This window comes from Macaca fascicularis, chromosome 12, assembly GCF_037993035.2.
Source record: "Macaca fascicularis isolate 582-1 chromosome 12, T2T-MFA8v1.1".
Taxonomy (NCBI): domain Eukaryota; kingdom Metazoa; phylum Chordata; class Mammalia; order Primates; family Cercopithecidae; genus Macaca; species Macaca fascicularis.
This window is the reverse complement of record NC_088386.1, coordinates 69429366-69573544: the sequence shown is the minus strand read 5'-3', so window position 1 is coordinate 69573544 and position 144179 is coordinate 69429366. Positions and strand designations below refer to the sequence as shown.

Here is a 144179-nt window from a genome sequence, read left to right as displayed (position 1 = left end):
TAGCAAAAAGGAAACATCAATATATTTAACCATTTGCTCTATCCTACAATACACCCCAAACACTTTTAGAATGACTGCTCCAATACCATTTCCTTTTTTTTTTTTTTTTTGAGACGGAGTTTTGCTCTTGTTGCCCAGGCTGGAGTGCAATGGTGCAATCTTGGCTTGCCACAACTTCCGTCTCCCGGGTTCAAGTGATTCTCCCGCCTCAGCCTCCTGAGTAGCTTTGATTACAGGCATGCACCACAATGTTCAGCTAATTTTGTATTTTTTGTGGAGACGAGTTTCTCCATGTTGGTCAGGCTGGTCTCGAACTCCCGATCTCAGGTGATCCACCCTCCTTGGTCTCCCAAAGTGCTGGGATTTCAGGTGTGAGCCGTGGTGCCTGGCCTATCATTTCCTTTTTAAAATAAATTGGTGTTTATTTCTGTCAGCTTTCTTTTCATGGTGTTTAAAAGCCTGTAGACAAACAGCTTAAGCCCATTCAGTGGTTGCTCCTATATATTTAGTGGCCTAAGCAGTGGGAGCTGCAGACCAGTCTTCCGTGGCAAGCAGAGCACTCCAGTCTTCAGTAGGGAGCTGCTGAATAGCACAGAGGGCACCTGCCACCTTCAGACCAGTCTGCACCCTCAGGCTTATAGCAGTGGACTCAGGAGCTGCAGCAGTTCATTCCTCCTGAAATTCCTCTTGGTCACTGCCTCTCCAGCAGCAGCCTGCTCTTCTTTACAATCTCTTCAGGATCTCTGTAGAAGCAGAGATCTGGCATGACCTCCCTTTCACAGATGGTGCCAGGCATGTGCAGGACTTTCCAGGCCAGCATCCACCACGTCAAACCCCCTGAGTGAGCTCCCTTGTTGTTGCATGGAATGGCAATGTCCATATAGTGCAGAGGAGAATCTGTGTGACACAGAGCAATGGTAGGTATGTTAACGTAAGATGCTTCTGTGAGGGGCTGGTGATCAGCCCTGGGGTCAGTAACCACAAGAAGCCGTGACTCCCAGAAGGCTGCCGGGATCTGGTTAGAGAATGTTCTAGGAGTGAAGCGGCCAGCAACAAGAGTGGCTCCAGCGATAGCAGCAAATGACAGCATGGCTTTCTGGCCAGTTTTCCTGGAGGATATGACACTGACATCAGCAGGGTTTTCAATGGCAACAATGGCACGAGCTGCCAGCAGAAGCTTCTCCCAGGTCCTCCTCAGATTTATGATGTAGATGCCATCACTTTTCATTTTATAGATGTATTGTTCCATCTGGAAGTCAAGGTTGGTGCCACCTAAGTGGGTTCCTGCTGCAAGGAACTTAAGGACATCCTCCTCCTTCATTGGCAGAACATCAAGGGCTCTGGAAATTGTGAACATTTCCCTTTAAATTAAGACAGGAATCCAGAACAAGGCAGAATGGACCCCTCTCTGGGTAGTGCAAAAGCCCATTTCCAACATCAAGCCTAAGAAAATTTCAAGACTTCTTTGTAGTACTATTTGTTCTTAGAATACATCCAGTTAAGGGTATATAGTCAGAATACTGTATTCACAGGTCATGTCAACTTTTTCTTTTTTTTTTCTGTATGGTTCTATTATTAATTTTATATGCAGTTAAGTTAATTTGTTTATATTTGCATTTAATTTTAAGGTTTTCTTTTTGACAAATCTCTCAAAATTTAAAAAGTTTAAATATGGGCCAGGCATGGTGGCTCACACCTGTAATCCCAGCACTTTGGGAAGCCGAGGTGGGCAGATCACCTGAGGTCAAGAGTTTGAGCCCAGCTTGACCAACATGGCAAAACCCCATCTCTACTAAAAATACAAAAATTAGTCAGGTATGGTGGCACACACCTGTAATCCCAGCTACTCAGGAGGCTGAGACAGGAGAATCACTGGAACCCAGGAGTTGGAGGTTGCAGTGAGCTGAGATCATGCCACTGCACTCCAGCCTGGGTGACAGAGTGAGACTCTATCAAAAAAAAAAAATAAATATGAAAAACTTTTACGAGGTTCAAAAGTCAAAACTATATATATGTATACATATAATTATATATGTAGTTATATATAACTGTATATCAAAAACTACAGTCAGAATTTGATATGGTTTGGCTGTGTCCTCACCCAAATCTCTTCTTGAACTGTAGTTCCTATAATCCCTGTGAGTTGTACTAGGGGCCTGATGGGAGGTAATTGAATCATTGTGGTGGTTACACTCACGCTGCTGTTCTCATGATAGTGAGTGAGTTCTCACGAGATTGATGGTTTTATAAGGGGCTTTTCCCCCTTTTGCTTGGCATTTCTCCTTCCGGCCACCATGTGAAGAAGGACGTGTTTGCTTCCCCTTCCACCATGATTGTAAGTTTCCTGAGGCTTCCCCAACCATGCTGAATTATGAATCAATTAACCCTCTTTCCTTTATAAATTACTCAGTCTCGGGTATGTCTTTATTAGCAGTGTGAGAACAGACTAATACGAAAGGGTAAACTCACATCCTTATTACTTCCACTTTATTCCTGCCAATCGCCTCTAGGCAACTACTTGTTTTTGGTTTATTCTTCCTGTGTTTCTCTTTCTAATACAAAAAAAAAGTAGCATAATATATCCATTCTTTAGTACTTTAATTTTTTCACTTATCCTGGAAATTACTACATGTTAATTCAGAGAAATACTCCTCAACGCTTTTCAGCTGTGTGGTACTCCATTGTGTGACTGCATCACGGTTTATTCAATTACTATCCTAATTGAATGAAGCTGTTTCTAATATTTTGCTGTTTAAGTAATGTCTCCGTGAACAACGTTATAAATATGTTGAAAGTAGAAGTGTACTTTCAGGATAAATTCCTGGAGTTAGTATTACTGAGTCAAAGGGTAAATGCATATATAGTTTTGCAAGATATTTCCAAATTCCCTCCACAGGCGTTGTATCATTTTGCATTCCCACCAATGATTACGAGAATCATTACAGCCTTGCCAATGGAGTGCACTGTCAAATATCTGAAATTCTGTCAATTTTATAAAGATTGATATCTCAATGTGGTTCTAATATATATTTATAACATAATGAGTGAACCTGAACATCTTTCTGTATTTTAAGGTCCATCTATATATTTTTGTATCTGTGTGTGTGAACTGTTTGTTCATGCCTTTTGCCTAATTTTCTATCAAGTTTTGGCCTTTTCCCCTCAATATTTAAATGTTCGTTATATTCCTAATATTACAGATTAACCTGTTTCTGTGAAAATGTTGCAAATATTTCTCACAATGTGCCAATTTTCTTGCTATGCAGCAGGTTTTTTTAAAGTTGTTGAATTTATTAATACTTTCTTTTATTTCATTGAAATATTTGATTTTTCATTAGAAAAGCATTCATTTTGGTGTCAGGCTGAGCTTGGACTGGGTTTCCATTCCTCTCTTAAAATTTTTATTTGAAAAAAAAAAAAAACTTTTTTTTTTTTTCTTTTTTGAGACAAGGTCTCCCACTGTTACCCAGGCTAGAGTGCAGTGGTGTGATCTTGGCTCACTGCAGCCTCGACATCCTGGGCTCAAATGATTCTCACAGGGGTACAGTGCTGCACCCGGCTAATTTTTAATACTTTTATTTTACTTTTTGTAGAGACAGAGTCTCGATATTTTGCCCAGGCCGGTCTCAAACTCCTGGGCTCAAAGGATCCTCCTGCCTGTCCTTCCAAAGTGCTGGGATTACAGGTAGGAGCCACTGTGCCCGGCTCCATGCCTCTTGATATCTTGAGTGTCTTCCTTTTTGTGAGGCACAGCAGTGAGACCTCTTTTCCTGTCTGTCCAGAAGGCAAAGGGGGCAGTGGGCCCAGCCAGTTTAATTGTTTTTTAAATCTGTTTCCCTCCCCTTGATCCCAGGAGCCCAGGCTGGGGACAGTCACTTAGCTCTAATGGGGTAGGGCAGATGCCACACGGAGGAGAAGATTGCCCGCACATCGCCTTTCCTCCCCAACTCCTCTCTCAGCTGGAGGAGCAAGCACTCAGAGGCCCTTTGGTTTGCATCTGGGATTTGAATCACAGACAGACTTCCCACACCCAGGGTATAAAGAAGTCCACCGATGTGTCTTCTAATACTTGTTTGTTTTCATTTTTTACGTTTGGATTTCTGATCCATTTGAGATTATCTTGCTGCATGGTGAGGGGTATGGGTCCAGTTTTCTAACAGGCAAGGTAGCCTATAAAGTGGGGGCGGGGTAGCAGGTGGAGAAGGAGCCACGATCTTGAAGGTTTGGGCCACTAGGTGGCGTTCTTCCAGGTTTCTCCCCTTTCAGGACGGTAGGAGAAAAATGCTGTATGTTTTCAGAAGAAAAAGGAAATGAGTCATTAGGTTTAATTGGCCAAGAGGAAGCCCTAGTAAAAAGTTCCCCTCTGTCTACGCAACCTTGATTTCTGAAGGCAGGCCCTGTGCTTCTTTCCCTGTGTTAGAAAACATCATTTCCTCTGTGTCTGTGTTTCCCACCGGGAGGCTGATGCGGGCCAAGTGTGCATGCACAAAGACTGCCTTTGCCGTGAGCGCCCCCAGGTTCTGCCTAAGGCCATGGGAGAGAGCAATCAAAGAGAAGTGCAGACGGCATTGCCTCTTGGGGAGCCTGGGCCTCGGAGTGACAAGACCTTGGTTCCTGTCCCAGTGCTGCTGCCACCCGGCCCTGTCATTGCAGGCATGCCACCTAGCCCTCTCTTCTTCAGTGTCCTCATCTATAAAATGGGACAATGTCTTCCCTATGCCAAGGATTTCAATGGGATAGAATGATATATGTGTGCTGCCAAGTAAAAACACTGTAAATATGTTTTTACCATTATTATAGTTATATTTTATATGTGGATACATCTCTATGGAAGATCTATTCTTTTTTTTTTTTTTCCAGGAAACGGAGTCTCACTCTGTCGCCCAGGCTAGAGTGCAATGGCACAATCTCGGCTCACTGCAACCTCCGTTTCCTGGGTTCAAGTGATTCTCCAGCCTCAGCCTCCTCAGTAGCTGGGATTACAGGCACACACCACCACGCCCGGCTAATTTTTGTTTTTTTAGTAGAGATGGGGTTTCACCATGTTGGTCAGGCTGGTCTCAAACCCCTGACCTCGTGATCCTCCCACCTCAGCTTCCCAAAGCGCTGGGATTACAGGCGTGAGCCACCACACCTGGCCAATCTATTCTATATCTTACAAGACTTTGAATTTATAGGCTGTATTAATAGGTTGATTTGCTGTTTATAAGGTGTTTTTTTTTTTCCACATATACTCTCTTCTGTGAAAAGGACACAGCCTTAATAAGAAAATGAAGCGGCTTAGAAAGAACTGCCAAAGTAGCGACCTTAGGAGAGGGTCTACAATGTGCTTTCTCTGAAGTTGTTTACAAAATTATGTGTATGCGTATTTTTTCCAGCTTGCATCAGATTGCTAAAGGAGTTCATAGCTCAAAGGTGGTTAAGAACCACATTCTTGAAAAAAGGAGCCAGACTGGCCTCAGGACCCCCTCCCCATTTGGCTTCTGGGAGGACTGAACTGGTTCCAGTCCTTTCTTAAGTCCTACATTGGGTCTTAAGGTACTGATCTCACTCCTTGCTGTAGCTGGTCTGGAGAGAAAGAGAAAAGAGAAACGGGAAGGGCTTGTAGTGTCTAGAAACCAGAGGTGAAACTCTAAGTTAGTAAGACTTCAATGGCAGCTCTGCAAGAGGTCAGAAAACAATTTAGTCTTGCAAAACTCTTTTTGTCATGCCACGGTGGTCCTCTTTCTGTTCCTCAAATGTGCCAAGGTTGATGCTACCTTGGGGCATTTTGCAGAGGCTCTTTTATTTACCTAGAATATTGTTGCCCTGGCTTCTCCTGGACTGGCCCCTTCTTTCTATCCAGCTCTGATGTCATTTTCTCTGAAAATTCCTCCCTGATCACACAATTCCCCCGGCCCAAATTATTTTCCAAGAGCGTCTGTCACCATGGGAAATCATCTTTTTTATTTGTTTACTTTGTTGTCTACATTGCCTGTCTTTCACTCAACAGAATTAAAACTCCCTTGGGGTAGTAGCCACATGTCATTTCTAGAGTCTACAGCAATATCTGCCACAAAGTAAGCACTCAGTACACTCCTATGGAATGGAAACGCGTATCATGAAAGGAGCTGCATTCTTGTTAGAAGGTGCTGCATGGCATCTGTGACTCATCTTTCCCTTGGTGCCAACTCTATGTCACCAGATCTTCAGTGGGTTCTACTTCTGAAGAATGTCTTATACCTGAACTGTCCCCTCCTGTTTCCCACTTTCCCAGGGTCACTACTCTGATACCTAGGTAGTGACAGCCCTGTACCTTTCTCCCTGCTGCCCACGCTTCCTAAAAAGCAAGTGGCCCTGCCCCTGCTCTGCTTCACCCCTTGCTTCTATTCACACCCCACTCCTGGGACAGCCAATCCCTCTTGGTATTCTCCTGCCATTCTTGGGCTGAATCAAAGCATCTTCCCCGCAGTACCCCGAGGTCCTGCCTTCCAGCTGGCAGACCTTGCTCATCTCAGTAGCAGAGCCCAGCATGGAAAGGGAGGGAGTTCCTTGGGAATCTCTTAAGAAGACTTGAGCTCCACTGTGGGTTCGTGGGGCTCCTGAAGGCAGCAGGGGGGTGTGAAGAGGGGCTGGGCAATAGCCAGAGGGAGCTTTCTGAAGATGGCTCAGGAGGAAGTTGAAAAGGGCCCTGCACAGGCAGATCCGGGGTCCTAGACAGCTCATGGGGAGCCTTGGGTAAAGGACTCTGGGGCTGCCCCACCCCAAATCAGTCAAGGCCTTGGAAGAGCTGGAGTGGAGATGCTCGCAGGCAGTGAGGTAACCCTCCCCGTTCCTGCCTGTTATGCAGCCATATGCCTGTCCAAGGGTGAGCCGGTGGGCTGTGTAGGAAATTAAGAGGGGATCAAGCTCACCCAGGGAGACAGGACATCTGGCATTGCTGAGGGAACTGCCCACAGCTGATGTGGCCCTTCTCTTCCCATCAAAAGCTGTTGCCAGGTGTGGGTGGGCAGGGGCTGGCAATGGCTTGTACCTTGTATATTAGAAATTTATTGTGGTCTGTTCAGGTAACAATGTCTAGAGACCTTTCTTATGAAAGGTGCTATATTCCCTGTGAGTCATTAAGACTATTTATTTATTTTTAATACCAAATGTCTAAATTCATCTACCCTCTAGGGATCATTTCATATTGTACTGTGTGCTATCTCAGCAGAAAAAATGCTTTCCCCAAATGTGTCAGTTCTATTTTTAAAAAGGTTCAGTGACCTATTTCTGTAATTCTCACAGACACTGGAAGAACAGCAGAGTCTATTTAGGCTCAGCTCTGTCACCAAAAAGTTACCCTGGCTTCCAGGTGTTGCCTAGAGAGATGCCACCTTGCTTTGCAACGGAGAAGCATAAATAAGAGGAGTACATCTGCCCCCCTCCTGGGGGGGATTCACCCCAAGACCCTCAGTATTTGCCTGAAACTACAGATAGTACTGAACCCTACATAGACTATGTTTTTTCCTATATATACCTACTTATGATAGAGCTTAATAAATAAGTTAGACACAGTAAGAGATTAACAACAGTAACTAGTAATAAGATAGAACAATTAAGTAAAGTAAGAGTTACTGGAACACAGGCATAGTGATACTGCCAAGAGGGCTATGGAGCAACCACGGGCAGGGAGCATCTATGGCGCCAAGATGCTGGACAAAGGGGTAAGTCACCTCCAGGAGGGACAGAGTGGGGGCACTGTGGGATTTAATCATGCTACCCAAAACAGTGTGCAACTGAAAACTTAGGAATTGTTTATTTCTGGTGTTTCCATTTAATATTTTCAGACCAAAGTTGATCATGGGTAACTGAAACCACAGAAAGTAAAACTTTGGATGGGGGGGACTACTACATTGTCAGGATGAGATCATGAGAGCAAAAAACATGCACACATATACACACATACGACATGCTTCTCCAATTTCAAACAATGTCACGATGACTACACTCCACCTTTAGCCAAACTCGACATTGGGAAATTGCTTAAGAATCAACTGTTTCCTAGACAAAGAGCTTAAAAAGACAATTTACAAAAGAGGAACTAAAGCTCATCCACTAAGATGTGGCAGGCGGTTAGCTCCGCTAGTAATTCAGGAAATGAAAATTAGAACAATGCCACTTTCCAAAACTAGCCTGTGGTGGGAGAAGTCAGAACAACGATGACCCTTGGGTGGAGTGGAGGACGGGGAACAGGGCCACAACAGTGGCCTCCAGGGTTCTGTTTCTTGATCTGGGTGCCGGTTACTCAGGGGTGTTCACTTTGTAAAAATTCACTCGTGATTTGTGTACTTTTCTGAATGCAATGATAAAATTCACTATAAAGTTTACCTTAAAAAATCAAGCTCACTTTTTACCTATTAAATTAGTAAAAACAATTTTTTTTTAGTAATACTAGCCAGTGTGGTTTAAGCCATTGCAAAGCTCACATTTTTACGCATTGCTAATCACAGTATACATTAATATAGTGCCCTTTGGGGAGGAATTTGGCAGTATGAATGTAAAACTCTGAGAAGTGTTCATATTTGTTAACTCTATAACTTCACTTCTGAGACTCTGTCTTAAGAAATAACCCTAAATGCCAAAAAATGGTTTATGTGCACATATGCATTATAATACCATTTATAATAACAAAAATCAATAACAGCAAAACATTGAAAGTAATCTAAATGTCCAACTCTAGGGCAATGGTTAAATAAACTTTGACAAATTCACACAATGACATTTTATGCACTCACTACAATAAACTAAAGTGAGTAATGACAGAAGAAAACACAATATAGTAAGTAGGAAAAGCAGGATATGAAATTGTAGACATGATTACAGCTAAGATTTAAAAAACAAAACAAAACAAAACAAAACAAAACAAAAACCCTACACAGAGAAAATCTCCAGAAGATCTTAAAAAGTGAGTAATACTAGCGTTTGGATAACAGGACTATGACTGGGATATTTTCTTTAATTAACTTTCCTGTGTTTTCCAAATGTTATTTAATGAGCCCGTATCGCTTTGTTGAAAGAGGGAATGTTCAGAGTCATCCTTGCGTGTGACTCTTCTGTTTCAGAAGGCTCTGCCTATGGTTCTCTCGGGTCCCCCATGCCCCAGCAGTCTGTGCTTTGATGTCTGATGTCGCCATTCCAGGCTGAATGGAGCCAGTGATATTTAGGAGCAAACTGTCTGTCTCCCTTCTGTAGGGCTGACTAAAAACTGTCAACCCTGAGAGCCCTCCTGAAGCAAGGTGTAGGGAGTTCAGGATGGAGCTCTGTGTTCTGTGGTTTGTAAGGAAGACTCAGTTGGAAAGTGTTCTGCTGGGTCACTAGGTAACCGCAGTGCCCAGTTCATTCATTCATCCTCCCCTGTCTGCTGGCTCTTTTGGTTCAGGGAGAAATGTTCAACCCTGCTTCCCTCTCTAGACATCACCTTCACTCTCCTTTCCTTCCAGCCAAACAACTTGAAAGGCAAGTCTTTGATACACTTCTTCTACATCCATCGTTTGCCCACCCCCCAACCTGCACCCCATTGCTCTGTTCTGGCTCATGTAGGACTTGGTGGGGAGTGGTACCCGGCTTAGGGAGAGGGATGTTGGTGAGTTTTCAGCTCTCATCCTGATTCCTGCTCTACTTGGTTGCCTTTGAATATTCCCACAAACCTCAGTTGGAGCCCTGCTAATTTTGCTCCAATTTGCCAAATGGACATCCAGTGCCACTGTGGCAGCCCCTCACAATGATGGCTCTGCCACCCTCCTTCTGGCATCCCAGAGGTATCCAGGACCCAACCCTGTCCAGGTCTCCCCTTCCTTCTCAAGTTGCTGCTCCTCCACAGACTCTCCTAAAATACTGGGTGTTCCCTCAGAATCATCTCTTGTCTCCATACACTTTAACCTTTACTTGTATTCCCAAGACTTTGGGCACCTCCTAATTCCTCCCATCTCCCAGATTAAGTGGCTCAGAGTTTGGGCAGAGTGCCCCCACCTACATCTGCGTGTGGCCTTGAGCAAGTTCCTTTCACCTCCCTGCAGCTCAGTCTCATCTGTAATGTGGAGATGGTAGCAGCACCTACCCCAAAGGGCTGTTGAGAGGACAAAGTGTTTAGTGCAGGGGCTGGCCCTTCCTAAGCCAAGAGCATGTGTTAGCCACTGTTAATATCATGATTACCACTCACCCTGGCTCTGCTCATCCCCAGACCCATCCATCTAAAGTCCCCTGGATGTCTCCATCTGGGGGTCCTTCAGGCAAACTGGTTGCCTGTCTTGGAGTTAATGTGCCCCACCCCAAATTAACCATTTCTCTTCCCTCCATTTGTTTCTCCTTCATTGTGTCTTTGGGGAATGGGTCCACCAGTCACCCAGACTCTCAGAGTCGCCCTGAAGTCCTCTCTGCACAACTCTGATTTTTCACTAAGTCTTATCCTAAATGTGTCTCTCCTAAATGTCTCTTTAATACCACCTGTCCTGCCCGTCCTCTCCATCCTGGTGGATGCTGGCTTGGTTCTGATGGCCTAGTTACCCAGGAACCTGCCTAAGCTCATCGCCAGGACTACAAACTTGCCAGGGTCCTACTAAAACACTTGAAACCCGGCAGCAAGGGGTGGTGTGGAGGTGGGGGGTGGGAGTGGGGTAGCTCCAAAAGAAGAAAAGTGTAAAATTAAAATTAACAAATATTTCAATGGCTACAAAATGTACATTATGTCAGCTCTCTTGTTAACTTTTGATGTCATAAAAATTTCAGTACATTTGACAGCAATTTGTGGGGTAGGTTTTTCTCCTGTACAAGGGTTTCTGACTATTCATGGCCTTGAGAGAAGTCATAGGCAACGCATATTAAATTAGCGGAGGTTAGGGGGGTTGTAGCCAGAAAGATAACTTTAAAAAGCAAAGTTATCAGAGATCTCTCAGAAACAGTAATACAAAACAACTGTTTGATGTGGGACAGGCATGCATTTAATGGTCTCCATACGTAAGAGTGCCTGGGGCCCAGAGAGGTCTGTAAGCCACCTGTCCTTATTTCTTTCCTGAGGCAATAAGCAACTGAGTCTTCCAAAATAAGAATGCATTCAGGGCCATTCCTGCTGACTTCTTGCCTAGGTTCCTCAAGCCCTCTTAGAGAAGTCCCCTGAACCCCTAGGCCAGGTAGGCCCCTCTGTTGCCACTCACCTAAGGCCTATGTTTCCTTTTGTCAAGCCACCTTCTTCTTTGAATTGTAATTACTGCCTCTGTCTGTTGCCCTGGGAGATCCCTGAGGGTAGGGACCACATCCCAGAGATCTTTGTTTAACTTTACAGACATTCCAGAGTGTTGATGATTAAAAGAATGAATGACAGGCTGGGAGGGAGGGGCGGTAATGATATACAGGGATCAGGAAGAGGAGCTGAGGGTGGGGCAGAGATGAGGTCAGCCTAGACAGACTTGGATTGAGTGCTGCTCGGCACGCACGAAGTGGATCCATCAGTCTGGAACTCGGGCTAGGGGCTGGGATAGAGAAAGTGGGGGTGGTGGCCACTAGTATAAATGGAGGTGGTTGAAGCCCTGACTGTGGCTGTGAAGAGGCCAGGTAGGAAGTGTGGGCAGGGAGAGAAGCCACAGTTCTGGGAAACCTTGCTGTCACTTACGGAATGGGCAGAAAGGTGGGAGGGAGCAGAGGCTGCAAGCACAAGCAGCAAGAGAGGAAGGCGTGGTGGCTCACGCCTGTAATCCCAGCACTTTGGGAGGCCGAGGTGGGCGGATCACGAGGTCAGGAGTTTGAGACCAGCTTGGCCAACATGGTGAAACTCTGTCTCTACTAAAATACAAAAAATTAGCCGGGTGTGGTGGCAGGTGCCTGTAGTCCCAGCTACTCAAGAGGCTGAAACAGGAGAATTGCTTGAATCCAAGAGGTGGAGGTTGCAGTGAGCTGAGATTGCGCCATTGCACTCCAGCCAGGGTGACAGAGCAAGACTCTGTCTAAAAAAAAAAAAAAAAAAAAAAAGAGGAAGAAGGCTCCGATAGGAGGCCTGAAACCCAGGAGTCAGAGTCAGAGTGGCAACCCGATCACTCTTTGCGGTTGATGGTGGGCCAGGCCCTAGGCCCAGTGCTTTGCATGGAGTGAGCCACAGAAGGATGTTAAGATAAACCCCATTTAATGGATAAGTGAATCAAGGCCCAAACTGGCTGAGTAACTCACCCAAGGTCACACAGGGAGGAAGTGAAGGAGCAGAGACTCAGCTCCATAATCCACATTAAGGCAAGATGACCTGCACATAAGGATGGGGCTGGGACTCTGTCCAGGGAGATGGACATTAGAAAGCTTTGGTGAAGTCTCAGTGATGAGGGCGGAAACCCAGCCGCAGGGCAATGGGTGAGTCAGCAGGAGGGAGGAACTGAGCCGGGAGGAGCTGTTTCAAGGAGCAAAGGGGTGTTGGCTATTTCCCAAGTGTAGTTGGCATTTTTTCCCCCCGCATCAAGAGGCAATAGCCGGGTAATACTATTATAAATTTGATGTTTAAAAAAATTACCTTTGAACAATAAAAACCTGAGCACTTCTCCATTACTGTTCTAACTTCTCTGCCTTAATGCCACAACAAACATTAGAGGCCTTTCCCTTCAGTGTCAACCTTATGGATCTTCTTCTATCTTCTTTGTCCACAGGAGTCTTTTCCAGAGACCTGCTGCCTGCAGAAAAGTGAGGAGAAGGGAGAGAAGGCGGGGTGCTCCATCCCTCTTGAGGACGGGGCAACTCTGTGTGGACAGAGAACATCCTTACTCTAGATGTTCCCTCTGCCCAGAACTCTCCTCCCCCAGGCATCGGCTCAGCTGTCTTCTCAGCTCCCCAGAATCTTCCACCTCAGTGAGATGGGCCCGACCATGTTTATTAATACTGCAACCGGTCTCTGCCCCCTGATGCCCAAGCTCCTGGTCTCCCTTTCCCTGATCTGTTTTGTTCTTTTTTCCATAGCAACCTCAGCTACTAAGTCATCCTGCTGATGAACTGCGTTTAGCATTTAGTATCAGAGTCCTGCCTTCTGCAATAGTGCAAGCTCCCCAAAGGCAGGCAGCTTTGTCTGGTTTGTCCTCTGTCCTATCCCAGGTGCCCAGAGCAGTTCTGGGCACTTAGTAGGCTCTCAATTCATATTTCTGGAATAAATAAAAGGAGTGATCTCAGCGGGCTGTGACTCCATCTTAAGGAAGATGGGTGGCCTTTCCATAGGAGAGGGAAACGGGGAAGGCATTTCAGGCAGGGGAGCGACATGAGTGGGTGCTTGAAGACAGGAACAAGTAAGTCACTCTGTGGGCAGTGAACAGAAGACTCATTTGGTGGTGTTCAGGATGTGGGCATCGAATGCCAGGATGGAGAGTGTGGATTTTCATTTGTAGGCAATGGGAGGGAAAAGGAGGGCTATTGAAAGATTTTGAGCAGGGAAGAGACTCCATGTGAGTGATATTTGGAGAAGATTAAGTTGGAGGCAGGGAATCCATTGGGTGGAAGTGTCCTTCTGGGATGTATTCCTCAATCCCCATTCTCTCCTCCCCTTCCTCGTGAGAACTCCATCTCACTCTGGGTGTTTCCTGTGACCCCTTTCTCTGTGCTCTCCCTCCTCCAAGTTAAGCCAGAATCAGAGTCTGCAGGTGTGCTGTGCACCTTAGATTTGAAGGGAATTTGTACATTTTCTTTCTCTGGGTAAAGTCAGGGGAGGCATCATCCATGGCCTCTGGTTAGAAAAGGCATTCAGCACTTGGAATGCTTCCTCTTGCTTCTCTATCTTCAAATTTGTGCAGTGGCAACCCTGAAATTCCAAAGGAGTAAAAAGCACAAAGACCTCTGCCTGGTACATCAAGAATGTGGACAAATTTAGAACTGGAGCCTTGTGTTACAATTGCAAGTCAAACTCCAAGAGGGGGTAACCAGCCCATTAGTGCAGGAACCTGGAAACTGACTTTTCTGCTATCTCTCCAAACACACACACACACACACACATGCGTGCACACTCTCACATACACACATTCATTGGGCCCTTGAAAGATCAAGGCCAACTGCAAAGCACCCATTCCCCAAGACTCCTAATTTATATTGGGAACTAGCTATAAAGCTCCCCTTGGCCCCCAATCTTCCCTTGCAATGATAAAGAGCATGTCACATCACACTAAATGTGACACTTAATCAAAACCCATCTTCTTTAACAAACCCTTAACCTCCAGCACACGAGAGTCACCAAGGCCAAGGGACGAGACGGGGAGCCGACTCAGGTGGCACATGCTTTGATTAAGATGATACAGATTTCCTTTTATTTCACTTTTATCAGAGTTGTAAAATTCCGAATCTGTCCCCTTTTTGATTTGACAACAGCACATTTCAATAGAGGTTGACACCAAAAAAAGACCACGACTTGTTCTCTCTTCAACCGGGAGTAGGCGATAATTTCTCTGAATCCTCTTCAGTAATGATCATCAGAGCTTCTGATCTTCCCATAAGCAAGTTTTGCAAGGAACATGGTTAAACCGAAGCACAAACCTGGCTGGCATCTGGTCCCTTTCTTAACTGGTATCTAAATACCCTTAATCTATAGGCCCTGAAAAAGACCTCCCCTTCTCTGCCTCTTACCTTGGGTCTTTATTTCTGAGACTTAAATCCTCAAGTGAATTCTTTTGCCAGATTTCTGGGGCAGGAAATTTACTTCCCTGCCACACAGTTACTTTAGGCCTTCTAGGGGCTCCAGAAATTGTCCATTTCTATCGCATGGGCCATCGCTTTCCTCATGACCTATTTAGGACTTTGTTTCTAAATTATTTAATCATTGGCTAAATTAGATAACTTACTATAGAGTGATTGAATCCTAGTTGTGAATGAGATACATGTAATAGGAGGGAAGACTTATTTCTGCTTTCAAAAACTTTTGGTCTTGAAATAAAATACAATAATGGTAATACAAGGTAGAACGGGACAAGTGGCTACAACAACTCCAAAGCATAGGCAGTTGCTGCTTTCAGTAAGTATTGAGCATCTACTATGAGCCAGCCCCTGTTCTAGACACTGGGATACAGCAATGTACAGAATGGACAATGTTCCTGCCTGCAAGGTGCTTACATTCTGTGTGGGGCTGGACAACATTTTCAACTTCTATATATTTGGCTTGTGAACAACCCACGTTTTCAAACTTTGTACTTTAACCCTCTTCAATCACCTTCTGTAGATTGAATTTGGACTTTCGAGTGCCCATGGACAAGCAAAACTTCTCAGTTGTCTCGTGACATCACACAGTGCGACTATGCTTGGTTGCTGCAGTGTCAGCCCCCTGTCTGTTCTGTGGTGTCAATAGCCTTGTTGCTCACCAAAAAACGAGCAGAAATTTTAAAACTGAAAGTGTGGATGCTATTGGCAAGACTTGTAGTTCTTGTTAACTTCTTACAATTGAAACAAAGATAGAAATAATTAGAAAGGGAAAAAAAAAAGCAAAATTAGAAAGCCCATTTAAAATACTGTAGGGATATTAAATATTGAGCCAAACAGATGAAGTATAATTAGGATTTTTAAAAATGATTTTTCATTTATGAAAGAGCAGTCTTTTCTTATGACATATATTGGCAATCACTCTGTTAGATTCTCAGCAATGGCATTCTGTACCTCTATGCGTGAGGCCTTCCTTTCCATGCTGGAGGGCTGGGTGCTGTGGTCAGTACCAAGAAAGGGCCAAGACATTACCCAGTACATCAGGAACTTACCTTTTACTCATGGACACAAAGGAAAATAGAATAGCCAGCATATTTCAATGCAGAAGGGGAAAAGGGGCTTTCTGGGGAAAAAAAAAAAAAAAAAGCCTACGTTACTGGCCAGAAAGAGGAGATAAGAAAACAACAAAGAAGTTCATCCTTCTCAAGATCAGGATAAGCCTAAAGGTCACAGACCGACCTAGAATGGGGAGGTGAAAGTTGGGGCCAGGGCCAGGCCCTGCTTTAACTCTTCTAACAGGAGGCTTCTCCATTGCCCCAATGGATAGTCTTTACCCTGCCCTTCTGTGTACCTGGTGTTTAGCAAGGGGACTGGCATACGATTATTTCTGGATTCAAGTCCTGAATAAGTCAGGGCAGGATGACAGTGGCACACTGATGGGACAATGTAGAAATGTGGGAGTGAGGGCAGCAGGAGAAATCCAAAGCTATGATAATAGGAACTTTACTGAGTCCTGACTCCGTGGCATATGGTCTGTGTCCTACTTTCCTTCACACAGGCCCCTGAACCACTCCTGCAGCAATGCAGCCTGTGCAGGAGGAAGCCACAGCCCTAACAGCTGCTGAGATCTGGGATTCTGTGAGAAGCTCCCTTCCCACTTCTTGCCAGGCAGAGGGGCTCAGGGTGTACTGCAATCCCTTGTCAAAGCTTGTAGGATTAGCTGGCAAGTAGGGTAAAAATAAATACATACATAAATAGATAAATAAGTAGATATCAAAAAAAATTTTTTAAGCTTCCAGGAGTCATTGTTGACTGCCCTTCCTTGTGACTTTCCTGCTATACCTGGGAGCTGACCCCTGGGAAGATTAAGGACCTAAATACAGAATTGAGTAACCAATGTGTAAATTTACAGGTGCATGCAGTCCCAGCTACTTGGGAGGCTGAGGCAGGAGAATGGCGTAAACCCGGGAGGTAGAGCTTGCAGTGAGCTGAGATCCGGCCACTGCACTCCAGCCTGGGCGACAGAGCGAGACTACGTCTCAAAAACAAACAGGTGCGTAAGTGTGTATTTGGTTCTCCTCTATGAGTTTTTGTGATGAAATTGTCTATTTTATTTACTTATTTACTGCTCCTTGCACAGCCAGGCTACTCCACAGGCAATGTGCCCAGAGGAACCTATATTTTAAACTCTTTAATATAAAAAAATTTTCAATGTGCATAAAAGTGGAGGGAATTGGCCAGGTGCAGTGGCTCACACTTGTAATCCCAGCACTTTGGTAGGCAGAGGTGGGTGGATCACCTGAGGTCAGGAGTTCGAGACCAGCCTGGCCAACATGGTGAAACCCTGTCTCTACCAAAAATACAAAAATTAGCCGAGCATGGTGGCAGGCACCTGTAGTCCTAGCTACTCAGGAGCATGAGGCAGGAGAATCACTTGAACCCAGGAGGTGGAGGTTGCAGTGAGCTGAGATCGCACCACTGCACTCCAGCCTGGGTGACAGAGCAAAACTCTGTCTCAAAAAAAAAAAAAAAAAAGGAGAGAATAGTATAAAAGAATCCCATATAGCCATCATCTAGATTTAACCATTAACACCTTGGCATGTTTGGTTCATCTTTTTTTTCTTTGTATTTGAAAACAAACTCCAGACATCATATTTCACCCTTAAATACTTCAACAAACACCATTTAAAAGATAAGGATGTTTTCTTCTATAACCACCACACCATTATCGCACATATCAAAATTAACAATAATTCTTTGCTGTTTTCTACTACGCAGTCCCAATTCAAATCTTCCTGATTGTCCCCAAATCTCCTCTTACAGTTGGTTTGTTTGAATCAGGATCCAAACACGGCCAAAACATTGCATTTGGTTGTTACATGGCTTCGGTCTCTTTAAGCTAGAGGGCCATTTTGAAGTATTAAGGAAGGGGTTGCTCTCACCCACCCATCCCTCTGACCTGAGCCCCAGTGAATTTCTCCAGGTGCACCCTGAGGCCCCTCCCTAGCAGTCCAGGCAGCCAGAGCAGCGTGACTAAGGTCTGGAGGAATGAGCCTTGCCATGGAAAAACCAGAAACTCACAGATTTTCAAAATTCCAGGCAAGATAGCATGATGCACGGGAAAATGTATGATGTAGTTTCTGTCCTCTGGCCCCCGACAAGAATAAAGCTCCCACCAGGCTGGAGGGAGAGAGAGGAGGGCCCACAGGACAGAGGGAGCTAGAAGGGACGCACTCCACACGCGCTGGGCCAAGGCAAACAGGCTCCATTGAAGAAGCACAGACTTGTGCTGAGGAGCTGGGCGTCGCCCTCACCAGGGTCCTCTGGTGAGCCTCTCCTCTTGACGGTCTCCTTCTGTTTGTCCAGTGGGAAGGATGCCTATCTCTGCCCAGAAAACGTTGCAGTCAGGGGCCCACTTTGCCCCCTGGGAAGGCCCCTTCATGAGAGTTAGGCCCTGGCTGCCCACAGGGTTGGTGGTGCATGGAAAGAAGCCTCTGCAACCCACCTCAGCCTGGCCAGCAGCGTCTGCGTGCATCAGGGCAGGCGCTCACCAGCACTCCGTGCTCCCTGAACGAGAGTTCAGCCACGTGCTCGGCTGGTTTCCCCACATTAGAAACGTTGATCAAAGAACAGCATTTCTTCCGCGACAAGAGGGAGTGCCTGGGGCCTGGGCTGTGTCCCCTACACGTTACTCCGGCTCACACTGTGCCCTGGGCCTCTAGGCTCAGAAGGCGCCGTGTTCGTGACCCCGGAAGAGCGGCCTCCCGGGCCCTGGCTGCGGAGGCGACAGGCTGAGCCGGCGCTTGGAGGCCGCTGCGCTCTGGGCCTCGCCTTCCGGAGCCTGGCCGGCGTTCCTGTTGCATCTGCGTGGAAACTTGTCCCCGAGGAGCACTTTTGGGGAGACATTCATCTTCCTTGAAGGCTCAGTCAGTGCTCTTTGGGCTTTTGTCCTCTCTTACTGGCTTTGGTGGCGGCGGTGCGGAGAGAGGCCTCCTGCGACCCCCGAGGCGCTGGTGCCCCACGCTGGTGGGGCCTCCACAGGCGCACGCGGCCCCGGCAGCTGGCAATCCGGCCTGCATCTGATCAATTTTATCTGCAAAGCATTCAGAAAATTTCTTCCCCGAAGAACACGTTGACCCTCTGAAGCGGAGAATGCAATGTGGGTCGCCTGCTGGAGGACGCCCTCGATTTTGATGAGGCTTGTGCGGGGACCCGCGATAAGCTTCAGAAGGCGAGCCAAGCGGGTGGGGACAAGGCTCCTCCGGGGAGCTCCGCATCGTCCCCGGCCTTCCATGCGCCGTGTTTACCAATTGTGCAAGCAAATCCAGCTGTTGGGAGGAATTGCTTCCAGATGACATGATGGGAAAGGAAAACACACTTTATAAAAAAGCTGCTGAATAAAAACCAGAACATGTCCGCTCTGTGGGCCAGGACTGCACAGGGGCTGTTTCCTGAGGTTGTGCAATAGGCCAGCTCCCTGGGTAAGGAACAAGAACAGTGCAAATGTTCCCCCTGCCAGAGTCAGGAGACCAGAGCTGGGACTGGACTTGGCAGAACTTGAGGAAAATTAGTTGACCTTGCTGGGCCACCGTATTTTCTCCTTCCCAAGAACCGCTTCCCACCTTCACTGAAGATCCCTGTGAAGGTTTTCTGTGTGTTGAACTGCGTGGGTGAGAGAAACCACGAGAAAGCAAGGACATCTTCTTCTGAAAATGGAATGCATTTCTCAGCCCCCCAGCGCAGAATTTGCTGTGTTGGCTTTCTCAACGATTTTAGAAGCTCTCTAACGAGCTGGAATTAAAGTGTCCCTTTACTAATTTGGTTTTACAGGTCACTGGATAAACCTGCTTAGGCGGTTTGGAAGAGGATTAGGACATTTCTGGCTCTTCCAAGTTGACTTTCCAGGCAGGGTCAGTCAGCAGCTGGAGACTCCCCTGGCTCGGGGCCAGAGCTCTTATAAGCTGCAAGTTTTTGAAGGCCTGGTGAGCACAGTTATCCAAGAAAGAGAAAGTTTGCAGGGAAATTAAAATGCAAATTTCCCAAAGCAAGGCACACATTCTTGAGCTTGCCTGCCCAGAGAGAAGCCAGAAAACTCAGCAGCCCAGTCCCCTAGGGTGAGGGAAACAGCTAAAGTGATTTAGTTACTTTCCCTGCCTCAGCCTTGAGCAACTCTCTTAACCCCTTTTGGGGCGGAACAGACTTGAATAGCTAGGAAATTGCCTAAGTGCAGGAGATCCCCTTAGAGAGGAGACTGTAGCCATTAGCCACAGGTAGCTCTGTAGATTATCATTTAAAATTCAGTGTTTCAGTCTCACCAGCCACATTTCGTGCTAGTGACTGCCATATGAGACACTGCGGATCAGCATTCACTCATTCATCTCACAAGTATTTATGGAGTGCCACGGTAGTGACAATGAGTGAAGCATAGAAAATCTCTGCCCTCGTGGAGTTTCTGTTCTAAAGGGGAAGATGAACACTAAAGAAACACCATAAGTGAGTCAACCTTTTTTTCTGTCCATTGCAGTCCCCGGGGGGAACCGATGACGTACTCAATTGAGTAACTGAGAAGTGTTTAATAATGGGAGGATTTACTAAGATGTGGGCAGAGATCAGGGAAACAAGGCATGGTGCAGTCCTCACTGCAGGAACCATCGCGGTGGCCAGGCCTGCAGGGGCAAGCACAGCTCCAGTTCCCAGCCAGGGCACCAGTGAGAAGAGCCAGGGAGGGGCTGCCTGACCGGAGCAACGCCCCTGCAAGAGAGGCGGCCCTGGAGGCAAACTGGTGGGGGAGGGGCCTAAGTGCTCTCATCCCACTTCCCTCCCTGGCCTCCCACTGGCCCAGCCCCAGGGAAGCCAGAGGCCGGGTGGAGAGGAGTGGAGGTACGTGGCAAAATCATGCAGTCTAGGAAACCCAGCAGGGTGGGAGTACAGTTTGGGGTAGAGGGGTCCTGTGGGAAGGGCAACTAGCAAAAGAAATGGCCTGAAGCACAGGGGCTCTCTCACTGCCATCCCCCCGACCCCTCCTTTTCCTGTCTTCCTATAACATTCTGTCCCCTTCCCCAGGCCCTTCTGTCATCTCTGTGGCTCTGCTTTCTGCCACATGTCACATTCTCTCTCTCTGGGCACTCTCACAAGTGCCTTAGAGCCAAACCAGGGCCACTCTGCTGAACCTGAGTCTCTGTGCTCTGTTCACCTTAGGAGCATAGACAGGAATGTTTTTTGTTTTTTATGTTAAATAGACTTTATTTTTTAGAATAGTTTTAATTTTACAGAAAAACTGAAAACATTGCAGAGAGAGTTCCTATATACCTCACCCCGGCTTCCCCTGTTATTATTATTGTTTTTTAGACAGAGTCTCACTCTGTTGCCCAGGCTGGAGTGCAATGGCATGATCTCAGCTCAATGCAACCTCCGCCTCCTGGGTTCAGGCAATTCTCCTGTCTCAGTCTCCCGAGTAGACAGGAATACAGGCACCTGCCACCACACCTGGCTAATTTTTTGTATTTTTAGTAGAGACAGGGTTTTTGCCATGTTGGCCAGGCTGGTCTTGAACTCCTGACCTCAAGTGATCCATCTGCCTCAGCCTCCCAAAGTGCTGGTATTACAGGGGTGAGCCACCATACCTGGCCCAGCTTCCCCTATAACTAATATCTCACATGAGCATGGTATGTGTGTTGCAGTCAATGAACAAATAATGACGTTTATTACCTAAAATCCATATTTTATTCTGATTTTCTTAGTTTATACCATCAACTGAACCTGTCTCCTTGCCTACTCTGCCACTTCCTAACTCTGCTGCCTGTTTTCTCTAATTCTCTTCCAGGTCTTCAGAAACTAATAGAGAAAAATCACAGAACTGTGGTGAGTGAGTCCAGACTAGTGAGGGAAAAAAGGAAGCACTGCATAGTTACAAAGCAATCAACAAAGGCAAGGTGGTTTCAGCAGCCTCCTACCTAAAGCACAGGGGCTTAGGTAGGAGGTTGTGCTTTAGGTAGGAGGCTGCTGAAAATTTTGTTTTGAGAGAAGATCTCATTCTGCCTCTCAGGTTGGAGTGCAGTGATATGATCATAGCTCACTGCAGCCTCCGGGGCTCAAGTGATCCTCCCACCTCAGCTCCAAGTAGCTGGGACTACAAGTGCATGCCACCATGCCTGGCTAATTTTTTATTTTTATTTTTATTTTTATTTTTATTTAGAGATGGGTCTCACTTTGTTGCCCAGGCTGCTTTTGAACTCCTGAGCTCAAGTGATCCTCCTGCCACAGCCTCCCACAGTGTTGCGATTAGAGGCATGAGCCACTGAGCCTCACCTCTGGTCTCTCAACTTCTGGGCATTCCCCTCCACAAAGCCACCCCAGAGCACTCCCTTATACCCTTCATCCAGCTTCACCTAAAGGTAGTATCTTACATAACCATGGTACAGTTATCAAAACTGAGAGATTAACATTAATACAGAACTATTAGCTAAACTACAGATTTCATTCAGAGTTCACCAATTTCCTCACTCATATCCTTTTTTTCTGTCCTAGAATCCAATCCAGGGTCCCACATTGTATTGAGTTGTCACGTCTCCTTAGTCTTCACCAATATGCAACAGTTTTAAAGGCTTTCTTTGTTTTTCATGACCTTGACACTTTTAAAAGTTATGGTCAGGTATACTGTAGAATGTCTTTCAGTTTGAGATTGACTGATGTTTTCTTATGAATTTTGGGGAAGAATATCACTAGGGGAAGTGCCTTTCTCATGACATCATATTGGGGGACATGGTATCAGCCTGAAAGATCACAGGTGATGTTAAGCTTGATCACTTGGTTAAGGAGGTGTCCGCCAGGTTTTGCCACTGTGAAGTTACTAATTTTCTTTTTCAATACTCCATTTGTCAGAAGTAAGTCACTAAGTCCAGCCCATACTCAAGGGGAAAGGAATTAAGCTCCTTTTCTAGAGGAAGGAGTATCAAAGAATTTGTGGACATATGTTAAAACCACCACAGTGACTAATTAATGTTTTTGGGTAGATACTTTGAGGCTATACAAAGATTCTATTTCTGCTTAAAGTTTCACCCACTAATTTTAGCATTCATCAGTGAATCTTTGCTGCAGCAGTTACTACTATGGTGTTCAAATGGTGATTTTCTACTTCCCTCGTGCCTTCTACCTTTATCATTTGGAATCCTGTAAGGACGGTTTCTCTCTTCTACTTGTTTATTTGTTCATTCAATCATTTCTTTATATCAGTATGCACTATGGAGATGTATTTTATTCTTTGGGTTAGAATCCGGTACTGTTTTTTTATTGCTCAATTGGTTTCTGTTTATGACTCTGCAAGCTTTTTGGGCTTGCTCCTGTGTCCTTTTTGACATGGCTTCCTCCTTTTTTGCATTTTGCTCTGGTTGGTGTTTGTTTTGAGCACTCCTTTACTTTCTGTCAAATGCACCAGGCTCACTGTGTATTTTCTGCCCCAGCTGCCCCAGCCCTATAATCCACCCTTTCTCAGAGGGCCTCTCAGTGCATTGCAGACTTCCCTGCTGATATACTAGTGATTTTAGTTAGGGCCTGCTGCTCTGCCAGGATTAGAATCCTTTCCTTACCAGCACAGCTCTCACAGTGGTAAAGAGTCTGACAGGCCCATTGTCCCTGCCCTGGCACATAGGAGGTATGTGACTTTGGGCAAGTTATTCTATGTCAGTCTAAGTGTTCTTGTCTGTAAAACGGAAAATGGCAATACTCCTTCCTTATGGGGTTCTTGCGAGGATTAAGTGCATGCGAAGCAGGTCACATGCCCGTCATAAGTATCTAATACGTGTTGACGATAATGAAGATACAACTGCTTCTGGTCCAGGTGATTGGTTTTAAGGGCCTGGACTCTGGAGGCAGACTGCTTGGTTCTGCAATCTTAGTAAAACTCCCTGTGCCTGTTTCTCATCTGTAAAATGGGGATAATCACATAGAGTTTTTGGAGGATTAAATGAGTCAATATACACAAAGCACTTGGAACAGGGTCTAGCGTATAGGAAGCCCTTGTTAACTGTTACCTGTTACTGTTTTTGTAATTATTATTATTGAGATGGAGTCTCACTCTGTTGCCCAGGCTGAGTGCAGTGGCATGATCTCACCTCACTGCAACCTCTGCCTCTCAGGTTCAAGTGATCCTCCTACCTCAGCCTCTCAAGTAGCTGGGATTACAAGCATGCACCACCACACATGGCTAATTTTTGTATTTTTAGTAGAGATGAGGTTTCACTATGGTGGCCAGGCTGGTCTTGGACTTCTGTCCTCGAGTGATCCGCCCACATCAGCTTCCTAAAGTGCTGGGATTACAGGTGTGAGCCACCATATCAGGCCTGTGATTATTATTCTTGCAGGCTAAATCTCTGGCTCCTTTGGTGTTATCCTACCCTTGGTTGGTGGACCAAGCTGTATAGTAGAATATGTATGTGGTTTTAAAAGGGAACTATGAAATGTAAAGGTAATAGATGGTTCAGATCATACATCCTTTCTCCTGAGGAGGAAGGAGAACAGCCAAATTCAAATTCATAACTAGTTTGATTGCCATCATGTGCTGCTGACATTTTCTTCTCGGAGGTGTTGACAAATGGCTGTGACGGAATTACTCAATTCACATTTGTCTCACACTGATGCATGAGGCCCAAACGGCCAGCAGCTTTGGGGAAACTCTTTGTAAATCCATCAAATTTGGCCATTAAAAAATGATAACTATGATCAGCCAATGCTGAGGGACCCATTTTGTGGAAAAAAGAAATGGAACCAACACAGTTAGTGACACAATAATTAGGACGCAGGGGAGACTGCTGACAATTTGGAGATGTTTTCTTGGAGAAAATATCAAATGACTTACAATTTGCAGGACATTAATAGGTAATTAAGTCAGCAATTTGTTGCCTCAGGGTGACAGTTGTGGCCTCTCCTCTGTGCACAAAGAGTCAAGCATCCAAAGGCAATTCCTGCTCTCTCTTAATTGCAGGAGAGAGTGTCATGAAAACTCTTTCCCTCCCACTGAAAGCCCCAATGAGTTTTCTTGTTGGGAATGTTGGGATTTTCTTTTTCTTTTCCTTTTTTTTTTTTTGGAGACAGAGTCTTGCTCTGTCACTCAGACTGGAGTGAAGTGGTACAACCATGGCTCACCACAGCCTCGACTTCCTGGGCTCACGCAATCCCCCTACCTCAGCCTCATGAGTAGCTGGGACCACACCTGGCTTTTTTTTTTTTTTTTTTAAATTGCACATACAGAGTCTCCCTATGTTGCCCAGACTGGTCTTGAACTCCTGGGCTCACGCAATCCTCCTGCCTCAGCCTCCCAAAGTACTGGGATTACCAGTGCAAGCCACTGTGCCTGATTGGGATTTTCTTATTATTGGGGTGAAAATGCAGCCAAAGCTGCCCTCAAGGAGGAGTGTAGGGGGGAACTGAGGTGAGGGAAGGTCCTCCGGGCTCAGGAGCAGAGTCCCTTTCCCTTTCATCTCACTCTTTTCTGCCTTCCTCATCCCCATTGTGCCCTGCCCCCTTGAAGCTGATTTGAGCAGTTCATTTGACAAACATTTCCACAAATGCAGTCATTTGTGAACAACCCTCAGGTTTTGCTTTATCCACAAACCCTATGGGTTATTATTTGTTTAACATTTTTCTTTTAATAAATTCACTTCAAAACATGAATGCCCAATTTCACCTCCTCCTAACCAATGATATCCATGGAGCCACAGGGCTCTGATGACACTGAGAAATGCCACTTGACCTCTGCCAATGGCTGCGTGGGGTCTCCTCTCTCTATTTGGAAAAATCTACTGTGACCTGGCTGGGAACAGGAACAGAATGGACAATGTGGGCCTACAGGAGAAAACCAGGCTCTTGGTTTCCTCCAAAATAAGACAATGACACTGGTGGCAAGGCCTTCTAACACCAAGGGGCATGTCTGTTCCCACTGACAAACATTAGGATTCCCGATGTCCAAGAGGATAGAAGTCAAGGTGGCTGGGGAAAGAAGGGATGGAGGTTGTTAAATGACTCAAGAGTCTGTGGGGTGGAGGCAGGCAAGTGGAGGCAGGAGGCCAGTGATGTTACTACTGACTGCATGGTCCAGTTGAGGGATGAACTAAACCAAAGTAGTTTGTGGAAGCAAAGAGGAGATAATGGACTACCTAGATCAAACTTGATGGCTGACCCGATGTGGGGGATGTAAGAAGAAGAGGAGCTTATGACTCCTGGGTTTCTAACACAAGTGACAGATATCATAAACAAAGATAGGAATGGGGAGAAGAGTGGATTTGGAGTCAAGCTGATGCATTCTGCTATTCACATGAAGAGTTGGAGGGATCTGTGGGATACCCTTTTGGAGATGTCTAGTCTTTGAAGACCATGACCTAGAGTTCAGGACAGATGGATGGGCTTGAGAAACTGATCTGAGTCTTAGTGTCCATATGATAAAAAGAAGCTGTGGGCACTTGTAATCCCAGCACTTTGGGAGGCCTAGGCGGGCAGATCACTTGAGGTCAGAAGTTTGAGACCAGCCTGGCCAACATGGTGAAACCCTGACTCTACTACAAATACAAAAATGGCTGGGCATGGTGATTTACGCCTGCAGTCTCAGCTACTCAGGAGGCCAAGGCTGTAGAATTGCTTGGACCTGGGAGGCAGTTGCAGTGAGCCAAGATCACGCCACTGCACTCCAGTCTGGGTGACAGAATGAGACTGTCTGAAAAATAAATAAATAAAAGAAGAAGCACCAGCAGCTGTGGGTATGGATGACCTCATCCAGGAAGAAGAGACAGAAAGCAAGGATTAGTTTGTTTTTTTTTTTCCCCAACAAAACAAGGTGCATTTTTATTGTGGTAAAATCCATATACTATAAAATTCAACATTCTAATAATTTTAAAGTATACAATTCAGTGGCATTTAGCACATTCCCAGTGATGTACAATCATCATCACTGTATAATCTGTGAACACTTTAATCACCCCTACAGAAACCTCTGCACCAGTTAAACATCCCCTCTGCACCCACAGACCCTAGCAATTAGTAGTCTGCTTTCTGTCTATAAGGATTTGCCTTTTTTGGACATTTCACATATATGGAATGATACAACATGTGGCCTTTTGTGTCTGACATCTTTCATTTAGCATAATGTTTTATGCTAAATGTTATAATGTTTTACACCCATGTTGTAGCATATATTTTTACTTCATTCCTTTTTATGGCTGAAGAATATTCCATTATATAGATATAACACAATTTGTTTATCCATTCATCAGCTGATGGATAATTAGGTTGTTTCCAAGGGATTCACTTTTTTATAGATGCATAATAGATGTATATTGTTTCGAAGTGAAACAACTTATTACATGTGATAATTTATTACATTCATATAATTTGTAAAGATTGAATCCATGCACTTGGGGATATCCATCACCTTAAATATTTCCCTTTTCTTTCTGCTAGCACTTTATGTCTTTTTCTTTTTTTTTTTTTTTTTTGAGACAGAGTTTTTTTTTTTTTTTGCTCTTGTTGCCCAGGCTGGAGTGCAGTGGCACGGTCTTGGGGTCTCGGCTCACTGCAACCTCCGCCTCCCAGGTTCAAGCAATTCTCCTGCCTCAGCCTCCCAAGTAGCTGGGATTACAGGCATGTGCCACCACGCCCGGCTAATTTTGTATTTTTAGTAGAGACAGGGTTTCTCCATGTCAGTTAGGCTGGTCTTAAATCCCCGACCTCAGGTGATCCGCCCGCCTCGGCCTCCCAAAGTGCTGGGATTACAGGTGTGAGCCAACATGCTGGCCTTTTTTTTTTTTTTAGATGGAGTTTCGCTCTTGTCGCCCAGGCTGGAGTGCAGTGGCATGATCTCGGCTCACTGCAACCTCTGCCTCCTGGGTTCAAGTGATTCTCCTGCCTCAGCCTCCCGAGTAGCTGGGATTACAGGCGCGCACCACCACGCCCAGCTAATTTTTGTATTTTTAGTAGAGTTTCACATGTTTTTAGTAGGGTTTCACATGTTAGCCAGGCTGGTCTTGAACTGCTGACCTCAGGTGATCCACCTGCCTCAGCCTCCCAAAGTGCTGGGATTATTGGCGTGAGCCACCGTGCCTGGCCTGTGTCTTTTCTTTATGCTTGTGATTTTGAATTCTTTTCTTATCCATTTTGAAAAACTATAGTCACCAAGATGTAAACTTTTAATAAAGCAAGGAAGGAGAAAGAGGTGACTAAGGAGACTGAGAAAGGGAAGTCAGAGACATAGAAGACACACAGACTCTAAGGGAGGATGTTTCAGAAATGGAGGGTTTGGTAAGCAGTGTCGGATAATTCAGAAAAATTCTGAGAGTCAACCGTTGAGGGTTTGGCCAAAGAGAAGACTGGTGACCTTATAATAGGAGTTTTTCTGTGGAAAGGTGAGGGCAGAAGCTGGATGGTGAACAAGAGATGTGGTTTGGGGCAGGGAAGGCACTACTTTTATAAGAGACATGAAAGAGTAGGAGAGGATGAGATATGAATATGGGATAGTAGGAAGCATGTTTACTTGCTGGTCGGGAGAAGCCAGAGAGGAAATTCCAAAGGGGAGAGGCAATGAAAGGCTCTGGGATGCACATTAGAAGCACCTGGGAATCCCACCCAATTCAATTCAGATCCCTGGGGGTGGGACCCAGGCATCATTAGTGTTTTCTAAAAATGTCCCCAGGTGAAGATATCAGAGAGTTGGGGCTGAGAACCACTGAGAAAGACTTGCTGAGGATGACCTTAGAAGGAAGGACACCGTTATGCTAAGACTAGAGGGAGAATGGCTACAATGTAGGTGAGTTTACAGTGAAAGCCAGAAAGCTGTGGGATTTAAAATTAATTTTCTCAATGAAGCAGGCCAGGTTATCTGCTGAGAGACAACGATGGGGGTAAGTCTTATACGTATTTTACACCATCTGTCTGTGAAACTAGGATACTAGTACTTTTCATAGCCTGCATGAGTAGGGGCTGTATTAGGGCTTTTTTTCCTCTCCTTCCTTTCCCAAAAAATTCAGCACCAGCCCTCAACAACATTAAAATTAAAATAATTTATTTTTAGTCTTAACCAAACAAATCAATTCCCTACTTTTTCCTCCTTGATATAATCTGAGCCACGTTGCTAGTCAAGCTGCCTGGATAGTATTTGGGTCCCTCTCTGGCATGCCTTCAGCAACTTTACTTTCAATCCCTTAAAAAACAAAACCAAACTATAATTTAGTGACATGTTTGGCAAAACAAATACAAAGCGTATTGGGCAGCAATTTAAAAAAACAGATTGGCAGATATAAATATAATATGTGTGCACCCCAGGCTTCCTCCCTAAAACTCAATTCTTCTGAGAACCCAAAGGGATGGGATCATAAAACAGTATTTTAGCTTCAGCAAACTTGTATTAATAGGTTCTTCTCACCATTCCTATTCATTTGCTTTGGAAAATTTAGAATGTTTTGCTACTTAGGTGGAGCCAAGTTTTTTGCTTTTGTTTTTTATGGATAACCTGGGGTACAGCAGTCTGATGACTTAGTCACATGTTACTGTAACTGAAACAGTAAGACCCATTCATAGAGATGTCAGCACATATTAAACCCATAATAAATATTTTTGGATAATTATGAATCTTAGAAATTATTTACTTGGCATTTATGCCTCCTTTAGTGATAGCCACTATAGAGGGGTATTTCTCATTCTTTTTGGGTTCTTATCCTATTTTTGAATCATTTTTGATGACACAGGGAGGGTAGAAGTTATAAACTGGCAGCTCACAGAATGTGTTCTGATGGTCCTCTTCTAAAAGTTTGGATCAGGTGACATTTAAAAATTAGGTGATTTCACACAAGAATTCAGATTGCTGGCTTCTCTTGAAAAAGTGGGCGATGTGGTAACTTGGCTAGGCACGCCAACGATGGGTGCATGCTTCATGGGGCTCCCCCTTCAGACCAGGCCTACCTTCCCCAGTTCCCCACCGCCCCTGCCCCTCACCTTTGTGTCTGGTTTCTGGAAGCACTTGAATTTGAGACCAGACCCCTATGTGAGGCCAACTGCCAGCTGCTCATGGTGAATGGCTAATTATATTGTCATGGTCACTGTGTTTGTTTCCTCCAGTGACACTAGGGCTGGAGTATTACTTGTTTTGTGTGCTTGTGTGTCTATAGCCCTGTGCCTGGCACAAAAACACTCAAGAAAATTTGATGAATGAATCTAGGAGGCTCAATTCGTTGCAAGCATTTGGCTACCTATGAAGAAACTGAAGTCACAGTGTCAGATCCTTGGGTAGAGAGTGTAGAAATCCAGAGTAAGAGATTAGTCCAACCTGCTTGTGAGGATAGGCTGGTGTTCATGTGCATTTCTTGGCAGGTTAGTCCTGAAATGCTGATGCAATGGCTCTTTTGAGTCACAATATGCATACCAAAGGCTATGAGGAATTCTGGAGTAAAACAGGAGCAAAGAACTTGTTTTATTTAGTCTAACCGAATGCTTCCTAAATCTTCATCTACCATTTCACTATTTTGACACCCAATCTTTGATTTTCTGACATCTGTTCCCAGATGTACTCAATGGCAAGTTATTTTTTTAATGATGGTGAAATTAAAGTGTCCTGGTTAAGGCAATTTTGTAAGAATTTTGTGGCAGTCCCATAGGCCCCTGGGATCTTCCCTAGGGTATTGCTAAAACAGCATTGGGAAACATGGTTCACTGTAGTCTTATTGAAAGTCAGGGTTAAACTATTTTTCTTCTTTGGCTGGCCATACATCTCTGCAGATACAATAGCTTACATTTGTATGACATTTTATAGTTTAGATTATCACATGCATTATCTCAGTTTCTCCTCAAAACAACGGGAACTGTAGGCATCATTACTCCATTTGCTTGCTTAAGGCCCTAAGCTAGCCAGAGGCAATGTCTAGATCTAAACTCTTCTAGATCTGCTGCTCTGCTGGTACCTCCAACGGATTTTTCCTTGAACACATTATTTAGCTTTTGGGCCAAATCACAGTGTTGGCTGGAAATTTCTGTGATTTGGTGGGGTGGGGGTGGGGGCGCGGGTTGTAATCTCTCCCGGCAAAGTAAAATACTGATTGCTGTTCTGTAGTGAAGCATCAGAGATCACCAGGGGAAGGCGCTCAGATTGGACCTCCAGGGCTTGGAAGGCACACAGCGACGTCAGATCCCCTTGAAGAGTCCAGAACACAGGCGAGCTGGGGCTGACCTGGGCCTTTTGCTCCTTCACCTACAATCTTTCCCAGTCTCCACTGTGCCTCGGGGCCTCAAATACCATCTGCGTCCAAACGTTTTCTCTAAGGAGTTGCAATCTTGCCTCTTACTTCCCTGTCCTACAGGAGGAGCCACTCAAGTGAAAAGCTCACGAGCGGAAAGGGCCTCCTCCAAGCCCGTGTGGGAACCTTTAACGGGCTGGGCAGGGGCCACTTGCTCAGCTTTTGCAGATCCTGGGTCCAGAAGCGCCAGGACACTGGCGGGTAGCGCTGCGAAATTCCGAGTTCCACAGCTTCCAGCTCCGGGGAAGGGGAGGAGAGGAGCCTTCACCTCTACCGGTGTCCCCCTTCCCTGAGGGTCCCCCTTGCCTGAGGGGAGAGGACGAGAAGAGACAGAGGGAGAGGGAAGAGAGGGGGAGAAGGAGGACGGGAGAGGGAAGGGGAGATGAGGGAGAGAAAGGGAGGAGGAAGCGAAAGAAAAGGGGACAGGAGGAGGGGCGAGGCGGGGGTTGGGAGAGCGGGAGGTTGGGACGGAGCCGGGAAGAGGCGAAGGCCTGGGTGCGGGAGGAGAGAGGTCGCGGGAGGGGAGTAGGTCGGGCCGGGCCCTGGGAAGTCGCTGGTCTAGGCCGCCGGCAGTTTCTAACGTCGAAGGGCAGCGTGAACCTCAGCTTCTTACTGCGCAGCCGGAGGCACCCAGGGCCGGGAGCGGAAGTCCAAGGGGACCCCAAAGGCGGAGGAGCAGCCGAGCCCGGGCCCCGCGGGAGAGAGAGGCTGGAGCCTCTCACACGTGGGTTCGGGACTTCGGAGCGTGGCCGGGCCGTGCTTTCTGTAGACAGCAGAGGCCCAGAGTGCGTCCCGGTTCTGAGCTTAGACCCAGAAAGCGGGGTTCAGTGTGACTCATCAGACTCTTCAGCCACCCGCTCCAGGGGGCTCCGGACCTGAAAACAGGGTCTTCATTTCTGTGGGCCCCGAGTTAGAAACTTGCAGAGGAAGGGGAGGGAGCTCACTTCTCCCAGGGTGGAAGGGGTGTGAACACGAGCCAGCGCCCGTGAAGGGTGAAGGTCCCCGGTTCAGGAAGCCCTCTCCCCAAACCTCCAGCGAGTGGTGGGGTGAAGGGTTAGGCCTATCTGAAAGATAGGGGGCAGCTTGTCGAAGTTCAGTGGAGCAGGTGGCCCCCAGGGAAGCCCTGTCTTTCAGTAGAACAAGTGCTGAGCATCTTAAAGAATGCACAAGAGTTTGGTGCATTAGCTCACACCTGTAATCCCAGCGCTTTGGGAGGCCGAGGCGGGTGGATCTCTTGAGCCCAGGAGTTCGAGACCAGCCTGGGCAACATGGAGAAACCCCGTCTCTACAAAAAATAATTTAAAAATTAGCTGGACGTGGTGGCGCACGCCTGTGGTCCCAGCTACTCTGGAAGCTGAAGTGGGAGGATCGCTTGAGCTCTGGAGGTCGAGGCTGCAGTGAGATGTTGCCCCTTGCACTCCAGCCTGGGCAGCAGAGTGAGAGCCTGTCTCAAAATAATAAAAAAACTCATACTTTTGTTTCTATTAACAGTTGATCGGCAGATTCCTCTTACTATGACTATCCAGTCTCCCCTAGGCCTTTGGACATCTGGAAGGCAGTGTTAAGAGCCCAACTCTGGGCCGGGCGCGGTGGCTCAAGCCTGTAATCCCAGCACTTTGGGAGGCCGAGACGGGCGGATCACGAGGTCAGGAGATCGAGAGACGATCCCGGCTAACACGGTGAAACCCCGTCTCTACTAAAAAATACAAAAAAATAGCCGGGCGAGGTGGCAGGCGCCTGTAGTCCCAGCTACTCGGGAGGCTGAGGCAGGAGAATGGCGTAAACCCGGGAGGCGGAGCTTGCAGTGAGCTGAGATCCGGCCACTGCACTCCAGCCTGGGTGACAGAGCAAGACTCCGTCTCAAAAAAAAAAAAAAAAAAAAGAGCCCAACTCTGGAGATGGACTTTGGCTCCACCACCAATTATTAATAGCTCTGTGACTTGGGGCAAGTTACTTAACCTCCCTACACCACAGTTTCCACTGCTGTAAATTGGGGATGATGATAATAATAGCCACCTCACAAGGTTGCCTGGAGAATTGATTAAATGAAATAATTATCGTGGAGTTTATCTAGTCTTATCTGTCAGAGCCAAGAGCCTCCTTTCTCCTAAGCTGACCTTGGTATCTCCCCCCGTCCGCCTCCTTTACTTTGCATCCTAACTCATTAAACATGGGATTGCTTGACAGTATGTTTTCTTTGTGTACAGATAGCTTGTTTCTTCAACCTACATTTTAAGTTCTTTCAACAGTCACTTTTATTTCTATGTATACTTAAAGGCACCAACTTAGTGCATTGCACACAGCTAGTATTCAATAAATGTTTGTTGATTGAGTGATAAATAAAACTTCAGTGATACCTAGAAAGAGATTTTTCTAGAAAATTTGAAGGTATGGAAAAGAAAAACTCTTCGTAGGGCAGGAGGAGTAGAATAAAACTTGAGATATGAAGTCAACTTTGTGAGTTTAGAACCATAAAAATGTATCATGTAGAGTAATCTCAACTATGTAAAGAAAACTGCAAAACAAAACTGGAAGTAAACATGCCAGATTTTATAGCTGATGTCTTAGTGTAGGAGGAGTATGAGTGATTTTTTCCCCCTCCTGTTTTATACTTTTTAGTCCTTTCCAGCTTTTCTATGGTCAATATGTGTTTCTGAGTTGCTCAGGAAAAGTACTTCAATTATCCATATAATTTAGCCAATAAAAATGATCACATTTTGGATGTTTAGAGATGTGATGACCTTGGAGGAAAAAAAAAATCGTGAGAACAAAACAATAGCTTTCCTCTAAGTTTTCCTTCATTTTTTTCCCCAGAGCAGCCACCCTTTACTGATTTGTGCCAGAAAATCAATTTGTCAGTTTGAAATGTAGAGATATTTCCTTTTCAGGGACCAGAATATTTGTCTTTCCTATCTAGGGGACTTCCTTTGAAGTGTCAAGATTCCAGGCAGGGAATCAAAATTGTGGAAGGGTCTTGTGCTAAATTCAGAGCCAAGGCAAAGTGAGGCAAATGATCATAATGATTATTTCAGCTAGCTTAGTGAACTTTCACCTTTTCAGTGATTTTTTTTTTTTTTTTTTTCGAGACAGGGACTTGCTCTGTGCAGGCTAGAGTGCAGTGGTGCAATCATAGCTCACTGAAGCCTTGAACCTCTGGTCTCAAACGATCCTCCTGCCTCAGCTTTCCAAGTAGCTGGGACTACAGGCATGCATCACCACGCCCAGCTAATATTTTACGTTTTTGGTAGAGATGGGGTCTTGCCCAGGCTGGCCTCGAACTCCTGGTCTCAAGCAATCCTCCTGCCTTGGCCTCCCAAAGCTCTGGGATTACAGACATGAGCCACCGTGCTGGCCTCCTGTGATTGACTGATTGATTGATTGATTTTTTCTTACAACGCTTTAGGATGTAACAGTGATCTTCTGTTTGTATTACTATAACATTAAAAAACATGCACACAACAATTTACAAAGTTATAATTCACTCAACTAGAGTTACCTTCCACTTTTACTGAAAATTAGGACAACACTTCAATTTATCTGTGCATAGAGTCGTTCATTCAGCAAAAATTTACTAAGTGCCAGGCCCTGTGCTGATGCTGGAAACAAGAAATAAGACCTGATCCTTACCTTTCAGAAGCTTAGGGTCTAGTTGATGAACACTCATATATAAACAGTGATATGTAGAAAATTGTCTCAAGGGCTTCGGTAGATCCAGGTAGACAGACTTACAGCAGCTAGTGGGACAAAAAGAAGAAGCCAGTTCTAGTGGGGCAGGAAGACAGCAAAGAGGAGGGAGCAGAACAGAACTTCAGAGACAACCAGTTATCTGGACTGATTATGAATCTTTAGCTTATAAGTGGGTAGTCTTTCCCGACGTGAGGCTGTTGTTTTTTTTCTGTACTTTGTCCTAATCATGTTGTCATATATACTATCTATCTGATAACTTTCTCTGCTACATTAAGGGTATGCTTCATGATTCTTTCCATCATTGAGAAATGCAATGAGTTTATAACATTTAAATCCTATTCCATCATATTCTAAGAACTGACCAAATTTTAAAAATATATCAATCATTTTATCAAGTAAGATAGAAATTTGTAAAATATATAAACCCTAAACTTTTTAGTTTTACTTAAAGCATATAATTGTACATTCATTCCTCAATGATTAGATGTTGGGCTCAGTGTTGGAATCCTCTGATTGAAATTACTCATTGTTTTTCTTACATTAACCCTACCCGTGATACACTGGGTTTATGGTTTCCAGCCTTTGTTTTTCTATAGAGAGGAGTGAGCTTAGACACTTAAAAAACAGTATCAGTGTGGAGTCTTTTAGGCTTTACAATTTCTTTTCCTAATCTTTTAGTTTTCTAGCCCATCACTAATTTGACAACAATTTTTACTGTTTTTTTTTTTTTTTTGTAAACTGCCTTTAGTCTTTTCAAAATATTGAACTTGCTTTTCATAATTTGTTTTTTGTTTGTTTGTTTCATGGTGGGTTTTTTTGTACTCATATTTCATTCTTTTATGTAATAGGCATGAAGAAGTTTCAGACAAATCACTAACTGTAAACGTACAACTCAACTGATCTGTGCTGTTTCATTTTAAAAATGCTGGTCATGATCCAATGAATGTATTTCACCTAGTAAATTGGTATGAAGACCTGTGATTTGAAAAATGCTGTGTTAAAGAGTAGTGTAGTGTTCAGTGCACACTGGCATCAGTGTCAGAGAGGGATAGAGAGTGTCTGTTAATGCACTGAATTGTTTAGGTAGTGTTCCATTAAGAGAGCTTCTGCTGTATTAAAATTCTGTTGGATTAGATTTCTGGGTCAACCACTAGGCTTTGGAAATCTCATTGCACTCAAGCTTTGGCTGTTATAGTTTGAGTTTTCCAGATACTGGGCCTGGGCCTAAAGCCCTCAAGCTTAGAGTCAGTGCTAATTGCCTATGAAGTTCACATTACATATGTAACCGACCATAACTGAGCCATTTTAAGGCCATTTGATTATATCCTTTTCTAAAGACAAAACAAGGAGATTGATTGATTAAATGTGCATGCTAATCTAAGAAAACACTTTTCCTAGTTTATGACAATGTCTAAGGCTTTTAAGAACCTCCACTTAAGTTCTTACTTAGCTCTGTTTTCTCTGCAAGGACATGGGACTTGAAAGATATTTGATGGAGCCAGAGAAGGATATGGCAAGCAAGAATATTTGTTTAAGTTGAAATCGAGATCTTCCTCCTCCTTGGTAGAGGCTCCCAGATCAAAAGATACTGGGGGCTATCCTGCCAGAAAGCATAGTCAAATCAGGTGAGTATTTTCCTGAGTTGATAGCTTTATTTACCCTGGTCTGTAGGGATAGCTCTCAGGAATTTACCCCTTTTCAAAATACCTGTCATTCAGGAAAGAAGGGGCCAGAGAGAGGGTAGATTATCTGTTGCAAAATGTCTGGGAATCCCTACCTACAACTCAGGTACCTATATCCCTTTTTAATGAGGGCACACACTCTGAATTCTTTCATTTTTGAGGATGGCAGCCCTGGACCCTTAGGTTTGATGTGGAGATGGCTGGGAAGCAGGGCTGGTGAGAGATGTGCACTTAGGCACATTTCTTGGCTCCTCTAGCTGTTTTTCTGAATCTTCTAAGGTGGAGCTCCCTCTTGCAGTTACAAAGATGACCCAATAATATCATAGAGAGAAGACAACCAGTTCTGCAAACGTGCCCTAATGGGGGAGTCATCACAGTTTTGTAGTCCCCAAAACTCATGTCGTCAATGTGACCAGAATGACCAGACCCTCAGGGATGGTTTCATCTAGCCAGACTTGCTGAAGACTCATGAGTGAACAGAACTCCAGTTTATGATGGAGACATTTGTCTCTGGTGACCAAAAAGCTCCATGATTGTTCTCCAGGACCCTCATGGCTACGTCCTGGGTACCTGGGGAATCATGCTAGTAACCAGAAAGTTGTTTGGTGATCACAAAATCACGAAAGAGAAATGGCTAGTGTTATGGGTTGAACTGTGTCCCTTCCAAATTCATATGTTAACGTCCTAACCCCTAGTACCTCAGAACGTGACCTTATTTGGAAATAGACTTGTAGCAGATATAATTACAGCTGACCCTTGAACAGTGTGGGCGTTAGACATGCCAACCTACATAGTTAAAAATGCATGTATAACTTCTACTCCCCAAAAACTTAGCTACAAATAGCCTACTGTGGAACCACAGCCTTATCAGATAATAACAGAAACAGTTGATTAACACATATTTTGTATATTGTATGTATTACATACAATGATCTTACAATAAAGTAAGTTAGGAAAAGTGTTAAGAAAATAAGGAAAATACATTTATAGTACTGTACTGTATTTATTGATACTGTAAGTTCGCATCACCTGTCTACAAGGTGAATTGTGTGTCTGAATTGGCAGCAACAGCAACTGCAGACCTCAATCTATAGTGCATATCAAGCAATTCAGCTTTTTGTTGTAAACTCATGACTTTTCTCTGCTTCTCGGGAGCACTTTGAACATCACTGGTGGCACTTCGCATGGGTCCCATGGTGTTATTCAAGGTTTATAGTATTGCACTAAACCCATTGAAAAATATGTGAGAACTGACAGAGATCACTTCTTACTGCAATATGCAATTTATTGGAGAGATGAACTGCTCATGCGGAGATGATGAGCATCACACGGCATTTTAAGTGGATACTCGCAACACTTGAGCTTGCCACCATAACAACAGGAGGTGGCTATGGAATTATTACAGTAGTGCAATATTACTGCAGCTAATTTTACGCAGTTATGATTTAATACTGCATCTTTACATTTGTTTACATTTCTCTCAACTTTGAATGGCTCCCCATACAATCTGTGTTTGTGTAAGTTTTAATACATTTTAGCTTTTTATAATTTGTGTATATTTTGTGGTAGTGATAAAATAGACTATTATCTACATATATTTTATACATACACTTGTCACACATTTCCAAAAAATTTTCCAATGTATTTGTTGGAAAAAAAAAATCTGGCCAGGCCCAGTGGCTCACTGGCTGTAATCCCAGCACTTTGGGAGGCTGAGGCGGGTGGATCATGAGGGCAGGAGATTGAGACTAGCCTGGCCAACATAGTGAAACCCTGTCTCAACTAAAAATACAGAAATTAGCTGGGTGTGGTGGCACGCACCTATAGTCCCAGCTACTTGGGAAGTTGAGGAAGGAGAATCGCTTGAACCTGGGAGGCAGAGGTTGCAGTGAGCCAAGACTGTGCTGTTGCACTCCAGCCTGGGTGACAGAGTGAGACTCCGTCTCAAAAACAAACAAATGAACAAACAAACAAAACAAAAGAAAAGAAATCTGTGTATAAGTGGAGGCCATGTAGTTCAAATCTGTGTTCAAGGGTCAACTGTAGTTAAAATGAGGCCATAGTGGAGTAGGGTGGGCCTTTAATCCAATATGACTGATATCTTTGTAAAAAGGGAAAATCTGGACACAGACACCTGCAGAGGGAGAACACCATGGGAAGATGAAGACAAAGACTGGGATGATGTGTCCATAAGCCAAGGAATGTCAAAGACAGCAGCAAAGCACTGGAATCTAGGGGAGAGGTATTATGGGGCAGATTCTTCCTTATAGGCCTCAGCAGGAACCAGCCCTGCTGCCACCTTCAGCTCACACTTCTGGCTTCCGGAACTGTGAGACAATAAATTGTTTAAACCACCCAGCTTATGGTATTTTGTTACATCAGCCTTAGCAAACTAATACAGATGGTTTTGAGGACTAGTTCACATTATGGAGCTTGACAAATTACCTTATAACCCTGACTTGTGACCCAATTATTTGTAATCTCTAGATCTAAGTCTTTTTTTTTTTTCCTCAGACAGGAGTGGAAAAACACTCCACAGCCGGGCACGGTGGCTCACGCCTGGAATCCCAGCACTTTGGGATCTCAAGATTGCTTGAGATCAGGAGTTCAAGACCAGCTGGCCAACATAATGAAACCCTGTCTCTACTAAAAATACAAAAAATTAGCTAGGAGTGGTGGCAGGCACCTTTAATCCCAGCCACTTGGGAGGCTGAGACAGGAGAATCACTTGAACCCGGGAGGCAGAGGTTGCAGTGAGCCAAGATTGTGCCACTGTACTCCAGCCTGGGCAATAAGAGTGAAACTTCGTCTCAAAACAAAACAAAACAAAAAAAAACACTCCTCAAATTTTGGTCTCTGGATTTCCTTTTCCTAAATCCAAGATCTTCCTTTTTCTGTATCTACATCCTTTTTTCTGATGTGCAAACGTTTTTTGTGTGTGTGTGTGTGTGTGGAGAATGGGGTCTTGCTATGTTGCCCAGGCTGGTCTCAAACTCCTGGGCTCAAGAAATCCTCTCTCCTGTCTTCCTAAGTGCTGGGATTATGAGCATGAACCACAGCTCCTGGCCTCTTCTGATGTGCTAGTACCATTTAGTTTATCTCAGTTCTCTTAGTCATGCTCCAGTTATGTCTCACAGCACATCTGTGTCACTCCTGCCAAGGCTTTGCATACAGTCCGGGACTGTTTTCAGTTTTAGTGACTAGAAGAATCACCTGGGGGCTGCTGGTTATAGAAAAGGAAGAAAAGCAGACTTATGACTCCTATCTCTAGAGATTTTGATTTGTAGGCCTGTGGTATCCAAGATATCTAAGATATCTTGGTATCTTGGATACCTGTGGTATCTTGTGTGATCCAAGACTGATCACATTAACTAAGCACCACAGGTACTGTTAACCTCCTGGATTATCTGTTGATTCTTACCAGTTTTTTTTCTTGAGCAGAATCCAAATTCCAAGCTCTGGACACATCAAGCTTGGTCTTACTTTGGAAATACTCCCAGCATTTAGGATTTAGGCATTTCCTCCCTAAGCATACAGAAATAGAGTGGGTGTCCTGAGCCAGTCGCATTCATTCATTCGACAAAACTTTTTGAGTATCTGCTATGAACAAAATACTGTTGTAGAGTCTAGGGAAATGTCAATAAAACAGACAAAAATCCCTGAATTCTAGCTGGGAAAAATAGTGAGTTAATCCATAAACATACTAGGTAAGCAGTACTGTGGGGAAAAAATAAGCAAGATAGAAGATGTGAGTGTGGGGGACTGCAGGTGTCACAGTTGTTTTATTTTTTAATTTCTTTTTGTAAAGTTGAGGTCTTCCTTTGTTGCCAAGGCTGGTCTGGAACTCCTGGCCTCCAGTGATCCTTCTCAGCCTCCCAAAGTATGGGATTTCAGATGTGAGCCACCACCCTGGGCCAGGTTGCAATTTTAAATGGAGTGTTCTAAGTAGGCCTCACTGAAAAAGTGACTGAAAAGTGAGCAGTGCGGCTCTCTAGAAAAGTGTCTCATGCAAATCAGACAACCGGTATAAAGTCCCCAGTCGGAAGGTGAACACACCTGGTGTGTTTCCCAGGAACAATTTAGAGGCCAAGATGGTTGAATTGGAGTGAGAGAGGGAGAGGGTGGCCGACCTAAATTCAGAAAGGTTACAAGGGAGCCAGATCATGCCCTTGGTGGCCATTGCAAGGTCACTGGCTTTTCCTCTGAGTGAGATGGGGAGCCACTCGAGGGTTTGAGCAGTAACATGCTCTGACCGACTTTTTTTTTTTAAGATTCAGAGCGTACCTGTACAGGTTTGTTACATGGATATATTGTATAATATTGTGGTCTGGCTTCTAGTGAAACTGTCACCTAGTGAACATTGTACCCAATAGATAGTTTTTCAACCTCACCACCCCCCACCCTCCTCACTAATGGGGTCCCCAGTGTCTATGGCTTCCAATCTTTGTCTGGCTTACATTTTTGAAGTATTACTCAGGCTGCTGTAAGGGGAACAGGAGTGGAAGCAGGGAGACTGTTTAGGAGGTGACCCACTAAGCCGGGTGGGAGACATTGGTAGCTGGCAATAGGCTAGTAGCAGCCGAAGACGGTGAGAGGTGGTGATGCTGGATGTATTGTGAAGGTGGAGCCAACAACTTTCCAACAGACTGGATGTTGAATGTGAGAGAAGAGAGATGTCAAGGAGGATTCTCTGCAGGATAAATCTTGGAATTCTGGCTTGGAATGCTGAGCAGAAGCATCCCCAAATGATAGAGCATATGGCCTGCAGGTTTCTGGCCACCATCCTGCACCCAGAAGCAGAGCCAGCCTGACGGTGGAGCCAGTGCTGCGTGTGGCAGGGCAGAGTGGCAGAAACTGGTCCTGAGGACAGCGCTGAGCCGCTGGATCAACACCTGAAGCCTGATCTACCTCTGCACTTTCAATTACATCCCTAAGGAGCTCCCTTGGTTATTTTCTATTACTTGCATCCAAAAGCATGCTTACTGCTATTCTGATCCGGAGTCACAGAAGTCTCTCAGATGCAGTTTGCCAGAGAAACTTTTGGAAAGACTTTACTCCTACATACACAGTCTTGATGGACTTGGGCAGATAATTAGGAGAATTCCCTAGGTTACCAGGCAGTGTGTCTTGCTCTCTGCCTTCCCTTTCCTTCAGTCAGGAGTCTTTCTCTGTACTGGCCTACCCAGTGTTGGAGGTGGGTGACACAGGTACTCCTGTAGCCACCACAATTGGAACTGTGCTGAGTTGCATCTGAAGCCCTGAAGACCAGCACAATATTGGGGCTCATCCAAGGGCCATGGCCAATCTGCATGACTGCCACTTGTGGTTATTCAAGGCCAAAGGCCTTGTCACCCAGGCAGGAGTGCAGTGGCATGATCTTGGCTCACTGCAACCTCTGCCTCCCAGGTTCAAGCGATTCTCTTGCCTCAGCCTCCTGAGTAGCTGGGATTACAGGTGTGCATCACCACACACAGCTAATTTTTGTATTTTTAGTAGAGGGGGTTTCACCATGTTGGCCAGGTTGGTCTTGAACTCCTCACCTCAAGCAATCAACCCGCCTCAGCCTCCCAAAGTGTTGGGATTACAGGCGTGAGCCACCGTGCCTGGCTAAGACTTTTTAAAGAGCAGTTTAGGTTCATAGCAAAATTAAGAGGACAGTACAGATTTTCTATATATCCCCTGCCTCCACACATGCACATCCTCCCTAACTATCAACATCCCCCACCAGAGTGGTATCTGTTACAACTGATAAACCTACATTGACACATCACTACCATCCAAAGTGCATAGTTTACATTAGGGCTCACTTACAGTGTTGTACATTCTAGTGGTTTGGACAAGTGTATAATTATATATACTTTGTATATTATGATACAATAGTATCATACAGAGTATTTTTACTGTCCTAAAGATCCTCTGTGTTCCCACCTATTATTCCTTCTTCCCTCCAAATCCTAGCAACCACTGATCTTTCTACTGTCTACAAGTTTTGCCTGTTCCAGAATATCATATAGTTGGAATCATACAGCATATAGCCTTTTCAAATTGGCTTCTTTCACTTGTTAATATGCATTTAAGGTTCCTCTATGTCTTTTCATGGCTCAATAGTTAATTTCTTTTTAGTGCTGAATAACATTCCATTGTCTGGATATACCACAACTTATTTATTCATTCACCTACTGAAGGACATGTTGGTGGCTTCTAAGTTTTGGCAGTTATGAATAAAGCTGCTATAAACATCTGTGCATAGGTTTTTGTGTGGACATAAGTTTTCAACTCCTTTGGGTAGATATCATGGAGTGTGATTGCTGGATCATATGTTAAGAGTATGTTTAGTTTTGTAAGAAACTGCCAAAGTGTCTTCCAAAGTGATTGTACCATTTTGCATTCTCACCAGCAATGAACAAGAGTTCCTGTTGTTCCACATCCTTGCTAGCATTTTATTTTTTCAGTGTTCAAGAGTTTGACAATTCAAATAGATGTGTAGTGGTATCTCTGTTGTTTTACTTTGCATTTCCCTGATGACATATGTGGAGAATCTTTTTGTGTACTTGTTTGCCATCTGTGTATTTTCCTTGGTGGGTGTCAAAGTCTTTGGTCCATTTTTTAATTTGGTCATTTGTTTCCTTATTGTTGCATTTTGTGAATTCTTTTTATATTTTGGATAACAATCCTTTATCAGATGTGTCTTTTGCAAATATTTTCTCTTTGTGGCTTGTTTTGTCATTCTTATTTTTTTGTAAAATTATTGTAATAGAGATGGGGTCTCATTATGTTGCACAGGCTGGTCCTGAACTCCTGGCCTCAAATAATCCTCTCACTGTGGCCTCCCAAAGTACTAGGATTACAGGCGTGAGCCACTATGCCTGGCTTATTCTGTTGATAGTGTCTTTCACCGAGCAGAAGTTTTAAATTTTGAAGAAGTCCAATTTAGCAATTAGTTGTTTCATGGATCATGACTTTGGTGTTGTTTCTAAAGAGTCATTGTCATACCCGAGGTCATGTAGGTTTTCTCCTATATTATCTTCTGGGAGTTTTATAGTTTTGCATTTTACATTGAGGTCTATGATCCCTATTGAGTTAATTTTTGGTAGGAGTGTAAAGTCTGTATCTAGATTAATTTTTTTGCATGTGGATGTTCAGTTGTTCTAGCACCACCTAAAGAAGATTTTCACAGTTCCACCCCCACTAAACCTCAGACCTCAGGGACGACTTTTCCAAAACATTCTTTCTTATGCCTCTCCCATCTCACTGAATTGGTCTCTTGGCAAATTGCAAACTCTTTAGAGCACTGTATCAGGAGCAGGGCCAGACCAGCTCAGCATGGCAGAAAGCCTGAAATTATTAGCACAACATCCCCATGTGAGAGGTAGTAGTTTGTTGCCTGTATTCCGCAAAGTTGAGAACAGAGATTAAGGGACTTACTCAGGATCAGAAAAGTCTTCTATTTCAAACCTAAGATTAGTCTGTCTGATTAACTAATTGCAATCCATCTGTCACGTAGAAGAGAGTAGAGCTTTTCAGGAGGAGACCATGTGGCTGGCTGCTTCACTGATTGGCAATTTGTTGATACAGACACCACAGATCTGATCCTCAGCTTTACAGATCCAATAACTACTGGGCCCTGTGCTCAAGGAGATTAAACTAGAAAGGATCAATTCATCATAGCCAAACTTATAAGAGACTGATGTGTAAATCAGTTTGTCAGATGATTTATAATAGGAAGTATTTCTCACACGTGAGAACCCGTAAACTCTTGAATATGTCCCAATTTGAGAAACACTGCATTCAAACTTCCATTAGGAGACTTTAGTTTAGGTCACTTGATCAAAACAGTTATGAATGAAAATGCAGCATGGGCATTGATATTATGTGGCAGTACTCTGTAAAAAGGTGGCAACACTTGTGTTAAAAATTTTATATTATCACGGCCGGGCGCGGTGGCTCAAGCCTGTAATCCTAGCACTTTGGGAGGCCGAGACGGGCGGATCACAAGGTCAGCAGATCGAGACCATCCTGGTTAACACGGTGAAACCCTGTCGCTACTAAAAAATACAAAAAACTAGCCGGGCGAGGTGGCAGGCGCCTGTAGTCCCAGCTACTCAGGAGGCTGAGCCAGGAGAATGGCGTAAACCCAGGAGGCGGAGCTTGCAGTGAGCTGAGATCTGGCCACTGCACTCCAGCCTGGGTGACAGAGCTAGACTCCGTCTCAAAAAAAAAAAAAAAAAAAAAAAAATTTTATATTATCTTTATTTTTTAAATTATACTTTAAGGTCTAGGGTACATGTGCACAATGTGCAGGTTTGTTACATATGTATACATGTGCCATGTTGGTGTGCTACACCCATTAACTCGTCATTTACATTAGGTATATCTCCTAATGCTATCCCTCCCCCTTCCCCCCACCCCACGACAGGCCCTGGTGTGTCATGTTCCCCTTCCTGTGTCCAAGTGTTCTCATTGTTCAATTCCCACCTATGAGTGAGAACATGCAGTGTTTGGTTTTCTGTCCTTGTGATAGTTTGCTGAGAATGATAGTTACCAGCTTCATCCATGTCCCTACAAAGGACATGAACTCATCCTTTTTCATAGCTGCATAGTATTCCATGGTGTATATGTGCCACATTTTCTTAGTCCAGTCTATCATTGATGGACATTTGGGTTGGTTCCAAGTCTTTGCTATTGTGAATAGTGCTGCAATAAACATACATGTGTGTGTCTTTATAGAAGCATGATTTATAATCCTTTGGGTATATACCCAGTAATGGGATAGCTGGGTCAAATGGTATTTCTAGTTCTAGATCCTTGAGGAATCACTACACTGTCTTCCACAATGGTTGAACTAGTTTACAGTCCCACCAACAGTGTAAAAGTGTTCCTATTTCTCCACATCCTCTCCAGCACCTATTGTTTCCTGACTTTGTAATGGTTGCCATTCTAACTGGTGTGAGATGGTATCTCATTGTGGTTTTGATTTGCATTTCTCTGATGGCCAGTGATGATAAGCATTTTTTCATGTGTCTGTTGGTTGCATAAATGTCTTCTTTTGAGAAGTGTCTGTTCATATTCTTTGCCCACTTTTTGATGGGGTTGTTTGTTTTTTTCTTGTAAATTTGTTTGAGTTATTTGTAGATTCTGGATAGTAGCCCTTTGTCAGATGAGTAGATTGCAAAAATTTTCTCCCATTCTGTAGGTTGCCTGTTCACTCTGATGGTAGTTTCTTTTGCTGTGCAGAAGCTCTTTAGTTTAATTAGATCCCATTTGTCAATTTTGGCTTTTGTTGCCATTGCTTTTGCTGTTTTAGACATGAAGTCCTTGCCCATGCCTATGTCCTGAATGGTATTGCCTAGGTCTTCTTCTAGGGTTTTTATGGTTTTAGGTCTAACATTTAAGTCTTTAATCTATCTTGAATTAATTTTTGTATAAGGTGTAAGGGAGGGATCCAGTTTCAGCTTTCTACATATGGCTAACCAGGTTTCCCAGCACCATTTATTGAATAGGGAATCCTTTCCCCATTTCTTGTTTTTGTCAGGTTTGTCAAAGATCAGATGGTTGTAGATGTGTGGTATTATTTCTGAGGGCTCTGTTCTGTTCCATTGGTCTATATTTCTGCTTTGGTACCAGTACCATGCTGTTTTTGTTACTGTAGCCTTGTAGTATAGTTTGAAGTCAGGTAGCATGATGCCTCCAGCTTTGTTCTTTTGGTTTAGGATTGTCTTGGCAATGCGGGCTCTTTTTTGGTTCCATATGAACTTTAGTTTTTCCAGTTCTGTGAAGAAAGTCATTGGTAGCTTGATGGGGATGGCATTGAATCTATAAATTACCTTGGGCAGTATGGCCATTTTCACGATATTGATTCTTCCTATCCATGAGCATGGAATGTTCTTCCATTTGTTTGTGTCCTCTTTTATTTCGTTGAGCAGTGGTTTGTAGTTCTCCTTGAAGAGGTCCTTCACATCCCTTGTAAGTTGGATTCCTAGGTATTTTATCCTCTTTGAAGCAATTGTGAAGCAACTGTTTGTCTGTTATTGGTGTATAAGAATGCTTGTGATTTTTACACATTGATTTTGTATCCTGAGACTTTGCTGAAGTTGCTTATCAGCTTAAGGAGATTTTGGGCTGAGACGATGGGGTTATATTATCTTTAAAATGAAAATGCCACGTTTAAAAATTCTTCTAAAGCATTCGTGGACCTCTGAAAATATTATTTAAGAATCCAATTTTAAAAACAATGCAATAAGACCAAGGCTTTCTTGAAAACTGTGGCTGTCTATAGATAAGGATGCTCTAAAGCAAGTCCACTCAGGAAACTGAGTTGCAGATTAGAAGGTGGGTTGGTGGGAGTAGAAAAAGAACAAAGGGAGTTTGCTGTTCCCAGTGAATGTGGTGCTCAGACAAGGGCAGTTACTTATCCTGTCTGCATTTGTGGACAAGTATTTCTGTTTAAGATTCTACCAGTTGGGCCAGGCATGGTGGTGCACACCTGTAATCCCAGCACTTTGGGAGGCCTAGGTGGGTGGATCACTTGAGCTCAAGAATTTGAGACCAGCCTGGGCAACATGGCAAAACCCTGTCTCTACAAAAAATACAAAAATTAGTTGGGTGTGGCGGCACATGCCTGTCATCCCAGTTACTTGAGAGGCAGAGGTAGGAGGATTGCTTGAGCCTAGAAGGTTGAGGCTGCAGTGAGCTGAGATCATGCTACTGCACTCCAGCCTGGGTGACAGAGTGAGACCCTGTCACAAAACAAAAAACAAAACCAACCAATCAAACAAAGATTCTACCCATCATGAAGAACAGAGCACCATCTTTCTTGCATCATGGTAGAGAAGCACCAACAAATTATTACTCACTAACTTCCTTTTTCCTAGACTTCATTCTGAAGCTGTGAACTCTCCCTGCCATTGCATAATTTCTTGGTAAATAGGATGCCCTTTCCACTTGACAAGGAAGAGACTTGGACCAGATCAGTGAACTCCAGAGCCCCTGGTTTTTCCAGTTAGCATGTTGCTAGTTTCTCTTATTGAACTAAATCATGAGGGATCTTTAAATACTATAGAAGATGGGAAAAGCAACCTTTTATCTCTTTCTCCATTTTATCTACAACAGTCTGAGAATCACTCATTATTCTCAAACGACTTCTTCCAGTGTTCTCGACTTACCCCTTTTTTGGCATCTACCTTTGACCAACCCTCCCTTTCCCCACCTACAGGCTCAATGGAGTCAGTGCTAGGAACTAGGGAGCACCCACCGCCCACTGCCACATACTCCATCCTGGCTCAGGAGCCAGATTGGACTACAGCCAGACCCAGCACTGGGCTGCCTCCAAGCAGCCTGAGAGAATGCCTACTGTTCCCAGGCAGTGATTCTGGGCACAGCCTTCAATCGCCAATTCTTCCCAGGCCCCTCAGAGCCCAGAAAGGGCATGTAATCCCTCACACTGCTTGGCAAGTGCGTGTTTGTTCTCTAGCATGGTCAGAACCAGGGAGAAGGGTGCCTGGATAGTTGTAGAAATGAGAGGGCTGCCTGGGAGTGCTGCTGGGGAGCTTGTGGTCAGTGGACCACTCTGTTACCTGTCTGCTATACCTACTCAGTGCTGACACCTGTGCAGGTGCACCAGCGTGCTCTTCAGTCTAGCCGGGCTGGACAGCTGCTGTCACCTTTATCTGCTCTATCACTTCCTACCTGTGAATGCGGCTTATCTTCTTCCCGCAGCCTGGACTGCTTGTCTATTTTAGCTCCTCCTCACCAAATCCTCCCCACCCTTGAAGAGCCACAGCTGAAACGAGCCCTCCAGGAAGCCTTCTGTGATCCATAACCAGAAAGAATCCTTTTTTTTTTTTTTCCAACTGCCATACCCATTTTCCTGGACCTATCTTCAAAAACAAACAACATTCTATTATAGCTCTTTCAATTATGGCTATATTTCAATTACAGCTATAATCTATTTCAATTATAGCTATTGATGTACATTTCTTATGTATTATACCAGGAAATAAAGTGGACATAAGGGCATGTCTTATTGACTTTGTTTTTCCCATAAGGTTCTAAACATTGTAGGTACTTAATCAATACTTGCTGAGTGAATAATAAACAAGAAGCATTGTGCATATGGTGCAAAAATGACAGAAGCCTGGGCCCTTCACAATTTTCCCTTCTGAAACTGCCTCTAAGCAGGGCTTCCGGGGATTCCTCTGACTTCCTCACACACTTGCAGCTAAGGGGATCCATTGCAGGGGTGGAAGGGAGCCTCCAGCTCCTCGATCCAGCAGGAAACCAGTGTTCCTTCTGATTGGTCAGTGCCTAGGCCACCCAAGTTGTGAAATATTTTGCATATCAGCCCTGCATGCAAGGGAAGGCAGCACTCAACCAGATGACTTTAAAGAGACACTGGATACAAATGCGTGTTATGGCAGTAAAATATTCTCGTTGAAGGAGGTGAGAGAAGATGGAGAAGCCAGGTGTTGGAACCTGGAAAGCAGGGAAAATCATTTCACCTTTTGTTAATTACTTGCGTAACTTTGGACAAAAGAGTACTAGCCTGGAGCCAGAGACCTGAGTTCTAGTCTGGTACTGACACTTGTACTTGGGTCTTGGGCAAAGTCACTTCATCTTGTCACAGTTAATTTGCCTACACAGTAAAAGAGGATGGTTAAGGTTATGGTGAGATACAGGGCTGCTTGGTGAATGTAGAAAGTCATGAAGCCTGGAGAATGGACAGGTCAAAGGGAAAGTGTTTATATGTTGAACTTTCCTATGAAAGAAAGTGTCCATTTTGTGTGTGTGTGCTGTACTTGAACAGGATACATTGGCTCTCAACCAAGCCTTGGAATTCAGCATCTGCCAAAAGAGGGAGAAAATAAACAGGAGTATTCAGTGTTAACCTGACATTTCAATACCTAATGTGCCTAGTGGTCCAAAGTATTTTCGCCTGAAACAAGAAGTACTTCTTGTCAGTTCAAATCACAGTGAAACTATGCTCTTTTTGTTTGTAAAGACAGTTTTTAAAAAATTAAGTTCTTTATCATTTCTCTTCTGAAAGGGCTCACAACACATTGCCAAGTGTGTACTCTGAGCACAGAGTAGGTTCTGTAAAAGTTTGTCATCATTTAGTTTATTATCATTGCTTTTATGTGTTTGCTTAAGAAAATCACTTCTTGATTATATTTTTCTGTGCAAACAGAATTGCTTAACAGGAGAAAAGGAAATAAAGCAACTGTCAGCAAATTACCCAAAAGCAGAAGTTGAGTTTCTTTCACATGAGTGTTCGAGTGTTTCAGCCACACACTCTAGTCTTGGCAGCTCATGATTGGCAAAGGCCAGAGCTGTGTTGAGCAAAGTAAGAAGTGCAGACAGCTGAGCAGCCAGAGGCATGCAGGCAGGAGGTAGACACGTGGGGTGGTGTTGGGGATGAATCTTCATTTGTTTGTTAAGACAGGATCTGGCTCTGTTGTCCAGGCTGGTGTGCAGTGGTACGATCTCAGCTCACTGCAATCTCCACCTCACAGACTCAAGCCATCCTCCCACCTCACTGCAGGTACACACCACCATGCCTGGCTAATTTTTTGTATTTTTTATAGAGATAGGGTTTCACCATGTTTCCCAGGCTGGTTTTGAACTCCTGAGCTCAAGCAATCTGCTCACCTTGGCCTCCCAAAATGTTGGGATTACAGGCATGAGCCACCACATGAGGCCTGGGGAAGAATCTTTGAGCAAGGCCACTTAGTAGCAGTCAACACCAACCACTCACAAACTCAGTTGTAATCCATGTAACAGAAACTTGCTGTGGACTTTCTACTTTCTCAGACATGTGTTGTATTTCAGGAATCTTGAAAGCTCCCCATGGGAACTTTCTCTAAACTGGTTCTGTTCAAGATCAAACCCTGACCTGCTGACTTGTAAGATAATTTTCTACATTTGAGAAACACTGGAATCTGAAAGTCTTAAAAATAAGTACATGATAATAGCTTAGAATCTGGAATAGAGATTTATAGTTTCAACAATATGCACTTAAGCTTGAATTGTTCCCAGCTTCTTTTTTTTCTAGATAGGAGCCATAAATATAGTACCTAGTAGGAAATAAACGCTGATAGGTGAGCAGTGAGACAGCTGATTGTTTTTCTGGCAAAGAGAATGTTCATAACTTATTCATACACTACTGGATTAATGCTTAGACTCGCTGTTGGCTATTTATCACCTACAAAAATTTGGTTTCTGTTCTTAATCTTGATAAGAGAGCAGTTGTTGTTGTCTTCAGAGAAAGAATGGTACCTGAGAGAGAGTGGCACCAACAAGTAGGGCCAGAGTTTTAATAGGGGGAACTTTGTTATACCAAAAGGATTTGGGGGATGGTATTTTAACACATTCTGCCTCAGAAAATTAGGTTTTCTAATTGCTTTTGTTATTAAATGCAAATGGATAAAACATGTCTGATTAGTTTCATGATAAGAGGGCAAGTCCCCAATTCTGCTTATACCAGATATAAGCTGATGCATTGGTTTTGCCTTAAGTCTGATGTTTTAGGAAGGACTTTAAATGTAAGTATAAGTAGCAACATAGACAATGGTCTCCTTCAGGTCTTTCATCAATGTCACATCTTAATCAGTGCCTGCTTTGACCATCTTATTTAAAATTGTGGTATCACACCCAGCCTCTACACTCTGTTGCTTTTCTTCATTGCACATATCACTTTCTAACCTATGAATTTACTTATTTGTTATGTTTATTAGCTATTATCTGTCTCCTTCTACTAGAAGGTAACCTCCACAAAGGCAGGATTGCCTGTGTTATTCACTGACATATTTTTAGTGCCATAAACAGTGCCTGGTTTGTAGTAGGCACACAGTAAACATTCGTTGAATGATTGGATGGACAGCTAAATAGATGCAGTTTCAAATCCTCTTCAGATCATAGAACACTACCAACATCCAACAACCGTAAGGTGCATTTCTTATTATTATTGTTTTAGGTGTATTTATTAAAGACAAAATCCCTGTGGGTGTATGTGATCAAAGTATAGTCTGAGTACTGATGTTGGAACACAAATGTTTGGAGTTCCAGTCATTCTTTGAGCATTTATGGAAGCAGCTAAGTGTCAACTTGGTTTAGGACATAAGGAGGAAGCTCTCTCAGTTACTAGTAAGTCAAGGCAGCATATATTTGTGAACCACTCATTTCTGTGTACCTGGTGTGAACTCATTGTGATACTTCCTGAAAAGGAGTGTGCTCTGCCATTGTTCTCAACAAAGTTTGCCATGTGGCTGGGGAAGTTTTCATGTAAGGGCTGCCTTACGGATCTTGACTCTTACTAGCAAGAGGATGCACCTAAGTTTGAGGAAGGAACTGCTCTAATTTGAGGGTTTTTTTTCTCTAGGCCAATGAAGATCATTAAAAGCATTTGTAATCATTTTATTAGACCAGTGACTGATTCCTTTGGCCTGATGACCAAGAACTTTTAAAGTAATTATTATTTGTGTAGTGAGACTGAGCTGAATATTTTCAAATCTCTAGATCTCTGTATCTAGGTGCTCTTGTGAGGAAGACAGCTTGTATGTTTCCCTGCTGTCCTCTACTTGCTGTAAATGATTCAGTCATAATTGGATGCCCAACTCTCTTGTCTCTTTAATGAAGACACAAGTCTGTGTTTGACTCTTACCCTAGCTTCCCAATCAGAGCCCCCAGGTCCTCCCAGGCATGTTCCGCTGTGCTCTCACCTGATCAATACGCTCATTGTCTGGTCCCATGGTCTCTGGTCCCTCCACTTCTAGCCCCCACTGCATGTCAGAACCAGATTAATCCTTCTAAATCATGGCTTTCACCTTATTGGGCATCTCTTTAGAAATTAACTTGACAACAATCCATAGAACGAAATCCAGACTTCTCACCCTTCCATCAAGTGATCCATCAGGTTTAGGTGACCTGAGCTGCTACTCCCAACCAGAATGAACACTGTGCTTCAAACTGGTCTCTTGACTTCTCTTTCCATTCCAGGTTCTCGTTTTCCCTTTCTCAGCCCTTGCTCTCCATTCTGGTCCCATTTCCATGACTCTGACCCCATCTCTATGACTCTATTGATGCTTCTTCTCATCCATCCACCCATTCATTCGTTCAATAGATATTGAGCTTCTACCATATACTAGGCAGTGTTCCAAGCTCTGGGGATATAATCTAGACAGTTTGAATGACACTGCCTCTCCTTTCACCTCAAGCCAAGGTGATCCAAACCATAGACTGCCTTCAAGAGCCAATTCAAACCTCAACTTCTCAATGGTTCCCTGACTCTGCAAGGCAGCCAAGTGTACTGGTTAAGAGTAAAGACTTAGGAGATAAATTAGTGTGAGAATTTTGCTCTGCCACCGAATACTTGTGGAATATTGGGCAATGTACCCAATCTTTCTAAACCTCCCATTACCTCATCTGTAAAATCGGGATCATAGGTACCTCATGGATTTGTTGTGAGGATAAAGAGAGATAATAATCAATAGTGATGTTGCTGTTATTAACTTTTCTTTCTCTAAAAACTTATAGCAGAATAAATGATGCCTGGTCAGTTAAGAATGAGTGAATTTTGCTTGTGATGTATTTGTGTGTCTCTTGAAACTCCTTCCTTGCTCCGTAGTACTTAACAAATGCATGGTGAATGCATGCCCAGTAAGAGGACACTTCGCTGTCTCATCTCTACTATTGGATCCCCAATTCCTCAGGGACACTAGCTTCTGACTGTTCTTTCCATACCCTCTCCCAGGCCAGACGAACTCATTCTGTGGACTGAAAGCCATTAAGATAGAAAAGGAGATGCCTCTGTCTGATCTGAGGCTAATGGGAGAGGAAAACTTTTACAAACTGGAGGGGGCCTGAATTTCCAGCTAGCGTTAAGTGGCCATATCAAAGTATAACGCACGGCTTCAATTTGGTCTGTCAAAGATGGAATTAAAAGTAAATTTGAAGTTTCACAACATAGTTCTCTCTATTATGGGTGCTTCTGTGCATTAAAATCATCTGTATGAGGCTCACTGGGATGGGCAGAGATTCAATCACTGCTAATGGCTTAAGGAAATGGGGTGGTGAGAATTAGGGTCATCTATCCCAATTGGGGCAAGAAGGAGAGCTAGAAAATGTGTTTTTCAATCTTGACATCTCGCCAGCTGGAGCTGAAGGGAAATGTTTTTCTGAACTCATTGAGCAGCCTACTCACAAATCACAGAGATAGCTGCATTCCATGAGAATAGATATAATTTTTATGTGTTCTAGTTAAAGACTTGTACCACCCACTCAGAGTTGTACAGAGCACTCCTTAGGGACCCTTGAAACTACACCACATCACGAGGTAGAAGCCCACTTTACCAAATGCCATGATCATGGGTTTTATGCAGTGAGGCTATTTGCATATCCCCAGTAACAGTTTGGAATATTACAAGAAAAATACAGCATGACAGATGCACCCATCAGATTCTGCATATTTAGTCATCAGTAGATAACTAAGATATTGTCCACAGGTATAATATTTAGGTGTGGTACCTGTTTTGAAATACCTATTTGGTATTAAGTAGTCTTAATAAGAATAAATATTGTAAATAGGTTACAAATAAACTTTTATCTTTTCAAAAAAACTTCGATCATACAATCTCATCCAGTTCTTTTTTAAAAAAATTTTGTATTATACTTTAAGTTCTAGGGTACATGTGCACAACATGCAGGTTTGTTACATATGTATACATGTGCCATGTTGGTGTGCTGCACCCATTAACTCGTCATTTACATTAGGTATATCTCCTAATGCTATCCCTCTCCCCTACCCCCTCCCCACAATAGGACCTGGTGTGTGATGCTCCGCTTCCTGTGTCCAAGTGATCTCATTGTTCAATTCCCACCTATGAGTGAGAGCATGCGGTATTTGGTTTTCTGTTCTTGTGATAGTTTGCTGAGAATGATGGTTTCTAGTTGCATCCATGTCCCTACAAAGCACACGAACTCATCCTTTTTTATGGCTGCATAGCATTCCATGGTGTATATGTGCCACATTTTCTTAATCTAGTCTGTCACTGATGGACATTTGGGTTGATTCTTTTTTTTTTTGAGATGGAGTTTCGCTTTTGTTTTTCAGGCTGGAGTGCAGTGGCGCGATCTCAGCTCACTGCAACCTCCGCCTCCCAGTTTCAAGTGATTCTCCTGCCTCAGCCTCCCATGTAACTGGGATTACAGGCATCCGCCACCACGCCTGGCTAATTTTTTGTATTTTTAGTAGAGATGAGGTTTCACCATGTTGGCCAGGCTGGCCTCGAACTCCTCAGGTGATCCACCCGAAGTGGCCCCCCAAAGTCCTGGGACTACAGGCGTGAGGCACTGTGCCCGGCTTCATCCTGCTCTTAAGACCAGCCTGGGACAAGGGCAGAATAGATAATTATGACAGTGTTACAGTGTTACAGGTGAACAAAGAGAAAACGTAAATGACTTGCCCAAGGTCACAAAGCCTATAAAGAGCAGAAGTAGGACAAGAATCCTAGTGGCCATTACTATTATTGTAACGATTATTCTATTGACTCCATGACATACTTCTCTGATTTCTCTGCTCTGCTGTCCTGTATAAAGAGATTTCAGTAATGCATGTGCTCCAGAGCTGCTTTAGTCTACCCTGGGCTGAGGAGTGGGGTGGCACCGATTGGGTCCTTACCTTTGGTGCAGACAGGGGCTGAAAACCTGGCCTTAACTTCCTGGCCCATTTCTTAGTTTTGCCTGTGGCCAGGTATGAGTAAGATGGTTAGAACTGGGGCCCTTTTTACATGTCATGTTTTTCTGGTTTCTAAAAATGAAAATGGCAAGAAATCCCTGCAGCAAGAGTATTTGTTCTAGGCAGGGTATTTCCTGTCAGTTTCCTCCAGGAGGAAGATTTACCTTTAGGGCAGTCACGCTCCCCATCCTACGTATGTGATTGCTCTGACACCTTTTGAAGCTACATCAGATTCAGCCTTTCAGGTGTGTCCTGGTCTGACTATTGGATTAGAGTGCAAATGCAGTAGATTGCATGAATTAATTTTATTTAAAAAAAAAAAAACAAACCTCTTTTTAAAGCTGGGAGGTGCACACATTTGCCAATATTATCCTGAAGCTTTAAGTGCCCTCCCAGCCCCAGGGGAGTTGGGCTGGCTGGCTTGACCACAGGAAGAAGCAGTGGTGACCAGCACGGACTGACGCATGCTGGTTTGATGGTGGGACAGCATCTGTCACGAGCCTTGGCAGTTCATTATCTGAGATCACTCACTCGCATTTGGTCTTTGCTTGAATTTGTTTTGGAAAAAAAGAAGAGAAACACACCCCAAATTCCAGGTAATGGAACATCATTAAATTGGAGGCACCAAGGTTGCAGGAATGGGGAGGATTTTCACTGGACAAGAAAATGTAAAACACCCTTGCTCCTCCATAGCTGGAACTCAGCCATATTGCACATTTGCATTATTCTGGCTGCTGATGGTTGTTTTGAGGGCAAGGACCTGAGTTTTGGATGCTCACAAATCAGAGAACAGTGCCAGGGGAAACCCAGAGTTGCATTTAGCAACTCTACCCGGAGAATGCAAAATACACCTTCCTGTTCAGTCCCCTTTACACACTGCTTAGACATGGTGGACTCCCAAAGCTGCAGGGGAAGGCATGACTTCGAAAGTCTCTAACAGGCTGTACGAACATGCTTTCCCACATAAACACTGAGACATCTGGGGAGAGAGAGGGGGAAAAAAGAGGGGTGGAGGCAGGGAGACCTCTAGACAGAAAAAGCCAAGAGCGCAACAGCAGCTGTGAACGTGCCAGAGGCAGGCAGGCAGATAGCCAGGATTCTCTGAGCAAAAGCTGAGCAGCAGGGCAAGCCACTTTCCCAGCAGAGTCACTGGCCTGGAAGTGTTGGATGGTGCCCACCAGTTGCCTAAGCAACTCGGGGGTGTCTAGAATTTCTGGGGGTTCGTTTAAGCTCTGGACCCCAAGAAGGGACTTCTTTATTATTTCCTAACTGCACAGGGAACAGTTGGAGGGTCTGAAGGGACCATGTGGGTTGGGCTCTGAGAGCTGCTTCCTCCCTGGCTAGCAGAGTCTCTGGCCATTGTGGATGCGTCACCGCAGAAGCTGTGTGGCTCTCAAGCTGGGTTCTGCATGGAAAATCATATCGTTACTGTATCCTAATTCTTTGGCATGGGTGGGACTTAATTTTCTAGTTGTTGAGACAAGGTCTCTGTTGCACAGGCTGGAATGCAGTGGTTCAATCACACCTCCCTGCAGCCACCAACTCCTGGGCTCAAGCAATCCTCCCACCTCGGTCTCCCAAGTAGCTGTGACTACAGGTGTGCACTACCTTGCCTGGCTGATTTTTGTATTGTTTGTAGAGATGAGGTCTTGCTATGTTAGTTGCAAACTCCTGGCCTCAAGCAATCCTCCTGCCTTGGCCTCCCAAAGTGCTGGGATTACAGGTTTGAGCCACCACACCCGGCTTAATTTCTAAATTGTTCTTGCTGGCTGGGGATCATGTTCTTCTCCCCAGAGTCTCTGCATCACCGTTCTCAAGTCTCCAGCATCCTCCAGCACTTATGATTTCTCTTCTCCCACCCCAGCAGGAAAGTAACTGAACATGCTGACACTTATAGTATCTCATCCTCAAATCCTCGGAGGCCCAGTCCTCGAGAGAGGTGGTAGCTTTATCTACACCAGCTGTGTGCAGCTCATGTCCACAGAGGGGTAGGGAGAGAGTCACAAGCACAGCCTCCTCCACTCTGTGGCACCCCCTCTCTTTTCAACCCGCTTCCTTTCTAAAACTAACTGCATTCCCTAGGCCGCCTTACTTTTATTTCCTGGCTCCCAGAAATCTTTAGTGTGAGAACAGGCAGAGGAATCTCCTGGGGTGTATTTGGAAGGAAGGGAGTAAGCTTGGGGTTGGATAACTTCCACGAACGGAATCTCAATCAGTGGTTCTTAACCCTGCTGCACAATAGAATCATCTGGGAACTGTTAAAAAAATTGCAACGCTCAGGCCGAGGCCCAGAGATTTTGTTCAATGGGTCTAAATAAAGGTTTTGTTAAAAAAAATTTTTTTTTACAAAGATATTTTTAAAAACAACTACCAGAGACGAGAAGCACCGACCTAAAGGTGAGTAACTTGGGCATAAGCACAGGAAAGGCTCCTGTGTGCTGTGTGATGGGTCTAAACCTGATTCATCTGCAGGAAGCCTCCCAGTTTGGGCTGGTCAAGCAGCCGCGCTTGTTGGCAGAGGCAGCTTGCTTCGTCCCTTTATCTACCAGATACACCCTCTTCCTTGGCCTAAACTTGAGGGAGGTGGTGTTGGGTACAAAGACCCCAATTCTGTGGCATCATTATAACAAGAAAGTTTTTGAGCAGTCGGCAGAGGAGAAATACGACTTCAGAGCACTGGGAGGGAGGAGGGTGGCTGACTTTTTTTGTAGGTCTAAAATAAAACCCAGAGGATGGGCGGGATGAAGACAAAAGGAGGGATGAAACAGAAGTGAAACAGCAGATAGAATCATGAACGAAAATGAGAGCATCCAGAATGACTAAAAATTCTCATACACCTGTTCTTTGAATATCTCAGAAAGTTGGTCTTTTGACTCAAACAATTAAAATTACAAGTGGCCTTCCTTGGAAATCTGTCTCAAATCTCTGAATAGCTATAGCTCTGGCAGCTGCATTGGGACAGTTATTTCAGTGTCCCAGAGGAAAGATATTTTGGGGTTTAGTCCTTGCCAGAAATAAGAAGCCAAGGGAAAAGGAGAAACATTACAGAATTTCCAAAAATATTTTGATAGCAATGCAAAACTTTGTGGAGCCTTGAAGAGAAACTAGAGTACACTCTTATTTTAAGGACGCCTAGTGGACTGGTTCTGTATTTTGGCCAGTAGATTATTATGTTTGTCAGATCTTCGGAAGGGCCTGTAAGTTCATGGATATACACATGTGAGTGTGTGTATATACTGTGTGTGTGCGTATTTGTATGTATGCATGCATTTGTTTATAATACATATTCTCGGTCACTGTGATTTGTATATATGGATTAGATTAGTTTTATTTACATTTTACAATAATATAGGCCTTTTCCTATTTAGGAAAATGAGGGCCATAACATCAGGTAAGTCTGGTGGGAAAGTTAAACAGGGAGGTCTTCAGTTAGAGATTTAAAGTTGGACTATACCACTTAAGTATCAAATATGACCTGACGCATCTGCAGTCATCAAGGCAGTTCTGGCTCATTACCATACTCGAGAACTTTTTGTAGGCCTGGCTGGGAAATCATTTGCTCCTAAGAAAGCTTGCTGTTTTCCTCCTCCAGCCTTTCTTCCCTGTACCAGCTCCTATGTCCCTTGCATTGCTTAAGAAAAGTCTCTCTCTTTCCTTTCCTTTTTTTTTTTTTTTTAAGAGATGGGGTCTAGCTCTGTCACCCAGGCTGAAGTGCAGTGGCACAATCATAGCTCACTGCAGCCTCCAACTCCTGGCTCCTGGGCTCAAACTATCCTCCCACCTCAGCCTCCCGCACAGCTGAGACTGCATGCATGCGCCATCCTACCTTGCTTGGAAGAGTTTGTTTCTACTCTGTCCCAGTCTTAGTGGTTAAAGGACTTTGCTTCTCCCCAGCAGTTTGGCAATAAGACTTTTGTGGGTTCTCATTTTTATTAGTGAACACTATTACTGTTCTGTAATATTTTATTTGTTACAATGTGTTCATTTTCTCCACTAACACCCAAGGGCGATATTGCACAGGGTACAGTTTTGAAAATAAAAAATAAAATAAAATAATGTTAATTATGCCCTAAAGGTTGGCAGATGTGGATTTAAGAATTATTGCATCATATACAGGTATCCCTCAGTCCTGTGCATGTTAATAAATATCTTTCCATCAGTCAACTTGTCTGGGCAGCCAAATCTGTAGAATCAGTTTTTGATTAAAGCTACCAAAAGTGGCAAAGCTTTGCTTATCTCAGCAAAGAAGGTTTTCTGCAATTTGGGACAGAGGAATAAGCATTTCCGTGGTAAAAAAATAAAAGTACAGGGTTTGAAGGAAGAAGATAGTTTCTCAGTCATCCAAGTGTGAGGCCTTCTGAAGGATAGGCAGTTAATACTGAGTAGAATTCAGATTGGAGTTCTCCTCTAGAACTCAGCAATTGAGTAAACAATACCTTATCTGTTCCATAAAGTGTGTAAAATGAACTCACCCTAGTGGCTCTCTTTTTAACTTTCTCTGTGATAAGGAAAATAAATTGTATATTTATTTAAAAAGAATGAATGAATGAATGAAAGACTATTTTCATTCACATGATTATACCTGAAGGAATTTGTTTTGTTTCTTTGAATTTTAAAGTATTGACATTGGGGCTGGGCATGGCGGTTCATGCCTCTAATCCCAGCACTTTGGGAGGCCGAGGTCAGGAATTTGAGATCAGCCTGGCCAACACAGTGAAACCCCATCTCTACTAAAAATACAAAAACTAGCTGGGCATGGTGGTGGGCACCTGTAATCCCAGCTACTTGGGAGGCTGAGGCAGAAGAATTGCTTGGATCCAGGAGGTGGAGGTTGCAGCAAGCCAAGATCGTGCCATTGCACTCCAGCCTGGGCAACAGAGCAAGACTCCATCTCAAAAAAAAAAAAAAAAAATTGACATTGGTAACATGTAAGCCCCCCAAAGCAAAGTTTCAAGTTCATATTGTTACTAAATTTAAAATTTTAAATTGAGCTTAATTAAGAACGTTTTATAGTTAAATGCTAATTGATAATGATAATTAAATTTTTACAGTGCTGTACAGTTTATAAAAAGTGTTCATATGCTTGCTCATTTAATTTTCACAACCTAGAGAGGAAGATCAGAGAGGATTTATTATCTCCACTTCATGGGTAGAAAAGCCTCAGGAAAGTTAAAGAACTTGCCCCAAGCCATAAAATTGGTACCCTGAAGAAATTAAATCTAACACGAAGCCCATGGTGTTGTTTAATTGCTAATGGATTCGTTGGTAAGGACGGTTAAAAGCTAATGAGTGTTGGTATCTTGGATCATACAGTTTCTTATTAAAGTTTTAAATTTTGTTAGGGTTTTCTCAGATGGTAAGCAAGCTCAAGCTTCTCATGGTTTCAGTTCTTTCTGTCCCATATTCATCAGAACTGTTGGCTCAGGCAGCTGTTGTTCCTGGTCCCAGTATTGAATGAGATCTAGAAAAATTCTTTCCTCTTAGCATAGTCCAGCCCAGCTGTGACAACATTGGACCCTTTCAAAATTGGCTCATCCTAGTAAACTGGGTAAACAATTACGGAAACATATAAATGGATGAGTTGATGGAACAAAGATTTTTAAATTATAACTTAACTATTGACTGGCCTATATCTGCAGTAGCTTTCAGGACACCCAACACCAGCTTCTTTGCCTTGATTTCATCCTGTTTGGGGTGATGAAGAAGATATGATACCAAAGTACTCAAGATTTTCCATCTAACAAGAAATCAGTCCTCTCTAGTTATTCTTAAGCATAAGCTCTATCTGATCACGCATCCTGCTATAGTCACCTCTGTTCTCCAGCCACCTTTGCCGCTTTTGTTAGACCTCACAGGGCATGTCATTTAATGTGACAGAAAAACACTACGCTGAGAGGAAGGAAGCAGGGGACACATCTAGGTCCCTCCATGTGACACTTGCAAGTCACTTTGCTTTTCTGGTCTCAGTTTCTTCATCTAGGAAGTAAGTTGGTTAAGCTGGACCCACTCATATTTTCTTACCCTCTGTCCTAGAAGTCTCTGGGAGTACTCAGGGATCCCTGAGGGCCAGAGCCTGACAAGCCCCCAATGGCCAGGGCCTAAGAGCTTAAGAAGCCCCTAAGGTAGTAAGGAAAGGGGCCTCTTTAACACATAAGAGAGGATTGGGTTGGACCTGGGGCCCAGAAATGCAGAGACCCTACTTCTGCAAGTACCCGAGGTGCTGAAAACAAACTCATCTGGGGCCCAGAGATACAAATACTAGGGGCAAGCAAGGTAATAACCTCCAAGAATTGAGACTTAGAGAAAATGCAAAACTACCACAGGATTGACAGATGATGCCCAGATGGGACTCTTCTCTGTTGGAATGTAAACTTCATTCTAATAGGTAGGACTTTTGTTCCATTTAATGATGGTTTCCACACATAAGCACTCCATACATGCTTGTTGAATGACAAATAAACTTGTGATAAGCTACATGAGCAATGTGAGATTATCTGACTTATCTAACTGCATTCCCTCTAAAATCACCCTGAGTCCTAGGGCTGATCTCTGTGTAGTTGTGGTGTATTTAAAATCACTAGCTAAGCTACTATCCATGTAGCCACTAAATGGTGTAGCCTTGTACCACTTGCATTGACCCTTGCCTGTGGAATGGTTGGCCTGACATTTATGACTGCCCATTATCAGTTAATCAACATCTTGCGTATAATCATGCTGTAACACAATTCAGTCAGTAAGCCGAAATGGTCGCCAAGATCACACTGACCTTTGGAGACACTGACTGTACAGAATTAAGGGTGTGTTGACATCTGAGTGGATATGTAAGTAACAAATAGTAAACTGTGAAGAAAAAGAGACAAAGAGAAGAAAGCCACCCTATCTTTGTGCCTCTGCTGCTTTGATAATCAGGAATGTGCTCGGATCAGTTTAAAAATACTCTGTGTTCTACTTTGAAAACAGAGTACATAAAATGATTTTCTTAGCATTTTACATGTAATAGCTGCAGTCAGGTCTTTCTGAACACAGGAAAAGCCTGACACAAATATGGAACAAACCAAATACGGTAATAGGGTTAGAAAAAACCTGGCAGCTCCTGCAAAACCTGCATGCGGCTAGTTCCAAAGCTCTGAACTGTTGCTGAGCTCTACCCCCTGAGGCTGCGTTGCCTTGTCGGCCCTCTTCTTCAGACAGGTTCAGGCTTCTCTTCATTTGGTTTATCTGCAATCCAATTCCATAACCTGATGATTTGCTTCTTTTGCTTAATTCCTACATTAGCAGTTGTTTTTTGTTGTTGTTGTTGTTCCTACCAGCCTCTGTTCTGTCTGTGTTTTATGAAACATTTCCTCATGGTGTATCTGTACTGTGAGGCACATACACCAGAATACCGGACATGTTGGTTAGCCCTGTGCATTCTTCCCAAGAGGCATGTAGGTTTCCGTAGTGTGGGTTATATGGGATCCTGTTCCTCCAAGCAGTGTGCAACCAAGTAAACAGATAAGGCAGGTAAACATTGGATGATGTGTAAATAAGTAAATAAATGGGCTAGGACAATGGAGATTATAAGGAATATATTTAAAATACATAATTTACAAGGAAATAAGATTTGTTGTTTTTAGGCCAGGCACAGTAGCTCATGCCTATAATCCTAGCACTTTGGGAGACTGAGGTGGGTGGATTGTCTGAGCTCAGAGGTTTGAGACGAGCCTGGACAACATGGCAAAACCCTGACTCTATTAAAAATACAAAAAAATATGAAAAATAAAAAATTAGCTAGGCATGGTGGTGCACACCTGTAGTCCCAGCTACTCAGGAGGCTGAGAAAGGAGAATTGCTTGAACCGGAAGGCGGAAGTTGCAGTAAGCTGAGATCTGGGTGACAGAGTGAGACCCTGTCTCAAAAAATAAAAAAATAAAAATAAATAAATAATAAATAAAAAAGATTGGTTGTTTTTAGTAGAGAGAGTAAAAAGATCTGGCAGATGGATGGATTTATGACTTGTTCATTCCTCATCCAATGATAACTAAGTAAATGTGCTACACTGGACACTGTAAGATAGAAAGAAAATGGATAAAACATAATTCCTACTCTCAAGGGTTATACTTTGGCCAGGCATGGTGGCTCCTATCTGTAATCCCAGTACTTTGGGAGGCTGAGGTGGGAAAATTGCTTGAGCTCAGGAATTTGACACCAGCCTGGGCAACATAGTGAAACCCTGTTTCTTAAAATAAAATAAAATTAGCTAGGCATGGTGGCACATGCCTGTAGTCCCAGCTACTCAGGACACTGAGGCAGGAGGATTGCTTGAGCCCAGGAGTTTGAGGCTGTAGTGAGTCATGGTCATGTCATTATACTGAGTGACAGAGTAAAACCCTGTCTCAAAAAAAAAAGTTATAGTTTGTAAAAGAGATATGATATATGTACTCATGCTAGGTAAAAAGTGTTACTACAAAGGAGATACACAAGGTTTAGGTGAGGAGGCAATGATTTTGGCTAGGGAGGAGGTAGAAGCATTTAAAGTGGGCTTAAAGCGTGGGTAAGATGGGTGTGATTTCACACAACGAATGTTTTGCCAGGTCACTGATGCTTCGAGGTAAAAATAAGTCACATTAGATGAAAAAGCAACATTTTTCTGGTTTTGGCCAAGATTTACCATCATAGCATTCTCAGAATCTTACAAAATCTACTCTCCCCAGTATGTTTTTGGCAGTTGCCAGGGCAGTAGTTCTTAACCTTTTGAGGATTACATTATCTTTTGAGAATCTGACAAAACCTATAGAATCTCTTCCCAGAAACACAAACGTATACGCAGTAAGTTGATGCAATTTTCGGGAGTTCATGGACCCCTGCAGCCTATTCTTGAACTCCCAGTGGTCCATGGTTTCTAGTTTAAGCATCCTGATGCAGACTATACCTGAAGTACTGAAGCTATTGGTGTTTACAACCCTGTAGCAAGGTCATGCTGCCGGCGGCTTGGGAACACTTGCTATGCACAGAAGCCATGTTGTTTTCTCTGAGCTCTCAGGCCTCTAGTGCAGACTGATCTGTATAACTCTTAGGGCCAATTTTGGTGCTAAAGCAGGGTTCCTCACTAGAGTGTTCCCACATGTACGTACACACACAATCAGAATCAGGAGTGTAGTTTGCAGGGTACACACATTTTTAATGTTTTCCTGGTGATTCCGATACCTGTGATGCATCCCTCCACACCTACTGACTTAGGATGTTATTTTCTATGGGCCTCCTCCATCCCTCATGCTGAGATACTCCTGGCAAGCCCGTCAGACATGCCCAGACGAATCTGTATCCTGGCTTGGAGCCCGGCTTTGGCTCAGGCTAGGACATCCCTCCCACTCCCGTTCCGTGCTGCATTTACATTGAAACTGGATGGCAAAATAAGGTCACCAACAAGGAAACTCTGGAAAAAAGGCAGTTTACAAGTGTTAAAGAAAATATTTCTATAACACAGCTGCATTGAACAGGGCTAGGCTGCAGCCTTTTGGAATGAAGAATGTGACCTGGGGTTGCTGACTGAATGTTGAGTTGTTCTGATTTGTAGTTTTAGAATTAGACCAGCTTTTGGGAATAGTGAGGAGGTGGGGGTGAAAACCACGTCCCCGTTACTAGTTTTTATACCATTGAATATCAGAGTAGTAGCTCCCTCAGGACCAAAGCTCTATTACCCAGTAGAGAGAGGAAGCATGTGTTTAAGGCACCAGCTGCACCTCCTCCCATCATCATCTGCTCCCACCTTAATCAAGGCCATATGAGCTCTCTTCTCTGTCAAGACCCCCTTTCTCAACCGAAAAGCACAATCCAGGCAAAACTGTGGGTACTCTTTGTTTCCAGAGGATAATCTGTATCTCTGAAGACTTGAGGACAGACATCTAGTTCATACATCTCAGTACTTTCCAAGAATTATTGCAGTTACTCACACATACCCACTTCTACTGGATATTGTGTCAGACACTTGAGAAACAAAACACCTATAGTGAGTTTGTAGAAGGGAGATATTCTGGGGAAAATGTGAGAAGGCGACCTTCCTAAGATCCCTTGACTCATAATAGAAAAGTAAGCTATGTTCACACCTGTCAGAATGACTATTATTCAAAAAGGTGAAAGATAACAAGTGTTGGCAAGGATGTGGAGAAAAGGGAACCCTTGTATACTATTGATGAGAATATAAATTAGTACAGTCATTGTGGAAAACAGTATGGAGGTTCCACAAAAAACCATGTGATCCAGGAATTCCACTTCTGGGTATCTATCCAGTGGAAATGAAATCAGTGTGTCAAAGAGATACCTGCACTTCCATGTTCATTGCAACATTAGTAACAATAGCTAAGACTGGAATCAACCTAAGTTCAACCTAAGTGTCCATCAGTGGATGAATGGATAAAGAAAATGTGTGTGTGAGAGATATATATGCCACATTTTGCTGTGTGTGTATATAAATATACACACATACTGGAAAACTATTCTGCTTTAAAAAAGAAGAAAAGTCATTTGTGAAAACACAGATAAACCTGGAGGATATTATGTTAAATAAAATAAGCTGAGCTCAGAAGAACAAATACTGCATGATTTCACTTATATGTGCAATCTTAAAAAGTCTAACTTAAAAAAGTCTAGAAACAGAATAGAATGGTGGTTATCAGAAGCTTGGTGGTGGGGTGGGGGTTGATTGGGAAGATGTTGGTTAAAGAATACAAAATTTCAGTTCAACAGGAGGAATAAGTTCAAGAGATCTATTGTGCAACATGGTGACTAGTTAATAACAACATATTCTACACTTAAAATTGCCAAGAGAGTAGATTTTAAGTGTTCTCATCAGACATACACATATATCAAAATAAGTGTGTGTAGTAATGCATATGTTAATTAGCTGGATTTAGCCATTCCACAATGTATACAGATTTCAAAACATCATGTTTTGTATACCATAAATGCATAAAATTTTTGTCAATTATAAAAAATACTATACCATCTGTGAACTAGGCCTGCTTTTTGCCTCAAGTTTTTCTTATTTATTTATTTTTCCTTACTTAAATTTAATGTAAAGCTTTTGCTGTCTTAAATGTTTTCATTAAGAGGAGTGGGGAGAAAGAGAAGGCATAAGGCTTTTTAATCTTTTAATGTTTCTGGTTCTTTCTCTTTCTTTTCTTTTTTTTTTTTTTTTGAGATGGAGTCTCGCTCTGTCACCCAGGCTAGAGCGCAGTGGTGTAATCTCGGCTCACTGCAACCTCCGCCTCCCAGGTTCAAGCGATTCTCCTGCCTCAGCCTCCCAAGTAGTTGGGATTTTAGGTGCCCGCCACCACACCTGGTTAATTTTTGTATTTTTAGCAGAGATGGGTTTCGCCATCTTGGCCTGGCTGGTCTCGAACTCCTAACCTCATGATCCACCTGCCTTGGCTTCCCAAAGTGTTGGGATTACAGGCATGAGATGCTGGTTCTTTCTCTTTTTTTTTTTTGCAGAAAATTATGAAACTTTATTGCAAGACATTATGAAAATCTAAATAAGACATATCCCATCTTCATGGCTAGAAATAATATAATAAAGATGTCCATTCTTCCAAAATTGATCTATAGATCCAATAACAATGCTAATGAAAATTCTACATTTTTCATGGAGCCTGACAACTGGCTCTAAAATGTACATCTAAGAGCAAATTTCCAGAAAAAACAAAAAACAAAAAAAGAAAAACCCAAAACAACAACAACAACAAAACAACAACAAAACACCCAAGACATTCCTGAATAAAAAGAGTAAGAGCTGGGTACAGTGGCTTATGCCTGTAATCCTAGCACTTTGGGAGGCAGAAGTGGGAGTATCATTTGAGCCTAGGAAGTCAGGGCTGCAGTTAGCTGTGATCATGTCACTGCACTCCAGCTTAAACAACAGAAAATGACTCTGTCTGGAAAAAAAAGAAAAAAAAAAATTAAGGAGGGAGGACCTTCTCCACAAAGTATCAAGTCTCACTATAATAAAATACTTAGGAGTAATTTTTTTTTTTTAATTTCTAACTTTTAAGTTCAGGGGTACATGTGCAGGTTTGTTACATAGGTAAATGTGTGCCACAGTAGTTTGCTGCACAGATCATCCCATCACCCAGGTATTAAGCCCAGCATCCATTAGCTATTCTTCCTGATGCTCTCCCTCCTCCCACCCCTTTCTGGTTCTTTCTAATAACTTTCAGTCCTGACATCTGTTCTGAGATTGTCAGGACCTTAAAAGTTCTAAAATGGAGGCAAAGAAAATGGGAAACAGGAAAGAGAAATCCTGGCCTCCCTGAGCAGGACTTAAAGAGTCCAGGCTTCTGATCCCTGTTCAGAGAGAGCCGAAGCCTTAGGGAAAGACTCGATGGCAGGGATGCTCACAGAGGATGCTGGGAACCCCTATTCTCTACTGTACCAAAGCCATTAAAACAGACTGTTTCAGACTGTTTTGGGGTTTGGAGCTGAACTGTGTTAAAAGATGTGTTTTTTTTTTTTTTTTTCCTGTGGTTTTTACTATCTTTGGAATTTATTTCCTTCGAGGTCAATGGCAGCCTGAATTTGGCAGCTTTCAGAGGAGTGTGCTTTTGAATTTGTTTTTGTTTCTTTTTTATCTCCTAAAGCTTGGGACTGTGAGGACTTAGGGATATTGCCTCACTAGGAAGGGGAGCACTGTCAATCTGTGATGAGACTGCTGTGCTGCAGGACTTGAAGACTCATGTGAGCTGTCCCGGAACAAGCAGGATTCAGAACTGAGCTCCATATTAAAATCAAACCAACAACAAATTGAAAAACAAAAACAACATCCAAAGGCAGAAAACAAATGAGAGTGGTTCACACCTCTGAATATCAAGACATTAAAACGCAGATGAAAATCTGGAAAACAATTAGAAACATATTGAAAGAAAATGTTTAACATCATTAATATGCACTTTCTTTTTTTTTTTTTTTGAAAAGGAGTCTTGCTCTGCCGCCCAGGCTGGAGTGCAGTGGCGCGATCTCGGCTCACTGCAAGCTCCGCCCCCCGGGTTCACGCCATTCTCCTGCCTCAGCCTCCTGAGTAGCTGGGACTACAGACGCCCACCACACGCCCGGCTAGTTTTTTGTACTTTTTAGTAGAGACGGGGTTTCATGGTGTTAGCCAGGATGGTCTCGATCTCCTGACCTCGTGATCCGCCCGCCTCGGCCTCCCAGAGTGCTGGGATTACAGGCTTGAGCCACCGCGCCCGGCCTAATATGCACTTTCTAATCAAAAGAAAATGATGAATGTCTCAATAGAAAATTGGATAAAGGGTATAAACAAGAAACTCATAGAATAATACCAATGGCACTAACCGTGTAAAAATGCTCACTCTCACCAGTAATCAAATAAATGAAACTTTAAAAAAGCACCATATTTTTGATGATCCAATTGGCAAAGATTAAAAATAAAAATGAAAACTGAGTGTGTGGAGAAATAAGTACTTTTATAAATTGCTTGTGAGTGTATAAACTGGTAAGTTTATGCACTTTGAAGGGCAATTTGGCAATGCATATCATAAGCCTTAAAATTGTGTTTACACTTCAGTACAGCAAATCCACTTAGAGGAATTCAACCTTAAAAATTATCATGGATCTGTGCAAATGTTTAGTTACAAGAATGTCATATAATATATTCCAAGTTACATACTATGAAATATTATGCAAGTATTAAAAATAAGGTCAGACAGCCTGGGCAACATGGCAAAACCTCATCTCTAGAATAAATACGAAAATTATCCAGGTGTGGTGGCATGTACTTGCAGTCCCAGCTATTTGTTGCGGGGGTGATGTGGGGAGATCAACTGAGCCTGGGAGGTTGAGGCTGTAGTGAGCCATGATTACACCACTGCACTCCAGCCTGGGCAACAGAGCAAAACCCCATCTCAAAAAGAAAAATAAACAAAAAATAAATAAATAAGAGCTGGATGAGGTGGTACGCACCTGTAGTCCCAGCTATGCAGGAGCCTGAAATGGGAGGATGGCTTGAATTCAGAAGTTTTGAAGCTGCTATGTTTGCACCTGTGAATAGCCACTGCACTCCAGCCTGAGCAACATAGGAAAACTTCGGTTCTAAAAGTGAATGAATAAATGAGTAAATACATAAATAAATAAAATTAGGACCTCGAGCCCCATAAGACCAGTCTAAATGTCAGAAAAACACCAGACAAACACAAATTGAGGGACATTCTACAAAATACTTTACCAGTACAATAGCACCTCCTTATCAACAGTTTTACTTTCTGTGGTTTTAGTTATCTTCAGCAAATCGTGGCAAAAAATATTAAATGGAAAATTCTGGAAATAAAAAATTATACATTTTAAATTGTGTGCTGTTCTGAGTAGCTTGATGAAATCTCAGGCCATCCCACACCATCTCACCCAGATGAGAATTATCCTTTTGTCCAGCAGATCCACATGGTCAATGCTACCCACCTGTTAGTCACTCAATTGCCCTCTCATGGATTCTGTCACAGTACCGCAGTGCTTGTGTTCAAGTCACTCTTTTTTTAAAAAAAAATTTTAATTTTTTTAGACGGAGTCTTGCTCTGTTGCCAGGCTGGAGTGCAGTGGCAAGATCTCTGCTCACTGTAACCTCTGACTCCCTGGTTCAAGCGATTCTCCTGCCTCAGCCTCCTGAGTAGCTGGAATTACAGGCACATGCCACTAAGCCCAGCTATTTTTTTTTGTATTTTTAGTACAGATGGGGTTTCACCATGTTGGCCAGGATGGTCTCGATCTCCTGACCTTGTGATCCACCCGCCTTGGCCTCCCAAAGTGCTGGGATTACAGGCGTGAGCCCAGCCTTCAAGTCACTCTTATTTGACCTCACAATGGTCCCAACGCACCAAGAGTAGTGATGCTGGTAATTCAGATATGCCAAGGAGAAGCCATAAAGTACCTCCTTTAAATGAAAAGGCGAACCTTCTCAATAGAAAAAGAAAAAAAATCATATGCTGGGGTTGCTGAGATCTAAGACAAGAACAAATCTTCTATCTGTGAACTTGTGATGAACGGAAAAGTAATTCCTGCTAGTTTTGCCATCACACCTCAGATTGCAAAAGTTATGGCCACTGTGCATGATAAATGCTAGTTAAGATGCAAAAGGCATTAAGTTTGTGGGTGGAAGACATGAACAAAAACGTGTTCCAATTGATGGCAATCGGGTTCAGTACTAGCTGAGGTTTCAGGCACCTACTGGGGGTCTTGGAATGGCCCTCACAGATAAGGGTGGGCTATTGTACTCCTTAAAAGAGTTAAAGTCATGAGAAACAAGGAAAGACTCAGAAAGTGTCACAGGCTAGAGGACACTAAGACATAATGACTAAACACATGAATGTGGTATCCTGATTTAGATCCTATAATACAAAAAGGATGTTACTGGAAAAACTAATGAAATCCAAATAAAGTCTAGAGTTTAGTAATAATGCACCCTGTTGGTTTCTTAGTTTTGACAAATGTACCATGGTAAGGTAAGATACTAACATTGTAGGGTGACTAACCATTCCAGTTTGTGTGGAAGAGGGGTTTCCTGGGATGTGGGACTTTCAGTGCTAAAACCAGGACAGTCTGTGCAAACTGGAATGATTGGCTGTAATCTAACAATTGGATTAGAGGTGTATGGGAATTCTATATTATCTTTGTAACTTTTTTTGTAAATCTAAAAGCATTCCAAAATAAAAAGTTTATTAAAAATAATAAAACAAATTAAAAACAAGTTAGGAATAGCTGACTAATAATGAGATAACAGGCCTAAAGAAGTTAAATATCACTTTAGTCAAATAATTTATTAAAGTCCTACTAGGTGCAATGTTTTCTGATGGTTCCTGCTTTCAAGTGTACAAAACAGATATATATATATACACACACACACACACACACACACACACATATGTGTGTGTGTTTATATACACCATTTTTCTTTCTATAATCTTGCTGTTATATTTGCAGAAATATATGTGTTTGTGAGGAACTCTGTGGGTTTATTCATTTGGCCTTTTTATGCATTTGCTTTTAGCATACATTAAACACACTTTTAAAGTGTGCATTTCTTTTGTTTCTTTTTTTTAAATTTTGAGACAGAATGTCACTCTGTCGTCCAGGCTGGAGTGCAGTGGTGCCATCTTGGCTCACTGCAACCTCCGCCTCCTGGGTTTAAGCAATTCTCCTGCCTCAGCCTCCCAAGTAGCTGGGATTACGGCATGCACCACCACACCTGACTAATTTTTGTATTTTGAGTAGAGACAGGGTTTCATCATGTTGGCCAGGCTGGTCTGGAATTCCTGACCTCAGGTGATCCGCCCACCTTGGCCTCCCAAAGTGCTGGGATTACAGGTGTCAGCCACTGTGCCCAGCCTAACATGTGCATTTCTTGCCATTCCACTGTTATCCATGGATTTCTTTCTTTCAAAATATTCATTTCTAAGCCTTTGTTCATATGCTTCCATCTCCTCTTCAAAAAAGTTTCCACAATTAAATTAGTTTATGTTAAACCTCCCAGGTACAGGAGCCTGGACCATCCCCTATGCTATTCTCACAGAGTCTCATTTTCAGTATTCTACTAGGTTTTTTTAAAAATGAAGCTTCTGGCTAGGTGTGGTGGCTTACGCCTGTAATCCCAGCACTTTGGGAGGTCAAGGTGGGTGGATTACCTGAGGTCAGGAGTTCGAGACCAGCCTGGTCAACATGGCGAAAACTCATCTCTACTAAAAATACAAAAATTAGCGGGGCATGGTGGTGGGTTCCTATAATCCCAGCTACTCAGGAGGCTGAGGCAGGAGAAACATTTGAACCCTGGAGGCAGAGGTTGCAGTGAGTCAAGATGGTGCCACTTCACTCCAGCCTGGGCAACAAAGTGAGACACTGTCTCAAAAAAACAAAACAAACATAAAATGAAGATTCTATTTACTTTTTTCTCCTATTTATAAAATAGGGTATAATTTACATATAGTAAAATTTACCTTATTTAGTTATACAGTTCTATGAATTTTGACTACTCTGATACATTTTCACTATTGTAATGCAAATATCTTCTTCTTGATTTTTTGTTTGTTTGTTTCTTGAGACAAGGTCTTGCTCTGTTGACCAGGCTGGAATGCAGTGGTTCGATCACGGCTCGCTACGGCCTCAACCTCCTGGATTCAAGCAATCCTTCTACCTCAGCCTTGAGAGTAGCTAGGATCACAGGTGCATGCCACCATGGGTGCAACCACGCCCAGCTAATTTTTTATTTTTTGTAGAGACAGCATCTCCCTATGTTGTCCAGGCTGGTCTTGAATTCCTAGACTCAAATGATCTACCCATTTCAGCCTCTCAAAGTGCTGAGATCACAAACGTGAGCCACCACGCTTAGCCTGCTTCTTTATTATTAATAGATGTTTGAATTCATCAATAAGGAGAAAAGTGATTTGAAATACATTATCTTTGACTAGGTCTATGTCAGTTATAATAAGTAAAACCCTCATTAAATTATTATTCATTCCTTAAATATCCCTTTTTCTCTTGAGCATGAGATTCAGAAGTATTAACTTCCGTAGAGAAGGTGACATGGGTAAATTTTGTAGGAAATCAGCAAATGGAAATATCAGAAAGTTATGATTTAATTTTAAAAAGAGTCAGCATGGCTTCACATCTCATCTGCCTCAGTGATATGAAATAACTTCTGGGTCTAATAACAAGTATCAGCTGAGGGAAGCCATGAACCAATTACTTATATTTTAGGATAAAGTACCATGAAAACAATACCAGACAAACAACTAATCTAGAAGTTAGACAAGTATGGTATAGCGATGAAATACTTAAGTAGATTAAACATTGACTTTGATATCAAAGTGTGGAATAGTTTGGAATGGATGGGTTACAAAGCTCCAGGGATCAATATTAGGACCAATTTTGTTCATTTTTATATGTCAGTGATTTGGAAGAAGTAACATGCAGTAAGCTTGTTATACAAAACTAGAGGGAGGGTCAGTCAATACAAAGAAGGAATGAAATGACTTAAGACGACTAGGGACATAAGCAGATAAGTGGCTTATTCAATTCAGTGTGGAGGAAATATGAGGTAGAAAGATTATTTCACGGTAGGCTGGGCTTGGTGGCTTATGCCTGTAATCCTAACACTTTGGGAGGCTGAGGCAGGTGGATCGCTTAAACTCAGGAGTTCGAGACCAGCCTGAGCTGGTAAAACCCCATTTCTATAAAAAATACAAAAATTAGCCAGATGTAGTGGCTCACGCTTGTAGTCCCAGCTACATGGGGGGGCTGAAGCAGGAGGATCACTTGAGCTTAGGAGGTGGAGGTTGCAGTGAGCCAAGATGGCACCACAGCACTCTAGCCTGGGTGACAGAGTGAGACCTTGTCTCAAAAAAAAAAAAAAAAACAACAAAAAAAAGAAAGATTATCTCAGTAATGTGAAATCAGAATGTTCAAAATAGAGTAAAAAAGTACAAACTCATGAGTTAGCAAGCATGCTAGAAACAAAATAATTCCAATGCAATGAGTAAGACAGGCATATTGACTACAGAATTTAAAGAAATGCCTTATTTTTTTTTTGAGATGGAGTTTCGCTCTTGTTGCCCAGGCTGGAGTGCAATGGGGTGATCTTGGCTCACTGCAACCTCCGCCTCCTGGGTTCAAGTGATTTCCCTGCCTCAGCCTCCTGAGTAGCTGAGATTACAGGCGCACGCCACCATGCCTAGCTCATTTTGGTATTTTCAGTAGAGACAGGGTTTCACCACGTTGGTAAGGCTGGTCTTGAACCCCTGACATCAGGTGATTTACCCACCTCAGTCTTCCAAACTGCTGACATTACAGGCGTGAGCCACCACGCCTGGCCAAGAAACGCCATATTTTTAATATACTAGATTTAAAAAAAAACTCAGTGAAATATATGTAATTAGAGCAAAAATAAAGTCATTTGCTGTTAAAGATAACAGAAGCTTTAAATTATGGGTGTTGGCCAGGCACGGTGACTCACACCTGTAACCCCAGCACTTCGGGAGGCCGAGGTGGTCGGATCACCCGAGGTTGGGAGTTCGAAACCAGCCTTACCAACACGGAGAAACCCCATCTCTACTAAAAATACAAAATTAGTCGGGCATGGTGGCGCATGCCTGTAATCCCAACTACTACGGAGGCTGAGGCAGGAGAATCGCTTGAACCCAGGAGGCAGAGGTTGCGGTGAGCCAAGATCGCACCACTGCACTCAAGCCTGGGCAACAAGAGCAAAACTCCGTCTCAAAATAAATAAATAAATAAATAAATAAATAATAGGTGTTTATTAGTTCCAGAAATCTCTTAAATTAGGTGACTTCATCATCTATTATTGTTTTATAGTTTATGTATACATTGTGCATATATTATATATCAAATGGTTCATAAAAACATTCAAACATATCCTTATGTTTTTGATGGTTGGTTCAACTGGTGAGTACCAGTTTTGTGGCCCCTTTACAATCAGCAGGTCATATTACTAACAGTTTCTCCATTAAAATAAGAAGTCTGAACGTTTAATGCTAAAAGAATCCAAATTCATGGCTTGTTGAAATCAATGTATTGTTCAACAGATATCCATTAATTATCTTCTATTTGCTCAACACTGAAAAATTGTCTCCTTACTCTTTCACTGCACAACATGCCTGCTTTCATAAAGCATAAAAGTCTCACATTTTCCTTTAATATTTGAAATTCCAGTAAGTTAAGTGTCATAGCTTTTAAAAACGTCCCTATGGGACAAAGAGCTGTTTTGTTTTCAAATGATACCTCTCCTTCCTTGGAAATCACTGCTTAAGAACTGTAGAAAAAGAGTAAGATATTGCTTGTGCACAAAGCACTTATGATTTAAATCGTGGTGACAATACTAAATCATGAATTAAGAGTGATATTAAGGGGTATACTATAAGGTTAATGGAAAGTTAGAGATGAGGGAATGACCAATAGCTGGAAGCAGTGGCTTTTTAAATTTTTATTTTTGAGACACGGTCTCTGTCACCAAGGCTGGGGTGCAGTGGCACGATCACAGCTCACTGCAACCTTGACCTTCCCGGGCTCAGGTGATCCTCCTGCCTTAACCTCCAGAGTAGCTGGGACTACAGGTGCACACCACCATGCCCAGCTAATTTTTGTATTTTTTGTAGAGATGAGGTTTTGCCATGATGCTAAGGCTGGTCTCGAATTCCAGAGTGTTGAGATTGGCCACCATGCCTGGCCAGCAGGGGCTTTATGGAAAGAGGTTAAGACTTGAATTGGAGCATGGGGAGGGGAGAAGGAAAATCCTGGCGGCAGAGGGCCAGTAAATTTTCCGTGGTTAGATTGTCTACAGGACAGTGAGGAGTTGGGAGAGATGCCCTGATATGCATTAGATCATTTGAATCACTCAAATTTTTTGAGCCAGGTTAAGGAAGATTAATTTGGTGGTAGACATAGAACAGAAAGGAGCAGGAAAGTCTGGAGGCCTGTCTAGGGCAACAAAAGTGGGCCAGGGCAAAGCATGCTTTGATCCCTTCCAGAAGGAGCTGACTGACCCCCCAGTGATTTCTGAATTCGGAAGACAGTCCTTTGGCAAAGCATCTGATGTATTGTAGGCTTTGTTATTTCTCTTCTCTATTATTTGAATTTGTGTATGTTTATATTTTGGTTCTTGCTCTGTGGCCCAGGATGGAGTGCGGTGGTGCAATCACGGCTCACTGCAGCCTTGACTTCCTGAGCTCAAGGAATCCTCCCATCTCAGCTTCCCAAGTAGCTAGGACTGCAGGCATGCACCCCCATGCCTGGCTAATTAAAAAAATTTTTTTGTAGAGTTGAGGTCTCAGTATGTTGCCTAGGCTAGTCTTGAACTCCTGGGCTCCAGTGTTCCTCCTGCCTTGGCCTCCCGAAGTGCTGGGAGGCATGCGTCACTGTGCCTGGCCTGTATTTTGTTTCTTTTCTTTTTCTTTTTTTTTTTTTGAGACGGAGTCTTGCTCTGTCACCCAGCCTGGAATGCAGTGATGTGATCTCGGCTCACTGCAAGCTCCACCTCCCGGGTTCATACCATTCTCCTGCCTCAGCCTCCTGAGTAGCTGGGACTACAGGCGCCCACCACCATGCCTGGCTAATTTTTTTGTATTTTTATTAGAGACGGGGTTTCACTGTGTTAGCCAATATGGTCTCAATCTCCTGACCTCATGATCCGCCCGCCTCGGCCTCCCAAAGTGCTGGGATTACAGGCGTTAGCCACTGTGCCCGGCCCTATATTTTGTTTCTTAACTGGATATCCACTCCTTGAGGATAGGGACCATGCAGCATCTTGTAGAGCAGGGTTCAATAAATGTGATTTCAATGAACAGGTAGCTGAGAGTGTCTGCAGGAAAACTTGGCAGTCAGCACCTGGTAAGCGGCTGCCTATGGGAGAGGGAAGGGAGATGTGTCAAAGGTAATTTCCCGTATGGGCTTCTGAGAGAATGATGGCCTCACTGTCGCAGACAGAAGCTTCGGAATGGAGGAGGAGCTGGTTGTGTAGAGAAAGCTATGAGTTTAGCTTTAAACATTCTGAGTTTGAGGTGAAAGTGAGACATTCAAAAGGAATTCACAGTGCTTAAAGATATAGAACAAGGCCCGGTGCGGCGGCTCACGCCTGTAATCCCAGCACTTTGGGAGGCTGGGGCAGGTGGATCATTTGCAGTCAGGAGTTTGAGACCAGCCTGGCCAACATGATGAAACCCCGTCTCTACTAAAAATGCAAAAAAATTTAGCTGGGCCCGATGGCGTGCGCCTGTAATCCCAGCTACTCAGGAGGCTGAGGCAGGAGAATCGCTTGAACCCAGGAGGTGGAAACTGCAGTTAGCTGAGATCATGCCAGTGCACTCCAGCCTGACCAAGAGTGAAACTTTGTCTAAAAAAAAAAAAAGGATATAGAACAAGAACTCAGGTGACAGGAGATAACTAGAGGTTTGGGAGTGAGTTTGGAGATGAGGGCTGACATTACAGAACGCTGCGTTCCCAGCTTCTGAAGAAAAGCTCGGGGAACCAAAAACTGAAAAGAAACCCTAAAGTGGCACTGTCTGATATGATAGCTACTAGCCATGTGTGGCCATTCGCATTTAACTTTAATTAAAATAAAAAAAACTTCAGTTCCTCAGTCACACTAGCCACATTTCCAAGTTCCTAATGGTCACATGTGGTTAGTGGCTATGGTAATAGGCAGTGCACACATAGAATATTTCCATCACCACAGGTAGCTTTTTTTATTTTTATTTTTATTTTTTTTTGAGACGGAGTCTCGCTCTGTCTCCCAGGCTGGAGTGCAGGGGCCGGATCTCAGCTCACTGCAAGCTCCGCCTCCCGGGTTCACGCCATTCTCCGGCCTCAGCCTCCCGAGTAGCTGGGACTACAGGCGCCCACCACCTCGCCCAGCTAGTTTTTTGTATTTCTTAGTAGAGACGGGGTTTCACCATGTTAGCCAGGATGATCTCGATCTCCTGACCTCGTGATCCACCCGTCTCGGCCTCCCAAAGTGCTGGGATTACAGGCTTGAGCCACCGCGCCCGGCCAACCACAGGTAGCTTTTTATGGGACTGCACTGTAAAAATACAGAGAAATATATATTTGAGAGAAAACCAGAAAGCTGATAATGTTCAAGGGAGGAGAGAGTGTTAAGGAGGAAATGTTTACAGTGTCAGATGCTGAAATTGGGTGTAGAATTATATTAGGAAGGCAGTAAGAAGACAGCAAGTTACTGAGACTTTGGACAAGGAAAGGGAGGAAAGAAAAAAGATAGTAGCTAGGGACAACCAGTCACATGGAGGATTTTTAAAGATAGGAAGGAATGTTTATCCTTCAAACATAGCTATGTTTGAAGACAAATGGACAAAGGCCTGTGAAGATGGTAAGAGTCCCCAAATCCAAGCCTGCCCTTGCTTCTCTTTGTGGCTGTAGACTCAATTTGACAACAGTCTGTTGGCTATCCATCTCATGGAAGTCCTGCTAGTGCCTCCAGCTCAGCACATCTAAGACCAAATTCATAATGGCCCATCACTTACTCATGCCCTTTTAAAATCCTTTATTTCAGTTCATCTTTCCATTTACTAAAAGCTGGCAAACTTAGTTATATTTGAATTATTCTCTCTTGCCTCCAGCCCTTTGATCAGTTACCTGAGCATACTTACTTATTGCAGTACTTCTTCTATCAGGTACTTTTTTTTTTTTTTAGTTTAAAATAATGCTTAGTTTAAAATAGTATTTCAGGCAAAGAGAACAATATAGAGAATACAATAATAATACACTCAGCCTAGCTTAATTTAAAACTTGCAAATGTAAACAAAGCCCATGGGAAACTCATTCAAATCCCATTCTCTTCATACCAAGGGTAATCACCATTTTAAATTTAGCACATCATTCCTTTGCAATTACAATGTTACTACATATGTATATATCCATATATAGTATAGAATATAATTTGGTACATTTAAAAACTTTATATAAATACAGTAGTAGCGTAATGTTTATCCTTCTATAACTAGCTTTTTTCACACAATATTGAGATTTATCCATGATGGTCATCTCTTTTATTATGGATTGTTCTGTTTATATATTAATGCATATATTATACATACTTATGTGTGTATAGATTATACATATATATGTGTGTATAATTGCATTTTTTATTACAGCTGTTTGGTTGGAATGGAGTGATGTTATGGTGCAGCACTCAGCCATTTTAGGGGGAACTGGAAAAATTATGTTCCTTAAAGGCGGGTAAAAACTGCCAGCAGAGAATTTCCTAAAATTGTTTTGGAAGAAAAAGTATAAATAATATCCAGCACTGTGATTCTCTCCCTGTTAAGCAATTGCAATTTTGGGTTACTATGTAAATGTAGCAGTAGGTGCCACTGAGAGGCAGTTTCTATTAAGAAAGTATTTTAATTAAATTGTATTTCAGCCGGGCTCATGCCTGTAATCCCAGCACTTTAGGAGGCAGAGGCAGGCAGATCACAAGGTCAGCAGTTTGAGACCAGCCTGGCCAACATGGTGAAACCCTGTCTCTACTAAAAATACAAAAATTAGCCAGGCGTGGTGGCGGGCGCCTGTAATCCCAGCTACTGGGGAGGCTGAAGCAGGAGAATTGCTTGAAGCCGGTAGGCAGAGGTTGTAGTGAGCCAAGACCATGCCATTGCACTCCAGCCTGGATGAGAGTGCGACTCCGTCTCAAATAAAAAAAAATTATATTTCATGACTTGACTACAATACTGAAATAGGCAGGAAAAGGTGTTCTTTCAAAAGACTATCTTCATTTCCAGCCATTTTTAAAAGATATTCCATGACAGTAACTCAAGTGTGGTCTAAGAGGGTTCTCTGAATCTGACTAAAGTAGCGAGTGATGCTTTTGGTATATGCATCTTTTGTTGTTAAAAAATTGATACATATTTGTACACATTTACGGGGTACATGTGGTATTTCGATACACGCATACAGTGTTGTAATGATCAAATCAGAGTGTTTAGGGTATCTATCACTTTGGACATTTTTTTTCTGCCCTCTCTCCCCTGTCACCTTGAACGGTTGTCATTTCTTGTGTTGGGAACATTTCAAATCTTCCCTTCTGGTTATTTTGAAATATATAATATATTGCTATTTACTATAGTCACCCTACTGTGCTACTGAACACTAGAACTTATTCCTTCCATCTAACTGTATGTTTGTACCAATTAACCAACCTCTCTTTGTCACCCCACCTCTCTATATGTATCTCTTAAAAGCATCCCATCAAAAGCAGTATAGTTAGTTCAGGTAGGTCATTTAAAAATTTTTTTAGACAGTCTCTGTCTTGCTGGAGTGCAGTGGTGCCATCTCAGCTCACTGCAAACTTCACTTCCCAGGTTCAAGTAATTCTCCTGTGTCAGCCTCTTGAGTAGCCGGGATTACATGTGTGCGCCACCGTGCCTGGTTAATTTTTGTATTTCAAGTTGAGACGGGGTTTCACCATGGCAGTCAGGCTGGTCTCGAACTTCTGACCTCAAGTGATCTGCCGTCCTCGGCCTCCCAAAGTGCTGGGATCACAGGTATGAGCCACCGTGCCCAGCTAGGCTATTTTTTTTTTTTCCGTGTTTTTTTGTTTGTTAAAATGGTCTATGGACGTGCCATCCCCACCCCGCAAAAAAGAAAGAAAAAAGACTTCATGTCTTGTATCATTTGCCAACTGGTATGAATGAAGAAATGAATTTAATTCCTGTGGCCAAATACTTTGCTCTCTAGGTGGCTGGACTAACACTTTGCAAAAATGGTATGGCAATAGTGTAGAACATATCCCCACTCCTGAAAAAACAAACAAACAAAAAATCTGAAAATGCCTGAAATATCCTTTCTAGGGAAAGAGCTACCTTCCACCCAACAGATCCAGGTAGGAACAGAGTGATAATAGTGACTTCCCTTCCTCTCTCCCAGTCTACTTTTCACTTTTCACCTGTCCTGCTCTTCAGGGCACCCATCTCTTTTTCCCTTCCCCCCACCCCAAATCAGGTTATTTTGTGACTTTTATTTCCTTAAAAGTTTTTGTTGTAAAATAGTACACAGGTTATACCATTCAACTTTGAAGTTATTTTTCCAATTAAATGAGACTACAAGGTCTTACTATTAGGAGAGATGAACCTTATTCTTGGACTCAGAATTTTGAGTCTCGTTTCCGCATGTTTGTGGTTTTTAGGTCAATTCCCTAGAAATTCGATCTTTGTACAATTAAGAGCAAAGTAACCATACAATGTTTCTGATCCTGTGAGCATAGGCGGTTAACTGCTTTGGAACTGGGATGCAAACTCGCTATCTCACAAATGGATTACCTATTAAGTTAGTACACACAAAATCTAGTTGAAGTGCTTCACAACCTCATCCACCAGCACATCATCACATATCACACAAAATACAATCATCACAGTAATGGGAAAACTGATTCTTGAGCCAGATTTCTAAAAAAGAGGTATTGTGGACAGTGTTTCCACCTCTTGAATTTAACTTCTTTGTTGGCAACTATACTTGAAGGTAACAGGGAGAGATATCTCTTAGTTGGCAAAACACAGACATAAAACCTCAGCATTTTCCCCCAGGATGACAGCAAGATATCAAGGTTGCCAAAGAAGGAAGGAGTTTTAACCTAATCCAATGAGTGAAACAAGATTTTAAAATACAACAAAAATGTTCCAATGGGGGAAAAAAGGTACTTCACCAGTTCACGACTTTAAAAACGTTGGCAATGGTTGATGGGCTTGTTTCAGGAGATATCTGACTTGGTACCAAGAGGATTAAGAGGCTGGGGATAATACGTTTGTGCAGCAAAATGATTATGTGACTGACTTTTTAAAAAAACAGTATTCTGCCCCATTGGATACATACACATACCACAGGTAAAATGAAATATACTTTTAAGTGCCCGTTTTGGTGCCACTGGCCAAAATTAAAACTCTCCTTCCGTATGTGAGGTGACTTGAAATTTTTTTGCTTTAAATGCCTGCCTTCACGGTACGTGAAAGTGGGAGACCGGTTGGAAAGCTGGGGCTAAGGGGGCTGGGAGCGAGATGGCTGTCTGTGAATCAGAAAGCTGGATGTGTGTGAGAAAAATCCTCCTCCAGCCTCGGAGGGGGTGTCTCCCCTAATACCAGCTCCCTCCCCCCGGGCTCGTGGGGCGGGTCTGGTTTGCTCAGTAGCGGCAGCGGCCGCAGCAGCAGCCCCGGGGCTGAGCGGCGGTGCCCTCCTGGCAGCGCAGGCAAGCGGCGGCTCCAAGAGCGCGAGGCCCTGGGGAAATCCGGCCGAGGCTGCTGCCGGGATGGAGGTAGCCTCCAGTGGAGCCGGAGTCACCGGGGACGAATTTCCTCCCCAGCTCAGCTCCCCTACAGCTTGGCTAGGCCTGCTCCGAGCGCCTGCGAGGTGGAGGAGGCCTGCGCCTCGGGCCTGGCAGCGGCAGCCGGCGAGAGAGGCGGACACAGCGGGGTAACCGGCGAGCCGTAGCCGCTCTCGGAAACCTACGCTGCCACGGCCGCTCATTGTCTCGCCCCTTCCACCCGGGGGGCAAACAGGAAGCGCGCCGCCTGGCACAGCGACGGACGGGCGCCTGGACCAATGAGCACATCCGACGGAGAACACGGCGGCGAATGAGGGCCAAGAAGAGGGGCGGGAGTTCCGGGCAGGCTGTCACCCTCTTCCCCCCTTTTGGGCTGGAGGCTCCACCTTTTGTGTTTCCCGCACAGTCAATCAAAATAGGAAAAAAAAATCCCCGGACCGCTCCGGCCGTGTCCGCCGCCGCTTCCCGCATCCTCTCCCGCCGCCGCCGCCTTCGCTCCTCACCATGTGTAAGGCGGCGGGGAGCCCCGCCTGAGGTGCCCTAAACACACTATGACCGGTACGTAAAGCCGAGAGAGCAACCCTTGCTGCTGCCGCCGCCGCCGCTGCCGCCGACCACAGCCAGCCCGGGGCCGCTGCCGCCGGTCCTGGCCCCGTGTGTGCGACCGAGTGTCTGTGAGAGGCAGAAAGCTGCACTCCCCTGCGCCTCCCTCCCCTCCCCGCCAGCCACCGTCCACCCCCGAAGCCCCAGCAACGCCGTCTCCCCGCCAGGCCCCGGGGCGGGCGGCCCGGTCCGCCGGGAGCGCATCCCCCTGTGTGCGGGCGCGGGCGGGCGTGTGTGAGTGACTGACGGTGCGAGAGGAGCGAGCGCGAGTGAGAGCGAGCGGCGCGAAGGGAAAGGGGAGGAGAGGAGAGGGGGCAGGGGCAGCGCGGGGAGGAGGAGGAGGAGGGAAAGAGGAGGAGGAGGAGGGTTACAGGCAGCGGCGGGCGGGGGCAGCAGCAGGAGGGGAGGAGGGAGCCGCCGCCGCCGCCGCCGCCGCCGGGGGGCGGGTGGGGGAGGGGAAGGGGCCTGGGTCCGGGCTTTGGGAGTAATTTCGCCTCGGCCCGCGGGCCCCCTCCCTCTCCGCCACCCGCCTTCCTCCCCACCCCCACCCCCCCGCGCTGTGCCTGCAGCTCCCGAAAAGCCCGTGAAACAAGAGGAAATGGCTGCCTTGGACGTGGACAGCGGCGGCGGCGGTGGTGGTGGCGGCGGCCACGGCGAGTATCTGCAGCAGCAGCAACAGCACGGAAACGGCGCGGTGGCGGCGGCGGCGGCGGCCCAGGTGAGGAGCGGCTGAGCCCCGGCCCGGCTCCCCCCTTGCGCCGCTTTCTCCTCCCCTCGCCTCTCCCCTCCCTCCTCGCCTCACCCCTCCCTCCTCGCCTCTCCCCTCCCCTCCCCTCCCCTCCCCTCCCCCCGCCTCGGGAGCTGCCCGCCCGAGGCGCCAACGCTCCGACCCCGCCCGCGACGCCCCGCCCCGCCCGCCTGCCGCCTTTTTGTGCGCGTGTGAGTGTGGGCCCCAGCGTGCCCTCTCGGGGGTGGGTTCCGGGCGGAAGGCGGAGGCCCGGCGCGCTAGCCCGCCGCCCGCCTGCCCGCAGACCGGGGAGCCGGGGTTCGTGGAGCGGGGGACGCCAGGCGGGGGCCGGCGGCGGGACCAGGAGGAGGAGGAGAGTGCGGGTTGGCGCTCGCCCGGGCGCAGTCGGCGGGGATCGAGTCGCACTTCCTGTGCGAGCGGCCGCCCGGCCCTAACCGCCACCCCCTCCCCCTGTCTCCCTCTCTGAACCCGCCCATTGGGGGTAGGACACTCAGCCGTCACCGCTCGCTCTGCTGGCCGCTACCTGCAGCAAGATAGGGCCGCCATCGCCGGGCGACGACGAGGAGGAGGCGGCCGCCGCAGCCGGGGCCCCCGCCGCCGCCGGAGCGGTAAGTCCCGCGCGCGGCCCGCCCCCGCTGAGGCCCGGCGCCCGCCATCCGGGGCCCGTAGCGCGCCCGCCCAAAAGGCCTCCCCGGCGCCCGCGCTTCTCCCGAGCCGCACGGGCCGCTGGGCTCCAGGGCGCCCTTTCCTGCTCTTTCGCATCCCTGTTTGGATCTGAAGCCAGCCCAGGCTTTCTCGAAATTGTCACTGCGGCACCTCGCGCAAAATTCTTCACAAAATGAAGTCTGAGAGGGCGGGGGTAGAGGACTCCAAAATGGATGTTTGAGCAATTCCTATCAGTGCTGAAAACTCCTTCGCTGAACACTACAAAATTTTCAAGCACAGCCTATCGGCCATAGATAGTATCAACTAGAAGGAGTGTCTTTAGTTTTTAGTATTTTTGAAACTGGAGCATTTTCTGTTGGAAGTTACAGGATCTTACTGTTTTAAATCATACATTATTTTTAAAAAATGGGGGTTTATTATTTGAATTATCCTTTTGTATGCAGGAGTGAACACTTTTTGCTTTTTTAGTGACCATTCAAAATCGTTGATTTTTAGTTTTTGCAGACTACTTAAATTTGCAGTGAGTTTTTTTTGTAAGGGGCGTAAGTGAAACATTTAGCAGCCTTTGAAATTGGCAAGTTGCTTAGATAGTACTTTATCTTTTGAAATTGAATATGACTATCAGTGTTAGAAAAGTATATGTAAGAAATTGTATTTACATGCATGCTAATACTGCAATACTTACAGTTGAATATGATTGGCAAAAGTATATTTTTGTTTTATTACGACTGCTAGTCAGGTAAGATGTGGTGGGATTCTTTCTGTAGTGTTTTCACAGTGTCCGGGGCAAGGGGAGGAGCTCGCCTGTGTTATGTGAGGGGTTAATACAAATAGGGTAGGAATAGTTTTTAGACTGTTAATTGTGAATTTTACATTTGGATCATCACTGTTGTATTGTGTAGATTTGTTCACCTGTTAAAATAATGAAAACCCTCTCGTGTGTGTGTGTGGGGGGGGGGTAGATCATAGGAATTGATTTGTGGAGTGATATTTTGAATAGTCACTGAAGAAAGAGAAGTTTGGTATTTGGTATAGTCTACAGCAAATGGTTAGTACGTCCAGATTTTTTTTTTTAAGTTAAACCAATGTTAAGCTATTATTGGTAAATAGATTTGTAATTTTAGTGTTTCGTTATAGGGGATGTGAATAGTTTTAATGTCTTTTTTATAAGCAGATTAAGATGTAAAAATGTAAAATTGTATTAGGCATTGTTATTTTTAAATACATTTATGGATTGGTAGGCCTTTATTTCACCTCATTTCAGCTTCACTAAGGGTTGGTAGACCTTTTTTATGAACTGTATCCCTCTAGTTCCTAAGTGCCAAAAGAAATTGACTATCTTAAACTGCATAAGTAAAATTGAAAAGCAGATTGCTTCTACTGATCTTTTTTGTATTTCAAATGGAACAAAATTTTCTTGTAGCTGTAATTTGTAAAGTTTAGGTATCAGTTTACAGATGGGGGAGGGGAGAAGTAAGGAACTATGGGTGAAAAATGTGTATGTACATATATATGTGAGTCTGAGGCCCAAGGATAGAATACTGTCTCCAGCCTTAGCCAGCTGTGGCCGTATGCTTGTAGGGAAGTTTCCGTGCTTCTTTAGCTGCTTCTCTGAATTACCAAATCATTCCTAACAACACATATTTTGCCAGATGAACATGAACTAGAATCAATCTGATAAATCTCAAATCATAATTTGCCAATCATAGTAAAATGAAAATAGTTTTGCCTAAAAAAAAAAAATCCTAAATCATATATTTCTTTATGATGTTTGGTACCTGCGCCCAAGATTTTTCGCTTTGAGTAAAATTGGTAAGACTGGCTTGCGTATATTTGCCTTAGCAAATAGAAAAATCATTTTTCCAGTGCAAATATGAACTTGACATTTTTTCAGCACATCTTAGAAAAGGAAGGAAATTTACGTGAGTTCATGGGCTTAGATAATCTTTTATTACTCAAATGATTCGGAATTATGAGAGGTTATAGCTGTGTTTTTAAATAATTGTATTTTGGAATAATTTTAAATTTATAGAAAAGTTGGAAATACAGAACTGAGAATCGTCTCATACCCTTCATCCAGTTTCCCCTAATGTTAACATCATGATGACACATTTGTCCAAACTAAAAAATGAACATTGGTATGATATTACTAACTAGACTTTGTTTGCATTTCACCAGCTTTTCCACTAATGTCCATTTTCTCTTCTGGGATCCAGTCTAGGATTCCACGTTGCTTATATATTGTGTTTTAACAAGTGGAAATACACATGTACAGATCAACTTTATGCCAGTTTAGCTTGGTATTTTGAGATTAAAAGGGCCTTGAAAAGCCAATCAACTGTGCTGAAGATTGCTTTTAATATTTGGATTTTGAATTTGGAATTTGTCATAAAAGAGGATCCTAGCCAAGGGTGTTTGGTTACCCACAGTACATTGCTGAAGAAGTCTAGTCATAAAGCAGTCTCACATGTAATGTTCTACAATGTGGACTCTGAAAGATGGTTTTATAGCAGCGCTCCTTTGTGCTTAAGTTGTGTGGCTAATTTTAGTAGTAAACCAGGAAATGGAAAAAAGTAGACCTTTGTGCAAGTATTAACTTTGACCAGTTTGCATTTATGTGAACTTGTGGATTTTTAATTTACCTCATTTGCACTTTAGTGTAATAAAATAAGTGACTATTATTTATTTATTTATTTTGAGACGGAGTGTCACTCTGTCCCCCAGGCTGGAGTGCAGTGGCGCGATCTTGGCTCACTGCAAGCTCTGCCTCCCGGGGTTCACGCCATTCTGCCTCAGCCTCCTGAGTAGCTGGGACTACAGGCGTGTGCCACCATGCCCGGCTAATTTTTTTTTTTTTTTTTTTTTGTATTTTTTAATAGAGACGGGGTTTCACCGTGTTAGCTAGGATGGTCTCAATCTCTTGACCTCGTAATCCACCCGCCTCAGCAATCCACCCGCCTCAGCCTCCCAGAGTGCTGGGATTACAGGCATGAGCCACCGCGTTTGGCCTAAAATAAGTGACTATTATGAAAGTGATTGCCTGATTTTTGGTTTAGGTTGTAAATTTAGTGTTCCTTAATATGGCACATAAATGTTGTTGAGCTAAAAAATAAGTAATAGCTTACTTCAAAAAATGTTATTTTGCCATTATTTAAATAAGACCTATGCTGTCGTTGTAACTAATTCATTGGGTAGGGTAATTCTATTTGAAGTCTGTTTCAGTTCTTTTAGTGCTCTTTGAAGATTTTAAGAAACTTGAATATTTGCTCTTAGTTCTTAGTTTGTTTCCACCTCAGCTTCACACTTGTTCTTGTTTCCAATTATGCTCCTTCCTTTCCTGTTTCTGGCTTTCATAAAGGCATTCGTAGGAAATAAGTTAATGATCATTTCCAAATACTATGCAATAGTTGGTGTGAATTTTTTCTTTTTTCGTTTCCACAGGTATATTTGTATGTAGAGAGACTTAGAGTGCCTTAGTTACAATTTCTTACCATACTAATGCCAACATTCATGTTAGTTGGTGTTTTGTTTGTTTTTTGAGAAAGTCTCACTTTGTCTCCCAGTCTGGAGTACAGGTGCACTTTTACAGCTCACTGCAACCTCAACCATTGGGCTCAATTGATCCTCCCACCTCAGCCTCCCTAGTAGCTGAGACTACAGGCACATGCCACCACACTTGGCTAATTTTTGTATTTTTTGTAGGGATGGGGTTTCGCCATGTTGCCTAGGCTGGTCTTGAACTCCTAGACTCAAAGAATCCACCTGCCCATGTTTTGTTTGTTAGTTGTCCAGTAAGAATATTAGGTACTGAGAGAAACACTGGTGGATTTTTAATTTAGTTTGTAAACTTATGTAGACATAAGTTATGTAGAGAATTATCTTGCTTCTAAATCAAATACTAGTTCTCGTCTAGGTTGCCTGTTTTAATTTTTTTTACTTTTATTTTTTTGAGACTGAGTCTCGCCCTGTCACCCAGGCTGAAGTGTGGTGGCAGAATCTCGGCTCACTGCGACCTCCGCCTTCCAGGCCCAAGCCGTTTTTCTGCCTCAGCCCCCGAGTAGCTGGGACTGCAGATGTACACCATGCCCGGCTAATTTTTGTCTTTTTAATAGAGGCGGGGTTTTACCATGTTAGTCGGGCTGGTCTCGAACTCCTGACCTCAAGTGATCTGCCCACCTCAGCCTCCCACAGTGCTGGGATTACAGGCATGAGCCACCGGCCCGGCCATGGTTGTATGTTTTTAAATCTCCTTTTCTTTTGTTTTTGTAGTGTTTCCAGTAGTCTAACATCAAACATTTTTCATACTTTACTTTTTTTTTTGTCTCAGATGATTTTCTAATTTATTCTTCTCCCATTTGGTATTTAGTGTACTTCATCTCTTTTAGTGGTATATTGGTGATGAAATTTACACATGATGGTGCTTTACAAGGCTTTGTAGTTTTGAAATATTTGGAGCTGATTCATTGTGGAATTGTGGAAATAGGTTTAAAATTGGTTTAGACTTTTTCATAGAAGGCTCTTAATACCTCAAAATTTGTTTTGATCTGTTCTGTCATTGTGTTTGCAATGATTTTAAAGTAAAATAACTATTCAGTAAATATATATAGATCTTACTGAGTGCTGGGAATTGTGCTGGGCATTTTAGTGGATGTTTTTCAAATCTATTCTCATAATCTTAGCAATCACAGTGATCTTGGGATTGCACAGTGCTCAGTAGTTTATAAAACTCAATATTTTTCTTCTGGTTCTTATGACCCTGCAAAGTAATTTTTTCTGGTTGTTCACATGAGGAAATTGAGTTGCTCTAACTCACACAATTCCACAGTGTAGTCAGAACTAGAACTTAGTTCTGAGCTCTTTTTTTTCTAGTGTAATATATTATTTGTCGAGTGTAGTTTTGGCATAATTAATCTAGTAGTTTTCTGATTGAGTGTGTTTTTTCCATTCCATTTAGAAAATAGGGTAGTTAGCAAATTTTTTACAACTGCAAATTTATTATATTGAAAAAGTCCCTTTTCTTGCTTATTTTCCTTAAATTACCTGTTGGGTTTTTTTTTTTCCCCATCATTGTGCTTCACAGGTATTTTAATATATGGTTTTCATTTCAGGCTTATGCAGAGAAATTCAGAATACATCACTTTGCTCTAGGTTTAGAGATTTTCCTTCAATTAATGGCCTGACTTGCTGGGAAAAATGGCACTACAGTTTATTTTTATCTAGCTTCTGGAGAGGGGATGACTTGGGCAGTATTTACTCAGATTTGTCATTTGAGTAGCTGTATTTATTTTCAAGGAATTTCTTGATTAGAAAGCTGTTCAATGATGGTTGAATATCTGTCTTTATTACTATTTTGTTAAAAAAAAAAAAGTTACATGCTGTAAATTTGACTTTTTTTAAAAGAAAGTAAAGGGGACATAATGCCAGTATTGTAAAACTAATTTGTGTCTGAGTTACTATATTCTTTGATAAAAGCTCAATACTTGTAAATTTTATGCTGGTCAGAAAAAATTTCAGTGGATCCTCCAGGTGAGCAGTAACCTTAAGAAGATAAAGATTGGATTTTAGACACCCTTTAGATTTTAGTATATAGGTTTAAATATTTGTGGTTGACTCAAAATGCCAAGAGACTGAAATGAAACATTCGTCACTGTAATGTTAGGAAAGGTGACTTAACATTGTAATTTCTATACCAGATAGAAGTTGCAGAGTGACATGTGACTTTAATGTCTGATGCTTCGTTTTAAAATTGTTTAGTAAGTACAATTTGAGTGTATTTAAGACAGATCACTATTTTAGTTCAGGCCTAGAGATTTGTATTGGGTTCCACAATTTCTCAGCCTTTAGTGTCTCCTCCCTTTCTTTTCAGTCTCCTTCACTGAGTCTTAGTTTATCTTTATAAAACACAGATGTGATTGCACCACTCACTTGCTTATAAACCTTTTATAGCTTTCACTCGCTATCTACAGGATAAAGTCCAAACAATTTAGTGGGATCTGTGAAACCATTTGCAAGCCTTGATAAAAATGTCTAGTCCTGTTCCCCATTGTTTTCCTTTATGAATATGAGCCTTTTTGGGATCTTTTCTTCAATTTCAAACTTCATATTATTTTTTAGGGTTTCTTTTTGTCTGTGATTTTATTGTTTCTGTGCCTTTATTAGTGCCTCTTTTTTTAACTCACTACAGGGAAATCTTATATTCTAATACTACTTTAAAATATATCTATATGAAATCTTTTTTCAATCTTGTATCTTCCACAGAGTGTTTTGATCATATGACTAGTCTGTGCTACTTTTCACATTGTATTAGCATGGATGTGTGTATGTCTGCTTGGATTGACAGTGAACCATTTGAAGATTGGGATTGTATGTCATGGGTTTACTCACATGTGTATTTCATCTTGGTAAATTACTTTCAAATATTTGAATTTAGTCATTTAACTGTGGTTCATCCACTGAAATAACTAACTGTATATACTTCTCAACTATGTCTTCATGAAAATTAGGTAGTGAGTTTCTTTAAGAAACTTACGATTTTTTTTGTATATCTTATTTGCATTAAGTTATATGGAATGGTTTATGTTGAGATAACTGTGTATGTCTTAACTGATTTTTTGGTCATAGATTCTCACTGAGAATATAATGAAACCCTAGATTATCTTTCTCTCCCTCAAATTGTATTAGTACTTTGTCAGAAAGTTGGCATGCTGTTTTAAAGGGCTTCCAGTGCTGGGCTAGATATGCTTATGTTCCCATTGTCTAATGATATATGGAGTTACTGAACTCACAGGTAGATCTAGAAGGAAGTAGGAGAAGGATGACTTTATTTTGATGATAAATTACATAGGTCTTATTCCCTATCTTTGCCATTGGTCTTGGGGGTAGGAATGACACAAACATGATCTGGTGTTTAAGGGCCTGGGTTTTGGAGTTAAGCTTAGCCTAGTTTTAAATCCTGTCTTACCTATTTGATAGCCATGTGATTTTTGTCCCTCAATTTTCTCAGCTGTGAAATAGGGATAATACCTATCTCATAGGATTATTTTAAGGAGTAAATTACATAATTCTGTAAACCCTTCTCATAGTACTGGCATATAAAAGAAAACCTTAAATGTTAGACATTATTGCTATTATTCCCTTAAGAAAATCTACTCTTGGACGTTGACATGTAGGGTTTTATTTCTTTCTGTTTTTCTACATTGGATTTTTTCCAATCTTGCCTAATCCATAAACTATGGGGATGGTAACTGAGCTGCTAGTAGGTCCAGAAGCATACAGACTGTGGCTTTACCTACTATTCTAAGTTCGCAGAAGAATGCCAGGCATATACCAGAATACAAAAGATATATGCCAGGCATTCTACTGAAAACTTACAGTAGTAGGTAAAGTCACAGTGTGTATGCTCCAGCTTCTGATTCTAGAAAAACCTTTCAAATGGGGCTATGTTGTCATGTAGTCACAGGGCAATGACTTTTTCTCATTCAGTTTTTTTAACATCTTTATTTTTCAATAGTTCATGGAAAAAGTAAAGAGTTTGATAGCTTAATGGAATAGCTCTAGCAATGAGTTTACTTCAGAGTATGTTAATAGATGCCACAAAAGAGTAGATTTCATTGTTTGGTTTTAGGTTTATAGCAATAATAAATCTTTTCTAACTCGGATGACTTAACACACTTTGCTAATGTTTCCTTTTTATACACAAATATAATGGACCTAATTTAGTCATAGCTATCTCCACTGTTGTGTTTTGTGTTTTAACTATGTAGTGTTAGAGATCATAGATGCAGGATTAGAAGATTGGTCTGTGGTTGTGATGAACATTCTGAGAATTTTTTCTGTCCCACTCAAATAGGATGAATTGTCTTTGCAATAACAAAACCAGAAGTGATAATTGTAGTTCATATAGTACTGCTACTGTATTTGAACCCTATTGTGTTTTAAGATAAGTTGAATTTTCAGGTAGTAGGATTTATACCAGTTATTAGAATTTTTTGAGAGTTGGTTTAAATATACCACAAATACATCACATTTTTGTTTTCTTCATCCAGACAGGTGATTTGGCTTCTGCACAGTTAGGAGGAGCACCAAACCGATGGGAGGTTTTGTCAGCCACACCTACAACTATAAAAGATGAAGCTGGTAATCTAGTACAGATTCCAAGTGCTGCTACTTCAAGTGGGCAGTATGTTCTTCCCCTTCAGAATTTGCAGAATCAACAAATATTTTCCGTTGCACCAGGATCAGATTCATCAAATGGTACAGTGTCCAATGTTCAGTATCAAGTGATACCACAGATCCAGTCAACAGATGGTCAGCAGGTTCAAATTGGTTTCACAGGCTCTTCAGATAATGGGGGTATAAATCAAGAAAGCAGTCAAATTCAGATCATTCCTGGCTCTAATCAAACCTTACTTGCCTCTGGAACACCTCCTGCTAACATCCAGAATCTCATACCACAGACTGGTCAAGTCCAGGTTCAGGGAGTTGCAATTGGTGGTTCATCTTTTCCTGGTCAAACCCAAGTAGTTGCTAATGTGCCTCTTGGTCTGCCAGGGAATATTACATTTGTACCAATCAATAGTGTCGATCTAGATTCTTTGGGACTCTCGGGCAGTTCTCAGACAATGACTGCAGGCATTAATGCCGATGGACATTTGATAAACACAGGACAAGCTATGGATAGTTCAGACAATTCAGAAAGGACTGGTGAGCGGGTTTCTCCTGATATTAATGAAACTAATACTGATACAGATTTATTTGTGCCAACATCCTCTTCATCACAGTTGCCTGTTACGATAGATAGTACAGGTATATTACAACAAAACACAAATAGCTTGACTACATCTAGTGGGCAAGTTCATTCTTCAGATCTTCAGGGAAATTATATCCAGTCGCCTGTTTCTGAAGAGACACAGGCACAGAATATTCAGGTTTCTACAGCACAGCCTGTTGTACAGCATCTACAACTTCAAGAGTCTCAGCAGCCAACCAGTCAAGCCCAAATTGTGCAAGGTATTACACCACAGACAATCCATGGTGTGCAAGCCAGTGGTCAAAATATATCACAACAGGCTTTGCAAAATCTTCAGTTGCAGCTGAATCCTGGAACCTTTTTAATTCAGGCACAGACAGTGACCCCTTCTGGACAGGTAACTTGGCAAACGTTTCAAGTACAAGGGGTCCAGAACTTGCAGAATTTGCAAATACAGAATACTGCTGCCCAACAAATAACTTTGACGCCTGTTCAAACCCTCACACTTGGTCAAGTTGCGGCAGGTGGAGCCTTCACTTCAACTCCAGTTAGTCTAAGCACTGGTCAGTTGCCAAATCTACAAACAGTTACAGTAAACTCTATAGATTCTACTGGTATACAGCTACATCCAGGAGAGAATGCTGACAGTCCTGCAGGTGAGTCTTAAGTTATGTCATGCCATAAATAAGGTCATTGAAAATACACAGAGGGAAATTTTTTGCTTCAGGTATTTATCAGCGTCAGGCTTACATTAGAAGTAATGATCAATGTTTGTGTGAAAATATGTTTGTATGAAAGTAGACATCAAAGTAGCTTCCAAATTATTGTTCTTTGAAAGTTTGTAGTTTTTGAAGTTAGGGATTCATTTTTCTAGTATGCCAATTACATTTATAGTTTTTTCTTAATTTTTTATTTGTTTTGACATTTGATTGATTGATTCAGGCATTATAAAATTTTTATTTGGCAGGTAGGCTGTCTTGGTTGGCCTTAGTGTAATGTGAATTAAAAATTTTATGCATTATATTTGGTTGAGGAGTCAGGTTGGTACAGTGAAAACATGGTACAGGGAGTAAATATGCCTCAGCCACTTGCTAGGTGTGTGATTTTGGCCCGGTTATTTTTCTTTTGCAAACTCGGTTTCCTCGTTGTCTAAAATGGAGGTGTTGGACTAGGTAACTGTCTAGGTGACCTTCCAGACCAAAAATTCTTTGATTCTGTGATAGTGGGCATTACATTAATCTTAACTGTGCTAGAAATAGTTGTCAATAGTATTAGTAGACATTTCAGAAGTCTACTCTTTGAATGTTGTATAAGAATTAAATAATAAAGTTTAAAAAGAGATAGTGTAATTTTTATCCTATGAATGTTGTCTGTCTAGATAACATTTGATTGAATGTTTTGTTGCGCAGTAAGTCCTGAACTTTATTACTTTAATTCTGTTTTGTATTTGGATTTCTGTGGAGATTGTACTATGAACATTCTTTCACCAGGTCAGTGATTCTAAACTCTTAAAAGTGGGACACTTTAACTGAACTGATTCACGTAACTCCCATCACCTTTTAAAGATTATCTTTTTTCTTTTGATAAATTTGTGATACATGCTTAGAAAATTGGAATGGCCTTAGAACCTCAGATCTGTATTTGGAAATCCTTTAATTGCATTTGAGCCTTCTGAAGCTGTGATGATTTTTTTTAGGGGTTGGGATTAGGATTTCTGAAGCTGGTTTAGAGCAGTGGTTTTTTTGTTTTTTCTCTTTTTGAGATGGAGTCTCGCTCTGTCACACAGACTGGAGTGCAGTGGCGCGATCTCAGCTCACTGCAACCTCTGCCTTCTGGGTTCAAGCAATTCTTGTGCTTCAACCTCCCGAGTAGCTGGGATTAGCTCCTGAGTAGCTGGGATTGCAGATGCATGCCACCACGTCCAGCTAATTTTTGTATTTTTAATAGAGATGGGGTTTCACCATGTTGGCCAGCCTGATCACAAATTCCTGACCTCAAGTGATCCCCCCGCCTCGGCCTTGGCCTCCCAAAGTGCTGGGATTACAGGTATGAGCCACTACTCTGCTCTTGGCCTAGAGCAGTAGTTCTTAAAACGTGATCTGTGGACCATTGGATATCCCTAAGACCCTCTGAGAGGTCCTTCTTATCAAGCTACACTAAGAAATTACTTGCCTTTTTCTCTGTGTTGACACTTTCAGTGGTGGTGGTAAGACTGCTTGTGTCTTAGCGTAAATCAAGGCAGTGACAGCAGACTGTAATAGTTGTTGCTGTATTCTTCATGACCATGCACTTGCAGTTAAAGAAAAATCCCAGCTTCACTCAAGAATGACCTTGATGAACAGTAAGAAAAGATATTTACTAAATCTTGACCCTTGAGGGCTGCATGTCTTTTAAAAAATAATAGCTTTATTGGGATATAATTCACATACCATAAAACTCACTCTTTATACAATTCGCTGGTTTTAACTGTGGTCATAGAGTTGTACAACCATCATCACTATCTAGTTTTAGAGCATATTTATTACCCCAAAAGGAAACCCATACTCTTTAGCAGTCACTCTTCATTCTCTTCCCCTCAGACCCTGACAACCGCTGCTCTACTTTCTGTCCCTTCGGATTTGCCAGTTATTTCATATCAGTGTAATTGTATAATATGTGACCTTTGGTGTTGTGGTTTCTTTCATTTAGCATGATGTTTTCAAGGTTCATCTGTGTCATAGTATGTGTCAGAACCTCATTTCTTTATATGGCTGAATACTATTCCATTGTATGCATATACCACATTTTATTTATCTACCGATAGACACTTAGGTTGTTTCCACTTTTTGGCTTTTATGAATAGTGCTGCTGTGAACATTTGTGTAGGTAGCATTTTGTGTGGAAATGTTTTCTTTTGGGTATGTACCTGGGACTGGATTGCTGGGTTGTGTGGCAGTTGGGTTTAACTGGTTTTCCAAAGAGACCATACCGTTTTACGTTCTCATTGGCAGTATGTTGAGGGTCCGAGTTTCTCTCTAGCGCCACCAACCTTTTATTGCACATCTTTCTGATTACAGCCATCCTAATGGGTATGAAGTGGTATCTCTTTATGGTTTTGGTTTGTAGTTACTACTACATGTCTTTGTAGTATTCTTTGTGATGAAATGGGAAATACGCTTTAATAAAGCATTTTTGCAGCATATCAAAATAAGAATTGTTTAAAAAACCACTTTTTTCCCTCAGTTATGCAGTTCTGTGAGTTGCAAGCTGAACTAGATGCTGTTTTCATCAAATATTATTTTTACTTGGAAGAATGACTGATAAACTGGTTTTGAGATTAATGTTAAGTGACAGATATTTCCTCAAAAAAAATGAAATGAGCCTGTCATGTGAAGGAAAAAAACTGGAAACCGCTTGCTGCTGATGACAAAATTTGCATTTTCCAGTGAAAATTAGAATTTTGAGAAACTCAAATCTATTATGAGCTTGATACCTTCTTAATACTAAATATTTTTCTGATGAGATGGGTAGTGATACTAACAGCTTTTTTGATATTGTATTTTAATGAAATGTGCTAACACTTGGAAGATCTGTGTGATAGTTCAGTGAACCAGCAGATTTCAAATGACCAACGCATTATATTACAAAATTGTGCATGGGTAAAAGATCCATTCAAAGTGCAAGATAGACCAATAACAGTATAGAAAGTTTACAGTAGTGTCAGGTTCCACATTTGTACTGAACTTTAAGAAACTGCCACCTTTAAATTTGGTGTAGTATTCAAAGAAAACCCACAATTGGCTGAAAGGGTACTAAGTTATTCTTGCCCTTTCCAGGTACATATCTGTGAGAGTAGATACTCTTCATAAGCTTCAGCCTGAACCATGTATTGTAAGAGATTGAATGCAGGAGCAGATCTGAGACTTTAAATGTCTTCTTTTATTCACTCTAGACATTACAGAGATTTGTGAAAATGTAAAACATGATTTTCTCATTAAACTTTTTTTGTTGTTTTGAAAAATGTTTTTCATAAAGTGTTAATTTATGTTAATGTAATGGATTTATTTTTAAATGAATTAAATTTAAATTTCTGTTCATGATTCAGTAAATATCAATTTACACATATACTACATGAACAAAAGTTTTTTGTGAACGTCAGTAATATGTAAGTTTGGAAAGGAGTTCTGAGACTAAAAGGTTTGAGAGTTAGGTGACAGATTACTAAAGACATGAAAGATAGTTTTTAGAAACCAGTTTTTAATGTGTTTACATAATTAATGTTACAGAGTTCTATAGGTGTTAGAAAAAAAATCTCTAGGAACTTTGATTTTTGTGTATTTATGTTGGTCATGAAATGATGTTGTTATGAAGCACTAAGTTCTTCAGTCAAGTAATTTCTTTTCAAATGTTACCAGAATAGAAACACTGTATGTATTTAATACAAAATGGAATTTTAGTTTATTGAATGGTGCTCAAGAAGGGTAAAATAAATACTCCAGAAAGCCATTAAATTTGAATTTTGTCCTGATTTTAAAGGAATGGGGATATTATTTGAGAAAGTAAAAGTTAAAGCAAGTGAGAATAAAAATGCTGGATAAGACATAGCATATTTAGTAATAAAAACCAGGAAGTTTTCATATTGAGGATATAAACTTTCTCTTGGTATACTTTCTAATTGGCAAGAAGGGAGATACATTAAGATGCTTTTTCTCACCAGAAAATCAGAGCAAAACATTTGTTTCAGTGTTACGTGTAGTATGCCCAGATGAAAATGCTGAAAACTTTGACATCCTTGGTTTGCCCCCCCCCCCCCTTGTTTTTGTTTTTTTTTTTTTAAAAGAGACAGGGTCTCTGTCTTCTAGGCTGAAATGCGGTGCTGTAATTGTAACACATTGTGATCTCAAACTACTGGCCTGAGCCTCCTGAATGTGTAGAACTGCAGGCTGGCACCACCATGCCCAGCTAAGTTTTAAATTTTTGTAGAGATGGCATCTTGCTATGTTGCCCAGGTTGGTCTTGAACTGCTTGGCACAAGGAGTCCTCTTGCCTTGGCTTCCCAAAGCGTTGGAATTATAGGCATGAGCTACTGTGCCTAGCCTGTACTGTACTTTTGATAAGCATGACATTTATGTAACAATTTCCCAAAATAAAGGAGAAAGTACTTATTTATTTATTTATTTATTTATTTATTTATTTATTTATTTATTTATTTTTTAAAACCAGGGCTCTGGAATTTGCCTTTTTGTTTGTTTTTGTTAAGTTTAAAGGACCCCTTTAATAAAAATGACCTCTACTCCAGCCTGTTTTAAGCAGTAAGTCTGACTTTGGTCCCTTCTTTTTTGGGGTACTTTTACTACTCTTTATCCTTTCGGAACCAAATCTCCATCTTCCTGGAAACATCAGGCGCCTAGCTGAAACCCTGCTAATCTTACATATATCTGTCCATTTGTGGCTCACTGAGAAAAGCATGCTGCTTTAGGAAACTTTGTTGTCTCATTTTTACTTTATCATTGCTGTATCTTGAAACTGGGTAAGAGGAGGCAAAGTATGAATGTATGTATCTTTCCAATGTCAAAATTTTCCCGCAATTTAAGCCAAGACTTAATTCAGTCTCAAATTTTAGCCCTCTACCAGATTTTGTTTTATCTAAAATACAGTTTATCTTTCAAGACTGGGCACATTTAAAATGGAGTCAGGTGTTTGAAGTTGGAAGAAGAGTTTATAGAAGTCATTTCTTCTTAAAAGCAAACAACTTAATGTTTAGAATTCCCCGTTATTCATGAAAAACTGGACAGTTGCAGGTTAACTGGTAGCTGTCTTTTTGTATTAGAGAAAATAGAAACTTTACAAAAGGTAGGAATTTTTTTTTTTTTTTTTTTTTTTTTTTTGAGATGGAGTCTCGCTGTGTCGCCCAGGCTGGAGTGCAGTGGCCGGATCTCAGCTCACTGCAAGCTCCGCCTCCCGGGTTTACGCCATTCTCCTGCCTCAGCCTCCAGAGTAGCTGGGACTACAGGCGCCCGCCACCTCGCCCGGCTAGTTTTTTGTATTTTTTTAGTAGAGACGGGGTTTCACCGTGTTAGCCAGGATGGTCTCGATCTTCTGACCTCGTGATCCACCCGTCTCGGCCTCCCAAAGTGCTGGGATTACAGGCTTGAGCTACCGCGCCCGGCCCAAAAGGTAGGAATTTTTAACTTAATATTTAAGTTTTTGGTTTTTTTTGTTATACTTTAAGTTCTAGGGTATATGTGCACAACGTGCAGGTTTGTTACATATGTATGCATGTGCCATGTTGGTGTGCTGCACCCTGTAACTCGTCATTTACATTAGGTATATTTCCTAATGCTATCCTTCCCCCCTCCCCACATGCAGAAAAGCCCAGAGTTAGATTCATTGCTGAAAACAAGAGCCTAGAGTAGAGCTCTTTTTTGTTAAAGGGGAGCTACAGAAAGTTGTTGCTGTTTGTTATCCTGAGGTATGACTTAAATGAAGATTTACAGAGATGAGACGATGATGCAGGGAAATAGGAGGACATCAGCACAGTCTTACGACCACCACGTATGAACAGTTGAACTGTTAGCTGAGTGTTTGGATTTGTGATATAGCCAGTATTACTACTTGGAAGACTTATATATATGAGTTCTGGGGCTTGCAAAAATGGCAGACCCATAATAGTAATACTGAGAAAGATAGAAAAAAATTATATTCAAGATGATCCTGAAAACCTAAATTCCAAAATACATGAAGGCAAAATCTATGAAAGATAGCTGATAAAATCAACAATTAGGAGATGAATTCATGTCAGATTAAAGAAAATAAACCATTCTGTTAAAGATTTTAAAAATCAGTATGCTTGTAATTGTCAGTGAGATAAAAGAAGCAGTAGCATCTATAGAAAAGAAGTGAAACAAAAACAGTAGATATGAAAAAACAATCAAATCCTGGGTATGAGAAACACATTTCATTGATTCTAAGACACATTTCTGAAATTGGGGTGCATCTTGCAATTCAAGACATGTCAGTGTTTCTCTCTCTCTCTTTTTTTTAAACTGGTAGTGCTTTCTCTTAGATGAAATATAAAAGTTTTTCGGGGAGAAAAAAGACAACCTTTAGAATGGATTGAGCAAATAGTAATATACTGAGGAATTTATCCAGAATACCACACGGATAATGAACGAGCAATTAAGACATGGAGGATAGATTGAGAGCCACCAGTGTAGAAATTTCAGAGAAAAAGAATAAAGTGAATGGCAAGAGAAGCAACGTTTGATGAAATAATGGCTAAGAATTTTCTTGTGTTGAAGAAATACAATCTACAGATCAAGTTTTATTTCAAGTATGTAGATAAGTAGAAATAAGTTCATCTCTGACTTAAACTGAAATCACAGACATTACAGAGATGTTACATTAACATCTTAAATGTTAACAGAGAGAAGACAGATTACTTACAAGGAATGATAGATAGCCCAGCCAAGCATGGTGGATCATGCCTGTAATCCCCCAAAAAATAAAGCCAGGTGTGGTGGTATGCACCTGTAGTTGTAGTTACTGGGGAGGCTAAGTTGGGAGGATTGCTTGAGCCTGGCAGGTCAAGGCTGCAGTGAGCTGTGATTGTGCCACTGCACTCCACACTGGTGACAGAGTGAGGCCCCGTCTCAAAAAAAAAAAAAAAAAAAAAAGTGTATGTTTCTTTTTAGCCACACAGATGTCAGAAGATCATAGAGTAGTATTCAGAGTGCTGAGAGAAAATAACCAGCAGCCCAGAATTCAGTGAGCAATTAAACTACTCAAGATTTAGAGTTTAGTGAAGATATTTAAAATACTATTATTCAAAGACCTTTATTGAACTGACTACTATAGGATTAAGTAGGAAAAATGGATCCTGAGGAAATGAGTTGAAAATGAGGAAATAACAGTAATTACAGAAATGGATTTTAAAAATTGGTAATTTGAATCCTGGTGTGGTGGTATATGCCTTTAGTTTCAGCTACTCAGGAGGCTGAGGTGGGAGAATTGCTTGAGGCCAGGAGTTTAAGACCAGCTTGGGCAAGAGAGACCCCCATCTCTTTAAAAAAAAAAAAAAAAAAAAAAAAAAAGATAATATTGGTAACTTAAAAATGTAGAAAATTTCAAAAGTACACAAAAACAATACATAATGAACCTTCCACGTACCCCTTTCCCAGCTTTAGCAATGATGATCACCTTGCTATTCTTTCTTTTATTTCTACCATTTAAAGTTTTATTTTTGCTGAGTTATTTAATCAATGTATTATTATTTTTGAGACCCTATCTTACTCTGTCACCCAGGCTGGAGTGCAGCGGTGCAATCTTGGCTCATTGCAGCCTCCACCTCCTGGGTTCAAGTGATCCTCCTGCGTCGTCATCTTGAGTAGCTGGGATTACAGGAGCCTGCCACCATGCCTGGCTAATTTTTGTATTTTTTAGTAGAGATGGGATTTCACCACGTTGGCCAGGCTAGTTTTGAACTCCCAACCTCAAATGATCCGTCTACCTCAGCCTCCCAAAGTGCTGGGATTAAGGCATGAGCCAACAGGCCTGACCTTTGCTGAGTTATTTCAAAGCAAATCTGGCATCATATAATATTGTCCCAAAATACTAATGGAGTGGTTCTCAATGTGTGGTCTGAGACCCCTGGGGGAGGTGTCCCTGTGATCCTTTAATGGGAGAGTGAAGTCAAAGCTATTTTCATAATATTAAGATGTTATTTACCTCTTTCACCTCACAAGTAGTGTACAGTGGAGTTTTTATTAGGGAAGCTGAACATTTTTGCATGTTTATTGGCTAATTGTGTTTTTTTGTTAAATTGCCTTTTATGTTTTTTGCTTATTTTCCCCCACTTATATAGCATACTTCTTATATACTGTATACATAAAGATGTTGTAAAACGTCTTTATATGTCCGGGATATTAATCTTTTGTCCCACACTACAAATAATGTCATCATTTTTTTGCCTTCAAGTTTAGTCATGTTGGGTTGAGGTATACATAAATTCTTACTAGACTCTTTTTTAGTATAATAACTTAGAAACTTTGAGGTGTAGTTTTTGAATTTAGTTTGTATTGATTTACACGTCTTCTGATGTAGTGGGAACAGTATGTGGAAGAAATTGGGAATTTTAAATTATACTTTCTTAGACTAGAATATCTAAAATGCATTGTGTGACCTTTAATTTTAAATATATGGTTTTGGTCACACTTTGGTTTCTTAGTATTCTATGGAAAAATAGTGTTCATAATTCCATGAGACCCATCCTTGAGGATGATACTTTCCATCAACCTGAAGTGTATGTAATTTAATATTAGTAAATACTATAACCATTTACTTGTTCTGATATAGCTGTGTGATTTAAACCATATAATTTTAGAGAGCTCAAATAATTCAACTTATTTAAATGCATCTTGAACGAATGGCTGCTCAGTGTATGTTTTTTGTGGAGATAAGGTTTCACCATGTTGGTCAGGCTGGTCTCAAACTCCTAGTTTCAAGTGATCCAGCTGCCTTGGCCTCTCAAAATGCTGGGATTACAGGCGTGAACCACTGCCCCACCACTGGTGGTTTTTTTTTTTTTTTTTTAAATACTTTTCTCTTTAATTTGTTTTCTGGAATAGTGTATTTAGTTTATAATTAACCAAATTTACCCCATAATTTAGTCAGCAACAATAATGCAAATAAGGATTCTGGATGAACATAAAAGAATGGAAATCACCTGATGTGTGCTCTTCATTAGAGTGTTATATTTTTCAGTAATGCCGTATTTTAATCCAAGAGGAGAACTTTTTTACAGCTTGTTCTCTAAACTGCCTCATCATTTTAGTGGTTCTTGGGTACAATTTTTGTATTCAACTTCATGTTTTTTGAGACAAGGTCTAGCTCTGTCACCCAGGTTGGAGTGCAGTGGTGCAGTTTTGGCTCACTGCAATCTCCAGCTCCCAAGTTCGAGCATTCCTCCTGAGTCAGCTGGGACTACAGGTGTGTGCCACCACACCCGGCTAATCTTTTGTATTTTTTCTAGAGATGGGGTTTTGCCATGTTGCCCAGGGTGGCCTCGAATTTCTGAGCTCAAGCAGTCTGCCTGCCTTGGCCTCCCGAAGTGTTGGGATTATAGGTGTGAGCCACCATGCCAGGCCTTCGGCTTTATTTTATGAGGGTACTTAACGTGTGACATTGTTTTCATAAATCTCATTAATTCTCTGATTCAATGTGTGGTCTGAGACCCCTGGGGGAGGTGTCCCTGTGATCCTTTAATGGGAAAGTGAAGTCAAAGCTATTTTCATAACATTAAGATGTTATTTACCTCTTTCACCTCACAAGTAGTGTACAGTGGAGCCATGTGTACATAGGACCATCATTCTCTCAGCAACCTAGGTTAGTCAGTCATTGATTCAGTCAACAAATGTTTGAGGGTACAGTCACATGCTGCATAATGATGTTTCAGTCAGCAACAAACCACATATACGATGGTGGTCCCATAAGATGTAAGACTTTTATTTTTACGGTTCCTTTTCTGTTATGTTTAGATACACAGATAACGTACCATGTACTATCATGTTTATAGTTGCCTGTAGTACTCAGTATAGTAACTTGTTATACAGGTTCTTAGCCTGTGAACAACAGACTATACCTATAGCCTAGATGTGTAGTAGACTATACCATCTAGGTTTGTGTAAGAAAGACTGCAATGTTTGCACAGTAATGAAATCGCCTAATGATGTATTTCTCAGAATGTATCCCAGTCATTAAGTGACAAATGGTTTTATACTACAATATTCTAGGTAGTATTCTTTGCAGCAGTGAAAAAGACTAAGTCCCTGCTCTCATGAATCTTGTGTTCTAGTGGATGAAGACAAGTAAGCAAGTACAATAATTTTACATAATTAGTGTTATGAAGAAAATAAAGCGGCGCTGGGAGCGGTGGTTCACGCCTTTAATTCCAGCACATTGGGAGACCATAGTGGGAGGTTCACTTAAGCTCAGGAGTTCGAGACCAGCCTGGGCAACATAGTGAGACCCCCATCTCATAACAAAATAAAAATTAAATTAAAAAAGAAAATAAAGCAGAGTTATGGAATAACCGTGGAGTATGGTGGTTATTTTAAATATGATGGTTAGGAAATCCCGCCTTATAAGAAAATGAAATTAAGCTACAGATCTGAACATTGATAAAGGAGCCTGTCACTGACATTTGGAGGAAAGAGTATTCCAGGAAGAGGGAATGAGCAAGGTGGCTGGAATTTCGTGAATGAGGAGTGTTAGAAAATAAGATTGTAATCAGTCAGGGGCCAGATAATATATGCCATGGTAGGGAAATTGGATTTATTTCATGTCTCATAGGAAAACATTGGTAGGTTTTAAGCAGGGAACTGATATAATTTATGTATTTAAAAGATCACTCTAGCAGGTCCCTGCCTCAGAGTAAGCATAAGGCTGATGGAGCAACAGAGTCATCCCTCAGTATCCAATGGGGATTGGTTCTAGGATACTTCCTACACCCCCTAGAATATCAAAATCCCCAGATGCTCTAGTCTCTTGTAGTATTTGCATATAACCTACACACATCCTCCCACAAGCTTTAAATCATCTCTAGGTTACTTACAATACCTAATATAATGTAAATGCTATATAAATAGTTGTACTGTATTTTAAATTTTGTATTTTTATTATTTTTGTGTTTTTAAAAAAACTTTTGATTTGCAGTTAGTTGGATCCACAGATACAGAACCTGTGGAGGGTTGACTGTACAATCAAAAGATGATAGTTTGGCTAGGCTAGTAATGGGGAAAATCTGGGGAAGGGTGGAGTAAAGTGGGAATTAAGTCTGTTATGGCTTTGTTAAATTTGAAATGACTATTAGATCTACAAGTGGATGGTTCCAGTAAACAGTAGAATATCAGAATCTAGTGGTCAGGTTGGCCTGGAGGTAGAATTTAGGGTGTCATTAGTGTATACATATATGACTTGATGAAATCATTCAGGTCATAGTTTCTTTTCCAGTCGCCCAGGCTGGAGTGCAGTGGCATGATCCTAGCTGACTGTAACTTCCGCCTCCTGGGTTCAAGCGTTTCTCCTGCCTCAGCCTCCCAAGTAGCTGGGATTACAGATGTGCGCCACCACGCCTAGCTAATTTTTGTATTTTTCATAGAGATGGGGTTTCACCATGCTGGCCAGGCTGGTCTTGAACTTCTGACCTCAAGTGATTCGCCTGCCTTGGCCTCCCAGAGTGCTGGGATTACAGGCTTATAGGCATGAGCCATCGCGCCCGGCCCCAGCTTTCGACTGCATTGTAGAATCTCTCAGAGAACTTTCTAGAAATGCCAACGACTTGTGTTCATCCTCCTCACAATTCTAGTTTAATTGCTCTACGTGAAGCCACGAAAGTTGTGTTATAAAAGTCCCCAAGTGATTTTGAAGTGCAACTGGTTTAAGAATTTCTAACTTAATAGAGAAAGAATATACATAGAGAAGAGCTTGGGAAATCATATTCTGAGCCTCAGATTATTTCTCTAGACTTTTTAAATGTAGAGTCTGGCAAAGTATCAAATGTAACCCACCAGGCATATGAGAAGGTAAGACAACAGGAATGAGAACCAGCAGAAACAATAGAAATAGACTAAAAACTACCTAACTGTGGTCTAGGGAATACAAGCCACGCTTGAAAAAATTTTAACAGTTGGAGACTAACAGAAATGACACTGCAGATTTGTAAAAGAACCAAATAGAAATTCAGGAACTGAAACTTAAGTATCCAAAATTGAAGGAAAGCCTTAAGAGTGAGTCTTAGGGCATTCTCAACATTTAGAGGGTGAGAAGTAGAGGAAGAACTCGCAAAGGAAACAGAAGGAGCTTCCATGAAAGCCAAGTATATTTTGGAAGCCAAGTCAGTAAATTACTTAAGAACGGAGGAGGGAATGCTTATCCCTTTCTTTTCTTTTTTTTAGACAGGGTCTCACTATCACCCAGGCTGTAGTGCAGTGGCATGATCACTGCCTCAACCTTCCAGGTTCAGATGACCTTACCACCACAGCTTCCCAAGTAACTGGGACTGCGTGTGTGTGCTGCCATGTCTGGCTTATGTTTTGTAATTTTTAGTAGAGATGGGATTTCGCCACGTTGACCAGGCTGGTCTCGAACTCCTGGGCTCAAGGTATCCACCTGCCTTAGTCTCCCAAAGTGCTGGGATTACAGACGTGAGCCACTGTACCTAGCATCATCTATTCATATATCGTGGAGGGTACATAAGATGAGAGAGAATGGGATATTGGATTTAGCAAGATAATGGTTGTTGGTGACTTTTAACAAGTGGTTTCATTGGAGTGCTGAGGGGGAAAGCATGAGTAGAATGATTTAAAAGGAGAAGAGGATTTAGTGAGAGAAATTACAATTTTTTTTTTCTCGTGTTATCAGCAACATTTGGCCGGGCGCGGTGGCTCAAGCCTGTAATCCCAGCACTTTGGGAGGCCGAGACGGGCAGATCACGAGGTCAGGAGATCGAGACCATCCTGGCTAACGCGGTGAAACCCCGTCTCTACTAAAAACTACAAAAAACTAGCCGGGCGAGGTGGCGGGCGCCTGTAGTCCCAGCTACTCGGGAGGCTGAGGCAGGAGAATGGTGTGAACCCGGGAGGCGGAGCTTGCAGTGAGCTGAGATCCGGCCACTGCACTCCAGCCCGGGCGACAGAGCAAGACTCTGTCTCAAAAAAAAAAAAAAAAAGAAAAGAAATAGATGGTAGCTGGAGGTGGACCTGGTTGAGGCGGTTGGTTTTCTAAGAATGTCGCCACAAATTAATGATTGCAAGCTGCTTATGAAGATCTAATGCCTGATGATCTGAGTGAATGGAACAGTTTCATCCTGAAACCATCTCCCCTTCAGCGGTGAAATTGTCTTCCATGAAACTGGTCCCTGGTGCCAAAAAGGTTGGGGAGCACTGTCCTAGACTGCTGTTAAGACATCTAGTCTAGGCTGAGTGTGGTGTCATAATCCCAGCACTTTGGGAGGCTGAGGCTGGGAGAATTGCTTGAAGCCAGGAAGTTGAAACCAGTCTGGGCAACCAAGCAAGACCTTGCCTTTAACCAAAAAAACAAAAAATTAGTTGATCACGGTAACATGTAACCATAGTCCTATCTGCTCAGAGAGGCTGAGATGGGAGGATTGCTTGAACCTAGGAGATCAAGGCTACAGTGAGTTATGATTAAGTCATTGCACTCCAGCCTGGGTGACTCTTTCTTAAAAAACAACTTTTATTTTCCATGCCTCCAATCTTTCCTCCTTTCTGGTGCATCAACACAGATTTATTTTTTTTAAAACAATTTTACATTTTTTATCTTTTTAATTCCTCTCCCAAAATCAGATGTAACTTTTTTTTTTTCGAGATGGAGTCTCGCTCTGTTGCTTAGGCTGGAGTGCAGTGGCGCAATCTTGGCCCACTGCAACTTCCGCCTCTCTGGCTCAAGTGATCCTCCTGCCTCAGCCTCCTGAGTAGCTGGGACTACAGGCCCACACCACCACACCTAGACAGTGTTTCACCATGTTGGCCAGATGGTCTCAAACTCCTGACCTCAGGTGATCCACCTGCCTTGGCCTCTCAAAGTGCTGGGAATTCAGGCATGAGCCACTGTGCCTGGCCAGATGTCACAAAAATTTTTAATCTTACTTCAAAAATGCTATAGTGGATATCCTTATGCAGATGTATCATTTCTTTTAAGTATGCATATCCGAAGCATATACATCTGAAAGCAAAATCCCAAGGTTGGAGAATATGTGCATTTTTAATTTTGTAAGACACTAGAAATGCTCCAATACATCATTTTTGTATCATTCATTTTCCCTAAACACAGATCATGTTGTTGCTTTCTGTAAAGACTGGCTCTTCCTTTACCTTTGAATTGAGGTCTCTTGAGTCTACAAATACTTACAGCGCTCTTGCTGTGCATGCCAGATACTGGAGTTACAAAGATGAGTATGATAATTCTTGCACTAAAGGTGCTCATAATCTAACAGGTTAGACTGTGATTTCTCAACCTCTGCACTGTTGATATTTTGGGCCTGGTGATTCTTCATTGTGGGGTTGTCCTCTGCATTGTAGGATATTGAGGAGCATTCCTGACTTACCCTCTAGACGCTGGTAGCACTCTGTACCCCCTGCAGTTGTGACAGTAAAAAAAAAATGGCTTCACACATTTGCCACATGTCCCCTGGAGGACAGTTCTTCATCTCCCCCTTAAGAATCATTGGGTTAGACAGACATGCACACAATTCTAGTATAATGTGATAAATGGTATGTTAACATTGAACCCCACAGCACTTTAGAAACAGGAATAGTGGAGTAACCTTCAGGTTGACATCTTTCAAGACTTAGCTCAGATACTACCTTATCCTGCAGCCTTCCTTTCTTCTTGCCAGCTTTGAATTACTGCTTGTTTAATAGCCCTTGTCCTTTGTCTCGTATTATAGCTAACATGTATTTCTTGTTTTGGAATTGGGCAGTCATTTCTTACTCATCTTTTTTTTCCTCCTTTTTTTTTAAATGGATAAAATGAAGAGATACCAGTAATAGATACAGAATAAACGTAGATTTGTGTGGAAATGTATAATGTAAATTTTACCTTAAATTTTACCTGTTTGCTTGCTTGCTTTTTTTTTTTTTTTTCTTCTTGGAGACAAAGTTTAGCTCTTGTTGCCCAGGTGGGAGCACAGTGGCGGCACTATCTCGGCTCACTGCAACCTCTGCCTCTTGGGTTCAAGCGATTCTCCTGCCTCAGCCTCCCGAGTAGCTGGGATTACAGGTGCCCGCCACCATGCCTGGCTAATTTTTGTATATTTAGTAGAGACAGGGTTTTACCATGTTGACCAGGCTGGTCTTGGAACTTTTGACCTCAGGTGATCCACCCTCCTTGGCCTCCCAAAGTGCTGGGATTATAACTTTGTTCAGATGTGAAAGTTGCATTCTGTTTGTTTCATACTTCTACCAATTCTGTAATTGTGCTAAATTTGTAGCTTTTTAAAAACTCTTGACGTTCAGAATTATGTTTCAGAAGCCAACATATAAACCTGTGACGGAAGAAACTTAAGCAAAAGGAACGTTAGGTTTAGTCTTACCTGCATATGAGAGAATTTAGGAGAATTAAATGACTTGCCTCAAAGTCATTTTTTAACACTGTAGATTTTGTGTATTTTTATTCTAATGACATGATGAGAGATTTTTAAAACGTAAATTCTTTATCTTTGAGCAGTACATAATGAAATATTTGCAGATGAAATGTTATATCTGGGATTTGTTTCAAAATGGCAGTTTGGGTTATACATGAAATACAGTTGTCCCAGAGTTTGTGGAATTTGGGTGATGGGCACATGGGAGTTTGTTATACTTTTCTACTTTGGTATATATTGGAGATTTTCTAGAATAAAAAGGTTTTGAGAATGTGAGTTTTAGCCTCATGTTTTTAATGAGTAGAAAATTTGGATTAAAAATATTATAAAATTTCTTTTTAAACATTTTTTTCTCAGACTTTAGTGAGCATCAGAAGGATTATTTAAAAACTTTTTTTCAAGAAATTTAACGTTAACTAAGATTGGACTTTAATTTTGGTTCCAACATCTCCTGTGATGTTTGGGTTAGTAAACTTTGTTCATAGTAACAGCTTGGGCAGGGTTTGAATACTTCCTTGATTCACAAGTGGAAGACGATTTTATGGTTCTGTTGTGAAAGCCTTGAAGATGAAGTTTTTACTGTTTAGGCTATTTTCCTGCATTATCTCTTGTGTTAATGAAGAAGGTAGTTGATAAATTTCAGGGAATAGCCAGTCACATAAAGCTGCAGTAGAAGTGTTCTTGGTTTTTCTTGCATATGAAGGGGAAAGTCAGATACATTTTTAATAAATCTCTTTGCTGCTTTCATTTGGCAGCCTTGTTTGGGCACGGGGATAATAAAGCCTCAAGAACTTGAGAGAGCGGGTGAACAAGTTTCTTACATTGAAACTATTTAGTCAAATATGTACTTTTTTTGTATTGTCTGTAAAAGTATGTACCTATTCATTTTCTCAGGAAGCTTACAGATTTATTGGAGTAAGATAGATACATGGAGCAGTAATCAGTATAAATCGGTGTATGATCTGCAATATAAATCAATGTAATAAGTCACTAAATTGCGTGATACAGATAACTGTGTAGAATTTCAGAGGAATAGAAAATCAAAGAAGGCTCCAGGAGACCTAATAGAGAAGAGAGAAGAGAAGGTTAATGGGGAATCTAGATTTGTATAGGTAGAGAGATGAGAGGAAGATGTTTACTAACAAGGTCTAAAAAAAAAAAAAAAAATAGAGGCAAGGCAAAGCATTTCTCCAAAAATGGTTTGTAAGATATTAATAGGTGTTATTAAATGTTATAAAAATGCTCATTAGCATGTTAAAAGTTTCTGAGAAATTCTGTGGGAAATGAACCTATTTAAGGAAAGGAAGCAGCATTTTTTTCTTTTTTAGATTATACCTCTGTAGTGATCAGTATTTCATTGGGTTAATTGTGAGGAACTACTTTGGGAAATGCTGTTATAGCATGTATAGAAATCTAGGCGGTTTGGTGACTAGTGCTGATAGGACACATTTGAATAAGTATGGTGAGAGAATGAAAAGCACTGAATACTATTGGTGAGGGTTTCACTATTTTTAACCTTACTTAAGTAGCCCATGAAAGTTTTTGAACAGAGGAATAATGTGAGTAAATCAATGCTTGGAAGACATATCTCCAGAACAGAGTGGAATGGGAAGAAACTAGCACCAAAGAAGGTAGGAGCGGGGCCAGGCGTGGTGGTTCACTCCTGTAATCCCAGCACTTTGGGAGGCCAAGGCAGGTGGATCACCTGAGGTCAAGAGCAGCCTGACCAATATGGTGAAACCTTGTCTTTACTAAAAATACAAAAAAATTAGCCAGGTGTGGTGGCGTGCGCCTGTAGTCCCAGCAACTCGGGAGACTGAGACAGAATTGCTTGAACCCAGGAGGCAGAGGTTGCAGTAAGCCGAGATTGCGCCACTGCACTCCAGCCTGGGTAACAGAGCAGGACTCCGTCTCAAAAAAAGAAGGTGGTAACGGGCCACTTTAGTTAAATGGAGGAAGGAAGGAAGGAAGAATGCCAGGCATTTCAAAATACGGATTTATAGGATTGGTGATTAACTATCAGGAATACAAGAGATGAATCCATTGTTTTAAAGTTGTATCATTGGCACATTTGTGAGGGGAAAACTGATCTGGTGACCCCAAAATGATAGTAGTTTGAATGGATTGAATTTGTGGTTGAAATAATTGTTGCTAGCAGAGATGGAGGGCTGAGCCTAGGACAAAGGAATGGAATTCTGTAGGAGAGGGGTGATAGACACAATTGAGGTCAGGAGAATTGATAAAACTGAACAAGGGAATTATAAAAAGGAAGATGCTTTGGGAAATTTTGGGGGGGGTGGAGTGGGGACCATAAAACTTATTAGCATCAGTAAAACATGCAGGAAATGTGTATTTTCTACCATTTCTAAGATACTCTTTTGGGATAGTAAAGTTTTAGTGGGTAATATATTTCTTTGGGTAACAGGAAAACAGGATTTCTCTTTCGCCTGACATTTGGCGTTGGAAAGTTTAGTTTGGACTCAGCTGATTAGTTTGGTGTTGGTGGTTTTGTTGGTTGGGTTTTGGTTTTGTCTTACTATTTTCCGTCAGGAAAGCATCTACATGAATTGTCTGTCAATTCTAGATATCACCTCTGCTTTATTTAAAAGAGCTTCTTTTAGCCTGAACTGATCATTAATAAGTTAGAATACCCAGCTTTGTATTTTTTGGAAACAGCGTCTCACTCTGTCGCCCAGGCTGGAGTGCAGTGGCATGATCATAGCTTACTGCAGCCCCGAACTCCTGGGCTCAATCAGTTCTCCCGCCTCGGCCTCTAATTTACAGGTGTGTGAGTCTTTGCACCTGTCCTAGAACATCGACTTTAAAACAGGTTTTGTAAGAAAGAATTAATTGCTGGTATCTGATACCAGTTAACATATCAGTACACTTATTCCCTAAGGAAAATTTGCCGCTATATTTACATAAGCCCTTCTTTTTGGTGCTTTTTTATTTTCTGCCACTTAAAGTATTTAATTCCCGTTACTTCATGTAATTCAGCCATTCATTACCTTGGATCCTCTTATATGCCAAAATTCCTTCTTGAATGTTTAAGTGAAGATGGAATAGAATGTATTTATTTTTAGAAGAAAGTTTCAGCCTTAGAACTGTAAAAGCAAAGCTTTTGACCTTGAAGGTAATACCTTATATTTGTTGATAAATAAGTAGAGAGCTGATTTAAAATTTTTTATTTACTTTTTATGTTTTACAGTGATGGGGTCTTGCTGTGTTGCTCAGGCTGGTCTTGAACCCCTGGCCTTGGGTAATCCTGTGTGCCTCCTGAAGTGCTGGGATTACAGGCCTGGCAGTTGACTTTCTATGTTACAGTGTTAATAAATGGCAGAAGTTAACTTTAAAGGGTGTAAGGAAATCTTTTTGAAAATTGGTGAAAATATCTTTAGTTTTGATTAGCATTATGTCATTTATTATTTCCTGCTTTCTCCCTACTTTTTATAAATAGTTTTTTTCACTCCTATTTAATTTTCTTTCAGCCTACGCTTGTTTCAACAGCAGTAACCACTCAAAAAGACTTGGTAAGAAAGTTTTAAAGAGGATTTGAAGTACCTGATGGCCAAAATGAATTTTAAAAAATTGTATTTGATGTCTATTCCCATTTTTGCTTTTTTTCCATTCTAATCAGTTAAGTTTTTGCTCTTATATTTTTAGAGGCAAGTTCTCTCTCACCCAGAGTGGAGTACAGGGGTACAATTATAGCTCACTGCATCCTCAAACTCCTGGGTTCAAGGGATCCTACTGCATTAGCCACCTGAGTAGGTGGGACTACAGGTGCCCAGCACTGTGCCTTGCTAATTTTTTTATGATTTGATTTTTTGTAATGGTGGAGTCTCACTATGTTGCCCAGGCTGGTCTTGAGCACCTGGGCTCAAGCTATCCTCCCACCTCTGCTTCCCAAGTACTTGGGACTACATAATCCAACTCTTATTTCCTCTTTTCATTTGCTTTTATTAAATCTTCAGGAATTTTGTTGAAGGGCAAATGATGTTCCATGGTAAAGAAATTTTGTCTTAGATTTACTGTTTGATCTAGTTAGTAGTAGTAGTTTATTCAAGTAGAGCTCTACCACTTTATCATTTCATTTGCTTTTTGAAGCAGGCTTATATCAGAACAAAAGGAAAATAAAGGTAGAATTTATTGAAAACATAGTTTGAAAGTTTTAAATTGTGATTTTATAAAGGTTATTTTACAAATGTTTTATTTTTATATATATATATAATTTTATAAATGTTCTTTGTACTGTCTTCCTAATATATCTGGTTCTCTTCTTCACCCAAGTTGGGTGTAGCCATGGAGCTTGCTTTGGCCAATGAAATATGTCATGGTGATTGATCCATTAGTCAAGAAAGCATGCAGTACACCCTCAGCTGATTTATGATGGATATGAATAAAAAATAGACCTTTGTTTTAAGCCACTGTGATTTGAGAGGTTGTTAGTACAACTTAATTTGCCCTGCTCTGTTATATAGGGGAGCCACTAGCCCTGTGATGCTGTTAAGCACTCGGAAATGTGGCTAGACTGAATTGAGATGTGCTGTTAAGTGTAATAAAATACAAACTGAATTTTGAAGTTTTAGTATAAAAAACAGAATGTAAAACATTTCATGAATAATTATTATTGATAAAAGATTGGAATTTAATTCTTTGGATATATAGGCATGCTTTATCGTGCTTCACAGATACTAAAATAAAAATGAAGGATGTGGCAACCTCATGTTTGAGCAAGTCTGTTGACCCCATTTTTCCATCAGCACGTGATCACTTTGTGTCTCTGTGTCACATTTTGGCAGTTCTTGCAATATTTCAAATGTTTCCATTATTTTATTTTATTTTTTATTTTTGAGGCAGAGTCACCCACTGTCGCCCAGGCTGGAGTGCAATGGTGCAGTCTCGGCTCACTGCAAGCTCCGCCTCCTGGGTTCACACCATTCTCCTGCCTCAGCCTCCTGAGTAACTGGGACTACAGGAGCTCACCACCATGCCTGGCTAATTTTTTGTATTTTTAGTAGAGACGGGGTTTCACCGTGTCAGCCAGGATGGTCTCGGATCTCCTGACCTCAGGATCCGCCCGCCTTGGCCTCCCAAAGTGCTGGGATTACAGGCGTGAGCCACCGCGCCTGGCCTTCATTATTATTATACTTCTTAACAGTGATCTGTAATCAGTGGTCTTTGATGTTACTGTTGGAATTGTCTTGGGGCACAACAGACTATGCACCCCCATAGAAGGTGAACTTAATTGATATAAAGGTTGTATGTTCTGACTATTCCAACAACCAGCCATTTCCCCATCTCTCTGCTTGGGCCTCCCTCCTCCCTGAGACACAACAATATTTAAACTAGGCCAATTCTGGGCACAGTGGCTCATGCCTGTAATCCCAGCACATTGGGAGGCCAAGATTGGCAGATCACTTGAGGTCAGGAGTTCAAGTCCGGTCTGGCCAACATGGTGAAAACCGTCTCTACTGAAAATACAAAAATTAGCTGGGTATGGTGGCAGGCGCCTGTCATCCCAGCCACTTGGGAGACTGAGGCAGAAGAATTGCTTGAACCCGAGAGGCAGATGTTGCAGTGAGCTGAGATCACACCACTGCACCCCGGCCTGGGCAAAAGAGCAAAACTCTGTCTCAAGAAAAAAAAAGAAGAAACTAAGCTAATTAATAATAACCCTACAGTAGCCTCTAAGTGTTCAAGTGAAAGGAAGAATTGCACATATCTCACTTTAAGTCAAAAGCTAGAAATAATTAAGCTTAGTGAGGAAAGCATATTGAAAGCCCAGATAGACCAGAAGCTGGGCCTCTTGTGCCAAACAGCCAAGTTGTGAATGCAAAGGAAGGGTTCTTGAAGGAAATTAAAAGTCCTATTCCAGTGAACACATGTGATAAGAAAGCAAAACAGTCTCATTGCTGATATGGAGAAAATTTTAGTGGTCTGGCCAGATCATACCAGCCACAACATTCCTTTAAACCAAAGCCTAATCCAGAGCAAGGCTCCTAACTCTCTTCAATTCTGTGAATGCTGATAGAGGTGAGGAAGCTGCAGAAAGAGTTGGAAGCTAGCAGATGAGTCCATGAGTTTTAAGAAAAGAAACTGTTTCCATACATAAAGGCAAGGCTGCAAGTGCTGATGTAGAAGCTGCAAGAAGTTATCTGGAAATTAACATCATTGATGAAAAGGGTCACGCTAAACAACAGATTTTCCGGCTGGGCGCGGTGGCTCAAGCCTGTAACCCCAGCACTTTGGGAGGCTGAGGCGGGAGGATCACGAGGTCAGGAGTTCGAGACCAGCCTGGCCAATATGATGAAACCCCATTTCTACTAAAAATACAAAAATTAGCCAGACGTGGTGGCGCCCATCTGTAGTCCCAGCTACTTGGGAGGCTGAGGCAGAAGAATCGCTTGAACCCAGAAGGCGGTTCAGTGGTTGAGTGGTTCAGAGATTGCAGTGAGCTGAGATTGCACCGTTGTACTCCAGCCTGGGAAACAGAGCGAGACTGTCTCAACAACAAAACAAAACAAAAAACCGCTAGGCTGGTCTCGAACTCCTGACCTCAAGTGATCCACTTGCCTTGGCCTCCCAAAGTGCTGGGATTACAGATGGGAACCACCATGCCCAGCCAGCAACCACCATCTTGATCAGTCAGCAGCAATCGACATTGAGACGAGACCCTCCACCAGCAAAAAGATTACAATTTACTGAAGACTCGGATGATTGTTGGCATTTTTTAGCAGTAAAGTTTTTTAAAATTAATGTACTTTTTGTTTTTTTAGACATAATGGTGTTGCACACTTGATAGACTGCAGTATAGTATAAACATATGTACTGGGAAACCAAAAAAATGGGTGGCTTTGTTAATTGCAATATTAGCTTTATTGTACTTGTCTGGAATAAAATCTGCAGTGTTTCTGAGGTATGTCTATATTAGGTTAAATGAAATATATTTTACCTTTGAGTTTTACTTTTTAAATGTAGCTGTTAGAAAATTTGAAGTTACTTATGTGAGTTGCATTGTATTTCTGTTGGACAGCATCTGTGTTGTTACAGCCTATCATCACTTAAGTCAAAATTTATACAAAGAATAGTATGCTCTAACAAAAAAACTTCAACTGTGGCATTGGCTTGAGAGTCAGGCAGCAAGGAAACTGATGTTAGATGCTAGGAACATTATGATGCAGAGAACAATATTATATAAAACTTTCCTGCAATAACTTGGAAGGCAAGTAGTATACCTAATGCATTTGTAGCTTTTGGGATAAGGTTGGAAAACAAATTGTATTTTAACTGGTACTGGTTTCATTTGACAAGGTGTTATACAACGGAAAGAGATGAGCTAGAAAATAATTGTTTAGTTTCCAAGTATGAATGAAAAGCAATACAAAGGGTCCAGAAATTTGGGAATTTGTAGGATTAGAAGAAGCAGTTGCTGCTGCTCCTTTTTTTTTTTTCCTTTTTAAATAAATTAGAGACACAGTCTCCCTGTGTTGCCCAGGCTAGTCTCAAATTCCTGGGCTCAAGCAATCCTCCCACCTTGGCCTCCCAGAGTGCTGGGATGAGCCACTTTGCCTGACCAGTAATTGCTTTTTACCTCCAATCAGTAAGAGACACAACTGAAAAGGCTTTTGAGTAAATAATTGAAATCCATTTTTTTGGCAGGATCCAGTCAGGGTTATGAACATCACTTCCATTGTTAAAATGTCTGAAAGGATTAAGGTAATTCAGAGTAAAGGCCAACTTGAGAGGGAATTGCTTTTCAGTTGGGTTAGGGGAAAGAGACTAAAAGGTATGGATTCCCTGCTAAAGCCAGGTAAACTCAAAGTACCCATAGTTAGGTAGAGAGAAATAGACACATTGTCTCATGGGGCAAGAAAGCGAAGAAAAGTAGTAAATCTAAGAGGCATATCTTAGAAAAAAGCTTTGGTTCTGGACATTGGCGCTTGAAACCGGATAGTATCAAATAGATAAGCCTTCTAATTTTTTCAGGGAGAGGCATAGCCAGAAGTCTGAATAAAGTACAACTGCTTGATACATAATGATCTTGCTCTCTGCCCCGTGCCTGCCTAACCTATTTGCTTCCTGAGAATTCTGCTCTGCTAAGGAGTCACTTTCTGATGTCCACTTCACTTTTAGCGGTAGAAGATAACAGACCAGGAAAAGCCTTCCAGAAGGCAGAACCTAGAGGCACAGAGAACAGCACACTTAGAAACTCCTCCCAGGGGTCAATCAGAGCATTCCCCACCTTCCAGGCCAGAGAGCCCTTGCACAGTCTGTTCAGCCTGGCTTATGAATTGCTATGAACGACTGACTGTTGTCTTATTTTCTTCTTTTGAACTGGAGCATTTTTTATATTCTGTCAGTATGTATTGTGTGTTTGAAGGGAGGTAGATTACTTGTTTTAATAGGTCTCTGTGAAGAGGGGCTGCATCTGGACTTGATATAGAGGTGATTTCCCCATCAACACAGATCCTGTCCTTTGAACTTACTGCTGAGATTGGATGGGATATTTGGGTTGCCTTCTGAATGGAGGGACAGATGTGTTTTTTCATGTGGGAAGAATAAATATTTGACAGCAGGGGGACTAGGGAGTCATGATTCTTCATAAAATAATCATAGAATTGCCCTTTCCTTTAATTCTTAATGTCAGGCATGGCCATACGCCTTTTTGTGACAAAGCGTGAGTGGAAGTTTAAGAGCAGAATGTGATTTTCCACGTTTTCTTTCACCTTTGGCAAGGTAACTTTGGAAGCATGTATCAAGTGGAGCCTGGACTCCTGAGGTGCTATCATGATCAGATCTCCCTTACCAACCTGAATTGGACATTTGAAATTAGTGAAAAATAAACTTTTGTTTTATCAAAGCCATTGAGCTTTTGTGATTGATGTTACTGTAGCACAACTTCACTGATTCTCATTAATGTGTTAGATTGTAATTTTGGTCAACAAATGTTCACCCAATATAGTTGTTCAATAAATGTTTGAATCAAATATGTAAAAATGTGAGGGCAAAAGAAAAATGTAAAAATTCTAAAACTGCCAAGATCCAGGTCTTTGGCTTTTATTCTTTGTGTGATAGCCAACTCACATGTTGACTACGGGTCCTCTAATTATATAGGTAATATGGCAGGGATTATTCAGGTAGCAGACACAGGGGAAAATAGAAAACAAGCTTGTAAATAGGAGTTCAAAGCAGGTACATAGGTGTGGTTTAGTGGATCATTTAAAGCATTGTTTCTTCTATTTCTGTTGATACTAACTCAAATTAGGATTGTTTACAGTCTGCAGAAAGTGTTGGAACGGAATTGTTTTGTTTAAAGGCAGTTTTTTTTAATGAAGAAAGAAATGCCCAAACCATGTTTTTTTGTTGTTGGTTGGTTGTTTTTCCCCTAGCCATTGCAGCAGTGGCAGAAACATCAGTTTTAGTCCAGTGCTAGAGCAGAGCCTTTTCTTCAAATGACATCTTAGGCAGAACTCCAGTGTATAAAACTCATATTAATGGGGCTGCTCTGACTTTTATGAGGGCCTGGGGCCCTCTTCTCTGCTGACACTTACAGTATTCTTTATGGAAACAGTTTGAAATTCCCTATATGAAGCAGATATACCTGCCGTGGCCATCTTCATTTTCAAGGGTTTGGGTTTCTTAAGAGTAGCCTTAGATCCTTTCTTTAGTCCTGATTTATTTAATGTTTATATACAGTTTTAACAGTTCCGACTGATTTCCAAGTTTAAAACTGGCTTGGAAAATGTACAGTAGAAAGGATGATGGGTACGGTAACCTGGTAAGTGGAGGATGGAGAGTGGATTATCACCAGAGTTGGGAAGAAGGCAGGAAAAACAAGTAGAAGAAATGAAAAACTATAATTATGAATGTTTTTAGTTCAGTGTTCTAGGGCCTATTTGATACCATAAATTACTTTTAATAATGAATTGGAATCATTAGACAAAGATTAAATAACATTCTGAGCTTCCTGCCAAGGAAAGTAGGTAAATGTGTAATTGATTCTGTAGGAATTTTTGTTCAAGATATGATAACTATTTTAAATAACTCATGTCCTGAAGGTTTTGAATTTTAGAAGTTTTTGATGTATTTTTAAAGCGATACACAATTAAAAGTAGTTTAATTAAAATATTTTATAATTAAAGCTTAAAAGGACCTCAAGTTAAATTTGAGAAAATGAATTTATATTGTGATATATGCCATTACTATTACATTTCAACAAGTTATAAGAATGATACAGGCCGGGCGCAGTGGCTCACGTCTGTAATCCCAGCACTTTGGGAGACCGAGGCGGGTGGATCACCTGAGGTCAGGAGTTCAAGACCAGCCTGGCTAATGTGACGAAACCCAGTCTCTACTAAAAAATACAAAAATTAGCCGGGCGTGGTGGCAGACACCTGTAGTCCCAGCTACTGAGGAGGCTGAGATAGGAGGATTACTTGAACCCTGGGAAGTGGAAGTTGCAGTGAGCAGAGATCACACCACTGCACTCCAGCCTAGGTGACCGAGTGACACTCTGTCTTAAAAAAAAGATATGTAGTTGATATGGTTTGGATCTATGTCCCCACCCAAATCTCATGTTCAATTGTAATCTCCGGTGTGGGAGGAAGGGCCTGGTGGTGATTTGATCATGGGGGTGGTTTCCCATGGTTTAACACCATCCTTCTTGGTGTTGTCTTGGTGATAGTGAGTTCTTGTGAGATCTAGTTAAGAGTATGTGGCACCTCTTGCCACCCTCTTGCTGCCCTGGTCATGTGACTTGCCATCTATCCCTTTGCCTTCTGCCCTGATTGTAAGTTTCCTGAGGCCTCCCCAGAAGCAGAGCAGATGCCAGAATCATGCTTCCTATACAGCCTGCAGGACCATGAGCCAATTAAATGTTTTTAAAAAATAAATTACCCAGTCTCAGGTATCTCTTCATAGCAGTGGGAGAACAGACTAATACAATAGTATCTAAAAAGCATAACCAGCTCTGTTCTGTCATGGCTATTTTTTTAGAATATTTTAAATGACTTCAGGCCATTCATTTGAAAAGTTTTAACTGCAGTATGCAATTAGAATGACTTAGTTAATAGAATTAATGTGGAAGCCAGATAATTTTAAAATTATCTGGGCATTGTGGCCCAATTTATTTTTGATAGAGACAGGTCTTACTGTGTTGCCCAGGCTGGTCTCAAACACCTAGACTCAAGTGACTCTCCCTCCTTGGCCTCCCAAAGTGCTGGGTATTACAGGCATGAGCCACCATGCCCCTCCTCTGGTACATTCTATAGGATGCTTAGCACTTGTCCTGTTGGAAGACAGGGCTTTTCTGGGAACCACGTGCCTCATTTTTGCATTCTTGGTGAGTAGCATAAATACATGTATAGAACCTGGAAGAAAACATATATCTATTTGCTAGAAGGCATAAAAACTGAGAATAAGATTATAATAGGTACAGCTATTAAACACTAAGAGATGAGGTTAAAAAATAATATATATTATTGCTATTTTGTATGTTTCCTTCATTGGTCTTACTAAAGGAGGCTTGAAAAGCAGTGTATTTTGTCCTCAAGTAGTTAGACTAAGTTAGACTAGACATTGTGATACAATGCTTAGATTAGGTGATTGGGAGGTGGGAAAGGAGGTTAAACTACATTAAGATCCAGTTTTTGTTGTAGTCATAATTTGTTTTGAATCAAGAGCAGTTTGAATACTTAACCTTATTCATAATAGGCAGCTTCAGATCTTTAATTGTCCCTAAAAATTCAGTCTACTCTTAAGATGAACATTTAGTACATTTTAGTACATTTGATTTGAGAGTTGTGAGTTACTGCTGCTTATAGCAGATCACTTTCCTGCTGTTTCTTGGATAGCAGTTAGGAATTACTGAGAACTATCTTTTTGTGTGTGTGTACTATTTTAACCTGGTAGAATGGCTTTAAAAAAAAAAAAACCTTTATAGTAAATTTAAAGTAGTCTCTTTTTTTTTATCTGAAGGGGAGAGGAAAACTAGTGCCCAGAGCTTATGGGGACAAGGTGGAGCCTTAGGAAAGCGTATTGTGTGTCATAATAACTTGTAATATTGCTGTGTATCCTTCATAGTTTCTCTGACCTTCTTACCTGTGACATTGAGGATTTTATCCATTAGGTTTCTAAAATAAGTCCTCTGTGGGAGTGGGAAACAATAGGGGAGATTTGCCAGATTTAAAAAAAAAATTGTAAAAAACACATAACATTAAATTTACCATCTTAACAATTTTTAAGTGTATAGTTCAGTAATGTTATGTATATTCACATTGTTGTGTAACACATATCTAGAATTTTTCATCTTGCAAAATTGAGACTCTTTACCTTTTAAATACCAACTTCCCTTTCCCTCTCTCCCCCATTTGGCAACTGCCTTTTTTCTTGCTGTTTCTGTGATTTTGACTACTTTAGGTACTTCATATTCATGGAATCATAGCTGTCCTTTTGTGACTAGTTTATTTCACTTAACATAATGTCCTTGAGGTTCGTCAGTGTTGCAGTGTGTGACAGGATTTCACATGCTACATACACATACTATATACATACAATAGAATATTTCACATATAATAGCGTATGTGGCTGGGCGCGGTGGCTCACACCTCTAATCCCAGCAGTTTGGGAGGCCGAGGTGGGCGGATTGCCTGAGGTGAGGAGTTCGAGACCAGCCTAACCAACTGGCGAAACTTGGTCTCTACTAAAATTACAGAAATTAGCCCGGTGTGGTGTTGCATGCCTGTAATTCCAGCTACTTGGGTGGCTGAGGCAGGAGAATAGTTTGAACCCGGGAGGTGGAGGTTGCAGTGAGCTGAGATCACGCCCCTGCACTCCAGCCTGGGCAACAGCGAGACTCTGTCTCAAACAGACAAAAATAGTCTATGTATAAAGTTTCTTTATCCTTCCTAGATTTTTAAATTCACTTTGATTTAATTAAACTAAAACTAAATAAAATTGCATATATTTATATACAGGGAAGCTAACTTAAAGCTTCTCTTCCTGTGAACTGGCCCTGGTAGGGAGTTGATCTTTAGCAATATATGTAATATGGTTTTGCACAGTTTTCCATCTTACATCCTGGCTGCATCCATTTTCAACTGTGTGACTTCAGGCAAACTACATAACCTCTTTGTTTTCTCATCTAGAAAGGAAGGGGAAAAATAACCTCAGTGTAGTTGGGAGCATGACATGAGTTAATATATGTAAGTACTTAGAATAGTGCTCAACAAGTAGTAAATCCTTATCTTATGTGTTTAGCCATCATATTTATCATTGGGGAGAGTAGGACACTGTTTAACAAGGGCTTAACTAGTACTCCAGATTTAATAAGGTGAAGTGAATATCTCACTAGTCAGTGTACTAATTACAGGTCACATAGTCTTTTTCTCACATATTTGTGGCAAGACTATAAAATGAGATCTTCTGTAATACATATTAGGAAATCAGTCATTTCTGGTTATGTTCATATGTATGTGTATGTAAGATAATTTGGAAAACTATAAAAATGAAAGATTAATAAAAGATTAATTTCAAATGGGAGGACAGGAGCAGTTTATAGAAGAATAATGATCCAAATCTAAGGAGATGGCATTTGGGGGAAGAGATTGCTTGATGTTAAAGCAGAGATGGTGATTATTTATCCATCCATCTATATTTTTAAAATTATTATTATATTTGGTAAGGGGATAACATTTAGTTTTAAAAACCTACCCCTAAAGTGTTAACTTCTTTTAGCATTAGTGAAGGAATATTTTTAGGAATTCATATCTATAATTTAGAACTATCCCCTTAGAAGAAAAGTTGGAAAAAAGCTTGGTACCTCTGAAATATCCATAGGAATCTGAGGAATAATGAAACTTTATAATACATGAGATATTGTAGGATTATCCAGTGGTTCTGTTAGATGATTTTTATGGCAGGTGAAGCTGATTAAAGGGAAAATGTAAATTTTTAGAATCAAATGAAGTAATTTCATCAGTGCTTAAAAAAGTCGAAGGCAGAAAATATGAAAGACTTTGATAAGAACAACAAAATCTTAATGGCACACTATTGATAAAAGATAATGTCTCATTTTATCAACCATACTGTAATTCATATTTATCTAATGTTAGCTATTTAAATTAAATACACGTGTTCCAGACTTGATAAATTGGTTAAGAATTTATCTTAAATGTTCTATTAGCTGTATTGATAAATAATTAGCAGTTAATTTTAGGAAGAGGTATTTAGGATTTTCTTGTAATATTTTTAATAGAAATCTAGGCATGCCCTGAGTTATTGATACTTAACTAATATTGAAAATTAGCCTTATCTTTGTAACCATGTTGTGTTTGTGTGTGTATGTGTATATTTCATTATTTAAATTTTCTGTTTTCTTCTCTTCAATTCTTGCCCAGGTGTGCAGAAATTGTTTTTCTTTTGTACATATCCCTTTTGCAAGCTTGTTTTATTGGTAGGCCTTGAAAACAACCATAATCACAGGACAGAGATACTGTCAGTGCAATACCTCGCCAAATGAAAAGGAAACATTTTGAGGTGGAAAATAGACATAAAGAAAAAGTGCTGTTTATAAAATTCTTAAATGTGTCATGCACATTTCCTTGTATTTCTCTTTTCATTGCTTAAATTTTTTGCATACTTTTCCTCAAATATTAATCAAATGTAAATAAGCACATTCGTTTCTTTATACTGCTAGCATGCACTATTGCTACAGAATATAAAGGCTGATATACAAATATTTCAGGTACCCTTATGTGTCAAATCTACCTTTGTGGGCTAACCTAGGAGCTGTACTGCCAATTTTATAATGCTTGCTTTTACAGCAAAACTCTTGGAAACAGTTACCTGTACTTGTTTACAGTTCATCTCCTTCCACTTTCTGGAGTCTGTACTAAGCGGAGTTTTGTGCTCACAGTTCTTGTCAAGATCACCAGTGATTACCACAATGTTATATCCAAGGATCATTTCTTAGTCCTTGTTTTACTTGACTTTTTAAGTATTTGACACAGTTATGTTCTTCTCTAAATGATTTCTTCAGTTTGACTTCTGACACCAGTTGCCTCATATCTCACTGGCCACTCTCAGTCCTCTTTGCTGGTTCTTTTTAATCTCTGCTTGTTAATTTTGGAGTGCTGCGGGGTTTCCTCCTGTCTACATTATATTCCAGATGACTCTCAGTACCTAACATATATGCTGATATTGTCAGGCCATATTTCTACCTGAACTCCAAATCCATTGACTGCCTTATCAACACCTTCATTTGGATATTCAATAGGCATTCAGAACTTTCATATTTCAAAATAGGCCCCTGACTGGCACCCCTCCCCTGCAGTCTTTTCTACCTTCAGTTTACCCTATCTCAGTCAATGGCAAGTCCATCTTTCTAGTTGCTCAGGATTAAAACAAAACAAAACAAAAACCTTGGGAGTGTTTTTAACTTCTTTCTGTTCTTGCTTCTCACATGATAACCTGTTATCAATCTGTTAGCAGATGTCTTTGACTCTACTTTAAACATATTTTCTGACTGACCAATTCTGCCCCTCCTCATCAATACCCTAGCTTCAGGCCACCATCATCTCTTTTTAAGACTGTGTCAGACCATTCCTGTATTACTATAAAGAAATATCTGGGACTGGGTAATTTATAAGAGGTTTAATTGACTCAATTCTGCAGGTTGTACAAGAAGCATAGTGCTGGCATCTGGTTCTGGGAAGGCCTCAAGAAGGTTTTACTCATAGCAGAAGGCAAAGGGGGAATGGGCACGTCACATGGTAGAAGTAGGGGGAGGAGAGAGACAGAGAAAGAGAGAGTAGGAGGGAAGGTGCCACATGCTTAACCAGATCTCTTAACTATTGCAAGAACAGTGCCAGGACAGTGGTGCTAAACCATTTATGAGAAATCTGCCCCCTTGATCCAGTCACCTCCCACCAGGCTCCACCTCCACCAGTGGGGATTACATTTCAACGTAAGATTTGGGTGGGGACAAATATCTGAACTATTTCAGGGTCTTGCTTTGTTGTCCAGGCTGGAGGGCAGTGATGTGATCATGGCTCACTGCAACCTGACCTCCTGGGCTCAAGTGATTCTACTACTTCAGTCTCCTGAGTAGCTGGAACCACAAGGCATGTGCCACCATGTCTGCCTTGCCTTTTGTTTTGTTTTGTTTTTGGATAGTGACGGGACCTCTCTCTGTTGGCTCAGGCTGGTCTTGAACTCCTAGGCTCAATCGTTTCTCCCGCCTCAGTCTCCCCAAGTGCTGGTATTGCAGGCATGAGCCAACACACCCAGTCAGCTTGAACTTGTAACTTGCTAACTGCCTTATCCTTAGAACCTAGAACAGTGACTGGCACATTGTAGCCGTACACATAGTTGTTGAATGAATAAAATTATATTCTAAATTTCATATTATGAATTTAATTTGTGGGACACACTCATTTTAAGTTTTTTTTTTAATTTGTATAAAAATGGGGGAAGGTTTAGTAAACTATGTGGGAACTAGAGGTAAAGCAAAAAAACTGTCTTTAACAGTTCCTAATCACCTATAAATTACGTTAAAGTATTTAATTTAGAATAATCTTTATATTGAAGTATAATGTGCATTCAAAAAATATACAGATCATATGTATATAACTTGATGAAATTTTACAAAATGAACACATAGAAGAACTACCACCCAAATCAAGAAATATGATATTACCAGCAACCCAGAAATCTCCCTGTACTCAGTCATATATTTCCCGCAAAAGTAGGCAGTCACCACTCTTCTCTCACCATGGAGCACCCACTCCCTTAACATTTAAATAATGTTTTTTTAGACTGGGCTCGGTGGCTCATGCCTGTAATCCCGGCACTCTGGGAGGCTGAGGTGGGTGGATCACTTGAGGTCAGGAGTTCGAGACCAGCCTGGCCAACATGGTGAAACCCTGTCTCTACTAAAAATACAAAAATTAGCCGGGCATGGTGGCGGGCACCTGTAATCCCAGCTACTCGGGAGGCTGAGGCAGGAGAATCACTTGAACCCAGGAGGCAGAGGTTGCAGTGAGCTGAGGTCATGCCACCACACTCCAGCCTGGGTGACAGAGTAAGACTCTGCCTCAAATAAAATAAAATAAAATAAATAAATAATTTTTTAAAGAACAGTTTAGATGCTTAGTAAACTGGAAAGGAAAGTATAGAGATACACCTTACCCCCCTGCCCCTGCACATGCATACCCTTCCCTATGTCAGCATCTCCCATCATTCAAAGTGGTTCATTTGTTACAGTTGATGAATTTGCTTGATGTATTATCACCCAAAGTCCATACTTTACATTAGGGTTCCCTCTTCGTGTTTATACATTCTGTAAGTTTGAACAAATGTATGCCATGCATCCACCTATATTACATCATACATAGTATTTTCACTCCTCTAGAATAAAAATACCTCTGTGCTGTGCCTATTCATCTCTCTGTGCCCTTTAATTCCTGGCAACCGCTGATCTTTTTTACTGTCTCCATAGTTTTGCTGTTTCCAACGTGTCATATGGTTGGAATCATTGCCAGTTGCTATGAATCTTATATAAATGAAAATTTCTTTATATAAATATCACACACGGTCCCATTCCCTGTGTATAAAGGGAATACATACCGGGTGCAGGGGGCTTCTTTTGTTCGAAATGCTTTGAGAGTCATTTCTGTTGCATGTAGGTGGTTGTTAATGTTCATTGTTTTAATATGTTCCATTGTATGAACAAATATGATTTATTTTTCCATTCCAATACTGGTGGATATATGAGTTTTTCTAGTTTAGGGTGATTACAAATGACGTTGTGTAAGTTTTATACTTGTATTTTGGTGTTAAGTGTATGCATTTCTGTAGGGTGTGTACCTAGGGGAAATTGTTTGAGCTGTAGGGAATACATAGTTTCACTTCTAGAAGATATAGACGAAAGATTTTCCAAAGTGGTTGTACTGATCTACACACTTACCATCACTGTGGGAGTTTCAGTTGTTACACTTCTTTCCCAACAGTCTGTACGGTCTGTTTTAAAATTTCTAGTCGTTTTGTGGGTGGGTAATGATACCTCATTGTGAATTAAAATTTTATTTCCCTGATATTTAACAATGTTGAGTACCTTTTCTTACTTTTATGGGTCATTTTGATGGATTATTACTTTCGTTTCTCCTGAGCCTGATAAATAGTGGATTTCTAAGAATGACTAGCTACCATGTAGGACATTAATACAGCACAGTAAAAAAAAGTATTTTCCTTTCATCTATACTGAGATACGAAGGAAGATGTAAACTTATGTGCCTGGTACTGATGACTTATATTTAAGGTATCTGTATTAAGTTGGTATGCAAAGGAGAATTATTTAGGGCTTACTACATTAATTGATTTTATGGTGAGAATTTGAAAGTATACCCAGATGTGTATGAATGAATGCAGTGATTAGAAATTGGGTATAACACTTTTTGGGCAATTAATTTATTGTCTTTAGTGAGCACTTTGTGGTCTCATCTGTATCAGCTTAATCTTGTAACATCTCTATGTATTATTTGCACATAGAAGGCATAGAAAAGTAGAGGACAAAGTTTTTCCAGGTCGATTATTACCTATTTTGGAAGTTCCTTCTTAAGGAAGATTTGTTCATCTAGGGAGATTGTATTTTCTGAGAACTTTGAGTGAAGCAATTATTATCTAAAGGGACATATGAACTAATTAATGTAATTAATTCTACTATAAGCATTTATACAGGAGATTACTCTCCAACTGGTCTTGAAGGATAGATAGAGAGGTTAGTTAGATGAAGAACAAAGTAACTAGAAAATAGTCTAGGCAGGAGAAGTAGTGCTTGCAAGGGTGTGACATTGGGAGAGGACATGTAATTTCATGCTATTTTTTTGGGCCATTTGGTTCTCATCTGTATTTGTTTTTTGTTTTTATTTTTGTTTTTTCCTGTAGATATTAGGATCAAGGAAGAAGAACCTGATCCTGAAGAGTGGCAGCTCAGTGGTGATTCTACCTTGAATACCAATGACCTAACACACTTAAGAGTACAGGTGGTAGATGAAGAAGGGGACCAACAACATCAAGAAGGAAAAAGACTTCGGAGGGTAGCTTGCACCTGTCCCAACTGTAAAGAAGGTGGTGGAAGGTATGCATACATGAAACATACATATTTTTAAGAGTGCTAATATCATTCTAATTTTTGAAATACTGCATGCTATGTCATTTAATTATGAGAAATTATTCATTACATGATCATTTTGGGTGTGTGTGTATGCGTGTGGCAGAAGTTAGAGAACAAAATATATGGAATTGGATTTTCAGTTCTAAATGTTTTTTAAACTGAAATTATTAGTTTGCTGTTTCAAAAACAGTATAGCAGATGCCATTTAACAGGCCCACACCAATCAGAAATTAGCCTGTTTGCACACCAGCAATGGAATTTGCCTTAAATATAGATAAAAAATTGATTTTTAGGTTGAGAATAGTAGTTACATAAAGATTAAGTTCATCTATGGCTGATAAGCATAAATATTTCCATTTTCAGTAGAAGTGAAAAATAAGCCTTAATAGATTGAATTTTTTAAAAAATGAGATTGTATTTCAATTCAGTGTTTTTAAAGGCAAACATTAAGACAGAATAACATGACTGGAGTAAACTCAAAATGATCAGAGATTATGTTAAATGTGGATGTACTAAGCTTAATAATTAAGAGATTGAGACTCAGATCATATTTAAAAAAAAAAAAAGATCCAGACTGATGTTGATTATAAGGAATACCTCAAATAATTGGCACAGAAATATTGAAGATGAGGGATAGGAAAAGATTTATCAGGCAAGTATTAACAAAAAGAAAACTTGGGTAGCAGAGTTAATATATCACACGAGATGGGATTGAGGTGAAAGCCCCAAATGAGACAGAGATGTATTTCTTGTTAATAATACTAAATTTCCACCAAGAAGATTTAATAGTCACGGTCCCTTTTTTGTGCAGCTTTGAAATATATAGAGCAAAAATGGATAGAACTCTAAAGCCATACTTAACCAAATACCTTGTCATGGTGAAAGTTAACATACCTTTCTTAGAAATGCACTGTTTAAGTAGATAAAATGTACTTTTAATACAGTTAACAAACTTGATCTAATAGAGCTTTTCTATCTGCCTTTGAGTTACACATTGGCCAGCCCTTTGCAGTAATAGTAATTGCTAACAACTGGTAACATTGAGAGCTTACCATATTCCCAATGGTGTTAGAAGTGAGACATAGAGAGGTTGAATGACTCTGAAGAGCACGCACAACAGGGATTCGGACCTAGCTTTACCCAGAGCCTTAACCGTTAAACTATGCTGCCTCCCAAGTGACTCTCCTTCTACATCGGATCCTTAGGTATTCATGTTTGTTGTAATTAGTTTAAAAGTTTGTTTTTTGACATATTTTGGTCAATTAAAATTGTGAATTCTAGCTAGGCAGTAACTTTTCTGAAACTCATTTTAGAGGGACTTTTAAGATAAATTATTCACAAAAAATCTAATGGAGGCCTGGCCTTTGTTTCATTTATTCTTTATTTTAAAATGAAAATGTTTTAATTTATGTTTATTAAACTAAGATATGCTCATAAAAATGCAGAAATATAGGACATTTAAAAACACCAGAATCCGACCCCACTTCAAGATAAGCTAGTAACATGTTTGTATATGTCTTTCAAGATGTTACATGTATTTTAAAATAGAATCATCTTCTTCTCACTGTTTTATATGTCTGTTCTTGTTTTGATAATTTTTGTGACCATATTTTCAAGTCTGTATAGTCTGCATCGTTTTTATGACTGTATAGTATTCTGTTGTATTCTATTGTATGGATGTAGAGTGATTTAACATCTTTTGTTGGGAATTTATTGTTATAATCTTACATGTATGTCTTTGCACATTTGTCTGAATATTTTATTTGTATAAGTTGGCAGAAGTGAAATTGCTGGGTTAAAGGTAATTGTCTGCTAGAAAGGCTAGTTTGTACTCTAACCAGCAGTGTGTGAGAGTATCTAGTTTCCCACATCCTTGCCAACAATGAATTTTACATTATTTTTAACCTTTGAAAGTCTGACAGATGAAAAATACCTTAATATTGTCTTATTTAGTATATTTTTAAATTACTTGGTGAGGTTGAGCATTTTTGGGGATGTTATTTTGCCATTTTAAAATTTATTTTTTGAATTTTTGGTTTTTTTTTTTGTAAATCTATTAATTTATGTAACTGTCATGTGGAAATATTTTTCCCAGTTTTACATTGCCTTTAACTTTTTCAGTGGTTTACAGAAGGCATTGTTACTACACAAGTAAAGAAACAGTTCCATCACTTACAGCTTGCAAAGCACAAAAATTTTAAGTTGATCAGCCTTTCCTTTATTAGATGCCTTGTTACCATGCTATTACAAGTTTTCTGTATTCTGAGAGTTATAAAAATGTTCATTTATATTTTTTCTAGAACTTTTGTGACTTCATTCTTCAATAGCTCACTTATTCTAAGCAATAAAAATTGAGATTCCTAAGAAAAGAAACTATATTGTTTCTTAGAGCTTATTTGAACAAAATTCAAGTAGTATATGTGTGATAGATACACTTGTATAAATGACAGTTGTACCTAATTAATAGAAGCATAACATATGTAGTAAATCCAGACTATTCTGAAGTATTCTGCAAGGTGATACAGATAGTAGTTAAAAATTTTTTTTAATAATATTTGTCTTTTTTTGCAACCATTTTTTTTTTCAAAGAATATGGGTAAGATGGCATTTTTAGAGAACTAATTTTATTCATCCTTAGAGAAGTAAATTTTATTTATTTGTTTACCTTTTAAAGTAAGGTGTAAAATATAAAATATTTAAAAATTGTAATTATTTAGCAAATATTTATTGAGCAGAACCAGCTTTCAGAGACTGTTGAAACTAGTGAGAGATAACCTAGTGAGAGACAAATAATTGTAAGTAAAATACGTTCTAGAGGCATGATTGTTAAATAGGTTTTGTATGGATTAAACATCAGTCCATATTTTTAAAATTGTGCACAATCTGTTTTCTTTGTCAGCATTTCAGTTTATGTCCTGTTTTTCCCACCCTGAGCAGAAGAGAGTGTATTTACTTAACTTTTCTTAACCCCTCTACCCACAGTTTAACTTCCACTCTATCTTAGCATTATTAAATTATTGGGAACAAGTTTAGACACTCAAGAATAGAAATGTAAAATTATTAGTTTTTCCTATATTATAGGCGTTAGTGGTGTGGATATTAATCAAGAAGAAAACTTTAAGTCTTTTCTTACGTGAAGTTTGTTGAGAAATTCACTTCAGTTCTCTCCCTTCAAGCCTTCATATAACATGCCGTAAATCCACATCTACCATATCTATATCTTATCTTGAATCAAATTTTCTTTTTAAATAGAATTTTGGGCCTGGATGTTGAGCTTTTTCCTTAAATTATATATGTGTGCAACCCACCCCTATGTTTTTTCTTTCTTAGATGCCTATCCCATTTTCAAATAATATTTCTTATCTCCTAATAATTCAGTTAAAAAATACCTTCCCTAGCTTCTTGCTTCTTTGAGAACCCAGATTTGTTGCTGTTAATTTGTTAGTCTTGTGCTTTGTTAGTGTTCCCATGCTAAATTTTGCTAGGTTTGTGAAATACACTTTTGAGTTTGTAAAAGCGCGTTGATTGACCTGAGTGGTAGGCTTAGAGGAGAGGCATGAAATCATGAGTACACGAGTGAACTGAATTGGGTTCTCTGTGAAATTGCTATGGTGAACACGATATGTAAAATTGGTTTGTACACCAGTAGCCACAAACATTGCTGTTTTTCTTAGGGCTTTTTAAATAATAAATTTAAAAATCTAAATTAAATGGAATCAATATTGGCTTTGGTTAATGAGACTTTGGCATTGCAAGGGAGCCAGAAAAACCTGTTTCACTCAACTCAGCTCTTTGAAGAGAGTTGTAGAAATTGGGGGTGGACTGGAGCAGGAACTAGAATTGTGTTAGATTATGACATCCTTGCCCTTGAGACAACAGCATGACTCCTCCTTGTCTTTACTTATGCTATTCCTCTGCCTGGAATGCCTTCCCTCCTTTCTATCTAAATCCTACCCACCTCCTCCACGAAGCCTTCTCTAACTACTGGAGCCCACATTGATGTCTCCCTGTTCAGAACACCTATGGCATCTAACAGCCAGCACTGCACCGTTTAGCACTGTTTGTCCTATGGCAATTTCACATGCTACTGAGTGTGAGTACATTAAAATATAAATGTGGGGAAATATGCATTTTTCCAGTAAATTTGAAAAACGATAGGTGTATTGTATACAGGAGGATTTACAGGCTGTAGAAAGTTTTACAGGATATGACTAAACTGTGAGACTGGGGGAGGAGGGGAGTTGGGGAGGGGGCTAAATGTACTTTTTAAAAAAAAACTCAGAAACATTGTAAAGTTTATAAAAGTTGTTTTGTCCAAAGTGTCATGTTTTTTAAAAATAATTTATTCAGTAACTAGCCTAATTTTTTAAAATTTATTTTAAAAGGTTGAGAAATAACATTTTCTGTAGTGTTTAATACTATTCAGATTATCAAATTCTGGGATCAAAAGTTTTCTTCTTGCTTAGGCTAAGATACCTCTGTTCACCCATCTAATCTCATATCTTCTAAACCCTGCTCTTGGTATCAAATACTGAAATGTAATAAATGTCAAATTTGGTGATGTAGAGAAAACTGTATTTTATCTCTTGTGTCTAATTTTGGCTTTTACATGGTTAATATAATGGGAATTTTAAATGTAAAGATAATTTTGATTTATATTTATCTCATCTAATGCTAAGGGAGTTCAGACCATTGCTTTAGCTAGATTTTAAAAAAAGCTTTCTCCAAGTCAGTGTATATTCAGGGTGTGGCCACACAAATATGAATAAATACTCTTAAATCATGTTAAAGTCTGCTAAAGCTTCCTGTATCTTTTAATTGTACCTGTGATCAGTTATGCATTCATTCTTTGGTTTAAATATATTTTTGATTATCTGACACCATGACTTTTGAATACAGACCACATTTAGTTTCCTATATAATTAATTGGATAAGGCTTATGCGTAGAATTTGTGAATGGTTCTGATAGAAGAATAAATAGCTTTATTGTACATTCTTTACATATGAAATGTCCTTTTAATTACATAATTCTTGAGCATATTTACATTTGGACAGCAATCACATTAATTCGGGAGTAAGGTTAATATATAAAATGTATATGCCTGAAATACATAAATTTTCATTTAAACTGATTTTAAATGGTTTTGGTTTCTGATTGACTTCGTAATGATAATGTCTTCCTTATTTAAAATTCAACATGGGGATATATGATATAAATGGTAATGTCCATTTGAATATTTTCATATAAGGTATATATTATTCTGTGTGTGTTTTTTAGAGGTACCAATCTTGGGAAAAAGAAGCAACACATTTGTCACATACCAGGATGTGGTAAAGTCTATGGGAAGACCTCACATCTGAGAGCTCATCTGCGTTGGCATTCTGGAGAACGCCCTTTTGTTTGTAACTGGATGTACTGTGGTAAAAGATTTACTCGAAGTGATGAATTACAGAGGCACAGAAGAACACATACAGGTTACTAATATTTACTTTTAACAGACAAAAATGAATTATAGGGCTACATAACTGCCTTGACATTTTTTTTTTTTAATTAGCATTTCTTACTGAATTGAATCTTTAAAATACAGTGAATTACATCCAGTTTTTACCTTTAGGAACACCATCTTAATATCACTAATTCCAAAGAACAAGTCAGTATGGCTCATCTTCTAAAATAAAGTTTTATTTAAGTAGACTTTGGGTAGCTTTTGTTGACATTATTGAATGCTTTAAGCCACATTTATGCTATTTTTATTCTGTTAACATTTTTAATTAGTTATCAGCTTTTACTCTTGATCTATCCTATTCTTTTCTTTCCCCTTAACACTGTAACAAAAAATATTTCTGTTTCTTCTGATATATTTGGGCATTTCACCTTTTCTTTTGTTTTTAGTATCTCGGAGGTAAGGGAAAGGTATTTCACCAAGGAGTAACCAAGGCAATGTTGATGTGAAGACTTTCTCTCATCATATTATTTTTACATAGTGTTGTGTGGTTGTTAAATGAAATGGACCTATGACTGATCTACACTGAAACCTAACAGTATTAACTTAGAGAGAGAGAGTTTTCTCCTACTACCATGTAAATGATTAAAGTGTTCATCAGTCTATGCTCAACACTGGAGAATTGAAAAATATGTATTTACAATCCCTAGAGAGCTTGGAAGAAGCATGGTGAAATGGAGAACAACATGGATTTTGAAGTCATCTGGATTCCAACTCAAGTTCCCTATTAGGTTAAGCGAATAAACTCTCTCTGACATTGCTTCACATCTCCTACTTTGGCCCTTCAGTATTGTATAAAATTACCTATGAGGTCTGTAGTAGTACACAGATGCTCTAATTGTTTTAGTTCCTGTCTCTCATTGGGTAGGTAGAGAGATGAGATTAACCTATATGAAACTGCAACAGACAAAGTAGATAAGGCTGCTGGGCATGCTGGCCCATGCCTGTAATCCCGGCACTTTGGGAGGCCAAGGAAGGCAGATTCTTTGAGCCTCAGGAGTTTGAGACCAGCCTGGGCAACATGGTGAAACTGTGTCTCTCCTAAAAAGACAAAAAATAGCCAGGCGTCATGGTGTGTGCCTGTAGTCCCAGCTACTCAGGAGGCTGAGGTGGGAGGATTGCTTGAGCCCAGGGGGCTGAGGTTGCAGTGAGCCATGGTCATGCCACTGTACTGCAGCCTGGGTGACAAAGTGAGATCCTGTCTCCAAAAAAAAAAAAAGGTAGATAAAAGATTTTGCATTGCAGTCTGCTGTTGAAAAGGCTCAGAAACAGGTAATTATTGCTTGGGATAGTGAAGTATGGGATAATAGACCTTACGATAGCCCTGTAACAGAATTTTCCTCAGTAGGATTTTATCAGCAGGTTGTAAAAAGGAATAATTTAAAACGGAGAAAAAGGTCAGTGATCAAACAAGTGTAGGAAATAGTGGGCTAAAGTACCTTCAAGGCAGTACCTCTTAAGACCTTTAAATACTAGATGGACAGCTTGCATCTATAAATTAGTGATGGTAACGTGTGTAGCATTTCCTAACCTTGTTTGATCATTGTGCCGTTTGCCATGGAGTACCTCTCAGGACTAATGTTACAAGAGAAACTGGGAAATACTTTCCTAGAAAAATGGTAGTATGTTAATAGAAGAAGTGAGAGACCCCCCCCCCTTTTTTTTTTGTAGCGGTGAATGAGGATGAGATTTTACATAACATTTCAATTAAGTAGGATTGAGGCACATTTTAAAGTTCCTTGTAAATTAGGCAGTGGAGCATCTAAACTGTTACATCATCTGCAAGTTACCCTTGCATTTCCATATCACTTAATATAATCTTGAAGTTTTCTGATGTAATAAAATTTGGTCTTTAAGGTAAATAATGTCGAGAGAGACAGACTAGGATGTGACTGCAATATAGTTCAAGCATGAGGTCTGATAAAGACCTATGTAGAGTAGAGGTGCTAGAACAAAAGATACAGGGTAAGACATTTTTGAAGAAAAGAATTAAAATATTTCCTAGATTTATTGATTTTTATTGATTTCTCTCTGAATTCCTTTTAGGTTGGCCTTTTGTCTTTTTTGGTAATCCTCTTGCAGAGTCGGTCTTCAACATAATAGAAATTCAGTCTGTCTTTTGTATTTAAACTTATTCATGCTGGGAAATAAATTTAGGCATCGGGTTTTATCAACTTTAACATCTTGACATTAATTATCCTTGTTCTTGATTGTTGTAGCTGAAATCAAGTCAGCTAGCCAGATTCATTTTTTCTACGGATTACTTACTCTTTTTGGATCTCAAGCTTATCGTGTCATTTCTTTAATCTAGAAATACCCTGTTGCTTTAATTATATTTAAGAGTTGAAGGTTTAGTGTCATGAACATGGCACGTTAGTATTTTAGTTATAGTGTGAAAGAATATACTTTTATTTAGACTTTAAAATGTGTTGTAGATGATTTTTTTTTAGCTGGCATCTTAACACAGGTATTTAAAACAGCATAGTTGAGATATTAAAGTTTTATTTGAATATCCATCTATTATATAATACATATTTGAATTTTGCTATTCATCAAAAAGTAAAGATGATTTATTTTAAGGAGAAATATTCTGTAAGAGAAATCTGGCAGGGGTAGCTTGTAAAAATACAGTTTTAATAGACCCCTGCTCCCATCCTTACCTGTCAGCATTGACTGACTTTATGTTTTGGGGGAAATGATTGAGCTGTTAAAGTTGAATTTTTAAAACCAAGTAACAATTTTTTTCCTAACAGGTGAGAAGAAATTTGTTTGTCCAGAATGTTCAAAACGCTTTATGAGAAGTGACCATCTTGCCAAACATATTAAAACACACCAGAATAAAAAAGGTATTCACTCTAGCAGTACAGTGCTGGCATCTGTGGAAGCTGCGCGAGATGATACTTTGATTACTGCAGGAGGAACAACGCTTATCCTTGCAAATATTCAACAAGGTTCTGTTTCAGGGATAGGAACTGTTAATACTTCCGCCACCAGCAATCAAGATATCCTTACCAACACTGAAATACCTTTACAGCTTGTCACAGTTTCTGGAAATGAGACAATGGAGTAAATATTACACAAATACTTATTCATTGTGGTTATTTTTATACAGTAGTGAGAAGAATATTGTTCCTAAGTTCTTAGATATCTTTTTATTGATGTGCAAAAATTTTTGGATTGACAGTAACTTGGTTATACATGACACTGAAATGCCTTACTTTGTATGATATTCCATAGTATATTAAAAATGGTAAAATTGCATGGGTTTTGTAGGTACTTTTGGAATCTAGAAGAAATGAAATTTTACCAAGTTATATAAAGAGAAAATTGAATTTAACAATGCGAATGGTAGTCTAACCAAATGCATCAATCCTGTGTGGTTTAGTGTAAAAATGAGAACATGTTGGTATTTATCTATTGTAAGATAAAAAAGCTGGTGGGTGAAAGAAATCATGTTATGATAAAAAATTTTGTAATTTTCTTGATGACTGGAATTTTTATTATGCATAACTGACAAATCAAGTTTCCAAGCAAATGTTACATAGTGTAGGCTTTACTTAGCTTATCAATTTGTCATTTTGAGGCTAATTATTTTAATTAGGTTAACTATGTACAATATTTTAAGCATTACTCTTGTAAGATTTTGAAAACTACATTTTAACATGGAACTCTAGGGATAGTCACCTTTTAAATCCTGTTGAAAAGCCATGTTTAAGATTTAATTTGCCAAAATAATGTCTTGTTAATATTCTTTCAATAACGAAGTTGGGCAATATAACCAATGTTTGAAAAAGTTTAAAATGTATAAGTTGAGGCATTTGGGTGGTAAGAGAATGTTATAGTGAATTATCCCTTTTCTTGACTATTGGAGGACCAAAAAAATAAGGTGTATTGCGTCTTAGCAGTGATTTTTATCCAATCTTGTTTCCAAAAACCATATGTCTCCCAGGGCCTTAAAAGCCATCATGTAAATTACCAGTAAAGTATAACATATGCAAACATAACAAAATCACTTCCATAGTGACGATACTCCAACCATATGGATATTAGTCATAGAAAAACTAGAGGTTTTATGATATTTTTTTAAGTCTTTTTTTTTTGTCTAGGTAGTCAGTCTGCACTTAAATATCAATCATTTTCCTTTTTTGCTTCTTCCCTTAAAATTTATATGTATCCAGTACATTTAATTGAGAAACGTATGTTTTTTATTATGCTGTATTTTCTTTTTATTTTTTAATTATTGTTTATATTTTCAATTTAAAAATGTACAAAATAAAGTTACATTGCTGGTCTTGTAAGAGCTATACAGTTTTCCTAAATGTATACCTGTAACTGCAGCAGTTCACCTATTTCAAAAATTTGGAATTGTGTTCATTTGTTATTCTTAAGACCACCTCAAATTTAAAGGCTACCTTATTGTACGTTTAAAGTGTATTATAACAGTGTGGTAGTTAATAAAACACTATTTTTTTTTCTTTTGAGTTTGTTGTATTCCTATGCATTAAAAATATTGCAGTGGTATGGGGTAAGAGTTGGTGGTTTATTTTTCTTCAACTTGGCTTTTTATTTTTAGATTCTTGATTTTAGACACTGAATTGTAAACAGGCATGTTTATTTGAAGAAGAGATATATGGAGACACTGGTCATTTACTAATTTTTTACTTAGAGTAAATAAGATTGAGCTTATTAAATACAATTTTTGAAAAAAAGTCTTAGTGTTAGCCCACATTGATTCATATCAGTTTTATCAGTACTATTTTGCAAATTTTTTTTGTTTCCCGTTTTAAAGCAATGCAGAATATTTTGATTTATCGAAAACCCGAATTTACGTGTAAGCTCCTGAAAATGATAAGACAAGCGTTGGTAACCATGGCAGGAGTTACTTGAAAAAGTTGTGTTTTGAATTTGCATGTGTTTGATCATGATAAAGGCAGAGTAGGAAGAAAGTATTAATGTGATTGTGTATTCTAGATATTTTAAAGTAAAAATCAAATTTATTAACACATGTATACAGTGGGGGTAAATATGTCCATTTTCTGTTTTCCAGGCCCAGTCTGACTCTGTCTGTAATAGCTGATTGCATTGGAGAACTCTAGACACGCATAAACATGGACAGTTTTTCTAAATGTGAGACTTAAGCTTGTGATGTAAAATGGGAAGTTCTACTTGGAATAATATAAATGAACCACTAGAATTTACAATTATTTTGAAGTTACAGGGATTAGATTTTGAATCTTTAAACTCCTTTAGGTAATTTTTAGAATTTTTAAATTAAGATTAATGTGAAGAGAATGAAGTGAGCAGCAGGTGGTTCATTTGAGCAAACTGCCCATTAAGTCAAATTAAACCATTTGAGTGATAGTAGAGATGTTTTAAGTAATACTGAATTTTTACAGTAAGTTTATGGTGTACTTTGAATCCATAGGTGTCCATGCATATGTTATGAATTCATACAGAATGAATGCAATGAAGAAAATAAGTAGGCTTGAAAATTATTTAAATTTTTAGATTGTTTTAGTGCCCACTAGGAATATATTAGTGAACTTTGGAACTTTTACCAAAGTTATGTAACCTCGGTGTAGATAATTTTAAATATTTCTATTTTTATATTTTAAAATGTTGAATATACTCTGGAAACAACATTTGAAGATTTGCTCTGATGTCAACTTTTTCTGGTTATAAAATCTATTAATATTGTATATGAGTATAATATTTCTCAGGGTAGGTATACTCTAATAGGTGTTAATTGCTTTATTTTTGTAAAGGCTAGAGTTAGTGCATATTGAATATATTTATGTACAAATCCTATTGTAACATTTAGTGGACTCGATTATCTGTATACCTCAAATTTTAATTTAAGAAAATAATCACTTGAAGAGCATCTAATTTTCTATAGATTGAGGCTTAATTATTGAAAAGTGACTCAATCAAAAAGCACATAACCTTTTAAAGGAGCTACACCTACCACAGAAAGTTGGATGCCCTGTAAATAACTTTGGTCTTTCAAAATAGTGGCAATGCTTAAGATACTTAAAAATACACATAACATACAAGCTGAAAGCATGTCAAACCTATTTCATAGAAAATAGTTCTGAAACAGTATTGTTCATCAGAAATTGCTGGGGAGCATTTTAAAGATTCCATAGGCCTGGTAAGCCTCCTCAGCTTACTAAATCAACATCTCTGGGGATGGAGTGTATATGTGTTTTGAAACAGCTGCTCAAGTGGTTCTGTTAAACGCTACTGTGTTACAATCACTAAAAATAGAGCAAGCATCCCCTTAGGCTCTTGATTGTAGTTTAAATTCCAGTACTGCCTACTCGAGATCCAAAAGTTTTGTTTTTTGAAAAATTTGTATTGTGTTCAATATTTGAAATTTGGGGTTGTTGCATAAATGATTATGGAATAACATTTGGTTTTAAAATATATAAACTGACATGTTATGCTACCTGTTAAAGAATTTGGTTTTCAGTTTTAATTATATGAAGCTGGTAACAATCGTTTTCATTGTAAAATAATTATTTTTCACTAAACAGTATGTTTAAAACTTACTGCCATGAATGAGTACTAAGTCTTTTGTTGTCTGACAATAAGCACGAAACAAATTAATTGATATCTTGGGTACAAAATTTGATATTTTAGTGAAATCACAATTTTATTTAGTGTTGAAACAAAAATACATTGACCCTTTGCCTTGTTCAGACAGATTTGCATATGATGTAAATATATATTAGTGGCAGATGTAAAGTACTGTAGAAACCTAAAAGAGGGAGAATTCTGCATGAAGTCTAGGAAACTCAGCAGCAGAAATGGCGTTTGCAAAGCTACAGTGTGGTATGTTGGGTGATGGGGGTACTTTGTGAGGGACAGAGTGGATAAAATTTTAAGAGGGGCTGCCAAATTGCAAAGGAGAAGAATTTATTTTTTTTATGAGTGATTCCTAGTTTTTTTGGGATCCTACACCTCCGCAGAAAAATTCATTCAAGTCCAGGGTTTGTTGTTTGTTTTTTCCCTATATTGGACAGGGTCTGTCTGTGTCACCCAGGTAGGAGTGCAGTGGTGCAATCCTGGCTTACTGCAGACTCCACTTGCTGGTCTCAAGCAATCCTCCCCACTTACGGCCTCTTAAGTAGCCTGGACCACAGGTGCGCACCACCATGCTCGACTAATTTTAATTTTTTTTTTTTAGAGATGGGGTCTCACTATATTGCCTAGGCTGGTCTTGAATTCCTGGGCTCAAGTGATCCTTCCACCTCTGCCTCCCAAAGTGTTGGGATTACAGGCGTGAGCCACCACGCCTGGCCAAATGTGCGGAGTTGAATACACGTAACAAAATTGGAGTCTAAAGGGTATACAAAGTTTTTTTTCCCCCCGTTGCTTTTATTTGATGTTATGAAGTCTTGATGATACGAATATATTTTTAAAACTGTAAAGGCTGTCATGTATATTGTTATGTAACAAGTCATGCCACTTCATTGTATTAAATATGTTTAGGATACAGTTTTTGATGTTAAGAATGATATCCTGAGAAGGCCTATCTCCTTCAGCCCTTCTCTCCATTTTTCACCTTTTAACTCTTCTAAATCTATGCTAAGCTACATACTAGATGTGTGATATTGATAGTTTTCTTACCTTAAAATGTGATTTTCATCATTCATGAAGAGGCTAACAATAGTACTCCCTCTTCATAGAATTGTTGTATTAAAATTTAAGCAATTTAGCATAGTGCCTGACTTATGGTAGAGATTCAAATGGTAACCTTCCAATGCCCTCCTCCCCCTGTAACTCTGGAGATTCCATTTTTCTGTAGTGAAGTGTTTTAGAATTTTCATTGTTTGACTATGGTTCATGCATTAATTTTTCCAAAATGAGGGGGAATCTTGTTTATAATGCAAAAATGTGAACAGTTGAGACCTAAATTGATAGTGGATAAAGTGTCTGAAGTGACTGCCCTATCAGAAAAGGATGGAATAAGAAGAAAAGACTGAGGCACATAGATGTGTATTTTCTTGAGGATATTATACCCCTATGTAAGATTCTATCGTATTTGAACATTTCTAAAAACCAGCCGGAGAATCTTCAGGTTCATTTTGACTGAAAGATAAAAAATTTAGTATTGAAGTGGTTTTTAAGGTTGGGAAAGGCCATCAGAGAAATGCAGTCATTTCTCCCCACCACCCTTCTCCCACAAAAAAAGTCTAAGCCTCCGATTAATAGACAACAGGGAATATAGGAAGTATTGGCTTAGTGACCTTTTAGGATACCTGCCAACTTACATCCCTTTTCTGAGCATTACTTTCTGCCACCTTCCATGAGGAGCTGTTCAGAAATCAGACAAGGAGTGGACATCTGGTCAAAGTTGAGCCAATTAGATGATTTCTCCTGAGAATTTGGAATTGGAAAACTGATGTCTTGGAAGGTCACATCTGGAACATATATGGGAGGCAGAGAAAGCAAAGATGACATTCAACCCGAGAAGAAAAAGAAAATGGCTTTCTTGATTCCTGATAATTTGGCAGTGTTTGTTGCAGTGTCTTGCATTTCACTGTCTGCATTTCATCCTTCTGGGGATCCACAAGATAGCCTTAAAACCTTACAGAGAGACCCCCCAACTTAGTTTTTTCTTAAGCAAATCAGTAGGGTGTTACTTGCTACCAAATAATGCCAACTAAGACAACTGAGATACAGTATATTCTCATAAAACACCATAGTTAGGGTTGGTGACTTGATCCTATAGAAAAGGGTCTCCAACCCCTGGGCCACAGACCGGTACTGGTCCCTGGTCTGTGAGGAACCAGGCCATACAGCAGGAGGTAAGGGAGCATTCCTGCCTGAGCTTTGCCTCCTGTCAGATCAGCCGCAACATTAGATTCTCATAGGAGTGCGAACCCCATTGTGAACCCCACATGCGAGGGATCTAGGGAGTGCCCTCCTTAAGAGAATCTAATGCCTGATGATCTGAAATAGAGCAGTTTCATTCTACAACCATCCCCGCCCCCCCGTCCCCCATCCATGAAAAAATTGTCTTCCACAAAACTAGTCCCTGGTGCCGAAAAGGTTGGAGACTGCCATTCTGAGAAATACCAACAAAACGTCACGTTTATTGTCTGCCAAGTGAGTCAGATTTAGATGAGGCAGAACTTAGTATAGAGCTGGGATGAATCAGAAAGGGTGGGCCTTGAAACCTGGTAGAATGTGTCCAAGAAAACTGATTAAAAGGCTTAGAAGTCCCTCTACAGTTTCAGGACACCCTCTTAACAGATGGCTGTATCTTTATCTGTGGTTGGTCTTGTGGAATACTGACCTTCTGCCAGCATTAGCCCATGTTTCTATCTCACACCACATCGTGTATATTTTCATTGTGTATTTGGACTCAGAATAAGTTTGGGCCTTTTAATTATGGTATACCCAATTACTTAGTCCTACTCACACCCTGATCCTTTAAAAATTCTTGATTGTGTTAATTGCATTTTTCTCAAGTTTACTCCTTGTAACTCTGTGTGGTTTTTTTAATCTTTATTCATTTAGTAAAGTTGAAACCTTTCATAGCACAATATAGTGATTAAGTGCATAGGCTTGGGACTTAAACACATGTGGGCTTGCTTGTCTCCCAGTTCTGCTGCTTACCACCTATGTGACCTTTCACTCTTTACCTTTCCACTCAGCCTGTTCTCTCACTATAAAATGAGACTGATGCCAGCATCATCTTCACAGAGTGATTATGGAGATAATTAAGTTAATGCATGTAAAGCACTTTCCATAATGCCTGGCACATATTATATTATGTATTAGTAAATGTAAGCACTAAAAAAATCAGTATTCTTCCTACACTTGAAAATAGTTGTCTGCATAGTGTATTAATGAGTTAATTCACCTTGATCCACGTAGTTATCAGCCAGTATTAACTGCTAGTATTCGCATTGTGCCTTTTTTATTATGAAACATTTCAATTAATACAGAAAAATGCAGAAAACAATGTAATAAATACCTAAGTATCTGTCATCCAGCTTTTATAATCTTATTTTTACCTATATATGTTTTTTCTTTTAAAAAGGAATGATTATAGTTGAAGTCTGTATAGCCCTGTCTCATTTCATTTATCTCCGTTTACCCACTTAAGTAACTGCAGCTCTGAATTTGATGTTTATCAGAATGGTTTTATATCCTTATTATATGTATATATGCATACCTAGGATTGTTTTTCTGATTTTGAAACTTTATATAAATGCTATTATTCTGTACAAAACCTTCTGGGACTTGTTTTACCACTCATGTTTTTGAGATGTATCCACACTAACATGTTTCTCTAACTCATTCATTTAAATGCTGTAGTTCATTATCACAATGTATTCATTTTCTTCTTGAGCATCTCAGTTATTTCCAATTTTTGACTTATAAACAATGCTGCAATGAAATACTTGACATATTTCCTTGTGCACATGTGAGCATTTCTTGAGATATGTATCTCGAACTTGAATCACTGACCAACAGGACATTCTTAATATTCAGTTTCACCAGATACTTCCAAATTGATCTCCATAACATACATACCAAATTATACTCCTACCAGCAGTTTATAGTTCGCATTTTTTCCATACCCTCCCAATCCTGCCTTGGCAGATTTTTTTTTCCAGTGAATGACAATGAAATTTTGTTTTGGGATTTGACAAAATGATTCTAGATTCATCTGGAAGAAAAGCAAGTATAAGTAAGAAAGTTAAAAGGGACCTGAAAAACTAAGCCGTGCGTATATTTAAAAA

The 144179-nt window shown here is 41.0% G+C and overlaps 2 protein-coding genes and 1 long non-coding RNA gene across 11 annotated transcripts; 2 read left to right on the top strand and 1 right to left on the bottom strand.

Annotated features, from left to right (window-relative positions):
• Positions 1–88: 88 nt before the first annotated feature.
• Positions 89–1436, bottom strand: LOC102144671 (small ribosomal subunit protein uS2B). The gene is given in 5 exon segments (XM_015433135.4): positions 89–595; positions 597–639; positions 642–689; positions 692–727; positions 730–1436. Coding segments are annotated over 5 exon segments (876 nt in total). The 5' UTR covers positions 1358–1436; the 3' UTR covers positions 89–474.
• Positions 1437–20493: 19057 nt separating this feature from the next.
• Positions 20494–38653, top strand: LOC123567914 (uncharacterized). 2 transcript variants are annotated; one of them, XR_006691073.3, is made up of 4 exons: positions 20494–20538; positions 21482–21519; positions 36082–36238; positions 38409–38653. It is a non-coding gene; the product is annotated as an uncharacterized lncRNA (long non-coding RNA). The 2 variants fall into 2 exon arrangements; XR_012421243.1 differs by having other exon boundaries at positions 32418–36238.
• Positions 38654–82183: 43530 nt separating this feature from the next.
• Positions 82184–137900, top strand: SP3 (Sp3 transcription factor). 8 transcript variants are annotated; one of them, XR_010579926.2, is made up of 9 exons: positions 82184–82392; positions 83007–83155; positions 83671–83793; positions 91897–93256; positions 112230–112271; positions 127687–127879; positions 133194–133390; positions 134070–134150; positions 136173–137900. XR_010579926.2 is itself a non-coding variant. In XM_045367274.2 (8 exons), the coding sequence occupies exons 1-8, from the start codon at positions 82386–82388 to the stop codon at positions 136487–136489; spliced, it is 2388 nt and encodes a 795-aa protein (XP_045223209.1). In that variant the 5' UTR covers positions 82184–82385; the 3' UTR covers positions 136490–137900. The 8 variants fall into 8 exon arrangements, 6 of the variants coding, with proteins under 6 accessions (XP_045223209.1, XP_065381727.1, XP_045223211.1 ...); XR_012421242.1 differs by lacking the exon at positions 112230–112271; XM_045367274.2 differs by lacking the exon at positions 134070–134150.
• The last annotated feature ends 6279 nt before the right edge of the window (positions 137901–144179 follow it).

What these genes read in the sequence shown, in the direction of transcription:
- SP3 (XM_045367274.2), top strand. An exon ending in TAACCACTCAAAAAGACTTG is followed by an intron (nt 112,272 to 127,686) that starts GTAAGAAAGTTT and finishes TTTTTCCTGTAG; the next exon opens with ATATTAGGATCAAGGAAGAA. An exon ending in TGTAAAGAAGGTGGTGGAAG is followed by an intron (nt 127,880 to 133,193) that starts GTATGCATACAT and finishes TGTGTTTTTTAG; the next exon opens with AGGTACCAATCTTGGGAAAA.